Genomic DNA, 134,858 nt, shown 5'->3' on the forward strand with positions numbered 1-134,858 from the left:
GACATACAGAATATGGGCACGTAAAGAGCACTCAGCAAATATTACCAATGATTGCTATAAGAGGGAGGTGCTTTGGGAGCTCAGAGTAGACTACATCCAGCATGAGGAAGGTAGTCAGGGAGGCCTACCTGGAGGAAGAGGACTACTTTAGACAGATTGGGGACAGGTCTCTTCCAGCAGAGGTGACTGCCTGGACAAAGGTCTGGAGGTAATAAGCGATGAATAGTGCCAGGTAGCTAAGGCAGAGAGGGCAAAGTGGGTGGTGACAAGAGATGAGGCTTCTTAGAGCCTCAGGAGCCTCCTGACGTTGAGTGCCAGACAGAGTAGTCTGACAGCACTTTACTCTCAGGGAAAGGGGTGGCTTTCTGCCATTGTCTGGTTGTGTGATTTTGGGTTAGTCTGTTATCTTCATTTGAGAATATAAGGGATATGAGCCTTTATTTCACAGTACTAAACTTTAATTTTCAATATTTCAAACATTTAGAATAGATGAAAAGGGTAGCACAATGAACACAGTACATTCTTCTATTAGTTAGCTACTGCTGCCTAACAAATTACCTCAAAATTTAGTTGCTTGAATCAACAAACCTTTGGGACTTCCCTGGCAGTCCAGTGGTTAAGACTCTGCGCTTCCAACACAGGGGGCGTGGGTTCGATCCCTGGTTGGGGAACTAAGATCCCACATGCCATGCTGTGCAGCCAAAACAAAAAAACAAACAAACAAACATTTATTATGTCATGCAGATTCAGAGGGTCAGGGATCTGGGGGGTTCTGGCTCAGGGTCTTTTATGAGACTGCAGTCAAGATATCAGCCAAGGCTACATCATCTGAAAGCTCAACGGGGGCTGGAGGAGCCACTTCCGTGTCAGCTCCCCCCCATGGCTATGGGCTGCAGGCCTCAGATCCTCATAGCATGGACCTCCTCACATCACTGCTTGGGCATCATCACCACATGGCAGCTGGCTTCCCCCAGACTGAGTCATTCAAATGCAAGAGCAAGGAGGAAGACGCAGTGTCTTTTATGATCTAGTCTAGAAGCTGCACGCTATCACTTCCGCCCAATTCCATTTGTTAAAAGTGAGTCACCTGGGGACGCACGACCTTTGCCCCGACGGCGGCGCCCCGGGCCCCCGCGGTTGCCTCGACTGAGGCCGGCGCGGTGGAGTCGCAGAAGCTGCGGGTGCGCAGGAGCTGTGGAGCCAACCCCGCGAGCCGGGAGCATGAGGACCTGGTGTCTGTGTCAGATTTGTACCTGCGGCTGAATATTTGGAAACATATCCTATGTATGGCAATGTTCTTCCACCTCAGAGTCTGAAGCCCAGGCAAGAATTTCGAGCATATCGTCGTAAAATGGAAGGAATAACAACATTTAAGTCGGATTATCGTCCTTATGAAATAGTCAAACAGCCTCGCCATGCACCAGAAGAATATAAACCAAAGCAGGGGGAGATTGATCTTGGTATTACCTACAAACGGGATCTTAATTCTTATAAAGTGCAGCGTGTGGCAATAGCTCGGCCTTCGGAGAGACAAGTTAAAAAAGGGAAGCTGGATACTGTCCCAACCTATAAAGGTAACTTGCCATTTCAAAAATTAAAGAGCTAAAAAACAAAAACTTACTTCCAGCTTTGAGATCTAACATCGGATCATGATTTTGACACATTGCCAAACTTAAGTCTCCGTGGCTTAGGAAAAAACTTTTTTCTCTGTTGTCCAAATAGTATTGTATAGTGAGGAAAAAAAAGACTATTTTCTTGATGGAGAGTTAAGAGACCTGGATTCCTGTCCAAATTCAGCCACTTAATTAGTTTTCTCTATCTCAAACCATGAAAACAAAGGATACCACTGAACAAGCATTATGTCATATTTGTCACATTATGCTACATTTAGTCCGCACTGTTCCTTTCCTTCCATCCCAGAATGAGCTGAAACTTTACTGAGCATACTGGAGCCTTTGAGAAAGTCAAATAAAGAGCAACCCTCTTTGCCATTCACAAAAAAAAAAAAAAAAAAAAAAACAGTGAGTCACCAAGTCCAGCCCACATTCAAGGGGAGGGGAATTAGGCTCCACCTTTGGAAAGTAGGAGCATCAAAGATTTTATGGACATATTTTAAAAGCACCACAACCTTACACCTATATTCAACAATTGTTAACATTTTTCCATATGTGCTTTATATATGTGTGTGAATATATTTGTTTTTAAACATTTGAAAGTTTCATACATCCATCATGACCCTTCACCCCTAAATACTTCAGCATTTCCTAATAGGGACGTTTTATTTCATAAGTGCGATACTTTTATCACAGCAAAGAAAATTCATACTTATGCCAAGATATTATTTAATATTCAGTCCATTTCTAATTTTCTTCATTGTTCTAAGAAGTTTTTGCAGCTTTTTTTCTTAACAGGGATCAAATCAAGGTTCTTGCACTACAAGTAAAGATTATATTCTTCTAATCCCTTTTAATTAGAATTTTGTTTATTTTTCACAACGTTGATGTTCTAGAGCAAACAGGTCAGTCGGCTTGGAGGATGTCTCACAGTCTGGATTTGCCTATCTCCTCATGAGGCTGGTTTTTTTTTCTTTTCTTTTTTTTTGGCGGGGGACGGGGCATGCCACTCGGCTTGTGGGATCTTATTTTCCCAACCAGGGATTGAACCCGGGCCCTCAGCAGTGAAAGTGCCAAGTCCTAACCACTGGACGGCCAGGGAATTCCCTTGTGAGGCTGTTTTATTCTTTGTCTATCCCTTGTAATTCCCATAAATTAGACCTAGAGGCTTAATTCAATTGTCTTTTTTTTTTGCTGTGTTGGGTCTTTGTTGCTGCGCGTGGGCTTTCTCTAGTTGCGGCGAGCAGGGGCTACTTATCCTTGTGGTGGTGCCGGCTTCTCATGGCGATGGTTTCTCTTGTTGCAGAGCATGGGCTCTAGGTGCACGGGCTTCAGTAGTTGTGGTGCATGGGCTTAGTTGCTCTGCGGCATGTGGGATCTTCCCAGACCAGGGATCGAACCTGTGTCTCTGCATTGGCAGGCGGATTCTTTTTTTTCTTTTCTTTCTTTATTGGCTGCATTGGGTCTTTGTTGCTGTGCGCGGGCTTTCTCTAGTTGCGGCAAGCGAGGGCTACTCTTTGTTGCGGTGTGCGGCCTTCTCACTGCGGTGGCTTCTCTTTGTTGCGGAGCACAGGCTCTAGGCATGCAGGCTGCAGTAGTTGTGGCACGCGGGCTCAGCAGCTGTGGCTCACGGGCTCTAGAGCACAGGCTCAGTAGTTGTGGCACACGGGCTTAGTTGCTCCACGGCATGTGGGATCTTCCCAGACCAGGGCTGGAACCCGTGTCCCCTGCATTGGCAGGCGGATTCTTAACCACTGCGCCGCCAGGGCAGTCCAGCAGGTGCTATTCTTATCCCCATTTCATAGATAGGAAACTGAAATTCAGGAAGGTTAAAGTTTGGGCGGCACCAGGTTCTTCCATTCTTCCTTAAACTTCGTCAATCCTCTGAGGATAATCTCCCGATCTGCTTAATTTAAACCCCTTGGGGTCCGCCATCGTGGGTCCCCAAGCCCCAGCTCTGTGCATTCTCTTCATTCTCTCCCACACTGTGTGCGTGGGGGACTACTAGGGCGGACCACCGGGTTGGCTTGTGGGGACCTTGAATGCCCCCACATTGAGTTGGAACCTTATCACGTAACCGCCGGGGAGCCAGGGATGGTTCTTGAGGAGGGAAACGGACAAGGCCAGCGCTTTCTCCGTGGGGTCGTAGGTCTGTCCCTCCCTCTCCTATCACTCCTTCGGGAACGCGGTGGAAGGCGCCCAAGCACAGCCTCCCGCAGGAAGCGCCCTCGTTGCCCCTGGCAACAGAGTCCAGGGGAACCACCGAGACGCGGCCCGACAGTACAGAGCGCTCACTCCGGGCCAGCAAGGCTCGGAGATCTAGAAAGCGGAGCCTGACTGATTGTCACGTGGGCTGCCCACGGGAAGGCGGAACTTCCGGCGGCCCAGTATTTTCTTTCCGGTTGTTGCCTCCTACCGGCCCCTCCCTTACTGGCCCCTGCGCCCCCCTCCCCCCGCGGCCCCCGCCGCCGGGCCCGCCGCTACCATGAAGAAATTCTTCCAAGAGATCAAGGCCGACGTCAAGTTCAAGAGTGCGGGGCCCGGGCAGAAGCTCACGGAGTCGGTGGGGTGCGTGACAGGCGCTGAGGCTTGAGGCCCGGGGGCGGAGATCAGCGGAGGGGGAGGGGCGGGGAGGCCAGTGAAGACGAGAGGCGGGGAGGGGCTGCAGAGAGTCAGAGCGTGGGGAGAAACCTGGGGGGCGGGGCAAGAGGGAGGGAGTGGGAGTAGGGGAGAGGGGAGGCCTCCGGGGGCGGGGCAGGAGGGGGCGGGGCTGCAGGAAGTGAGGGGGTCCCTGGAGAGACCCTAGGGGGTTAGAGCGGGCGGTAAGGAAGAGGCCGGGGATGCGGAGAAGGGGCCCAGAAGAGGCATCGCATAGGGTTTGGGGGAATCTAGGTGACCAGAGATTGGGGACTGAGCCTGGAGAAACAGGTAGAGCTGGGGTCGCAAAAAGTCGTGAGGCTTAGATTCTGTGGCGATAGGGGTCTGGGCCTTGGTTCTGGAGCAGGAGGGAGGATGGGTTGAGGATCTGGAAGGCCAGGGAGCCTGAGGTGTTGTTGGAAGTGTGGTCAGGGACTTGGGAGGTGCGGGTGAACTGGGTGGGTGGTGGGTGCTGTGAGGGGCTGAGGAAGGTCTGGGAGGAGAAGGGAGGCAGGTGGGTGGAGATGGGGAGCTGGGGGAGTCTGCTACCGGAAAGAGGTGGGGGGCCTCGTGGGTGATGGCTGAGTGGTCTGGAGGTTCCGAGGGTGACCTGGGAGGGGAGGGGAGGTGGCCTGCATTTCCAGGCCTCTGTGACTTATCTGGGGAGGACTTGGAGAAGAGAAGGGCCTGGGGCCACACTGGAGACTCCATGGGCAGGTGTGAGGGGCCAGTGCTGTGCAGAGGGTAGTGAAGAGCTGGAGCAGGTGAGGATGCCAGACTGAGGGCCGGTGGGCTGAGAAGGAGGCTCCACTGGGGGGGACGGGATGAGAAGAGGGAGTTCAGGAGGGGCTGGGGCTGCTACCAGGAGCTACAGAGGGGGCTGGGGGACCCGAGGGGGTTTAGGATGGGGAGTGACTGAAGAAAGAGGTCAGCCTGGGGAGGGGTCTGTGAGGCATAATGGAAGGGATTGTGAAGAGGTCGGGGCTGGGAGGGGGTCAGAGGAGAGGCAGGGAGGCAGGAAGGGGTGGTGAGGGCATCATGAGGTAGTGGGGGTGGGTGAGGGAGAGTGGGTGCGTGGCAAGGACATGAGGGCATCTGTCACGAGGATTGGGGGCCCCTGGGGTTCTTGGGAGGGGACAAAGGAGTAGTGGGACAAACGAGGCCCATGAGGGTCAGATCCATGAGTACGGGAGGGAAGTGCAGGTCCTGGGAGCCTGGGGCGGTGACAGGGATAGGAGGCCACCTTAAGAGGGGCCCAGGGAGAGCCGTGGGCCAGACAAGGGGGTCCATTCATTTGTTCATCAAGTAGTGGGTGGAGGTGGGGGGCTGGTGCAGCTGGACTGTGTGTGACAGGAAGGAGGTGGGGGCTGATGGCTGTGTCAGACTGGAGGCCTGGGAGGACAGGAGAGGGGAGTCACATGGAGATCCAAGCTTCTGTGATGTGCCTGGAGCCGGACTGGAGACTCAGGGTGCGTGCGAGGGTGTGTGTCCAGCACTGTTACGGCATGAAAATCCCTGCCCTCTCAGGGCTCACGTTGTAGTGGGGAGAGGTGGACAAGTAGAACAATACATAAACGATGAAAGATCAGCCCTGAAGAAAAATAAACAGGGTCCAGAGAGTGAGCCATGTGGGTGACTGTTAGGTGGTCTGGGAATGCCTCTCTGAGAGGGCGACTTTTGAGCGAGAGCTGGATGAGGTGAGACTTAGCCGTGTGGAAATCAACCCGTCTCTCTGTCTCTGACTGACACACACACACACACACACACACACACACACACACACACACACACACACACACACACACACACACACACACACACACACACACACACGAAGCGGTGCCTGTCCCTCCCAGGCAGAACACTCCAGGCAGAAGGCACAGAATGTGCAAAGGTCCTGTCGTAGGAGGTTGGGTCTGTGTGAAGAACAGGAGGGAGTTTAGATAGGAGTGAACAAGGGAAAGGGGCAGGTTGTGAAGGGCCTGGCCTGTAGCGTGCGGAGGCTGCAGGATTCTGTCCTGCATGGGATGAGAGGGCTTTGTGCAGAGGAGTGACTGAGTTTTAGAGGGATCCCTCTGGCTGCGCAGAGGAGCCATGAAGCGGGTGAGTGAGGGGTCTTGGAAAAATGGCGTTTTTATGGAAAGATGGGGGCTAGGGTGGCACTACGTGACTTGTCTTTTCTTCGACCTGAAACTCTCAGCTGTTGGGAGGGCTGGAGAGAGGGGCCGGGATGGGCAGGAAGCTCCCAGAGGCCTGGGGACAAGAAAAGAGGGCTGCCCGGGTGTCTGAGCAGAGCGGGAAGCATGAGGGCCATGAACTCAGAGCCTTGGCTCCTGAGAAGGTTCTAGAGATATAGCACAGGTGATTCCAACTACTGGCATCGGGAGAGGGTCCTGAGGAAAGGAGGAGGGTGAGGCAGGTGAGTCAGACCCTGGTGGGAAGAAGGCCATCTCTGCTGGAACGTCAAGGCCAGGTCGTTCTCGAGCTAGGTTGGGTTAGGAAGCTGCCCATCCCATGGGTTGATCACCCTGCCTACTTCCCAGGGTGGACGGGAGATTAAACCAGATCTTTGTTTGTTTGGGGTTTTTTTTGGCCTTGCTGCGCAGCGTGCCGGATCTTAGTTCCCTGACCAGGGATCAAACCCGAGCCCACAGCAGTGACAGCACCAAGTCCTAACCACGGGACCACCAGGGAAGTCCCTAAACCAGACCCTTGTAACACACTCCACGCAGGGCCTGCGTGCGGCCTGGCCCGCTGCCCGAGCTTCCGTGACCCTCTGGGGCTTGTGAAAAGGCGTCTGGAGCGCTCGCTGGGAGGGACGTTGCCATGCGTAATAGACGCGCTGAGCGACAGCTAGCTCCTGGTGCGCTGTCTGGCACACAGTAGGTGAGGTGCTCAGTAGATGAAGCCTCCATGTCTCACCCTCGTAGACAGTACGGGTGGAGCCTCTCGCTCAGGGAAGGGGGCGAAGAGCATCAGCCCCTGCGGACGGTAGGTGTGCTCTTACCTCGCCTGACAGATGATGACTCCGAGGCCCAGGCCAGTGCAGGATTTGTCCAAAGTGGCAGGCAGGGCGGGGAGCAGAGTCACCAAATGCCTCCCGAGGCTCCTCCGTCTGCGTTAGACCCGTCTGGTGGCCGTGGTGACCCCTGGGGCAGAGGCCCATGTCTGTCTGCTGGGGCAGGAGCAGAAGTGGGAGAGGGACAAAAGCTCTTCTGTCTGCCCCCACGTCACCTCACGGTCCCTCCGCATCTCCTTAGGGAGAAGGCCCCCAGAGAAAAGCCCAGCAAGCCGGCGCTCCGGCAGCCCCGCCAGGGACCTACCGATGAGGCGCAGATGGCGGCCGCGGCGGCCCTGGCCCGGCTCGAGCAGAAGCAGCCCAGGGCGCGGGGCCCCACGTCACAGGAGTCCATCCGGAGCCAGGGTGAGCCTCGGCCGTCCTTGGGCCACAGGGGTGGGGACGGGGGGCGGTGGAGCGGGCCTCTGCCCCTCTGTCCTTGAGGCTGATCCTTGACTTTTCATGCGTTCCAGGTCCTGTGCTTGGCTCTGGCTGAAAATAATTTCATAGCCAGCGACTCGGGGTGGGAGGAGGGTTTAAATCACAGCTGTGAGCCAGTCCACAAAGGGGCCATTCAGGTGGAAAGGCCAAGGGGGGCTGCTGTGGTCTGGGTGGCATGGATGTCAGGGAGGTTGCGGGGGGGGGGAGGGTTGGGACTCAGAGGAGGGGGGGGAGCACGGTGGCCTGGCGCAGCCTGGGGGCATGGAGAGGTTGGCGGGCTGGGAGGACCTTGAGCTGGAAGGACTCGAATTTGACCCACACGAGGGTCCATGCCGGCGAATGGTGTGCCTGGCTCACACACTGACCCGTCCCTGCCTCTCCCTCCAGTGAGAAAGGAACTTCAAGCTGAAGCGACTGTCAGTGGGAGCCCGGAGGCCCCAGGGACCAACCTGGTAAAAGCATCACGATGGCAGCATGACACCCAAGGGGTGGCCTGGGGCGGGCGGGGGGGCTGGGAGCCCTTAGAGTGCCCGCTTGGGCTCTCTTCTGTGTTTGGTCTGATTGGTGCCCAGCCCTGGGCGGTAAGCATCTGGTGCTGGAGAGATGCAGAAAGGACATCGGGGTGGATCGAGGTCATCTCTGGCCTCAGGACGCTGGGGATCCCCGTGGTTTAGGGCGGTGTCATCTGGGACCTGTGTGCTTGGCATCTAATGACACCAGGCCCAGGCCCTGGGGGAGGGACTGCACTTCCGTTAAGTCCCCTCCCTCCCCTGTAACCCCATGAGGGTAGGTGCTGTTACAGTTCCCACTTTTCAGAAGAGAAAACTGAGGTTCAGAGAGGTGAGGCCTGGTGCCCTTGGTCATGCACTTCGAAACCAGCAAGGGCAGGACTGGAACCCAGTCTGTCTGAGTCCAAAGCCCTTAGCCTTAGCACTGCCCTCTGCTGCCTTCCTCAGATACAGGAGGGCACCATGGAGACTGATGTAGTCAGGGAGGCCTTCCTGGAGGAGGCAGGCCTCAAAGGAGAACTTGGCAGAAAGGGTGTTCTGAGCAGCACCACCTGTGAGGCCTCACTGAATTTCAGAATGGAACGGACCCTGGATATTACCTAGGAATTGAAGCCCAGAGCAAGGCTGGGACTCGTCCAGGGCACCGTGACTCCTCACTCTCCCACCAAAGCCCCTCCCTCACCAGGTAGGGGGGCGGGAAGAGCAGGAACGATCAATTCAGCACTTACACCGTGTCCGGAGCTGCTCCACACTTTCCGTTCCTTACCTTGTTGAATTCTGAGGTGGTCCCTCAAGGACATCTTACAGACCAGAAGACAGGCTCAGAGGGGCTTGGCCACTGGGCCACGGTGTCCCATGGCTAATAGGCAGAGGGGACAGCATTGGGACCAGGATGTCTGGCTCCCAGGGTCATGCTCTCAGGACTGTGGCACTCGGGCGGCTCGGGGTGGCCTCTGTCCACAGTCTAGGCTCAGACACGCTCACCCATCCTCCCAGGCGCCCAAGCCCAAAGAGGAGGGCTCGACCCACCTGGCAGTGCCCGGAGTGTACTTCACCTGCCCGCTCACAGGGGCCATCCTGAGGAAGGACCAGCGGGACGCCTGCATCAGAGAGGCCATTCTGTCGGTGAGTGCCGGCCCCGGTGCAAGAGCCGCCCCCCGGGAGCCCGGGTGGCACAGAGCATATGCTGTGGTTCTGTTCTAACCTCTCTAAAGAGGGAATGCTTACCTGAGGGACAGAATTCAAGATACAGAAGGGTAGGCGGGGAAAAGCCGCCTCCCACTCACCTCGCGGCCATTCTCCCTGAGGCAGCAGCTGTAAGTAGTCTAGGCCCCTTTTCAGAGATGCTCCAAATATGTACAAACCACCGATACGTCTATATCTGCCACACGTGCTGTGTGTTTGTTTTACGTAAAAGGTAATGTACGGTTCACGCCTGACGTGGAAACTGCTAGGTATTATATCAGTGCAGAAAGAACTTCCACATTTTTTTTCCCCTTGAAACTCTGTATTTGGAAATAATTTCAAACCTAAAGAAAAATCGCAAGGAGAACAAAAAGAACACGTGAACATCCTTTAATCAGGGTGGGAGTGTCCTATTACTGTTCTGACAGATTACTACGAACTTGGTGCCTCCAGACAGCATGCCTCTTATAATTCGGGAAATCAGAAGTGGGCCTTGGGTCTCACGGGGCCACACTCAAGTTGGCCGCAGGGCAGTGTGCCTTCTGGGAGCCCTAGAGGGAGTCAGGCTGTCTGTACTCCATGGCTCCTTCTCTGTCTTCACAGCCAGCGGTGCCAGGCCAGGTCTTTCCCAGCTGCCATCTCTCTGCTTCTCTGTCTCTCTCTTCCTCCTTTTAAGGGCCCTTGTGATTCCATTGGGCTCACCTGGCTAATCCAAGCTAATCTCTAATCCCCCTATTTTAAGGTCCACTGAGCAGCAGCCTTAACTCCATCTGTCACCTCCACACCCCCGACCCATAACATACTCCCAGGTTCCAGGGATCAGGTCACAAATATATATGTCATTCTGCCCACCTTACTCACATTTGCCAGTTGCTAACATTTTTACCCCATTGGCTCTCTCACGCCTCTCTGTTTTTTTCTGAGCGGTTAGAAAGCCTGCATTCTCCACAGTGACTGCGTGATGACTCACGGCAAATTGTTCCCTGACTCTTTAACCAACCCCGTGTTGGTGTTGATAAGCGCGTAGGAAGTTTCCAGTCTTTTGCTAGTGAGGACAATATTTATGATGAAAACCTTGTCTGTACACCACTTTGAGCTGTAGGCTCCATTCCAGAAGCAGAGTTGCTGGGACAGAGGACAGCGTGTAGGGCTTTGGAGAGTTGTCACCAGATGAACCTCCATGTGGGTTGTCCTGATTCACACTCACCCAGCAGTGTGTGAGAAAATACCCATTTCCCTGTCCCCTGTTGTCACTGTGGGTTACCAGACATTTTTTGTCTTTACCCAAACTGATTGGTAAAAATAATATCTCAGCATAGTTTTAGTTTGCGTTTCCTTTTTTAGGCTTAGGTTGGCTGTGTTTTCATATGAGAATGCATCCTTTGCCCATTTTTGTGTTGGGTGGTGTTTTTTTTTCTTATTGATTTGTAGGCACTCTTTACATATTAGGAAAAACTAGCCTTTTGCCTATGATCTGAGTTGTGAATATTTTTCTCCAGTTGTTTACTTTTTAGAGTTGGCTTATGGTCATATGGCCATGTAGAAATTTTTAATCTCTATGTAATTCAATGTGTCAGTCTTATTTTATGGCTTCTGGGTTTTGTGACCTACTTAGGAAGGCTTCCCCACTTCAGGATTAAAACAACTCTTCCATGGTTTTTCTAGTACTTTTCTGTTTTGCCTTTTGTTGTTTGCTGTGTTTAATGTTTAAAGCTTTGATCCCACTAGAATTATACCTGTGTAGAACAGGACTCATGGAACTAGTGTTATTCCTTTTTTTTTTTCCGGATAGTTATCCAGTTTTCCCCAATCCTCATTTATTGAAACACCTGTCTTTTGGCCACCATGAAATCTTCCATTATCACAAAGTAAATCCCTACATGGATTCGGTTCCTTTCGGGATGTGTCTGTTCTTTTGTCCCCTTGTCCGTTCGTGCGCCCTGGTCCTAATTTAAACGAGGCTGCAGGCTGCCTGGGAACATCTGAGAACAGCATTTGGAGCTGCAACTCTTCCCTGGGTGGGTGGGTGTGCTTGTCCTGAGGAGGCTGGAGTAGGGGGCGGTCAGCCTGGCTCAGCCTTGTCCTGAGAATGCCCCCCATCTTACTGCTGCTTCTTTGCAGACCCGATTTCTCTGCCCTTCCACGTATTTTTGTCCTACCCTGGCAACTTACTGGCAGACTGGGCTGGGTCCCAATTTGAAGTTCCCAGGAGAGCTGGCCCAGTTCAGATCAGACAACTAAGTGACACAGTGTGGCTGCTGAAGGCTCACCCCAGTGTAGCTGAGGGAAGGTAGCTGGGGCAGGGTGGAAGCCCCACAGCTGCCTTCCAGGAGCTGTGGCTGGGCTTCTGCAGGGCTGCCCAGGGGTAGATCTGAGGGGGCCAGGTCTTCTGTGCTCTTGATTCATCACCTCTGGTGACCCAGCTGTTCACCCCCACCATTTTTTTTTTCTTTTTGGCCACACCTTGCGGCATGTGGAACTTCCCCGACCAGGGATCAAACCCGTGGCCCCTGCAGTGGAAGCACGGAGTCTTAACCACTGGACCACCAGGGAGGCCCCACCCCCACCATTATCCAGGCAGAGCAAATGACTTTGGGGCTGATGCGGGTGCCAGCCCCACTCGCCATGTAACTAGTGACTTTCTGGGGCTGCAGAGAAACACCACCATACGGTGTGGCCGTGTGCAGTGGCTGTCCAGAGCGTGAGCAGATCTGCTGCCCAGTCTTGCCCCTCGCCTTAGTTTTCCATTCTCAGCCTCTCCTCGCTGGGGTGCTGTTCGCAGGGTCCCATGGGGACCGGTCAGTGATGTCTCCACTATCTTGCCTCCCCCAGGAGTGATCAGGCAGCCACAGGTCACAGACCTCTTTTGCGTCCTGTCTCTGCCACCTCCGTCTGTTTCTAGAACGTCCCTCGTAGGGATGGGGGATGAGGAGGGACGGCAGGTCCGCGGTGGCTGGCGGGTCCCAGGCACTCAGCTGCTGCGCCCTTGGTGGCACTCAGTGCTGGCGTTGGGCGCCAAAGCCAGAGCGGTAGGCAAAGGTCTGTGTCACGCCGACCCGAGGGGTGGCGTAACCTGGGCTGCCATCGCCCCCTTTTCCCTAGACGTGAGGACAGGGCTGAGGCCCCAGGCTGGAGTCATCAAAAGGGTTTTCCTCCTCCTTTTTCTGCTGTTGAATTTGCTTCCGTCCCACGCTAGGGCCTGCTGTGAGACAGTTCTTACTTTTGTCACCGGTGTCACTGCTGCCACCTGAGTGCTGAGACCTGGCTGCTTGGCTGGCATGGCCTCCAGGCCCTGAGGTGGACGCTTTCTGACTCAGCTTTCCTCCCTCCTCCCAGCACTTTTCCACCGACCCAGTGGCCGCCTCCATCATGAAGATCCACACGTTCAACAAGGACCGGGACCGGGTGAAGCTGGGCGTGGACACCATCGCCAGGTGAGTGGGTGGCCCCCTCCCACTGGGGTGCCAGCTCCTGGGCCTCCATCGCGATCGGCTGAGGGGCCCCAGAGGGAGCACGGCCCTGGGAGTGAGGCCAGGCCCCACCCTTCACTCCCCCTCGCCCTTGGGGAAGGGCCTTGGCCTCTCTGGGCCTCAGTTTACCAGTGTTTAGAATGAAGAGGTTTACTGAATCGGGGGTTCCCAACCCTGGCTTCCCTTTGGGATCATCAGAAGAATGTGAAGCAGGCAGGGTCTCGCCGGCCGCCAACTCCTCTGATGGGAGCAGGTCAGGGGCGGGGCCAGAAGTCTGTTGCTCAGCAACCCCCAAGCCGGCTCTGGGGACCCATCAGCTCTGGCTCTGCCTGCTCCACCCCCACCACGGTGGCTCCTTGGTGCCCTCAGGGGGAGGCAGGACCGAGGAGGAGGCCCAGTGTCTGGGGCACCAGGGGTTGGGCTCTATGGGGTGTACAGGGTGTGACGGCAGCCTTCCCAGGGGTCACTCTTAGCACGAGCCGGTGTGGCTCTGAGCTGCTCTCCCCTGTCTGCCCAGGTACCTGGACAACATCCACCTGCATCCTGAGGAGGAGAAGTACCGGAAGATCAAGCTTCAGAACAAGGTGTTCCAGGTGAGGGCTGCCACCAGAGTGACTTAGCCTGGGGTGGCCGGCGTGGCCGGGCCTGTGAGGCCACCCAGGACCCAGGCTGGCGGTGGGAGCAGCTGGGCTGCAGCCAGCCAGTGGCGGCCAGAGCCGGCTGCAGAAGGGCCCCTGCAGGGCTTGGGAGTTGAGGTGGGCAGAAGGTGCCAGGCGGGGAGGGAGGGCTTCGTGAGCGCAGGACGAGCACAGTACGCATACGCTGTCTGCTCTCGCCACCAACCCACGGCGTGACTCGACTTTTCTTTGAATTAGCTGGGAACACATCGGCACTGGGGAGATTTTTCACGCAAACGCAGACTTTTGGTTTCTGTGGAGAAATCGCAGGGTCCTAGCACTCTGGCCCGTGGTACCCGTGCAGCTGGCGGGGCCCCGCTCTCTCCTGGGGGTCCCCACCCACATCCAGCATCCCAGGGCCTGCCTCCCCCGCTTCTGGGGACTCCCAGCCTCCACTGTCCTTTGGCTCTTCAGCCTCCTTCACCCTGGTGTTGACCTTTTGGGATCCCAGGCCCTCTGTGAGCTCACCCCTGCAGACAGCTTTGGGGGTTCATCCTGTCCAGGGGCAGCGGCCGCTCTGAGACTGGGGACTCTGGGCCAGAAGGGCGGGGTGGGCAGTGAGGCCGGTGGGGCACGAGGAGGCCTCAAGGGTCCCGCATGACCTCTGGCTCCGCTCTCAGGAGCGCATTAACTGCCTGGAAGGGACCCACGAGTTTTTTGAGGCCATCGGCTTCCAGAAGGTGCTGCTTCCGATCCCCGACCAGGGTAAGAGAAAAAGAGAAGGGCCGTGGCTGAGCCCAGGGGCAGGGGTGGGAGGGGCCCGGCTCGGGGGTCTCCCTGCCACGGCAGAGTGACATGCCCACGTGTCCCAGAGGGCCCCGAGGAGTTCTACGTGCTGAGCGAGGCCGCCCTGGCCCAGCCCCAGAGCCTGGAGCAGCACAAGGAGCAGCTGCTGTGCGCCGAGCCCGTGAGGGCCACACTGGCCCGCCAGCGCCTGGTCTTCCGGCCCTCGCCCCTGGCCTCCCATTTCGACCTGCCTGCGGACTTCTTCAGCCTCACGGCGGAGGAGCTCAAGCGAGAGCAGCGGCTGCGGTCAGAGGCCGTGGAGCGGATGAGCGTGCTGCGGACCAAGGCAATGCGCGAGCGGGAGGAGCAGAGGGAGATGCGCAAGTACACATACACGCTGCTGCGCGTGCGCTTCCCCGACGGCTGCCTCCTCCAGGGTGCGTGCTGGGTGCTGGCGATGCCGCCTGGGGTCCACTGTGCGCCGGCAGGAGCAGGCTGCTCTGGTCTGAGCTCGTCCCGGGGGAGGAGGCCGAGGGCTCAGGGGTGCTCCCACGAGCTCCAGCGCCACACTTGTCCCCCCGCCAGGGACCTTCTACGCCCGGGAGCGGGTGGCAGCACTGTACGCATTTGTCCGGGAGGCCTTGCTGATCGACTGGCTGCCTTTTGAGCTGCTGGCCTTGGGAGGGCAGAAGTTGTTGGAGGATGAGAACCTGGCCTTCAATGAGTGCGGGCTGGTGAGTGACGGGCTCCCCGCACAGCGGAACTGGGTTTTCTGGGTTCTTGTTGAATCAGCACAAACCCCCGAGGAGGGGGATGCTCTTCAGTTGGAGGTGGCATTAGGGGAAGGGGTCCTGGGGCCAGGCTCCCTGGGTGTGAGTCCCACCATTCCACTTCCTTGCCATCTGATCTTGAGTAACTTCTCTGTGTCTACAAAATGGGAATGTGCCCAGTGTGTTAGAGTCCTCTGTGGCGCAGAGCCAAGGTGGCATTCAAAATGCAAGGAATTACTGGGGAGGGTGTAGGAGGGGGCTGGAGGGTGGTCAGACCCTGATTCAGGGAGGCCTGGACAGGAAGTCCTGACTGCTGCCCAATGTTGGGCTGGCTTCAGCCAGGCCAGGGGGTGTCCCTGAGCCCGGGTCATCATCAGAGAAGTCCCTGTTATATGAGAATGGACTGAGTGCATGGGTGTGCCGTCAGCGGCGGGGAGCAGTCCCGGCTCCAGCAGGAAGATCTGAACGTGAAGCGAGAGCTCTGTCACATAAAGGCCAGAGCGAGGCTGAGGCTTCTTACCCCACTGCAGGTGCCCTCGGCCCTCCTGACCTTCTCGTGGGATGCAGCCGTGCTAGCAGACATCAGGGCTGCGGGGGTCCAGCCAGACTCATCTGTCCTGAAACCCGAGCTCCTGTCGGCCATCAAGAAGCTCTAATGAAATAAAAGCAAGGTTGGCTTCAGCCCCTGTGGGTCTGTCTCATGCTCTCTCCCTGCTTCCTCCACATTCCCCTCGTCCCCGGTCCCCCCACCACTCCGGGGCCTCCCAGCTTCCTCCGGAACCTCCTCCTGCCCACGGGTACCACAGGCATGGAGAGGGGTGCTGGTTGGCCTGTGGACGCGTGCCGAGACTGCCACCTGGATGGGGCAGCCTCTAGTAGCCTGCTTAGAGAAGCCCGGGCCCCGTCCCCGTGTGCTGTGGCCTCGGTGGCTGTGGCTAGCCCTGAAGTGACTGGCACAAGAATGAGACACTGGGCCTGTCAGGACACGGTGTGTAAAATTCTAAACCTGAATAAAGTTTCCCGGTGGTGAGTTGAGGCCGTGGGAGGCGGTGTAGGGTGGCAGCTCTGCAGAGCCACCAGCAGGTGAGGCCCGGCCGTGGCTCCCGGTGAAGTGGAGCCAGGCGGACACCTTGTGGCCACCTGGGCACCCAGGAGCCCCTCATGTCCGAGGCGAGCTCTTCACTTCCTGCACCTTCCTAATTGTTGTCCCCACCGGCCTGATGAGCCAGCCCTGCTGAGCGCTTCCCAGGGCCCCGGAGCCTTGCAGGCCCCACAGGGCAAGCTCCCCCAGATGTCCACATCCTCCTCCCTGGACCTGTGAATGCGTTACTTTATGTGACACAGGGACTTGGCCTGTGATTGAGGATGAGATGGGAGGTGGCCATGGGTTAACCTGGTGAGTTCTAATGCGTGGAGGAAAACACAAGGGATGGGGAGATGTGGAGGAAGGGGCCACGTGCCAAGGATTCGGGTTGGCCTCCAACAGCTGGAAGAGGGACAGAAACAGATTCCCTCTAGAGCTTCCAGCGGGAACCAGCCCTGCTGACACCTGATTCTGAGCCAGTGAGGCCCTTGTCGGACTTCCGCCCCCCAGAACTGCCGGTAGAACAAGTCTGGCGGTTTGTTGCAGCAGCCGTGGGGAGCCAACACAGACAGGGGGACCAAGGCCTGGAGGGTGTGGGCACTCGCCCCCGGTCACACCTCTGCCGGGAGACACCTGAGCCCCTGCTCCTGACTGCTCATCTGGATCGTCCCCTCCCTCTCACCCACAGCCTGGCCCCGGGCTGTGGCCCCTAGCCTTCACGGAGGCCAGTGGTGGCTGGTTCTCTGGCCACTGTGAGATTAAAGCATCTAGGCCCCAGATGTGATTAAAACAAAATTCCCTGGTAATGCCGTCAGCCACACATGCTTTGCCTCCCACCTGGGCCGCCGGCAGCTCTGTTCCCACGTGCGGGCAGGACCTAGGCCCATCCTCCTTTGCCGCCTCATCTCCGGAACCCAGCACTGCCTCGGCTTGATACCCTGCTCTCGACTCCCACTAGGAGTCGACTGCAGATTGTCAGGTGGCAACTAAAACGGTTTAAGGCGACGTGACCGCTGCAGGTAGTCACATCACAGGTGGAGTCACACCTGCGTCCTCTCCCTGTGCCGGCACTCAGCTGCACCCCACATGCAGCATCTCGTCCTGGATGGGGCCAGGGTCCTCACCCCACAACTGGGGTGCTTGTCAGCCCCACCCGTGCAGAGCTGGAGAGGAATGGGACCCCTCCGGGAGGATTGGGGTGCTGCCAGGAGAGGCAGGCCCGGCAGGGACCTGGCCACCACACGGCGAGCTCCCCATGGCTGGGGTCGTGTCGCCCTGTCTCGGGTGCATCCACAGTCAACACTGAACCATTCTTCACAATGAGATGCCAGCCGACTCTTCTCTCTCGGGAACAGCGGCAACAAAGACAGCATGATGTTAAGGGCCGGCAGACAGGAGCCCGGTTCCGATGGAATCTGTGAATTCTGCCAAAATCTCAGCTGCCCCAGGCCCTCAGAGCATGCTCGAACGCCTCTGCAGGGCCTATCACAGCCCCGTCCGAGGGCTGCTCCAGGGCCTCGGAGGCCAGGGCTCAGCAGGCGCCGTGGCTGGCTCCACGCTGCTCAGCTTCAACACTCCTGAGGGGTGGCCTGACCCAGAGGTCGGTTCTGGAAGCCAGGATTCAGCTCCTGGAGGTTGGGAATACCTCTGCTCGCCTACCCGAGGGGCAGGAGGGATTAACCGGCGTAAACCACCTGCCTAGAAGCCCTCACCTTGAACTAGGTCAGTGGGGAGGTTGAGGATTTCACAACAAACAGGTGGGACAGCGCTTTTGCAAAGCGTAAAGCTTTATAGACATGCCACATGTCTACGTGTGGCAGGGACGGGGCAGTGGGGTGGGGAGTGGACACCCGACGGCACAGAGCGCCGGGCTCGGGCCCAGGGCAATGGACGCACCACTCACAGAAGTGACGTGTTTGAAAAGACGACAGACATGCTAGGTCAGTCTAGACGATAGTTTATACACATCCATGTCAGGTCCGGATGCCACGCCGCACCCAAGGGGCTTCAATTCATTTACAAGCATCTCATCACAGTGCCTGCCAGGGGTCTGGAGAGCACAACCAGGCTTTCCCCGTGCAGGTCATCACATCACAATAATGCTTTATTAAAGGACAGAATAATATGCAGCTTTGGGGGGGAAATTTTTACAAATATCAAAAAGATCTAATCAAGCATCCTATATAAAACTTTCCAAACTTCCAGGGAGGTCTGCAAAGCAGGACAAAGTGCTCTTTACACAGGAATCGGGACTTTCAAGTATCTGAGTGGCATTGAAAATACCCTAACCATTCTACGTACATACACGGGCCAGTCGGGGCGCTCAGGAGGGGCCGAGTGAGCTGGAGGCCACGAGGCTCTCACTGGTGTTCATTCCCACAGACCCCCCAGCTCCAGGAGTTGTTCCACACGGGGCCTGGATGTCTGCAAAGCAAGAGAGGGAGGAGCTTCAGCCGCCGTGTCCGCTGTGGGGCCGGGCAGGCTGCCCGCTCCTCACTAGAGCTTCGGCCGCGTCCACCTCGAGCCCGTGTGCTTCCGTGGCACTTTCCAGCGGCTTTACCCTTGACCCTCCTGAGCAGGGGAAGCCCGTGGCAAAGATGAGGAAAGTGGGCAGCAAGGCCCAGTGGCTTGCTGGAGCTCATGCTGCCGAGGATGGCCGGCCTGGGGCTCACTGCCCCTGGGAAGCTTGGTTCAGAGGCTGCCCCTCACCAGTGCCGGCGCCCTACCCCGGACCCTCCCTCCCTGACACGGCTCATCACCACCAACCTTCAGGTCTCTGGTTTCCTAATTGCAGCTTTCAGACCAGGGCAGGCGGCCCAGGGCCTGGGCTGGAGCCTACTGCCTGCACCACCATCAGACCAGCCCACCCAGCACCTTCCAGGGCCTCCTCACTCAGTCCCCGTTAGTCACAAGAGGCAAGCGGGAGAGTGACCGTAACCATTCTTCCCTTTCCTGCCAGCCTGAAGGAAAAGAGGATTTGGGACCCTTCTCACCCCCAACATCCGAGATGTCCATGATCACACAGTCGCCTTCCTCCTCCTCCTCCTCCTCTGTGTCCGCCTGGAAGCCGTCCAGGTCCCCAGCTCCAACCTGAACAGACAAGGTGCATGGCCGTCAGCAGCGGCAGCAGCAGCAGACAGGGACGGTGTGAGCCCTCCCGCCACCCACTTCCCTACTCTTGACCTCCTCTGCCCATCTTGGCAACAAAGTTTGAGGAGTCTGTTTGATGGGTTATGATCCAAGGAAACTTTGGGGGAGTTCTCTCAAATGAACTAATTATGTTCAGATTTCTGAAAACTACCCCCATCGTTATTTACCTGATTACAAAAATAATTTGTTTATTGTTTTTGAATTAGAACTCTGGCTTTCCGGTTTGGTTTGAAAGAGAGATGGATAAAGCACACACTTTCTCTGAATTATGATTTGGACTAAGTGGCTGAGAAATTAGTTGGTCAGTGTTTCTTCTCTGCCCAACAGCTTCATCCCCTCTGCCTGATGCTTGGTAACTCTCCCTCTGATTGAGGCTCCGACCAGTTCTGCCCGTGAGGACACCATCTGCACCCTGTGGACAGGGGTTGGGAGGGGTGGGAAGGCTCTACGGAGGGTGGGATTTACAGTGAGATTCCCAGGCTGTTTTCATTGGCTTCCACCAGAGGGAACAGAGAGACAGACTGTGGAAAGTAACAGGACCGACTTTATACATCACCCATCCACACACGGCTCACACTCTGTACATGAACAAAGAGCCAGCAGAGGCGGTGGAGTTGGGGCTACTTCCGCGGGGAGGCTATTTCTCAAAACACTCCTGGAGTTCCTCTGCTACAGAAGTCTCCGTTTGCCTGGAAAAGGGACGACAGCACACCGGGGCTGTCCGCCTTGCCCACGGTCCCCCAGCCTGGCCAGCAGACGGGGTGCAAGCTCGCAGCCCCCTCAATGCTAGTGTAGAAGCTCCACGCTGGGCTCCTCGGGCTGGGAGCCACCGAGGCAGGAAAGGCCCCAGGCAGGCAGGGGCACCACTGGGGATGCTGTGGGCAGTTTCCAGCTACCTGTTTCAAGAGAGCTGACTGGCCAAGACGAACAGACAGCGCAGCTCTCCCCCGCGCTGCCCTGGAGGCACTGGTTTGGGTCGGGTGAGCGACGGGACAGATGTGTCTCTTGGAGCTCTCCCCAGCCCCTGGGCCCTCCAGACAGGAAGCCAAGGGCAGACAAATGAGGACTTCTCGGAGGAACCACCGCCCACTGCCCTGCAGGCACGCGACAGGTTTCAAGCCTCTGAAGTGAGGGTTCAGGACGGCGCCCCAAGTCCTGCTGCGCTGAGGGCCATGGGACAGCTCGCCACGCTGCTGTCACTACTGCAGGGGAGGGTGGAGCGCCGGAAAGTGAGCCTCCAGAGTAGGAAGACACTGAACCACAAAGCATGGAGACTGGAAAGGGCAAATGCAGCCCCTGCCCATGTAAAAATAAGACCAAGGCCGAAGGGTTGAGCTGCCGTGGGGCCACACACACACTTGGTGGCAGAACTGGCACCTGACCTCAGCCTGCTCGATTCACTAGATCATGGTACCTTGTAAACCCATAAGGTAGCATGGCTACTTTGAACTCTAAATGAAAAGAGTTTAGAATTCCCACAAATTGAAAAAGCCCAACCCAAGCTAAACTATTCATATGCATTTACAGTTTAGCAACAATTACCCTCAAGCGTGTGGAAGGATCAGTTAGTGGCTTTACCAAAACGCAAGGGGAAGCATTCCGCATGCTCCCAGGCCTCCTCCAAGCCCGACCTCAGAAACTTCCACCCGTGGCTCCCACTTTATGCTGGCGCCGTGCAGCACAGGCCCTGCTCAACGCACACCCAGAGCTATCCTCCCACCCGCCCTTCCAAATCAACCAGCATTTTGTCGGTCAAGGTCTCATTGAACCAGCCTCTCTTGCAGCTGGCGTGGCTATGCCAGAGCATTCCAGCCAGAAAGATAAGGTGGAAGTCTGCCTCCCCTCCAGCCAAACGGGAATCCTCCCCAGGGTGGGCTTGGCCATCCTCGTCTTGCTGGCTAGAGGTGCAGCAGCCGTTCTGCCACCATGAAGACAAGGCCACAAACTAAAGCAGGAGGGAGTGCGACAGGAGGTGCTTGGCCCTGGATGACAATGTTCACAAGCTCCGGACTTCTTGTTGCTGGAGACAAACTCCCATGAGTTTAAGGTGACGCAGGGGGCTTTATACCTAAGGCCTGCACAGTCCCAGGGGACCAAGTGCTGTCACAAGCAGGGTGTCCCACCTTGAGCACTCAGAGGAGCAGCTGGGATGACTCCCCACCACCCTGAAGAGCTGGTGCTCTGAGCTTCCCTTCCTGAGATGCACCCATTGTGCTGGCCCACGCTGTGGTCCTGGGGCCTTCCCACGGGATTCCCTGAGAAGGGGCTTTTAAACTGCAGACTTTAGCACCTACCCCACACCCACTGAATCAGAACCGCTGGGGCCAGCACACCCAGAACCACCGGCTGTGTAGCCATCCGTGTGTCCCCGCCACACCGCAGAGCCTCTTCAAGGCCTGTGAACGGGGAGAAGCCGCACTGACTGCTGTTCACATGTGTCTCGTGATGAAAGGCGTCACTGACTCTCATGAATCAACCCCTCTCACCTGAGGAGGGGCACCCAGTTTATGTGGGAGCATCTTCTCGTTCCTGGTAGCTCAGTAAACAAGGAAGCACCAATGAAACGTAAGAATCCACGTCAAGTGCCTGGCGTGAGGAGTAATAAGGGCTAAACAGTCGTTTTCCACGTAGAGAAACACAGGCAATGAACACGTGTGGGGACGGCCACACCAGGAGAGGAAGAGCAGAGAGGGGCTCAGGAAGACAGCTGTGTCTCTTGCGAGAATCTAAGGGAGGGCTGATGGGGGCAGGAGCCCACGAACACTGCTTGGATAAGGACACTAAGGAGGTCTTCCAGACCCAGCCCCTTTCAAACGGGCTCTCTGGCCAGTTTCAGCCAGAGCAGCCACACTCGCGGTCCTGCCAAGATTGTCTGGCTAACGACATCGACCGTGAAAAGGCTCTGCGGCTTGAACACAGCTTGAACACATAACGGATTGTTTTGGGTCAAGGCCCAGAGAGGGAAGTGTTTGTGGGGCTGGGGCCCCCAACTCCTCACCAGGTGGGCTCCCCCAGTACCAAGCCGTGTCCACAGGCCTCACAGGGACAGGGGCTGGGGAGTGGCAGGAACAGCCGGCATGACCACACCGGACGGTTCTGACGGTCCCTCTTGCTGTGACAGTTTAGGAAGCAGGTTTACGTCGCACCCGAGACCTCATTGGTCTGTGGGCTGCAGGGAGAAGGCTAAACATTACTCCAGGAGCCGTTGCCCCCCGGCCCTGCCCCGGGCCTCCTCACCCCGCTGGCCACACACTAACAGCAGAGGAGCAGGGGGCGGGGGGGGGGGGCAGGGGTGGGGCGCACACCGGCTCCCCTCTGTCTCCGTCACCACCCAGCCTTCAGCAGCAGCTCCTGCAGTGGCAGCGCCCCCGAGGAGAGCCCGGGATGTGAGTGGAAGACCCAGCTCCTCCTCGTAAAATCAAGTCTCCCCACATCTCTAGGTCTGTGAGACGCCTGCTTCAAGTGAGGACCCGGTGGGCTTCCCTGGTGGTGCAGTGCTTAAGAATCTGCCTGCCAATGCAGGGGACACGGGTTCGAGCCCTGGTCCGGGAAGATCCCACATGCTGCGGAGCAACTAAGCCCGTGAGCCACAACTACTAAGCCTGCACTCTAGAGCCCGCGAACCACAACTACTGAGCCTGCGCACCACAACTACTGCAGCGTGCATGCCTGTGCTCCGTAACAAGAGAAGCCACCGCAATGAGAAGCCCTCGTGCCGCAACAAAGAGCAGCCCCCGCAATGGGAAGCCCTCATGCCGCAACAAAGAGCAGCCCCCGCTCACCACGACTAGAGAAAGCCCTTGTGCAGCAAGAAAGACCCAAAACACAGCCAAAAATAAATAAGATTTTTTAAAAATTAGAGGCTTCCCTGATGGCGCAGTGGTTAGGAATCCACCTGCCAATGCAGGGGACACAGGTTTGAGTCCTGGTCCGGGAAGATCCCACATGCTGCGGAGCAACTAAGCCCGTGAGCCACAACTACTGAGCTTATGCTCTAGAGCCCGTGTGCCACAACTACTGAGGCCGCGTGCCACAACTACTGAAGCCCGCGTGCCTAGAGCCTGTGCTCCGCAACAAGAGGAGTCACCACACTAAGAAGCCTGCGCACGGCAACAAAGAATAGCCCCCGCTCGCCGCAACTAGAGAAAGCCCGCGTGCAGCAACGAAGACCCAACGCAGCCAAAAGTAAATAAAATATAAGGAATAAAATCTATCTTTAGAAAAGAAAAAAGTGAGGACCCAGTGCTCACACCACAAGGTTTCCAGTAAGAGTAGCTACAAGATGAGACTCATTCACGCCCACATTCCAGTAAGAGAAAGAACAATCAAACGTGGACCCAGGTCGAGGCTCGGGACCCAGCCTCTGGGTGTCCAGGCAGCACTGGAGACTTCACTCTGGGGACCAGCATCTCTCAGGAAGCCCGCCCACCACCAGGCGAGGGCAGGCCTCTCGCAACACGTGTCCCCACGGGGCCACGCGCTTCCTCCGCCACACGCTGTCAGGCTGCAATCACGTGGCTGGCTGTCCGCTCCACCGACGCCCATCTCTGTCTCCCATTAGATGGTGTTTTGCTCACCACTGTCTACAAGGCCTAGCAGGGTACCTAGTGCAGAGCAAGTGCTTAATAACTGTGTTAAATGAGTGCAAAAACTAAATAAAAGCCACGACGTGGAACGTTATTCAGCACTAAAAAGAAATGAGTTCTCAAGCCATGACAACACAGGGAAGAAGTTTAAAGGCACACGACTAAGTGAAAGAAGCCCATGGAAACACTAAACGGATGAGTGGCTGCCAGGGGTTGGAGGGAGGGAGGGATGAATAGGCGGATCATGGGGGTTTTTAGGGCAGTGACGCTCTTCTGCATGACACTGTAATGCTGGATACAAGTCCTCATACATCTGTCCAAACCCACAGGATGCACAGCACCAAGAGTGAACGCTAGTAAACCACAAAGTCTGGGTGACAGTGACGTGTCCACGTAGGTTCATCAGTTGCAACTGCTACACAGCTCTGGCTGGGGACACTGATACTGGGGGAGGCTGTGCGTGGCGGGGGCAGGGGGCGCACGGGAAATCTCTGTGCCTTCCCCTCAATTTTGGTCAGTTTTGTCACCTCAATTTTGCTATAAATCGAAAACTGCTCTAAAAAGAAAGATTGTTAAAGGTAACAAAGCCGCTGCGGGGTCTCACCTGCCCATCATGCCGGCGCTTCTTCATGAACTGCGTGATGCACATGCTGCCCACCGACTTCCTCTTGAGTGAGACAGGCGTCCCCTGGCTGGGCCCTGCGGCGGGGACGCTGCCACTGTCCTCCCTGGTGGCCGAGGGCACTGTGGTGACGTAACTCCACTGGCAGGGCACGGGCAGGTGCTCCTGGGCAAAGTTCTTTAGCACCTGTGGGTGGACGTACCAGCACATCCTGTAGTCGGGTCTCTTCTCATACACTGAGTTCTCAGAAATAATCCGCTTGAGCCTGGCCTTGGAGGGGACGGCAGTGTCCTCGCCGGCGGTGGGGGTCTGTGGACGGGAATGGCCAGGGCTTGGGGGGCTCGCGGCGCTGAGCTCAGGGCTGCCGGCGTCCTTGCTGAGCAGTCCTTGGCGGCAGCACTCCTGGAACTCCCGGATGATCACTTTGCTGCCATTCACGTTCCCGTGCAGCAGCGGGAGCAGCTGGGCCAAGACTGGCAGGGAGAGGGGGACATGTGGATGAGACTTGGGGCGGGATGGGATAAACGTGGCACCCGGGTTCCCCAACCTGTCACCGAGGCCGAGAAACACGGTCAGCTTCGGGTGGCCTTTTTTTCCCTTCTGGTTTTATTGAGATATAATCAACACACAGCACCGTGTAAGTTTAAGGTGAGCAGCAAAATGCTTACTGACATCACGAAATGACCAACCACGATTGGTTTAGTGCGGGTGGCTTTTTATGGGTGGACTTAAGACACGTGAACTTGCTCCAGAAGAGATTCTGAGAGGCCCAAGCCCCAGGAGGCAGGACTCGTTGCGATAAACTGTCATGTTTCACTTCATGAGCCTGTTTCCTTAGTTAACAGTCCTCACGTTCTGCTTCTGAGTGGCGGGCCCTCCCTGGCTTTGAAGAGCTAGGGATGTGTGTGCTGGTTGGGCAAACGGGCCGACTGAAGTGGCTGCCCTGTGCTGCTCCCGTGAGTGTCACAGAAAGGACACACGTGCTCAACAAGCGCTGGCTTTGGCTATTTTTTTGAAGAACTTCTGAATTACCACGCCACGTGCCTAGGAAGTCTCCTGCCTGCCCCGGGCCTGGAACTCCCTGGGCCTGGAGGAGGTGGGAGCCCGAACCCTCCGTCCCCACCCGTCCCCGGCACTCACTCTGCTGGTCCTTCTTCTCTTTCTTGGAGGCCTTGGGCGTCTGCTCCTCCTCGGGGGGCGCGGTCTCCAGCAGGCAGGCCGTGAACTGCTGCAGCACCTTCAGGTCAGCTCCACTATCCCTGTCGGCCGCCCAGACACAGCCGATCTTCACGGGCTGGAGGATGCGGAACCTCTTCCCCTTGGCCAGAAACTCGTCCCACTCCTTGGCCTTCAGTTTCTGGCGAACCTTGTGGTTCTCCGGGTCGGCACACTCCTTGCAGGTTAGAGAGGAGCAGACGCTTGCTCAGGGTCCCCCTCCCCGGCACCCGTGGTCCCAGCCTCTGGGGCAGTGAGGGCACGTGCAGGGGCGGGCCGGTGAGGAACGGCGCCCACCCAGCTTCCAACCCCCGATGGGTGATGAAACGGGCAGAGTATTTTCGGATTGAATGATAACTGGCACTTTCCCCCATTTGGTACCTTAGGTGCATCTGCCCCCTCTGGCCATCCCTGGGTAGTCACAGGTATTTTTTATTACCTCGCCAGTAAGCCTCTTAACGCCACTGTGGGTTTTCTGATTAACATGTGATCCTGAAGCTGAAATCACCATGCCCGGCCCTCTCCCACCCCAGACTGGTGCCACCGTCTAAGGCAGATACACTGCAGGCCCAACGAGACCTGTCTGCCTCGTTGGCTGGGAACGTACGAAGAACACAGGCCCTGCAAGTCTGGCTCTGAGACAAGTCACTCCCACAGTGGCATCAGCCCTGTCAGCTTCCCCACTACCCAAACACCACGACCTGGTAGGCCTTCGTGAGTCCTAGAAACGGCTCCCTCAACAGTCCCACCATCTGGCAGAACTGAGAAAGCTGGGGGGGGGCGGCAGTGCTGAGCCTCTGAGGCTGTGGGGAGCGAGGTCTACGTGGAATCGGCCGTGGGGGTGGGCTGAGACCTATGTCACCACCCCCAGGTCGGCGGCCACCAAGCTCCGGACCCATCCCCTCCCCGTTCACCCCTCACCTCGGTTACTCCTTCATCCTCAGACAGGTACCCATGGGGCACGAAGAAACCATCGTCCTCATCCTCATCCTCTCCCACCTCATCGTCGTCATCCTCAAGAAGAGAAAAAAGTACGTTCATGTGTGGAAACAACACATGCTTCACGTAAAATTTTAACCTGTGAACATCTAAGAAAGAAAGAGCCTCCTACTGCTTCCAGTCTCATTGCTGTGCACACCCTGAGGATCAGCCAAAATCCCATTACCCAGCCCCCACATCGTGCTCCAGCGGGGGTGGGGGTCAGGCAGGACACAGATAAGCACGGCCCAGACGTAAAGCAGCGGGAATGGTGGGCCCCTCGGTGAGGCAGCGAGCAGGCGGGCCCGTCCACCACTAGGCAGGTTACTGCCATCCAGTAAGGTTTTCCCAGAACAGCCGTAAACCCGGATGCTGTGTGTGAGGGAGCCCGGCCCAGAAGCCGTAAGCAGCCCGGCCGTGCTCACCCCTTCGCTGTGGGAGAGGGACTCCCCCGGCTCGTCCTCCTCCCACTCCTCGTCGCTGTCCACCTCGTAGTCAAGGAGGCTCTGAGGGGGCAAACACGCGGTGGTCACTGTCGTCCTCAGGATGGAAGGGGAAGGCAGAGCACGAAGGCTAGAACACTCAGGGAGTTCCCGGAGCCCAGTGACAAGGGCACACTGGGAAGGAAGCGCAGAGGGTCGGGAGCAGCTGCCCGCACGCTCACCCGGTCCTGGGCCCAGGGGTCCCTCGGGTGGATGACCGTCGTCTTCCTGTTCCACGTCCCCCAGTAGGCCGGCCGGTGGTTCTCGGAAAACTGCAGCAGCTTCATCCTGCCAAACCTCCTCCTTTCGGGGACGCCGTCCACTTTGCTGCTCTCCAAGATCACCACGCCGCTGAGGGGAGAGACCCCCGCTCAGAGGCCCTTCTGTGGCTCGCGCACCCACCACCAGCGGCCTTCCCCCCAGGGCAGCAGGCGGTGACGGGCAGCCCCAAAGCGGAGGCACCACCTGCCCCGAGACAGGCTAGCATTTATTCCAGGGGCGTGGCGCGAGGAGAGGGAGGAGCCTGACTGTCCAGCAGCTGCCCCACAGCGCGCACCAAGGCAGCGTGTGACGGGTAAGCTGGCATGAGCGGGGAATGTCCCTGCCCTGCCGGGAGGCCGGCACACACAGCTCGCCCTCCAAAGCAGGGCTTTCTGCGAAGCCACCACACCCGGGAGACTCTGGAGGCTCAGGGGAAGCCGGAACAGAGAGGTCTGGGGAAGCAGCCGAGTCTGGGGCCTGAGGCCCGGGTGGGAGAGGACCGGCCAAGGCCACGGGACGCAGGAGCGACCAGAACACAGGGGTCTGCCCGGGCCGCCCAGGGCTCTCTGACATCACCAACGGGCAAACGGCAGTCTCCGCCGGCACTAACCTGTTAAAAAGCTCTGTGTTCTGGTTACAAACCACGGTGGGCCCGGACCTGAGGGGCCGCCGGCTTTTCAGATCTTTCAGGAAGGAGAATTCGCCGCTCTGCTGCCGGAGGAGCTGGTCTAACTGGTCACAGAGGTCTTGGTCGAAGGCGGTCCGACAGCGAGGGGCGAGGACCATGTGCTCTTTGATTTCAAAAGGGGCAAACTTCCCACAGGAACCGGCCAGGGTCTGAAATGGAGAAGGGGCATGATGGCACCTCTACTGCGACACACCCGCACACAGCAGCGGTGAGGAGGAGCCGCCGGAAGTGAGGCCCGGTGCTTTCGAGTCGTCCAGGTTGGGAGGTCAGAGGAGACGCGTACACAGGCCACACGCTGCTTGATGGCATTTACGTGGGTTTCTGGAAAAGGCGAAACTACAGGGCCAGAGACTGTCGGCAGCCGCCAGGGCTGAGGTGGAAGGAGGGAGCTGTCTCGGGGGACGGAAATCCTCTACATCTTGATGACGGAGGTGGCTGCAGGGCCCTGTACATCGTCAGAACTTGCTGATCAGTACTCCTGAAAAGGACGGATCTCACTGGATTTTTTTTTTTAAGGATAATTAGACCTGGATGAGCAAACAGAGACCTAGGAGAGTGACCCGCCACACTGTTACAAGATGACTCGAAACAGAGCTGAAGCCTGATGTGAACCTGAAACATGGGTGTCTGTATCCTAAGAATCCTCCTCAGTAAACCCTGGTAGGTTTTTTTTTTTTTTTTGGCTGTGCCGGGCAGTATGTGGGATCTTAGTTCCCTGACCAGGGATGGAACCTGTGTCCCCTGCATTGGAAGTACAGAGTGTTAACTACTGGACATCCAGAAATTCCCAACCCTGGTAGGTTTGAGTTCCCTTCTTAGAGCTCCTTCAGCATCGTGAATGTCTGTGTCAGCGGATCCTGAGGGTGGCAGCAAGTGAGGACAACATGGGGGGTCAGGAGGAGCGTGTACGTCTCTGAGGTTGGGTATAAGAAGGCCAGCCTTTCACCCCAGCAAGAAAACAACAGCTGAGGCCAGCACCCTCACTGTGGGTCGCATGGCAGGGTCACCCAGGAACTGTTTAAAATCCTGATGCCCAAGCCAGGCCCATCAGGTTCTCTGGGATGGGATCCAGGCTCCAGTGATTTTTTTTTTTTTTTTTTGCGGTACGCGGGCCTCTCACCGTCGCGGAGCTCAGGCTCCCGACACGCAGGCTCAGTGGCCATGGCTCACGGGCCTAGCCGCTCCGCGGCACGCGGGATCTTCCCGGACCGAGGCACGAACCCGTGTCCCCCGCATCGGCAGGTGGACTCTCAACCACTGCGCCACCAGGGAAGCCCCAGGCTCCAGTGATTTTTAAAGCTCCCTGCTGAGTCCAACACACAGCCGAGGCCAAGAACCAGCAGACTGTTCTCCTCACTAACAGCTGCTGGGAACATCGGGTATCCGTATGGGGAAACATTAGGGCCACGCCCCAATCCACGAGCACAAAGAATTCCAGCTAAGCTAAGGAACTAAATAAACATAAAAAAACAAAACTTAAGCTAAAAAAAAAAAACAAAACTGGAAAAAATTAAAATGTGTCTATAACCACAGGATACATAAGGCTTTCGAAGCAAAACCCAATTACGATAAAAGAATAAAAATGTTCACATTAAAACGAAAAATTTCTGTACGAGACACCATCAACAAGTCAAGGGGGAAGGAATGGACTGAAGGAAGTATGTGTAGTGTACCCCACCAAGAATGAAAACCCAGACTATATAAAGAGCCAGAGATAGGGGAAAAAGCCTATCCTATAGAAACATGGGCAAGAAACAGGAACTGGCAAGTCACAGAAAAAGAAATAAAATGGCAAGCAAACATAAAAAGATGTTCAACTGCACTGAGAATCAAGGAAAAACGAAGTGAAACAAAGATACGTATTTTTCACCCATCAGGTCGGCAGTTATAAGAAAATTCGTCACACCCAGTGCTGGCAGTAAGTAGGCGGAGAGGACATATTTTGACGCACTGTGGGGACGGGAGACTGTCCATCAGCATTTCCTGCTGGGAGGGCACTTGGACAATAACAAATACAACTCTGTCAACGTTGTGTCCCCCGGACATAGTGGCAAGTCCGCATCCTGAGAGGTGTGCTGGTGACATCCATGCACCGCTTGGGGGGGATCAACAGGGGAGGGGGATATCAACGATGATGCCACTCACACCACGACACTTTACGCAGCAACGAAAAAGAATGAAGAGAGGCCAACATGGCAAGAATCCAAGATAGGGCTAAGCGAACAAAGCGGTAACATAATAAATTCATGATTTGTTACCTACATAAATACACATATATACGAAGGGATGCACGCGCCCAGAGAAAGATCTGGAAGGACACCCTTGTATCAGAGGGGGTGGGTCACACCTCTGGAGCATGGAGGGATGCGGGGGACGGAGGTCTGGGGTCTCCACAGGCAGAGGATGGTCTAGAAGGTGACCGGATGGCAGATGGGGAAGCAGAATCCTGTGCTGAATCCCACATGTTTTATGCTCAACCTTGTCTCCTATGTTGAGCAGAAAATCTCCGAGGGTGAGGACCGGGTCTTTCTCCCTTACACCTTCCCACACGGCTCCCACCACAAAACTGTTGACGAGGCAACCTCTAAACGCTTGGCAGTTTTAGTAAACGTGCCACTTTTTGCCTTTTTGAGCACACAGTGAATGACAAGATATTGAACCTCCAGATCCTACCAGCGATCAAAGCTCCCTGGGCAAGCAGAGGCTCCTCTTGATGAAAGCAGAGCCAGTGGGTCAGAAGACGTCTTTTTATTTTTCAAAAGGAACAGCCTGACAAAGGCCAAAAGTAAAGCCAAAGGAAGCCAGTTGCTCACCTTGGGGGCCTGTGGAGTCTTTGGTTTCTGAAAGAACCTCGTGATTTCCGCCTTCTCGGCTTTAATGCGCTGCAATGTAAGAGAAGAGGAGGATGAGGAAGAAATGAAGAGAAACTGTTTTAAAACATGCAAAAGCCCCTAGAACTGAACCCCAAGCATTTTTAGGTTGAAAGCATTATTTTGATGTTAGCTCTCAAAACCCACAAGTGGGTACCAGGCAGTCTCAAAAGGTCAGAGCTGCAGAAGGACCGGGATGTCAAGCCAGCAGGCACGTGTCAGTCCCTGGGCCCCCCACCCCGCTTCCCACTACCTCCAGGATGATATCCGATATCCAGCAGTAGTCAGGCAAAAGACCCCGCTTCTCAAACACAAAGGAAGATGCAAGTTCTGGGAGAACATGCTACCTTTTCTTCTTCTCTCAACCGTTTCTCCTCTTCCTTTTTCCGCTTCTCCTCCAGCTTAGCCCTAAGAGACATCAAACTCAGTTTCACCAACCAGCACAGGCCCAGCCCACGCCCGGCAATCGTCCCCCGAGGCCAGGCATGGGGAGGGGGAGGGGGAGGGGGAGGGGGAGGGGGAGGGGGAGGGGGAGGGGGAGGGGGACGCACTCCAGGGCCTCCTGGCGCTCCTTGCGCCGCTCCTCCTTGCGCCGCTGCTTCTCTGCCTTCTCCTTTTCATCCTTCTCCCGCTTCTCGCGCCGCTCCTTCTCCTTCAGCTCCTTCTCCTCCTCCCTCTTCTTTCTGGCCTCCTCCTTGGCCCGCCTGGCCTCCTCCCTCAGCTTCTCCTTCTCCTCCTTCTCGGCCCGGAGCTTCAGCTGCTTGCCCAGGCGCTCCTTATCCTGCACGGGAGACGGTCCACAGCTCAGCCCCACGGATGCCACAAAGGGCCATGCCAGCGTCCGGGGGCGGCCGTGCGCAAGCGGAGGGGAGGCACAAAGGAACCAGCCCCGGGAGCAGCCTGCTGGTCAGCGTCCTTACAAAGAGGGGGCTTTTCAGTCCACTACATTTCCTTCTGTCATGAGAAAGGCGATGAGGGTTAGCCGACTGCCACAGGACCTTCTGGGCAATTCAAAGTAAGATGCGTTTAAGACACCGTCTTCAAACGTGGGATGAGGGTCAATTTTTACTTAATTAAAAAAGACTAAGTAAGCACCTCTAGGCTGCCTACGCCGGGTACCTGCTGTTGGATCTGAACTGCATTTCTGCTCAGAAAGCTGTGGTGAAATAAAGACACAAAAACACCCACAGGTTTTGCCTCCCTACCTTCAACACAAAAACATTTTCCTTCCCATCCCCCCAAAACTATTCCAGACAATAGGGTTTCTTTTCTTTCTCTTGAAATGAGAGAGTGGGATGAGACAAGGAGGGGGAACCTGACGAGCAAGTCTTAAAAACAGGGGGGTAACTGAGACTTCCCTGGTGGCGCAGTGTATAAGACTCCACGCTCCCGATGCAGGGGACCCGGATTCAATCCCTGGTCAGGGAATTAGATCCCACATGCATGCCGCAACTAAGAGTTCACATGCCACAGCTAAGGAGCCCGCCTGCTGCAACTAAGACCTGGCACAACCAAATAAATTAATTAATTAAATACTAAAAAAACAAAAAAAACAGTGGGGAACAGATGAGAACACATTAAAAAATAAAAGAAAAAAAAAGTTTTTTAATCTTTACAGCCATTTCTCAAAAGAAAAAATTCTTTTTATCTTTAAAACCATTTCTCAAAAAACCAAACGAACAAACATTTCTTGGGATCTGAAAAGGTCAGATGTTAATAAAGGACCCAGAGTGATCTCTATGACTATGGCAGTGCCGTTTCATCACCAGCAGGAGGAAACAGCTAGTTTCTTGGATATTCTTTAAAGCGGGAACATTTTTAATCACATCAGTTCCTCATTCCAAAGAATTCGTATGTGGCCTGGGGCGCTGGGCTATTATATAATTTTGATTTTGTATTAAACAAGTTTCACCTCCCAGACTGAAGGGCATTACCTTCTAACATAGCGCAGGGTAATTCTCAAGGACAGGAACCACCAAAGATGGGCTTCTCACCTTTGGCAGAAGCCCGACAACTCAGCTTTTTGTATGGGCCTATGATCATGCCCTTGTGCCTAGAGAATATCCTACCCTCTGCCCTGATCAACCTTTGCTCGCTTCACAAGAGCCATAGAGGCATGTTGGTAGAGATCTGAGAAAGTCCTTGCCAGGTACCCTCCGCACGGGACTCGTGGGATACCTGAAGAAGGGGCTGGTCTGGATCGAGTAACGAGACCAGCCACGAGTGCCGGGTGGTGAGGAGGAGTCTCCCCCTGCTAACTACGAGGACAGGAGGCTTCTGGAATCAGGCCCTCCCCACTCGCGCCCCACAGGTGCCCATCTCTGAAACTACAATGAAGAATGAGATAAACTCTAAAATCAAACACAGCCATGAGGCAGACGGCACAGGAAGTGCCTGGTGAGCGCACAGCCAACTGTCATCAGCGCCCCTTCCGTGAGCTGGTCGGGGAAGAAGGCCATGGCCTTCTCTGCAATTCATCCAGTAAGGAAGAAGGCCCCTGCACTGCTGGGTGTGAAACATGGTGACCTCCAGATAACAGAATGGAAGACTCAGCAGGTAACCACTAAACAGTAATCACCCATCTGATGTAGGGGCCACCATGGTACAGCGCCTGGGAAGGGATGGAACTTCAATCTACGCGCGTAGGAGGCTGGGGTGCAGGGAGAGCCACTGGGTTCTTTTTAAGACAATTTTAAACTACAGTGGGGCTGCCCAACTATTACGACACTCAGAACTAATTATAATAAGAGCTTAGAAAAGCCTACGTGCAAAACCTTAGGATTCAACAAACCTAAAAATGATGCAACCCATAAGCACAAGGCCCAGTTATGCAAAATGAAGCAAGAATCAAAATAATGCTCAGAACAAGCAGGGGAGAGTGAAAACGGGGCCAGAGAAGGGCAAAGGGCTTTGTTTCCTATTTACTGCAAAAAGCACACCCGGGGAACTTTCTATTTCAGGGGACATATCTTACTCTTTGCGGTCTCATCTTGTTCTTCTCTGCAGAGCCTCTGACCAATTTCTTACTTATCTGAAAGGAAAGACATTGATCTATAAACATGGGTTTTCAATCACTTTCACACGTTTAACATACCGCACAGTCCTTGGGGAGGGCAAGGAGAAAACAATGTAAAACAACAACAGTGAAAACCTTTCCGGGTACCAGTTCCAGCAAACAGAACCAAAACTTCTTAGCTGGGTCACAAACTCCAACGCATGTGGGGACAAAAGGGGAGACTGGGAGGCAGATAACCAAAAAACGTAGGAGGTCAAGCTGGAAATAAGAAGCCACAGCCAGAGGCCTTGGTGTCAGGGAGACACAGAGTGGTAGGTCTGTAGGCACCTGGAGAGGAGGCACCCTGGCCACAGAGGACGGAGTCTTACAGGCACGCAGCCCAGCACTGCTGCTGCCCCTTCTGCTTCTCCCCGGAGAGGCTGACAGTGGAAATTTCCTGTGTGAGTACAGGCACACCAACACAACGCCATTTTCCCAACAGCATCTGCTCCCTTTGTGGCTCTGTGTCACATATAGGTAATTCTCACATTTCAAACTTTTTCATCATTATTATACTTGTTATGGTGATCTGTGGTCAGTGATCTTTGATGTTACTATTGCAAAAATAACGACTTGCTGAAGGCTCAGACAACAGCGTTATTTGCAGTGAAGTATTTTTTAATTATGGTATGTTCTTTTTTCAGACATAATGCTACTGCACACTAAATAGACTACAGTACAGCGTAAACATAACTTTTATATGCACCGGGCAACCAACAGATCCACGTGACTCACTTTATTGTGATACTCGCTTTACTGTGGGGGTCTGGAACCAAATCTGCATTATCTCCAAGGTCTGCTGTAATGTCTACAAATCAACACCCCGTGAGTCAAGTAAGACACGTTTACAGGCTGGATTCCCATGTTTGTACCCCCTGCCCAGCTCAGCCCTGCTTCTTAGAACACAGAGTAAACGCCCAGGAAGAGAAGTCAGCTGGCCAGAGGTGGCAATCTCATCTAGAACCCCTGTGTTCTAGAGCACAGCATTCTCTATCGTCCTGCTTCAAATTGATCATGGGCTACAAGGACTGACCAAGACGCACGGCTGGACTCCCTCACCATGCTGGCTAAATGGTCCCAGGTAGGAATACGCACAAGGAGTCCAGGCTACTGGCCTAAGCTACCTCCAGAGCAGGGAATCCTGGCGAACAGACCATTCATTGCATGGAAGACCAATGGGGAGAATTCAGGCTGGAAAGAAATACCCACCCGGGCTCATTTTAGACTTGAGGAGGCAGCCAGAAAATGAGACGAGGTGAAAAACCGAAAGCCCACTTCTCTTGAAATTGTCTGACATGCCAACAAAACTATGTAAAAACAGTGCTTCCTCTATCTGGGAAAGCCTCGCCCTAAGACCTCCTACCGAAGAAAACTACAGATTAAGACATCCTTCTTACTCAGGACGCACCGAGTCCTTTCTGGACTAAGCCTTCCCTCAGGAGGGGGCCGCGCACCGTCATGTGAAAGCCATGTGATTGGGAGAGCGCGCAATCCCACCTCACTGCGCAGGCGCCCACAGAAACGCCAAAGCCGTCTTACCAAGGGCTTAAGAAAAAGTATCTGCCTCTCCAGCATCCACTTGGCCTGCCAAGCCTGCGGGACTTGAGCCCCACAAGAAAGGATTTAACAGCAGGACTTGTAAGGTGCTGTGTCTATATCGTTGTCCTTTGTGTTCAAAGATGGTAGCACCAAACGTGACTGCCAGACCGCTATATGAGGGTGTTTGGGGAGCAAGACGCATCTCTTCGGTCTTGCCCATACTTGTTGAATTTCAGCTGCGGAATCAGTGCCTTTCACAATCGTCCCCTTTGCTGTGAGTCCAGGAATGAGAGAGTTGACGTGACTACCAAGAGCTGGCTTAACGATATCCAACAACCAGAGCAGTTACGATTTTATTTAAAACTAGTATCTCTATTGCTGTACCAGGCACTCGGATAGACCTTACTGAACAGATATAATTTTAATCTTGACCTTTGACCCAAGTATTTATAAAACTCTCTCAAAATATAGGCCACACATTTTACTGACCTGGAACTCAGCTACCAAAAAACAAGATCCAGGATTCCACAATGAGGCTGAAACACACACATCAACTACCCCAAAGAGTCAAGGCAGATATAACCACGTCTGTGAGGCAAAATTCCTGCACTTTATTCGGGAGAATCCTAGGGCCCACTCACTCTGATGTGATACATAAGGAGGTCTAATTTCTAGGCCCAGAGCAAGTAAGCAGCAGTAAGTGAGGGGAGGAGAGGTGGCTGTGGACAGGCCCCGCAGCAGCTAGAAACCTGACAGCAGAGGAGGGACAGCAGGCGGAGGGGAGACACGACCCTAACTGGTCCAGGCATGTGGGGACTGAGAGCAGGCAAAAACTGACACGCCCGTTCCTGTGAGCCTGCAGTTCCACTTAACAACTCAAGGAAGCTCATGACAATTATTGTTTGTCAAGGCCAAGCATTAGAGACAACAGAAATATCCATCAAGGAGAATGACTATGCAAACTGCAGTTTATCCACACCATCACGGGACCATCAGCGTATGATAGAGCAATTAAAAAGAGATCTTCCCATCCCAGTGTAAAAAAATTGCTAAGACACCCTGGAATGAAAAAGAAACATATTTACACTATACGGCCCATGTAAAGAAACAAAAATGATACTGTTTATTCCTAGGGATCTCTCACATACACACCACACAGAGAAATATAAGATGAAGATAGTGGCAACCTGGGGGACAGAAAAAAGCCAAAGGGGGCTGCAATGTTTCAGTGATCTTTTTTAAACATGGAGAATTTAATACTTGTATAATTTAAATTACCTGGGAAACAGTCCCAGCGTCTGTACAGAGGCAAGCCAAGATTCCAATAACACCACCATATCCACACAATCCTTTATGGAACAATAATCTTGAGTCATCGATAATGTAGGCTGAATTACACATCTAACTGCAAACAAACTGGAGAAATGGTTCTATCCTAGGTGGTAAAAAGCTCTGATGACAAATAGCCACGTTCTGGCTAATCAAGAGACCCTAGATTATCTCAAAAAGGTGTTCCTAAATTGTTTTTCAAAGTCGGACTCTAGATACCTGGGAGTACTTTAAAAAACAAAACAGGGACTTCCCTGGTGGCACAATGGCTAAGAATCCGCCTGTCAATACAGAGGACACAGGTTTGATCCCTGGTCTGGGAAGATTCCACATGCCACGGAGCAACTAAGCCCGTGTGCCACAACTACTGAGCCTGCACTCCAGAGCCCACGAGCCATAACTACTGAGCCCGCATGCTGCAACTACTGAAGCCCGCGCACCTAGAGCCTGTGCTCCCCAACAAGAGAAGCCACCGCGATGAGAAGCCCGCTCGCCACAACGAGAGAAAGCCCGCGCGCAGCAACGAAAACCCAACGCAGCCAAAAATAAATAAATATATTAAAAAACAAAAACGAAACAAAGCTCTCTCAGGACACACACACACACACACACACACACACACACACACACACAAAATAGAGGACCAGCAAATGCTTAGGGGTTCCAAATGCAGAGATTTTACGATTCCAAGTCCAGAACTAACGGAGCCCAATAAAAACCACACACGTGACATGGTAATAGGAAACAACCTGTAAGCCTTCAACAAGTGTCTGCCTACAGTCTGGAGAGGAGGAGGAGGAGACAGAGAGGGAAAACGGAAGAATAATAGTATTCCCCACAGTCCCAGGGGTCAGGAAAAACTTGGGCCCACAGCAGGCAAAGGTGTGAAAGTCAGGTACCAACCATGAAACCAACCAACCAACCAGGAAATCCAGCACTCGCGAAAGGTGAGGAGCTAAACTGGAAAGCTGAGTGTGTGAGGCTCGGGGTGGGCTGTCTCCGCCAGGCCCTCAGGCACCTCCTGGTGATCATTCCATTTTGCTCTCATACCTGTGTTGTCACCCAAAGTCACGGGGCTCTACTCCCATCCTATGGGTGACTGGGGCGATTTCCTGCCACAGGCTGGGTGGCGGGGGTGGGGTGGGGGCCTGAAGGCTTCGCCACCTGCAGTATGAATTATCTGCAAAGCTGTGCGGTAACACTGTCTTCTAGAACATCTCAAAACTCCAAGCCTGTGTTCAGACCCAGATTGAGTGTCTCAGAGGCAGGATTTCCTACACGCAGCCCACTTGGTTTCATGTGCTCAGATGTTGCATGGCCACTCAAGCCAGCGGACAAGAAGTAACACTCTTCTGTGACAAGGTCTAATTGCATGGCTCCCCAGTCCTCAGGCTTGGCTATGGGCATAAAAACAAACTTAAAAAAAAATGAAGCTATTAAGAAGAATGGAAACATGTGTACATGTCCTGCTCTCCAGGTTCACTGGCTGTCATGAGTCATGTGACAAAGTAGCTCTGCAAAGCAGAAGCAGCCGTCTGGAAGGATTCTGAGCAACTGGGTGGACAGAACAGAACAAGATGGCTGACGGCAAGGGACTCAAACTCGGATTTTGAGAGTCTGGGTAAAAGCTCAGATGGGAGTTTAAAAAATGAGTATGTCAGTCTGCCACATTTAGAAACTTAGAAGGAAAAAAGACGACCCCGCTCTTGATTGATATTTTGTGTACCTAAAGAGGAAGGCATTTTTCCCATTCTCCAATCTCCTCAAGGAGGTAAAAGACAAGAAATGAAACCATCTAGAAACATAACTAGTCCCTTAGAGATCAAATTTTAGAAAGCAATCAAGGTTGGTGGTTTATGGTCAGATTAAGCAGGTACAGTTAGCAAATGAATAACCCACCCCAGGATCCAATCTTATGTGAAAGCCTGATGTGAACAAACACAAGTGCTACAAAACCAAAAAAACCCAAAGAACACTGTTCAACATGCTTTGGTATTCTTGACTGATTCTATCAGTTTTACCCACAGGACCTCAAGGACAGGTGAGAAGAGAGACATCGGCCACTGTGCCACTCAGACGGCAGTAACAGAAACAGGCATTTCCAAAGTCACCCATCCAGGTCCTTAAACATGGTGCTAGGACTCTCCTGTTCTCGCCATTCTGGGTGAGGTTTTTAAGATGGGCAGGCCGTGCTGACAAGAGCTGACCCTAAAGAATGCCCCTGTTTTGTTCTCCTGCCATCTTGGGGTCTCTCCACCAATGCTTACTGACTGCTTACTGACAGCAACGGCCCTACGAGTCTTGTGTTGGAACAGCAGGCACGCAGGGAGCTGAAGCTAAAGGCTGAGTCAAGGGTCACAGCCGCCCGCTTACACCCGTTAGTCACTAAAGTGGCTGAGATGACCAGCACCGTTAATTAGGTGTGAACAGCGCTACCAGGATGGCACCGACACACCGGCGACTCACGGAACCATCAGCACATCGCAACGTACACACAACCAAACACCCCAATGGCTTTTGATGCCGGAAAGTCACAGGACTTGCTCTCTGGCGCCACTTGCTCGGCCACGAGCCATCTGGGGGACACAGCGTCCCTGGGTGAAGAGGGAGGGGCCGTACCCAGAAGCCTCTGGATTCCGACGGCACTGATTCGGGGGAGATACTCACTCTGCGGACGGGTGTGGAGGCGGGGAGGGGGCTAGGGCTGCTGTGCTGCTTGGCGGGTGCAGACTGCCCCTCGGGTGAGCTGGTGGGAGAGGAGGAGCTCAGGGACGAATGGCTCAGGACAGAGTCCTCTTCGGGGCTGGACTCCAGCGCCTCGCTCTCGGAGGGCACAGCCTGGCCCGGAGGTGTGGCAGGAGGAGACTTGGCTCGGGTTCTGGCAGCCAGGATATCCTGTAGGACAACCACGGGCACCTTCCCTTTGAATAGGATGCCCCTGGCCCCGCTCCAGCCGTCCTGGTCCTTCTCTGAGCACGTTCTCAGGCCACCGGTCAGCTCAGGAAGGCTTTGGGGCGAGCCCTTCTGTGAAAGTCCCCTCCTCTCCACGCCCCCCGAGTCAGCACCCCCCGCCTCCGTTTTGCACGGGAGGTCTGAAAGGGCCTCTTCGGGAAACGCCAGCTCGTCCTTCTGACTGACCATTGGCAGCCCCCTGTCATCTCCAGCTTCGTCTGTGACCCCGTTTACATTCTCTTGGGAGGGAGAGGCTGCAGAATTTAGCTTATCGTGGCCCATGGTGCCGTCCGGCGGGTCACTCGAGTCCTCCGTCAAATCGATTATGACCACAGTCTGGCCAATACTGGTTTCGACTTGACTTCTTAAAAAGTTATCTAAGGGGCCCTTCCCGTTGACAAGTTTCGGCCTAAAATCTATGTCGGAGCCCATGTGACAGCTGTCCTCCAAGTGGTCCAAAGAGGTCTCTAAACCAGGGACATGACCCTGCACAGGAGCACCCTGAGCGCCCCCCATGTCGTCCAACCCGTCGTCGGTCTTCTCCTTTGAGACAAGATTCAGGCGCTTGAACGGCAGACGAGCTGAAACCAAAAGAGAAGGAGGCCGTCTGTTGAGTGAGAGTGTGAAGAGTGACAATCAATGCTTTAATATTCCACATGCTCAATGAGTAATCGACCTTGCTGTGCTTGGGGGTGGGGGGAATTTCTAAAGTTTAAAAAGGGGTTATCTTCTCATTATGTACTTTTCCAACATCCTAATTAAAAGCAAAAGCAACAAACAAACAAACAAAAAACTGACAAGCTTTCATAGCGGGGACACTGCAAGAATTTCAAAGAAGACACTTTCTGATCTGTTTGAGATTCAGCTCAAATTCCAAAGTTATTTATTATGGGTGGAAATCTCGTTTGAAGATAAGTGCATCTGGCTCTGAAAAGCGAAAGAGATAGATCCATTTGAGGAAAGACTTCGTTCTGCTCCCAGCATCCCAAGCTGTTAGCTCTTCTTGCCAATGAAACAAGTACCCTCCCACTGCATGCCAGCCTTCTGGCTGGTCCCAAGAGATACACAGCAATACCTCAAGAGAGTGAGGAAGTTACACCTCAAGAGAGTGAGGAAGTTCAGGTGAGTGACTTCCCAAGAAGTCCACATGTACTCAAATGCCCAAACATCTTATTAACTATTTTCTAATATAATAGACTCAACAAACAAGCCTGGTTTTGGTCAGTTTATAAAATTATCATGCCCTTGGATTCTACAGTTTGCCCCTAATTCTTTAACCTCAGAAGACGGTTGCCCTTCTTTTGATTCCCACCAACACCAAACCTGCTATCAATTGACACAGGAGAAGGCAAACTGCTACAGGGGAACCAGATAACCAAGCTTTGAAAACCAGAAACCATCCTTTTTTATACAGTCCAGCCACTAACCTGGCCTAAGGGTAAATCCACCCCCCTTTTTACGCGAAAAGATTTGAGGACACTTCCTGTAAAACGCTGTTCAACCAGGGGCAGCTGTGCCTGCCATGTCTGGAGACATTAAACATCACGACTTGGGAGATGAGGCTAGGAATGCTGCTAAACTCTCCACAGTATACAGGACAGCCCCCCATGACAAAAACATTACAAAATGTCAATAGTGCTGGAGTAGAGAAATCCAACTGTAAGGGCGGCAACCTCTGGATATGCTCCTGGCCAACAGCAGTGTAATGAAACGGGTTTCCCAGCTTCCAGTTGTAAGATGCAACTGTTTTCTCCCCTTTAGCCCCTTGGAGGCTTCTGCTGGGGGCCCCAAGAGATGGCCTCTGCTCAAGGGGAATTGAAAATATAATTGAGAGGATAATTAAGGATATAAACCAGGAACAAATATTTAACCCATTCCCAGAAAGTTACCTTGTATTAACTTCTTGACTGGAAAAGCTGGTCTGTCTTTGCAATCCATGGCTGTGAATAAGTGTCAGAGGATAAGTTATTAAGTGCTGGAAATAATGAAGTAGCAAACACACATGTAGTACCTACTGTGTACAAAGTGGTTGTCCAGTGTGGCTGATTTCGCCCCTAATCCCACCTCCCCAGGAACATTTGGTGACGTCTAAGGACATTTCTGGCTGTCATGACTGGAGAGAGGGCACAAACAGCATCTAGTGGGTAGGGGACAGGGATACTGCTAAATATCCTGCAACACACAGGACTGAGCCCCACGACAGAGGATTATCTGGCCCCAAAATGTTAATGAGTTGAGAAATTCTGCCCTGGACACCGTCACAGCTCGTTTTATTTTCCTTGAGCACTTATCACTCTGAGACTTCTGTGTTTATGTCTCCCCCCACCATCAGAACACCAGCTTTATGACAGCAGGGAAACGTGTTCCACACTGTACCTGAGGCACGGGCTCAGGGCCTGGCACATAGTGGGAAACCAATGAACACAGTAACAGGGACAATGAAAAGAAGACTGAGTAAAAGTAGAGATGAGAGAAAACATTGTATCACTGATTTCACCATTCACATGAGCCCAAATCATCCTCCTCCAAACCAACCCCTCCCCACCAACATACCTGTAAAATTAGAATAAGGCTTATTTTCTTTAAAAACAGAGTTTATAAAAGGTAATACATCTTAAAGCATTTCAAGCTTGCCAAGCTGGAGCTCAAGTGCTGTCAAGAAGTGATAAGGGAGAATGTTTTCCTGCACGCACACAAAAAATCTCAAAAAAAGCATAACGATATCAAAGCTGATGCAGAAATGACTATAAATAGAACCAAATCTTTGGATAAATATCTTCAAATGGCTAGAATAAGTTTAGAAGCTGACACCCGCTAGATCTGGCTTGGAAAAGTCTAGTTCAGTTATTTTGGCCAATCTACATTTTTTTTTAAAAAAATACATACAAGTGAGTTTTTTTTTTTTTTTTTTTTCGGTACGCAGGCCTCTCACTGTTGTGGCCTCTCCCGTTGTGGAGCACAGGCTCCGGACGCGCAGGCTCAGCGGCCATGGCTCACGGGCCCAGCCGCTCCGCGGCACGTGGGATCTTCCCAGACCGGGGCACGAACGCGTGTCCCCTGCATCGGCAGGCGGACTCTCAACCACTGCGCCACCAGGGAAGCCCCAACTGAGCATTTTTTAAAAGCAGATCAGGGCCTTTTAAAAAACTCAGCTGTCCTTAGATGAAGCTGCTCTCCCCACTTCCAAGCTTAGAATATAAGAAAAGTACTCAGAGACTCACATTTCCTTTCTACCCATTTAAAGATATCATTCTCAAGTTTTCAGTTACCAAAAACATGGATTTCCCCCCATCAGCTGAAGGACACATAATCTTTAGCCACTTAAATTTATTTTTAGGACAACCACAAGGACTTATTGGCATGGCCCTGAGTCACCAGCTTTGACGCAAGTGGAACAGAGGTGACCTGGGGCCCAGAAACAACCTCAGGTCGACATAAAAAGGGATCCCATCCAGGGATTCAGATTGTTCAAAGGTACACATACAAATTAACAAATACTTCTGAATAAACTTACCACTGCTCTTTATCCTGAGATTATATCCCTCCTAATTTTAGTTGGCATTAAAACATCCTTCCCTTTTATGGTGCATAGTCAAAACAGATGGTGCTTTTAAGACTTTTAAATTAAACATGCTTAATGGGTCAAATGACAATCAGTCCCAACTTTATTTATATGAATTCTATGTCTCTTTGAGATCCCGAAGTCTGGAAACAATTAGCACAGTGGTTCTCAGCTAGGGGGCCCCTCGACAATGCTTCGGATACACTTTTGGTTGTCGCAGCTGGGAAGAAGAGGTTGCTACTGAGATGTAATGGGTGGAGGTCAGGGATGCTGCTCGACCCCCCACAGCGTACAGGATGGCCCCAAATGTCAGTAATGCTGATGTTGAAAAACCCTGAACTAGACTAGTTGATGTCCCTACCAACCCTTAATTCATTCAACCAACCCATCTTTATTGGGCACCTACTATGTACCAGGCATTGTGCCAAGTGCTGGTGGTAAAATGGGAGTCAAGCAGGGGAGACAAGCCGTTTGGTCTTCCTTGGTTCACCACCCCACGTTTTGGGGGCCTGCCAGGCGCCAGAAAGCCCCCTCCCAAGACACAGGAAGCAGAAAGACAGGTCTTCACCATGCATATCCGGCAGCATCAAGAACCCGAGACCCCTACCATCCGGGCCGCTTACCTGGGCTGGCCCTGACCCGCAGACGCAGCTGTTCTGGTCCCCGAGCCCGTGTGACCCCGGACCTCAGTTTCCCCACCCGGCCACAGGGCCGCTGCAGGGTTCAACTTGTCCAGGGGACACAAACGCACTCGGTAACCTGCAAACCCGTCCCTTTCGCCTCCCTGGGCCTCAGCTTCCCCTCCTGGCTACACACACACCCGTCACCGCAAAGCGCTCTGGAAGGACAAACTGACGCAAAAGTGCCGGAAAAAAAAATGGTTGCGGCTGCAACAATAACGTCAAGGAGGGTGCCCTTCGAACTGCAAGGCCCTTCCTCGGGATTGTTAACGGCTCCACGGACCGAACGCCAGGCGGGGAGGAGCGGGCCCAGGGCCGGCAGGCCCGTCCGCCCCCAAACCGCCGCCTCAGTCCGCACAGGCCGCGCGCCGCGACCCCCCTTCCCCTCGGCGTGGGCCGGAACCGACCTGCGGCCGCTCCGCGGGCGCCCGGCGCCCCGCACTCCGGCTCCTCCAGCATTGCTCCGGCGGCGTCTCGAGCTCCCCTCAGGCGGCGGAGGCGCGGTCTCCGCTCAGGCGGCCGCTGCTGCTCGCCCTCCCGCCCGCGCCGCTACTGCCGCGGCCGCAGCGCTCGTATTTGGCGGGAACCGCGGCGACCCCCGCGGCCCACGCGCGGATTGGGTGAGGCCGAGTCACGTGACGGTCCTCCTCGGGAAGAGAGGAGCTCCGGGAGCATCCTCGCGAGAGCCGAGGCTTCCATTGCTCCCATGGCTCCCCTATTGATATTCCCGCGGTGGGCGGGGCTTCTTCTCGGCCGCCTGTCGTTGGCAGGGAGCAGGCGCCCTGCGATTGGTGGTGGGTGGTGTCAAGTTGAGGGCCAGACACTGTGATTGGCTGAGCTCGTGGGATACGTCTCTGGGAGGAGGGAGGGTCAGGCTCTACGTCATGACGAAACGCTTTACGTAGGACGCCGGTGACAACCTGAAGCTGCAATTGAGCTGAAGACTAAAATTTTTTTTATCCTAATGGGACGTAGGCCGAATACAGCCACAGCAATTTAAAATTATAAATTATTTTTATATTAACAATAAAAATAAAATTAATTAAATAAACTCTGGGCATCGCTTCAGAAGCATTTGAGAGGCAGTAAATATATTCAGAGGGAATGAATGAAATGGATATTTCTGGTTTAATCCTCAGGGTTTTGCACATGCTGTTTCCTCGCCTGGAACACTCTTTCCGCAGCTCTTTTCCTGGTTGATTTCTACCTAACTTTCAGATCTTAGATTGAAACCCCAGAGGAGCCTTTCCTCCCCATCCCCCAACAAGATGAAGTTCCTACAACAACACTGTTCTTTTTCTTGGAGCAATTACAGCTTGTGTTTATTTATTAGCGTGTTATTGGTTAATGAATTCATTTCTGTTTTTGTCATTAGCTCCATGAGGGCAGGAATCGTTTATCACAGTATCCCCAGGACCTACCCATGACAACCATTAGTAGGTACCCAATAAATATTTGAGTGAATACATAAATATCATTTAATTGAACTGTGTGATCATGTAAGTTAAAAGCCTCACACGGAACAGAAACCTTCAGAGTCAGCCTGCAAGCCTTAGGACAAGTTTTCTTCAGCACCAATTGAACCTCTCAAGCAGAGCAGAAGTGAGGAGAGAAGAGTGAAATTTAGCCCAATTTTGGAATTCTATTTATCCTGTAGATTGGATAATTAAATCAGTAGAATTGGTTGGAAATAATGTGGAAAATAGGAAATTTGAGGACATCGCTTTGGGCAAGTCATGTCTTACTCAAGGCCTCAGTTTCCTCATCTGAACCATTAGGATGTTTTCCCTTCCTTCTCTGACATTCTGGCATCTGAAATGATTTAGACCAGTGGATTACCATTCAGGGTGCCCATCAGAATCACACAGGAGATTTTTCAAACTATTCATAATAGCCCCATCAGGATCTTGGGGAAAGACGTTGGGGCATGCGTATTCTAAAGCAATCCTCTGATCTAGTCCTTCTGTTGAGGCACCTGTAAACTTCCAGCAATCCTCTGCTTTACAAAATCACTCAACTCTGTCAGATATTTCAGCACTGAAGTTGCAAGCACTTTAGCTCTAGTCACGTTATTGTTCTTTTTCTGATCGGTAGTCAGACACGTTATCCATTGTGCAACTGGCCCCCACCCTGTTTTTTTGGACTCATTTACTCATTTCGATTCATTATTAATTTCCAATTCATTCAATAAAAATAACAATTGATGAAAAAATCAATATCGGTAAACATGTATCAATCTGGGAAGGCTTCCTGGAGGAGGTGACATTCCAAATAGAGTTATTTTTTATGCACAAGGGACAGGGGAAAGATTGGGGAAGAATGTGCATGAGAGGAATAATGTTAGCAAAATCCATAGGCAACAGGGACCATGGGTTATAGAAGACGAAGAGAGCCGAAGTTAGACAAGGTGATGGGGCCAAATTATACAAGCTTTGTAGTCCATGTTAAGAAATTGGGAGAGTATGCTAAGGCCAGTAGATGGACTTTAAACAGGGGACTGATGTGATCTGAATTGTGTTATAGAAGCATCATTCTGGCTGTCTTGTAGAAGATGAATTGGAGGGGAGAACCTGAAGGTGGGCACACCAGAGAGGAGGGTGGTGGAATGGTCTGATCAGGGCAGAAGACAGTTGGGGCAGTGGAAAGGAGTTATAAGTGATAGCCTGATGTCTGACTTGGGCAACTGAATGGACGAACACGGGGCCGAACGAGATGGTGGTGGAAGACCACAGAAGAATTGGGTATAGCTGAGATTACCGAACAGGTATCCGAAGATTTGTAAACCCAGCCTCTGGAGTTCTACCTGCCCCTTCGCCTCCCCAATCTCTGCAAAAAGGTGTTAAGCGCCTTTCCTAAGACGTCAGGCCCACCTCCGGGACTCGAGGGGTCGCTGCAGCCGCCACAGCCCCACTAGGTTCTCCCCGGTCCACTCACTGGGCTAGGCGGCCGCTCCATCCGCAGGCGGAGTGCGCGTGCGCTCCCTGGCCGGCAGGGGGCGCGCGTGCGCAGACGGGGCCGTGGAGGGGGGGGGGCGCGCGTGCGCGCGGCGGAGGCCGGCACCGGAAGTGTGTGGTTGCCGTGTAATATCCTGGCCGCGCGGGCGCGCGAGGAGCTGAGGCGGCGCCGGGGCGGGCGCGGAGCTGGCTGGAGGGCGGCGGAGGCGGTGCCGTAGGGGCCCGCTGAGGCGCGCGGGGTTTGGCGGCGCCCGGAAGCCTGTCGCTTGCGCGGTCCCTCCGGTTCGCTGAGTCCGCGCGGGAGGCCCGACGGCGGGAGGCAGCATGTCGGTAGCGGGGCTGAAGAAGCAGTTCTACAAGGCGAGCCAGGTGAGCGGAGGCCGAGGCGGGGGGCGAGCTCCGGGCCCCAGGATGCTTGGAGGGGGTCCCGGCCAGGCCCTGACTCGGGAGGGAGCCGTGGGTACTGAGGGGGCGGCGTTGGCACTCGTCCCCTGCCGGGTGGGGACAACCTAGGAGGGGCGGGGGTCTGCGTGCGAGGTGGCCCAGACCCTCCCCGCCATGTGGGCTCCAGTCTCTTCGAGACGGGTGGGCAGACGCTTTAGAGGCGCGTAGGTGCACCCAGAGGTTGGCCCCGGACGTGGACCCCTCTCCTCCCGTCCTTCCCTCTGAAAGGGCGGGCGGGCGGGGGGGGCTGTGGGGGGGCAGGGAGAGAAGGGGAAGAAGCAGTCCCGAGCTTGTCGACACAGGACTCTTGCTAGAGAACCCAGGGTCAGGGAAATTTTGTGTCTAGAACAATTCTTTTTTTTCTTTTTTTTTTTTTTTAAAGATAACAAACGAAAAAACCTTTTCAGTGGGCCCGGTACAAAGTTGAACGGGTAGAGTGAAAAGTCAGTTTCCCACTTCAGTCCCTCAGGCATCCAGTCCCTCTCTCCAGAGACAGGGACTGTCACCAATTACCAAAGAGAAGGGTATGCCTCTCCTTTAAAAACACACACGTAGCGGTAACATCGTCTACACAGAACCGTGTAATTGATGTTTTTCATTAAATGTGTCTCGGAGATCGCACTAGAGCCAGAATTATCACCTTGGGTCATTCTCTGTTGTGGCCCTCCTGGGCACTGTGGGGCGTTGAGCAGCATCCCTGGCCCCTACCCAGTCGATACCAGGAGCTCCCCCCACCGACCACGGATGTCTCCGGATGCTGCTAAATGTCCTTAGGGGAAAACCCCTCTCCCTTCCCCCTCCCCCAGAGCTACTCCTAGAGCCTCTTGTATCTTTTTAATGGGTATGTGGCATTCCATTCCATGAAGTCTGTCATAATTTATTTAATTAGTTGTCCATCGATGGACGTTTAGGTTGTTTCCAGTAGTTTTCTGCTGCAAACGATACTATCGTGAATAGCCAGTGAATATCTCTGCTCACAGGTGGGATTGGATTTAAAGGATAAATTCCCAGAAGTGGAATGCAGAATCCAAGAATATAAGTGTTCTACTTTGACAGATAGAATAGGTGTTTTGGAAAGTCACCTTTCCAAAACATCCAGACATGTCCAAGCATCCAGACATCAAGTCTCCCCCTCCCAACGGTGCTGTGTCAGGCCCCATTGCTCACGAGTCTGGTGAAAGCTGAGTGGATCCACTCTTTAGAAAACTGGGCGAATGCAAAATTCAGTTTATAATTTCAGATCCAAGAAGTCCCAGATCCCTTGATCCTATGAGAACCTTAGATCTGGAGTTTGTGTGGATAGACTCCAGGAAGGAGCGAGCAACAGTAGTAGGAGTTGTTTGGCCCGCGCTGGCAAACCAGACTCTGCCCACAATTTGGAGAGGTCCAGTGGGAGGGAAGAGAGATGAGTCCCCAGTAATACACAGCTGGGACCTTTTGCCCTTTGAGGGGGAGAACTAATGACCCTAGTAGTTGTCTAGGGCTAAAGATATTTGGGGTCTATCTCTAGACTCCAGGCCAAACCCTGGAGGAAGAGAGGTTTAATCCAGAGGGATTCTAGGATTGTTGCTGAGAGTACAGCCCTTTGCCCCAGCAGGATGGAATTAAGTGAGCTGGCCCTGGGTTAGACCTTGCCCAGCAGGCCTCAGACCCCACCCCCGCACACTTGACCAGAGCACCTTGGAGGGCTGCTCACTATCTTGGGCCCTGATGTAGCCCCTCTCGCAGGAACTGTGGGTCTCGGAAGAATTCCTGGGCCACTTTGTTCCTTCATATAGACAGGTCTCTGGAAGCCCTCCACGCCCCGCCCCCAGCCATGAGGGCCCGTGCTGGTGGCCCATGCTGTCCCCAGCAGATACGCTGTGCCGGAGGAACTAGCTGGGCCTCAGGCCATCCACCGGAGCCTTTCCTCTCAGGGAAAGAAGGTTGGCCTGCATTCAGACCTGCGGGGAGTGCTTGGAAATCTGGAAAGCTCAGAGCAGTGCAAGCTGGTGGTGCGGATCAATTTATTATCTCGATATTCTGAGGCCCAGTCCCAAAGAATTGCTGCGACACGTCCTCCTCTGAGAGCTGTCGTCTTGGCCTCCTGACCGATTCCATGTTGAGTTGTCCTCTCAAGAATCACCCTGGCTGTGTTCCATTCCCTTCTGCAATAGTTTCCATAGACCTCTGCTGTTTATCTGGATGTGTCCACTTCTTTGTGTATTACTTTACTTTTTTTTTTTATATGTAAATTTATTTATTTATTTATGTGGCTGCGTTGGGTCTTCGTTGCTGTGCGTGGGCTCTCTAGTTGCGGCGAGCGGGGGCTACTCTTAGTTTGCAGTGCACAGGCTTCTCATTGCGGTGGCTTTTCTTGTTGCGGAGCACGGGCTCTAGGCATGCGGGCCTCAGTAGTTGAGGCTCACGGGCTCTAGAGTGCAGGATCAGTAGTTGTGGCACAGGGCTTAGTTGCTCTGTGGTATGTGGAATCTTCCCGGACCAGGGCTCGAACCCGTGTTCCCTGCATTGGCAGGCGGATTCTTAACTGCTCTGCCATCAGGGAAGCCCTGTGTTTCTTTTCTTGATCTTATGAACACCTCTTTCAAGTAGGGTCATCTGTGTCAGGTTAACATTCTTGTTAAGTCATAATAATATATATTGAGTTTTCACTGCGTGAACAGGTGATATTCTTTAAACCAGTCGGTCTCAATTGGTCTCACTTATCTGGCCTAAGGGTAAACACTGTCCCCTTTTTACACAAAAGGATTTGGGGGCATTTGTCTTCCTGTAGGACAGTAGTTCTCAACCAGGGCCAGTTCTACCCTCCAGAGGACATTGGCAATGTCTGGAGGCATCTTGGGTTGTCACAACACGGTGGTAATTAATTATATTACAGCGCACTGGGCGGCCCTGCACAACCAAGAGTCACCTGGCTCTGACGTCAACTGTGCTGAGGTTGAGAAACACTGTTTTATGGTTTGAAAAAAGTGAGGATAATTTTACCCAAACAGAAGAACAACAAAAAATCCTTCCTGGGCATTCTTCTGGCAGCTGCCTGCTTTTTCTAATTCTCGAAATGCAGATAACCACATATACGCAGATGGACACGTGCGTAAAATTCAGCATCCAGACACCAAGTCTTCCCCTCCCAAGTCCTCAGGAAAACCCCAGAGTGTTTTTTGGCATCTGGCATTTTTAAGAAGGTACAAGCTTGCATTGGTGCCTCTCAATTAGGGGCAACCAACCCTCCCCTCTCCCACCCTGTGCACCACCCAAGGGACATTTGGCAACGTCCGAGACAGTGGCACGCCTTGGGGAGAGGGTGCTACTGGCACCGAGTAGGTAATGGCTGGGGATGGTTGTTAAGCATCCTACAACATACAGGACAGTCTTCTACACGACAGAGAATTATCTGGTCCTGCATAAGAGAAGCGCCAACGTTTCTGTAGCAAGAAACCCTACTTTGAAACTGGTTCTTGATTTCCAAGGCTTGTAAGAGCATCATTTCTAAATTGAGAAATAGAAGCCAGGTGGATGTGTGAGAGAGAGCTGGGAATAGAGAAGCTGGATTTCTCGAAGGTGAGGCTGTGATGTTAATGAAAAGTTTCTACCTCCTTGGTGACACTGGTAACAAACCAGGTCCCAGTGTCTGGCAGTATACTGGCAAATTCCACACCAGTTCATCCCTGGTGAAAACTTTCAGGTCTCAAATAAAATCGGTTTGAGCTTGAGCGGGAAGTTTGTGGGTTTTTACTTCTTAATAGGAACTGGCCACCTGAGCTGAGGAAAGTTGAATGTATGGAGTGAAGCAGCCAAAGAAATGGGCGTCTGTCTCAGGCCCATGGTTTTGGTCCTGTCTGGCCTCGCTGTGTAATGCCACTCAATAGCCCTCTGGTACTCATGCACACCTAGAATCTGGGGAGATGCTTTTATGAGCCTTTCTGAGGAACTGAGGTGGGTAGAGGAACCCAGTAGTGAGATCTAGGCTCAGAAGTTCACTTGTCATTGTGGTGTGTTTGGGTGACATTAATTTCCAGGCCTAACCTTCTAACTGGTTTCCTGATAATTCTTGTGGCTGGGCTATGTGGAGATTTGAGAGTGTAACTAGGGGTAGATCTGGCAGTTGCCTGGAATGCTGGCCTGATTTTTTTTTTTTTTTTTTGCCTGAAAGAAGGGAGAGAGTTTAAACTGAAAGATTGGTTCCGTCCGAGCTAGGAGGGAAATTCATGACCGTCATATCCCGTAGCTTTGACGTTTGTTGGATACTCGCTAGGCTCCGGGTTTGTGTCTAGGAGGAAAGATCGAGCTTCCTGGGAAAGGCATGGGGTGGGGGTATGACGGGGGGCCCAGGACCCCAACGTGTTGGAGTAAGCAGTAGCCGGGGGAGTGTCCGATGTCCCCAGATACTGCCTGCTCTGACCTTTTTTTTTTTTTTGGCTGCATCAGGTCTTAGTTGTGGCACACGGGGTCTTCGTTGAGGCGTGCAGGATCTTCCACTGCGGCGCGGGCTCCTCTCTAGTTGTGGCATGTGGGCTTTCTCCCTCTAGTTGTGGCACGAGGGCTCCAGAGCCCGTGGGCTCTGTAGTTGCGGCACGCCGGCTCTCTCACTGAAGCACGTGAGCTCAGTAGTTCTGGTGCACGGGCTTGGTTGTCCCGTGGCACGTCTTAGTTCCCCGACCAGGGATCGAACCTGTGTCCCCTGCATTGGAAGGAGAATTCTTTACCACTGGGCCACCAGGGAAGTCCCTCTGACCTATTTTTTAAACTTCATTTTATGGGATCATGCTTTTGATTTCCCAGTAAAGTTCTTGGCCTGCTAAGTAGTGGACATGGAGTGATCTTAGGATACAAAAATCTGGAATTTGTAACCCCTTAGTCTCAGCACGAATCAAAGTGTGGAACCTGTGAGCCGGGAGCGACAGGTGTCAGGCGAGATCTGGTGGTGGGGGTGGTCCCTGGCCCAGACCCTTGAGCTGAGCAGCTGCAGGCTAACCTCCGGAAGACCTTCTGCCTCGGGACAGCAGACCTGGGAAGGGCCTTTGGCCATTGCCATGTCCACGTGCGATGGGAACTGGGTTAAGTCCACTCTTACAGGAAGCCACTCTGCTGACTCATTTTGTAGGAAGACCCTTGACCTAGCGGTGTCCCTGTGGGACCTTGGACAGAGATGATCCTGTCCTGCTCCATCAGTATTCCGTCCCCAGCTTGCTGGGTGGAGTAACCAGCCCTGTGTTTTAGGCTGCACTGTGGAGCTACATAAGAGATTTGAGACTGCCCTTCCCGAAGGGAGCCAAGGGGCCTCTTTAAACTCCACCACTTCCCAGGCCTGTCTGTAAAACCAGGTTAACCCGACCTCCTGGGCAGGACCCGCTGTTTGCAATCAGGGAGGCGCCCTGTAACCAAGCAGCATCCTGCATACTCTTGTTATTAACATACCAGGACTAAGGGGTCATCATATTCTGTTTCTGCTGCCCGTGACTGCGGTACATCAGACCTGAAGTTCACCTCTGACTCAGAATCCTGTGTGTAGTAAAGAGCAGTTTATCAAAGAGGGCCCGTGGGAGCTACTCGCCCTGCTTATCTGGGTATGTTTTGAGGCAAAGCTGTAGGATACTTAATTATATTCCGTGTGCCACTTAATAACAGCCTCTGTTTGGTTTCAGAAATTGAAGGCTGTCACAGTTTTGCGACCCCAGAACTGTCACTGACTTAGCAAGTGAAGTAAGGAAATGGTGCTATTTACCCACCCACCACCCATCCACCCAGCCTCCCTCCAGAGCCAACATCCAAGCAAGCGCTTAGTGCCTTTGGGGGCCTGAGCTCTCCGCCCGCCCGTCAAGTGTCCATCTGGGCATCTCTTTGCTTCTTTCCTCAGAAGACAAACTGACAGGCTTTGACCGGGCCCCTCAGGCCTGCCATTTGCCTCTGGTGTGCGTGTCCCATGGCCTTTGACCCTGGGATGTGGGCCACAGTTAGTTCTGCCCTGGCCTCTGTCTCAGCCCTCTCCACTTTGTTGCCAGTATTTTGAAACGGATCCAATCTGGGGAAAGTTAGTTTTTAATTTGGGGCGTGCAGCCAACTTCTTCCGTAGGATTTCAGAGGCATCTGCACATTTTGACACTGCAGGGCTGCCGTGGGCCGCGGAGTGGCAGAGGAAAGTCAGATTGTCTTCTATTTCTGGTTTTCGAGGTCACGGCGGGGGGTGGGGTGACGTTTCTGAGGTTTAAGGAGGGTTTGATGCTGGAGCCTTCCAGCCACTGGAGGGGTGAGCAGGCCTATTGAGGCATCTTTACCCCCTGTGCTCAAACCGTCCTGGCTTTTAAGTGCCTGGGGAAGTGTCAGGGGCGATTTTTTCTGGTTCTTTTTAAAAGCTGTCCCTGGAAAGCTGAGGAAGGGTGTATCAGACTGTGGAGCAGCCGGTTCCTCTCTTCTCCCCTCCTCTCTGCACCCCCCTCCTTCCTCCTCCTCTTCTCCTTCTTTCTCTTCCCCACCCCCCCACCCAAACTTTTTCTCTCCCCGCCCCTCTCCCCAGGGCTGGATTTGCAGCCACTTCTCTCGAGCACTGCAGTTCGGGTCCAATTCTGCTCATTTCCTGTTAAGCAGTAACCAGGGCTCCACAAACTCAGGCTCTCAGAGGATGGCCTCGTCTTCCTTTTCCACTCAGCTCCTAGAAAAACCTGCTGACTGGGCCCGAGAGGGGGGTCACGCGGAGACTCCCAACCACAGCAGGAAAATAGATGTGCGATTTCCTCTGAAGGACCTGACTCAGCATCAGCCGTGGCCGCCCTGGGAAGAGCCGCTGCCTGGATGCTCAGATTTCCGCACCTGGGCATTAAACCCCTCCAGCGGTACCACGCCCGCCCGGGCTGTCACGGCCCAGTGACGTGAGCTGCCCCCCGGGAGGGGGTGGGCGGTGAGGAGGACAGTGGGTCGCTGTCCCAGGAACTCAGTAAAGGTTAGCTGGACGGAGTTTGCCCCACATCGTAGGTCATGAGAGCGCAAAAGCGGGGTGGCCGTGTGGGCGCACCTAGAGAAGACAGGGCTGGGGTCTGCTGAGGGGAGCGTCCCCCGCCGACCTGGGGTGCGGTTCCAGCTCCAACCTGGCATTCAGAACCTTCTGGAGCCCCCGCCCTGGTCGCGGCTTTCAATCCCACCCTCCCCCTCGCAGCCAGCACGCCCCAGTCCAACAGGTCTGCTCAGGCTCATACCTTCCCTCCTCCTTCCCCACCCCAGCCCAGGTCTCCCTGTCCACTTCCTGTTTGCCCTCAGAGCCCTGCGTGTATCTTCCTGTATCCTTGCCATCTCCTGGGTCCCCCTCCCAAAAATATTTCTCCACCCTCCCTGGTGGTCTCCTGCCCACGTGCCACACACCCAGCACATCCTCACACCCAGTGTGCTTTTCTTCTCATTGGGTGTGAGCTCCTGAGGGAGCAGGCTTGCCTGGCGGCTGGTGACAGGCCCGGGTCCCCACGGGTCGTGGCTTGCTGGCCAAGTAGTCAGAAATGGTGGACTCCTTCTCAGAGCGGGAATGGGGCTGTCTGGTGCCAGTGGCGGTGCCCATGCGAAGCCAGGTGGCTGGCAAGGCCGTGGAGGCCTCGGTCAGGAACAGGTCCGACTGGTTTAAAGAATAAGAAATCAAAGCTTAGAGGTTGTTCCCTTTGGCTTAGGATCTGTCTTGAGGGCTCCAGGCCGAGGGACCGGCGCTTGACAGGGCCAGAGCGGCCCAACCTGTGTCACGGGCAGTCTCTGTCATTTCAACCCCGCAGCCAGGCCTGAACTTAACTGGAGGTGCCCAGCCTGCTGGGAAAAGGAGTTCCCTGGCTCCACTTTCCCCAGGCCCCACCACTCTGGCCTCAGAAGCCTGCTCTCTGCCCCTGGACTTCTGACCTCTTAGACTTGACCGGCGTTAGCCCGGGTCCTGTGTGCAGCCCCTCCCTGGCTTCCACACCTGGCCGCCCTTCTGCCTCTTCTCCTGTGTCCTGAGTCAGCTGGCCAGCTCTCTCACCCCCTCCTCCGCTTTGCCCCGTTGGTTCCCCCTGTGGGCTTGCCACCCTGCCTCTGGGCCTTCTCCCTCCAGGACCTGAGGGACCTCCCTGGCACCTGCCACTGCTCGTGCACCTGTCCTCCAGATCTTTGTCCCCAGTCATGGCACTCCCAGCCACCCTCTAGATGGTGGTCCCTGCCCGTCTGGCTGGTACTGGAAATGCAACAAGCTCGTAGGCCCAGTGCACCTGAGGCCAGCCTCCTCACCTGCGGGCCCTAACTTTCCCTGTCCACACCCTGGGGCCCAGGGAGCCCCGCCACCTTCCCCGAGGTGCTGTGTCCATCACACCAGCTCCTGGGCCTGCAGTAAATACCTGGAACCAACCACCTAGCCTGTGACTAGAATCAGTTAGTTAACTTGACTTTCAAATAGACTCACTTTTTAAATTTATTTTAAAAGGGATCTTGATGTTATTTCTTACTCTAAGTCATAGTAACTGGATCACAAGATACAACAGAAACAAAGCAGTGTAGTTGATTCCTCCTGGATTCCTTACCTCAGAGGCTGGGGTCTGGTCCCTCTTTTTTTTTTTTTTTTTGCGGTACACAGGTCTCTCACTGCTGTGGCCCCTCCCGTTGAGGAGCACAGGCTCTGGACACGCAGGCCCAGTGGCCATGGCTCACGGGCCCAGCTGCTCCGTGGCATGTGGGATCTTCCCGGACTGGGGCACGAACCCGTGTCCCCTGCATCGGCAGGCGGACTCTCAACCACTGCGCCACCAGAGAAGCCCTGGTCCCTCTTATTAAAGAGTCGCTGAAACAATAAGTGCCCACAAGGGACTTCTTGGCCATCCAGTGGTTATGACTCTGCACTTTCACTGAAGGGGGGCATGGGTTCGATCCCTGCTCAGGGAACTAAGATTCCACATGCCACGTGGCATGGCCAAAAAATAAAAAGCCAAAAAAAAAAATTAAAAAAAAAAAATGCCCACTGGAAAGTTTTTCCTTGCCAGAACGAGGGGTACTGAAAGAGCGTCGCGGTGGGAATAACTTTCTCACTTGTCCCTGGGTTACCTCTTCTCTTGTCACCCCCTCCCCTGCCCCTCATCGTCTTCCCGTGGAGCCAGGAAATCCTGCAGACTTGAATTAAGGCTCAGAAGAGAGAGCTTTGGGGTGAGGGTGCATTTCCCAAGTGCCTGGGGAGAGGCCCGACAGTAAGTGGCACCGTTCAGTCTGTGTGTTTAGTCCCCCGACACCACCTTGGCCGATAATTCAGATGTCTTTGGCCAGCACACCTCAATCCAGTCCCACTTTCTCTAAAGTGGAGCAGCTGACTGATGGTTTTTCCTCTGTCATTTTGGGTCTCGGCCCCAGGAGTGAGAGGAGACTTAGGACGCCCCCGGGGAAGGAAACTGGGAACTTTATCACTCCCGAGGTCCCCTCCTCATCTTCTGCCAGCTGCCTCCCCAGGATGAGGCCCCTCGGCTGCCTCTGGGCAGGCACGCAGGCAGGCAGGCAGGTGTCCATCAGCTTGATGGCCTCAGGTCATCAGAGCCGTGATTGTCTGAAGTCGGGCGGGCAGCCCTGGCCCTTCAGGGTCAGCCTTTGTCCAGAAGAGGGCGGCGAGCGCACGGGGACAAGGGCGGGATTTCTCCGTCCCCTAACCCTAACCTCCTGGCCTAGGGTTGTCCTTTATCTCCTCTCCCTGGGGTGTTTCCTCCAAGGTTGAGAATCCTTGCTGTCCCGCCAAGTCAGCACTTCACCCTTGAGGAGTCTTGGAGCTGCTGCAGCTCCCCACTGATTGCCCCAATACAGTTGTGTGTGCTGCCCTCAGAGGTTGGCTCTGAGGTTTGTCTTTTGCCCCCAGGCTTGATGCGTTTACTTCACGGCTGAGAAGCCTTAGGTGTTTCTCCTGGGCTCTCTTGGAAGTTCCACATCACCATTCCTTTCCCGCCAGTGGACTCAAGGGTAGCTGAGCACTCTCTCCGCTTTGCTTCAGAGTATCCCATGCCCTTGGCCTCGGCCCAGGGTGGGCAGGAGGCACCAGTCGGCCAAGTCCCTCTGCCGCCTCCAGACTGTCAGGATTGGGAGGCTTCTGTGGGAAGTTGTGCAGATGGGGGCGCATTGGGGACCCGGGAGTCCAGGTGTGCTGGTTCCGGGGAGTGGGGAGGAGGACCTTTTGCCCGGTCTCAGTCCAGGCGTCCTCTCAGCTCTCAGCAGAGCCTGGAGGAGAGTCCACCGCCGTCTAGGGGAGTTTGCACTCAGCTAGTTCCCCACACCAGGCAGTGCCAGTGTGTCGTAAAGGGCACGTCCCTTTTCAGGCACTTGAGTTTGTGTTAAAATGTCTCATCTGTAGAGAGGTGAAGAATGGCCAGCCGTTAGCCAAGCGCCCACAAGAGCTTGAGTAAACACGAGCAGCACAGTTAGAGTCGAGGGCCCCTCCCCGATACATCACTGCACATGAATCTACCGCTAAAAAGTCTGCAGCTTTGTTTTGCAAGTTTACACCTCTTAAAAATGGTGTCACATGGCAGCTTTTTTGGCCTGCTCTTTTCGCTCAGCACCGCTGGGGCGCTTCGTCCACACTGAGCGTGTGGCTCGAGTTTTTTGCTTCCACAGCTCCCTGCTGTCCTTTGTGTGCGGACAGCGACTTGTCCTCCCTCCGCTGGCAGTGGGCATTTAGGACGTTGCCGCGTTTTTGCTCTTGGCGTCACAGTGAGCGGTCACATGGATGTCCCCGCAGGCAAGGTCCAAGTGTTTCTCTAAACTCCTGCCCATTTAATGTGACCGTGTAGGTTTTTGAGCAGGACCAGCCTGGAGAACATCACCACCTCTTCTGTTCGCATGACCCCGGAGTCTTGATCAAAGCTGCTGGGGGTCCTGCGTCGGGGCCCTTGTCAGGGGTGATCTTTCTGCTAGGCTCCATGGTACCGCCTGAGCCAGGAAGCTGGGTGCGTGGGGCGGGGGCTCCTCAGGCACAGGGTCCGCTTGGTGGGGGCACAAGCCAGGGGGAGGACCCAGGGAGACCCACCTGATGAAATTGGGCCCACCTGGTCATCCAGGGCGATCGCTTCCACCTCCCGGTCCGTGCCTCTGTTTAAAGAAACCTTATTTAATATACATTACTGATTCATTAGCATTGGATGCACAGCCAGCAGCACCTGAACTCACCATCGGTCCGTCATTGTTGGCGGGCTTGTGTTTGCGGTTTCACCTTACTTGCCGAAATGTGTTTGTAACCCTCCCCATCAGGACTTGGGGCACCTTCGCAGGTATTCGTGAACATGCCCAGAGTGACAGAAATTTTTGAGTCTCTCAACACGTTCATTCCCACTGAGGCAGAACAAGACTGTAAACCAGCATCCTTTCCACGGCTTGTTTAGTGATGCGTGTTTGTACCTTTGTGCTTCTTGCGGGTGTTTTCGCTCTTGGTCCCAAGCATGGAGCTGAAGTGCTGGCTAGTGTCCCAGGCACAGGAAGGCTGTGACGTGCTCACAGAGCACGTGTGAGATGAGCTCCGCTCAGGCGAGATCAGGTACTGCTGGCCGTGCGTCCAGTGCTAATGAATCAGCAGTGTATATTAAATCATTTTTCTTTCTTCTTTTTTTTTAAATATTTATTTATTTATTTATTTGGCTGTACCGGGTCTTAGTTGCGGCATGTGGTATCTTTAGTTGCGGCATGTGGGCTCTTAGTTGCGGCATGCATGTGGGATCTAGTTCCCTGACCAGAGATCAAACCCAGGCCCCCTGCATTGGGAGCTCGGAGTCTTAACCACTGTGCCACCAGGGAAGTCCCTAAATAAGGTTTCTTTAAACAGAAACACACATAACATGAAGTTACAGGTGATGAGTTGTGACCAGAGGCTCACAGGAGCCTAACCCCTGCGTGTCCCCAGAGCAGTGGCTCAGTATTTACTAGTGCGGCGTCTGGGCGACTTTATAGCACAGAACCACTGTGAGTAACGAGAGCTGACTATTCCCGTGGCAGGCAGAACACCACCCCGCTACCCTCCACCAAGGTGTCCCTGCCATTATCTGGAACCTGTGAATGTGTGACCTTGGCAGAAGGGACTTTGCTGGTGAGATTAAGGGCATGGACCCGGAGGTGGAACCGATGACCAGGTGGGCCCAATTTCATCATAATGGCCCTTAAAAGTGGAACCTCTCCCTGCCTAGTCAGAGGGAGACAGGACCATGGAGGAGAGAACCAGAGGGCAGGGGGCACAATAGGCCCACCTCGCTGGCTGTGAAGACGGAGGACGAGGCCACAAGCCAAGGAGTGCGGCCGCCTCTAGGAGCGGAAAAGGCGGGAAAGCTCTAGAGCTCCCAGAAAGGGACATAGCCCTGCCAACACGTTGGTCTTCGCTGGGGAGAGCCATGTTGGACTTATGACCTCCTTCAGATTTTTGTGCGGCTTAGGAAACGTGTTTTGAGTCACTGAGTTTGTGGTAATTCGTTACAGCAGCTGTAGGAAACTCTTACAGGTCCCTGCTGGCTTAAAGCTTTGTCTGGATAAAGGTTTTCAGCTCAGCATTGAAGAGTGTGTGTGTGCGCGTGCACGCATGCATGCGCATGTACACACGAGCACGTGTGTTTCATCCTCCCTTAGCTCTCACCTCCAACTTAACGGCTGGGGTCAAAGAGGAAATAGGAGCGATTTGCTTTGCCAAGCTGATGGATGGGTGCTGTGGGAAGAGCGGGCCTCCCACCGAGCCATCTTCGTTTTAGTGCTCCATGGAAGTCATCCCCTGGTTCTTGGAATCCCACCTTGGTGACTTACGAGCTAGTGGACTGATAGGGAATCCTCCATCGTCAACTTGAAAACCGGCTCTGTGTTCAGGTTTTACGCAAAGAGCGCTGTGGCCCGTCTAAACCTCTGGGAAATGCCACAGTGGGATTTCGACCAGCATCACTTCCCATCCACTGTAGAAAGAGGTCGGCAGTTCTCGAGCCTGATAGCGTGCCTTTCTTCCCGTCACGGACACTAGAGGCTCGTGCCAGGCAGCCTTCACTAATCACTCCCACACCTGCAAAGGGGACGCTTCAGAATCACATTCTGGGAGTTGGTTTCCAAGCCGGCCCTTAGCGCCTCTGTCCTCTGCATTGGTGCAGACCCCGCGTCCTCCGTCTCTGCCTTTCCTCATGTCATGTCCTTTTCTCCCATCCTTCAAAGCCAAGTCCAGGGACATCTTGTAACTCCTACCTGGTTCCCTCCCCACAAGGAGGAAGGGGCTCCTTATCTTAGGTCCTTAAGGTAGTGCCGTTTTTGTGTGAGCTTGTAGTATCTATTTCTTTTTCCCTCTACTATACCTGGCACATATAAATATCTGTTGAATGAATAAGGGCAACCTTCTCAAGTGGGGAGCTGGCCTGCTGACTTTGACCCCAGACATTCAGCCCCATCCTGCTCTGATGGAGCAGGTAAGCTCAGGGCAGGAGAGTGTCCCAGACACGCACAGTGGCTGAGCGATTGAAATAGGGCAGATACGGTGACACAGGGTCCTATGACACGCGCCCTGTACGGAGAAACCAGGGATGACTCACGAGGAGGTGACCTGGACCCTGGCTTTGAATGTGGACACGGGAGGGAGAAGGGAGAGGAGGATGCAGATTGTCCCCAGCAGGCAGCAGAGCGAAGCCCCCAGTGCTGGGGCTTCCGGGTCACTGGCCTGCCCTACTGTGTTCTTGTTCCTCATCCGGGAGTCCGGACACCGCCTGTCTGTGGGCTCAGTCCTTCTAGGGGAGCAGAGGTTGGCCTGGGTGCGGGGGGAGGCCCTGGCTACTAGACCATCATCATCAGATGGAGAGAGATTGAATATGCTTACGGCTCCTAGCTCAGCAAGTGGCAGCACCAGACACGTCACACGGTGACAGCGGAGAAGCAAGGACGAGGGCAGGGCTGCTTTACTCCTGGAAAAATCAACATAAAAAGGCATTGCTGAGGGAATTCCCTGGCGGTCCAGTGGTTGAGAATCTGCCTTCCACTGCAGGGGACGCGGGTTCCATCCCTGGCCGGGGAACTAAGATCCCACAGGCTGCAGGGCAACTAAACCTGCATGCCACAACTAGAGAAGCCCGTGCGCCACAACTAGAGAAAAGCCCCGCAGTGAAGAGCCTGTGCACACAATGGAGACCCAGCGACCTGTGTCATCACGGGTCGTCATCAGCACCCAGTTTTACAGTTGAGGAAACAGAGGCTCAGAGAGGTCCACATTCTTGTTAAGTGACAGTGCGGTGACAGAGCCGGATCCAGTCCCCATGCTGTGGTCCACACCCCCACTGCTCCCCTGCGACCCCAGCCCTGCCTCAGGACCTCTTGGGCAAACCCTTGTTTTGGCCTGTTACTGACACACCTGACTGGCAGTGTTCTCCCCTGGGCTCCTAAGGGCGAGGTCTGCGTTATCTCAGCAAATACTGATTGCCCATCACCTATTGGGCGTCAGGCCCCCTGCTGCTCTACTAGCCCCATCACAGCAGCTGGCAGCCAACGGGAAGTCAGTGTTTGGGGACAGGGTGCGTTTGGGTGGGGAGGCAAGGCTCTCCCAGGAGCTGTTGCTGGAATGAAGGTGAGCTGTGGCGGAGGAGACGGCCCCTGAGAACTGCTCTTCTCTGTCTGTGATCTAGGGCGGGGTCCCTGGGAACCCCTCAGTCGGGTGCTCACCCACCACTGGGGCAGTTACAGGCAGTAACATCAGGGAACGTGTGCGCCAGGCCTGATGTGCGTCCTGAGAAGGAGAAGGCCCACCCCCTCTGCCACTGCAGGATGGATGGCAGCCGGGGACAGGAGCGGCGGCTCTGGTGCCCACCTGGCCCCAGCAGGCCCCTGTTGATCTCCTCATCTGTGTGCTGAGATTCCTTCCAGTTCAGGGTTTCCAGGACTGACTCTGCAGGTTAGAAGGGCAGGTGCCCCTGGACAAATAGGGTGGGGGTCAGGAAGAGGAGCGGCCGTGCAGGGTGACAGGGTGCCGGCATCTAACACGTGGCCTAGTGTCGCAGTGCCCGTCACTAAACTTCAGAGGGGCTGGTCCGCTGTGCCGAGAGGGGCTGATGGCGTCACCTCCTCTGGCTTGCCGTGTGCTGTCCTGGGATCATGACCCACCCGGGTGCTTCTGGTAGCCACGCCTGAAGAAACTGGTCTCAGTGGCCCTGAGTCACCTGGTGTCGCCGCCCTGGAGTGACAGGCGAGCCGTGGAGCCAGGTGAGGGTATGTTCCTCAGCGCCCACTCAGAGCTTCTTCCTGGAGCTCTCTCGGAGGAGCGCCCAGGCCGAGCTCTGCCCTCCCCGAGAGGTCGCCCCCGATGATCCTTGGAGAACCTAGATGTGCGGCCCCTACGGCTCCAGCCCGGCCCATTTGGGGGCCATTTCCCTCTGGCCTTCAGAGCCTGCTTGCTTGTCAGCCTTCCTTTCCCGTGTCCTGTCCTCCCAAACTGCAGGCACGTGCCTTTCACAGGGAGCGCGGTCCTCTGGATGCAAGCCAGCCTGGGCCCAGCTTGCTCAGATTTTGTTCCTTTGCAAACTTTCCCTTCACCTTCTGGTGAGGGGGCCAGCTGTGGGCAGACCCTGGGTGGAGAGTGGGGAATTAGACTGGCAGCCCCCAGGCAGAGTGCCGCCTAACTTGAACTTCCCATAAGCGACGCAAAGGAAAGTTGGGGATTCAGGGGTAGGGGGTGCTGTCATCCGGCCGGCTCCTGGGTCCGCAGCCCTCCCAGTGCTTAGCCACTATGGAATGGCGCCATGAGGTCAGACCCCTGTGAGGTCGTTCCTTCCTCCCATGGGGCGCTAAGTATCGACCAAGCACTTCCTAGTCTCAGACACCGTTCCGAGTGCAGGTACAGCAGTGCTGGGGTCACTCACTTGGAGTTCACAGTCCAGTGGGAGGAGGGCTGTAAACAAAAAAGAGGGGCTTGAGAGAAGGATGAGTGACGGGTGGGTCAGGGGGAGGGGGGAACCAGATGGACAGGACCCAACCACGGGAAAGTCTGGGGCAGAAGGGACAGCAGGGCAGAGGCTCTGACGTGGGGTGAGGTGGGTGCCTTTGTGGAGCCTGGTCCAAGGTGAGGTCCAGAGGGGGCGGGGGTTCTGGCCTCAATGGAGGAGGTGCCATTAGTGTGCTGGGAGAGGTGGCCAGTGGCCAGGTCACTCCCACCTGGGTAAGGAGGCGGGTGATGGAGAATCAGGAGGGCTTCCTCGAAGAGGTGGCTTCACATTAGTTAAGTGTCTCAGAATGGAAGTGGTCGTAGAGATGGGGGGGATAGCATCTGTGTTCTAAGGAGGTCGGGGCCCTGGGCTTTTAGATCGTTCTGTCACCTTAGCTTGGTGCTGTTGGGGTACACGTGGCCCTCCGTGAGACTCGTGACCTGGTGCCTACAGCCTCTTATGTAGTAGGCTGTGGTGATGGTGTTGGATACAGGGTCTGTTCCGGTGCTTTCTGGAGGCCGCACAGCTGTGCGCCTCGCAGGGTTTCCAAGTCCCGTTTCCTGTCTCTTCCTGAAGGGCTGCTCTTGCGTCAGCTCTGCCATTGACAAAAGGTGAGTTTGCAGGACACCTCATTTACTCTGCTGTGGGGACAGAAGTTTGCTGTGCTGCCCTGAGAGGGGATTTGCGGGCGGTAGCTCCCCAACCGCACAGCCTGCCACAGCACGCGGTCAGTGGTGCGGAGCCGGCGCGGCAGGACTCGGGAATTTATTACCTCATTTGTTTGTGGATTGGGTGTTTCTTTTTATGAGTTTTCATCTGAAATTGATTTTCCTGGTTGTGTGACATGCAGCCTTCCTGCCTTGTCCCCGAGATGAGAAATTAAAATGCATGAGGCCGGTTTATACCCAGGCTTCTCAGCTCTGGCAAGAGTTCCAGATGAGATTTGTTCCTAAGAGATGAGCCTCAAGCAATTGCTGGCCTCTCGGTCGTTGGGTAAAAACCCTCGGCACAGCCTGGGGTGCCGGCTGGGATCAGGCCCCCCTGAGAGCCCCTGTTCAGCGGGCTTGTTCCCTCCCTGTGTCCTGGAGGAGGCAAAGTCCTGAGCCCACACCCCAGTCTGCCGCCCAGATTCCTCAGCCAGGCCCTGAGGCTTTGGCCCTCACCTCCCCCGATAACATTTGGGGCAGGGCCCGTCTGCTTCTCCCCCACATGAGCTGCATCATGTCCTGCGCAGGGGTCTGTGTGTGACTGGTGTCCTCCTCCCTGAGCAGCTCCCGGTCCGGGGTGCCACTGGTATTCATAGAAAGCTCTGTGCTATTCCAGGGGCTGTGGCCTCATGCCACCCTGGAGTGGTGGGTATCGTGTGAGAGACTGGAGTTCCAGAAGGCTCAGGGCAGAGTCGGCCCTCCAACGCACGCCTTCCGCCTCCAGGCTCGTGCACTTGGTGTGGTGTAGGGTGTCATCCTGGGTGGTTGTCCCCCACTGTCACTGTCCAGGAACAGCTGTGGTCCTCTTGACCGCCTGCTCCCAGGGGCTGCGATGTGGCCTCACACTTGCTGGGACGCTTCCCCAGCCAAGCGGGAGGGGCGGGATTTGCGGCCGGATCCTGAGGGCTGGGCCTTGTATCCACAGCACCCTGACTGCCCTGGCCAGTCTTTGAAAATGAGGAAGCAATGCAGGGAGATGCAGGGCAGCCTCCAGAGCAAGGTGGTTTAAGACTTTGGGCACCCAGTTACCCCTCCTGTATGGCTTGGTCTCACACACACACTACACTACACTACACTGCCTGGCCCTGGGAAAGGCGGGTCGCCTCCTGGGGTGTTAGTTGCTCCATTTATAAGGTGGAGATAACTGCCCAGAGGCTGCAGCTGGGCCAGATGGGTGCTGGAGGTCCCCAATGGCTCTATCTCTTCCTTTTGGGGCTCCATCCCTTCCTCAAGGTTGACAGAAGGGCTGGCAAGGCCGCGGGTCCAAGGAACAATGCAGTCTCTGCTGCGTTTCATAGAAACATTAAAAGATGCACATTCTGCGGTCCCTTCTCCCCTCCAGCAGTCCTACCTCCTCCCACAAGCCAGAAGTGCTTCAATTTGAAGCCTGCTTTCCACACCTGTCCCAGCACCCAGCAGGGCTCACTTCCTCCCCCAGACTCTGCCAGATGACCTGGGGAACTGGTTAACCATGAATGGAAGCAGGGAACACTTCTTGTTAAGTGCTTCTGCTTTCTTGTGGAGGAACTCGGCATTTTAATGGGAATCCCAGGACCAACCATCATTAGAGTCGAGCCCGGGCTAACGCTCTGGGCCGGGGGGTTGGTCCCCAGAGGAAGTGCCCACCCCTCCACAGCGCACCGGGAGGGCACTCAGGCCTGTGGCTTCTGGCCAGACAGGCTGCGAGGGGAAACACTGGCCAGCCTGGGCCCTTGTGGCCGACACTCAGCTGAGCTCCACATGGAGGTCGGGCCAGGCAGAGAGTAAGTTCTTTGTCACCCCATCTCCAAGGACTGCTGGGTCACCTCGGGGTGAGGGAGGCATTTTCCTCAAACAGGGCTGAGGCAACAGGAAAGGCACCGCACAGCCACCCGTGTCTGCCCAGCCCCTCACTCCTCCTCCAACTTTGGGTCCTTCTGAGCTGCCACTCCTCTGCGAGGCCAGGAGAGGACCCCCCAAAAGTAAGGGGCCTGGGTGCTTGGTCAGATGCACTGGGCTGGGTGATGGCGGAAAGCAAGACACACGGGGTCCCTGCGCTCGGAGATGAGCACGGGCGCGTGGGAAGCTAACGGGGGGTCAGGCCAGGCCTCAGCCTCCAGCCCCTGCAGGAGGAGGGGAGCAGTCCCAGGATTGCAGGAGCTGGAGAGGGCACAGACCCTGACACACAGAGGGTTCTGGACCCAGCTCTCGGGGGCTGCCGTGGGCAGGAGGCCCAGCAAGGCCGAGGGGAGAGCAGCCAGGAGGGGTCCTGGGGAAAAGTGAGGAGAGTCTGAGCCAGGGCAGGGCAGGCCTGGTTTACACACAGGGGCCCTGGTGACGGATCCGGGGTGCTTAAAGCCAGTTTGAGGCCCCATCGGGAAAGCAGTGTCACAGCAGTGGGAGGTCTGGCAACTTGGTCATCAGCCTGGGGCTGAAGGGGCAGCTCTCTGGGTGTCTGCCCTGGGTGAACCTCTGGCTGCTGGTACCAGGACCCACAAAGCCTGCAGATGCAGAGGTCGGGGCTTTGAGACGATGCTGAGGCTACACCTCAATCCATCTCGGGACCGCCGTCCCCCAGCTCGTCACTGCCTTGACAGTCACTGAGCGACTGTCCCCACGTGCCATTGCTGCCTTCCCTAGTCCATTCTTTCCGACGACGGGTTCCTGCTTTGCTCCCACTGCCCGTGCCGTGTCCAGACCAGACTCTCAGATTAAGCCGGACGTGACTTTGAGGGGATTTTTCTCATGTAACAGTTTCCCCCCCTCATCTTAGCAGCATGTGGCACGCAGGGGAGCAGCCACTGGGACTCACATGGCGTTCAGCTTGCTGCCCACCAAGCCAGCCCTGGGAAGGTTTGGGCAGGGAGGCGGGAGGGGCACCACGGGGCGGGGGCAGAGAACCAGGGGGGTTCAGACTGCAAGAGGCTAGCTCAGACCAGGCCCCCTGGCCAGTCTCCTCTCCACAGAGACAGCCAAACGCTTCCCCCGCCACCACCTGGGGGACCCTGCAGCTGGCTTGTGCCTGCAGCCTCGGGGACCTGAGGGGTTCTGCTTCTGAGCCAGTATCTCAGCTGCTGGCCTCAGGCCAGAGGTGCCATCCCTCCTGCTGAGAGAACACCTTGGGCTTCAAAGCCGCTGTTTTTGTGCTGCCAGAACTGGGTTCCAGATACACCCCGACACACTGCTGTGTGGAGGGGCGTCTGTGGGTCTGTGTCTGCCCCTTGGGGCCAGACCTGGTGGTCGTGGTGCCCAACTGGGGGTTTTCACGGGAGAAGTAACTTCAGAAGCCTTTTCCTGCTTGATTATTTCCACTGCTCCCGTTCACAGAGCTGCTTTTTAAAACCACGTAGCTTTGATCCCTAGGAGGAGAGGAAGTGTGTGCCCGGAGGCATGAAGGGTACCAGCAAACCGGGAACATTCCAGAATTCCGGGTATACTGAAGGAAGTTCTGACTTGTCAGGACACTTCCCTCTGCGGAGCTTGACAAAGCGGGTGGTGACTTATTCTCCATCAGCTCACAGATATTTACTAAAGACCCGCCACAGATGAAAGCTCTCCTGCTGCCAGAGCCCTCAGGCTTCCTGCTGGCCCGCCTCCTTGGGCTGAGGAGTTGGGTATGAATAGTGTTTCTGTGGCCTCTGCTTCAGTGGCACCTCTCCCTCATCCCTTAGGGCGGTGGCCCGGCCCCACACCTCGTGGCCTTTACTCTCAGAGCCACGTGGGATCCAAGCTGCCTGGAGTCCAAGTGCCGCCCCCGTCGGCAAGCATTTCGTACTCACAAGGGCCCAGGCTCTGGAAATCATCCCGACACGGGGGCCACTGGAGGTTTCTGGGCAGGGACGGACAGGAGGCTTCAGCGTGGCAGTGCACCGTGCACGTTACCTCCCCAGAAGCACCCTTGGCTCGCCTTTCCAGAAAGGGCGTCAGTTAGCCAAAGAGTGCACCCTCTGGTGTGTCTGCCAGCAGCTCTGAGTCAGGGGCCCAGGGCCCAAGCAGAGAAAGGAGACTCGAGAAAGCCAGCGGCTTCGTGTGTCGGCCGGGTAGCAGGCCATCCTGGGCTCTGCCCGTGTCGTGGGCTCTCCGAGTCATGAGACAGAAGACCATAAAGGAAACTAGAAGGGGCTGCTCTGAGGTGTTTGGCAAGCGGCTCCCAAGTGTTGGGAGGCCAGCAGGAAGGGGAGTAGCAATTGGAAGGGATGTAGAGGCGAATGAGTCCATCCCTGTGTCGCTCCCTCCCGTCCCTGTGCCGTCCTCCCCGTTCAGGAATTTCTTAGCCCTGCCCAGGAGTCATTGCAGTTGCCTCCCGGGACCTCCCACGTTTGGGCATTCTGCACACAGGCAGTCTGCCTCCTCCCCACAGCCTCGGAGGCCCCGTGCCCTTCTGGCAGATCCTGCATTGCAGGGAGCAGTGAGGGACGGACCGACCAGTCCAACAGCTCTGGGCGCAGCTCCCAGCTTCTCCACTTTCAGCTCGCAGCCTTGCTGTTCCACCTCTTACCCCGGGGGTTTCCTCATCTGTAGAATGGGTGTGCAGGTCCCTGCATTGTCATTGCAGAGGGGTGACAATCAATGGCAGGATGTATGCAAAGCGCCCGCACAGTGCCTGGCACGTGGAGGATCAGGAATGGCAGCCCCTGTGCCCCTGAGCCTGGGTCTCACCCAGAACACCATGTGCCTGCCTGGCCAGGCTCTGCCTGCTGGAACCCTGCCCTTTGAGGTCCAGCTTGGACAGCACTGGCCCCCGCAGCTCACCCAGCCAGGAGCATGTTTGGCGTGTTTAAACCTCCCTTGCAGCTCTTATCACTGTGTCTCTGTTGTTCTTACCTCCCTCGCCAGAGGGGCACTCCTCAAAGCCAGCACAGCCTCTGCCCTGGCAGCGGGTAGCGGGCCTGCCCACCCCCTCCCGACGGTGGTCGCTAACTGGAGCCGGAAGTGCTCACACCTGACAGCCTTGGGTCACAGCGCCTCAGCCACAGGGCATTCACTGGCCCAGACCCGAGGATGGCCGGAACGGGACCGCATAGCAGGGCGGCTGGGCCTGGACCCCAAGGCTCTTTCACCCGCATCGCTTTTTCTTTTCTTTTTTAAATTTTATTTATTTTTATAAATTTATTTATTTATTTTTGGCTGCGTTGGGTCTTCATTGCTGCGTGCAGGCTTTCTCTAGTTGCGGCGAGCGGGGGCTACCCTTCGTTGTGGTGCACGGGCTTCTCATTGTGGTGGCTTCTCTTGTTGCAGAGCGTGGGCTCTAGGCACGTGGCCTCAGTAGTTGTGGCACGTGGGCTCTAGGCACGTGGCCTCAGTAGTTGTGGCACGTGGGCTCAGTAGTTGTGGCTCGCGGGCTCTAGAGCGCAGGCTCAGTAGTTGTGGTGCACGGGCTTAGTTGCTCCGTGGCATGTGAGATCTTCCCAGACCAGGGCTCGAACCTGTGTCCCCTGCGTTGGCAGGCGGGTTCTTAACTCCTGTGCACCACCAGGGAAGTCCTTCCATGCCTTTTAGTCCAACTCTCCAGCCAGTGCCCGAGAGCAGCTGCCCCCAACGCGTGCCCCCTCCGCCTGGCGCTGGGCTCCTCACTGATGAGGAGGGAGGGAGAGGCGGGGGCTGCTCTGTTGTAGCACGGGGTGGGGGCAGGGAGAAGTTAGCCAGGCGGAGGGCAGGAGGGGAGTTGGGGGAGTTGGGAGAGGATGGGGACCTCCGCTGTTAACCTGGAGCGTGGCAAGCGGCCCCACAGAGCATATCGGCTGGACGAGGCGCGAGGGTGCTGAACAGGACGTGCAGAGCATCCATCCTGCGTTGCGAGGCCCTGAGCAGCCCTGCTCTTCTCTCTCCCGGCTCCTCTGTGCCAGCCTCCTCCTGCTGCTCTTTTTACTTAAGCTCTTAATTCGTCAAAGTGGATCGTCTGCCCCGGTCACCGAGCCTGCAGATCGGCTGTTTATTTTCCATATCATATTGATCAGGTTTCCCCGCTGAGATGACTCAATTACAAGGCCTCCCGTTGGTGCAGGATTCGAGCTTCCGCTGCCCCTGAGGGGCCACTGCAGCGTGCCTGCCTGGTCTGGGGCAGCCGTTCGTCCCCACGTCCCTCCCTGGGGGAAAGAAGGTTCTCCTGCCTTCCTGTTCTCTGCTCGACTCCTGGAGCGGCTGTCCTGCCGGCTCTTGGCATACAATGTCTTGTGTTTTCAGATTGTTCCACTGCGCGTTCTTTGTTTCTCTCCCGCGTGTCAGATTCCTCGCTCCTCTCCAAACATGGCCAAGGCTAGAAGGCTGAAGAACGCCAGTCCTTGAGAGAACAGCCCCTTCTCCGAGTGGTCTTTATTATGAGTGCCCACGGGTGCCTTGCATGGGTGGAGGTCGTGTAGGTGCTCAGGGATGAAGCCCCATCTCCGTTCCAAGTTCGCTCACTTTCCAGGTGCCTGGGGCAGGTGTCCTCAGACCACACGGCTCCACTGCTTCTCTGTGTGAGAGCCTGAAGTGGGTGCCCTCTGCCTGTCGCAGTCACTTGGGGGTCGTGTCGTCGTAAATCTGACCATTCAGAGTCCAGGTGGGAGCTGGGCTGGGGCCGTCGCTGGCGGAGCAGTCCGAATGGGTCAGCACACGGGGAAGCGAACAGGTTGGGGTCCTTCCACTTTCTGGCTGGTAGTAACCACCTCTGCAGTCTAAGCTGCAGTTTGAACTGAGGGGGACCTGGAGCTGGAGCCCTGGAGGCGCCTGCAGGCTGAATTGCAAGCAGGGCACGCTCCTCTCAGAGGTTAGAAATAATATAAGGGCAGTAACATAGGTCAGACCAAACATACGGTGGGGGGTTGGCTCATGCAGTTTCCCGGAGAGGTACTGCCAGAGGGACAGGCTGCAGAGGGAGCCTCCTGCGGGGCAGAGGTGTGCACTCCCTGGTGGGTCGTGCGCAGGCCAGCAATACCTCGATAGAGCCGCCATCACAGGGTACGGACAGACACAGGAAGGCCCGCGCTCAGAGGGTCACAGAGCAGCAGTCACTCAGCAGTCCCACCTGGTGGCTGGTCTCAGAACCACTCGTGGACCTTTTTTCCAGACAGCTGCCCGGCCTCCTCAGAAAGGACCCTGTTCTGGGCCTTCATGGGACTCACGGTCCCTGAGCGCCCTGCCAGGGCGGAAGTGAAGCCAGGCGTGCAGGTGGGGAGCCAGGCTGAGATCTGAGAGGCCCGTGTGACGGGCAACAGCGAGTTCATCTCCGAAGGCCGCTGCCAGCTTTGGCCGAGCGCAGCCTCTCCACAGCGACCCCTCAGCCCTGGCTGTCACCTGGCGGGGGTGGCTGGGGCCGTGGCTTGGCCTGGGCCCCACGTTCCCCCAGGGAGGCACCCATATGGGTTTCACAGTGGCAGCCAGTGTGGGCCCACTGCTGGTGACTCAGGCTCCCACCCAGCTGGGCAGGCCCAGGAGGCCATGATTTCCACACCGCCGTGGTCACGGCCCTGCCGGAGAGTGGGCAGCGCTCACCCACCCCCTCTGCTGCCTCCCCCACCCCGGGGGGGGTGCCTTGGCTGACGGGGCCAGCCCCTCTGCACTGCGGGCCGGAGTGGGGGGTGGGGGGGGCGGCAGCTGCAGAGAGAAGAGTGGGCTTCAGCCCGCGGGGCCCCTGCCAGGGCTGCGCCTCAGTTTCCTCTCCCGCAGCCGGGGAACACCGTCAGTTGTGGGGAGTGCTGGATGCAGACGCTACACGTGAAGGTGTTACTTCCATGGCGGTGCTGCTGCTCTTGCCGGCCCCGAAAAGGTGTGTGCGGGGTCCCCGAGCAGGACCGAGCGGCAGAGTCCTGGCCTCCCACACAGATGGGGCACTCCCCGCCCTCCGGCCTCCTCCTGGGGGCTCCCCAGGCCCCTCCTCTGGAGCACAGCCCAGCACTCAGCACAGCCTCCCTTTGCTGATGCTCTTGCTGTGGTTGGCATGTGGCTTGCTTTTTCCCACTTTTCCCTTTTGGCCTTTTGTCATCCTTTCATCCACTTGTGCCAGTTCCGGACTGTGGGCCTTGGAGAGAAGGGACCTGGGGCAAATCAGCCTGAGGGACTGGAGCTTGGAGCTCCCAGGTGGGGGTAGGGCGAGGAGACTGGTAGGGACCCAGATGTTCCCAGCACAGCCCCCCAGGTGCCAGAGCAAGGAGGCCCCACATGGGAGCTGTCAGAGGGCTCCCAGGGAAGATGGGGAGGTGACACTCCTGGAGGGCCTGGAAGAGGCTGTGGGGTCTGCCTGTGCCCTCTCCCCTCAGAGAAAGGATGTAGTCCCCGCCAGCAGGGGCTGCTCCCTGGGGGCGCCCATGTCCCCTGTACTGAGCAGGCCCTCGGCCCGGAAAGTGTGGTTTTTGAGCCCCAGCACTTCAGCTACCCTTTCAGTTCACCAGAAGTGTCTTGTCTCACATCAGACACCTAACTCATTTCCCTCTGGCAACCACTGAATTTGAGAACGTCCTGTTTTACCATAATCAAAAGAAGTGAAACTGCCCCATGAAATAAAGTATAACACCCCAGAAACACCTAGGAGAGACCAGGGTCTTTCCTTATAAAGTCAAAAATGGGAGGGCAGCCCCTGCCTGCCCTTGGAGGTCCCCCAGATACTGGTGCATGGTGGAGGGGCCCTGAGCCAGCCCTGCTTCCTTTCTGTGCCCCATCCCCTCCTGGGCTCCTGGGGTGCAGCTGCCATGAGAACACTGACTTGCAGGGGCATGCAGCTCCCCCCAGACTCCCCTTGACCCCCGGGGGGAGAGGCAGGGATAAAGGCCTATAGGCTAGGTCTGCCCTACAGTTCTGTGGTTCCCCTGGAGAACCAAGATGCGTGGGGAAAGTAACAGCAGTCATCGGTGTGGGCAGCATGGGTGTCGCAGGAGTACCCCAGAGCACACACTTGCACACAGCAGCCTACGGCAGCCTGGCCACAGCTTGGTGAGTGCACACCTGTCACCCCATTTTACAGAGGTGAAAACTGAAGCCCAGTGAAGCTGATGGCCCAAGACCACACAGGTTAGGGTTAGGGTTAGGGTGCCTTCAGGAGCCCCGGGAGCGGTCCTGACAAGTGGGCAAAGACTGCTGCTGGCCACCAGGAAATTGTGTGTGTGTTTGTGTGTGTTCACACCCGTGCACGCAAGAAGTGACTTCTGGGCACCACAGTTGGTCCGTGTGGGGCAGGTCTTCCCTCCCACTCGGCGCTTGTCCCATGGCAGTCCTCATGTTCATTTGGCCTCAGGACCTGTTCGCCTCTCAGAGGTGCCCCTGGCGCGTGCAGACCCTTGGTCCCCGAGAGTCCTTCGCAGAGAGGCAGGAGTTCAGTGGGAAAGGGAGGCCACAGTTCCCTGAGCAAAGGGGCTTCCGTGAGCCTCGGCGTCTCGCTGAACCACAGCAGCCCCGTCCGGGTGTGGGCCCCGCGGCCCTGTGAGGGGGGCCTGGACAGTCTGCACAACTCCGCAGGGGTGGGGGACCCTCTTGGGGGCTGCGGAGCTGCCAGCGCAGCCTGACCGGGTGGGCGCAGCCAGGGTAGGCTTCCAGCCGGAGGAGCCCCCGGCCCTGGGTTTGCAGGAGTATGTGGGTTTGGAGCAGGAGCTCGTTTGGCTCCCCGTTTTGCCATTGGCTGCCACGTTCAGCATCCCTGGGAAGCCATCGTGGATGCCTGAGCCCTCGCCCTCCTCCCCTGAGGCTCACACTCTCTTCCCTCCTTTCGTTCCCCAGCTGGTCAGTGAGAAGGTCGGAGGGGCTGAAGGGACCAAGCTGGACGATGACTTCAAAGAGATGGAGAAGGTAACAGGAGAGGGATGCCTGTCTAATGCTGGCAGTGTTACCAGCCCCCATAGGCCCCGGCCCTGGCACCTGGGGGGAGGCGAGGCCTACCGGAAGGGTCTAGGCGGGTCGCAGGCCTCCCCCCAGCCCAGAGCAGGCAGTGGCGGAGGCACAGCACAGCCAACAGCAAGGAGGCAGGGAGGCGAGGCGGCCCCCAGAAGCAGCGGGCAGTTCTTGCGTGGGCTCTGAGGCGGTTGGGGAACTGGGACCAGGGCAACGGCTGTCCAGGTGCTCCTGGTTTGGCCTCAGACGCCCTGATGGTTTCAAAACCCTACACGTGGACTCCCTTTACAGAAGGTGGATGTTACCAGCAAGGCCGTGACAGAAGTGTTGGCCAGAACCATCGAGTATCTGCAGCCCAACCCAGGTAGGGCACCAGCCAGCTGCAAGGGGTCTGCCCCCAGCTCCTCGGGTCTCTTGTCAGTCCAGAATCTTCTGGTTACCGGAGCATGAAGAAGCAGTGCGTGGGCCCACAGAACTGAAATGCCCAGGGCTAGGCAGGTTCAGGCATGGCTGGATCCAGGCATCCAAAGGATGTCTTCAGGGTCATGCGTTTCCTTTCTGCTTTATCTGTCAGCTCTCGCTTTTCACGGCAACCCTAGCCTTAAATTATCCTTAGAGCTAATGGTCCCAGCAGAAAAGGGCATCTTTTCCCCCCAGTCAACTCTTTGGACCAATTTGAATCAGGTGCCAGGCCCCAGCCACAAGCCTGTCTTTGGAGCATGAGGTGGGGTCTCCGAGGCTGAGAGGGAGGCAGGGACTTTTCCTGGAGAAAAATCCAAATGTTGGTTCCTGTAGTGAAAGGCAGAGGATGCAGGACAGGCAGCAAAAGCAGCTGTGTCCACCTGAGGCCTTCGCTGAGGACAGACTGGAGCTGGCAGAGGTGCAGGCACGCCCCTCACCTCCCGCCCCCGGTAGAGGTCTGCACTGGGGCACCTGTGCCTGTCCACACCTCTACCTGCCTACCCCGCTTCTCTGGGGGTCTCGAGGAGCTGGCCCCCTCTCCTGCCCACTGCCAGTACTCCTGCACGAGGACCAGAGCAGCGGGGGGACGTCTCTTCAGGAGGTTCTTCTCACGCTCTGGTTCCTCAGGCCGAGGGAGCACTTCAGAAATAAACAAGCACCCGGGCAGAGGGGGGCAGCTGGCAGTCTGGTGGCTCCTTGAGAGACCACACCCACCCGGCCCCGCCCTCTTCTAGCCTCGCGGGCCAAGCTGACGATGCTCAACACGGTGTCCAAGATCCGAGGGCAGGTGAAGAACCCTGGCTACCCGCAGTCGGAGGGCCTGCTGGGCGAGTGCATGATCCGCCATGGGAAGGAGCTGGGCGGCGAGTCCAACTTCGGTGAGGCCCTGGGGAGGCTGGAGGCGGGGGCGGGCCTGAGAGCTTGGGGCCAGAGTCTCTGCTGCCAGCAGGCTGGCACTTCCCCGTAGCTTGAGGATCTTCTCCAGGGTGGCTGGTCCCCTGGACGAGGGCTGCCTACAGCATCACGGCCATGCAAAAGCCACCCTCCCGGCCCACGGTGGACCTGGGTGCCTTCCAAGAGGTGGGAGGGCGGCTCGTGAACACCTGTCACCACCGGCCCCCGTGGCTCCTGGTCAGACTTAAGGGTCCCTTGTTTCGTTCTCTGTTCTGGTGTCCAGGTCCTTGGCCGTGGGGTGTGCCTCGGCCGCGCAGGCCAAGGCCTCCTGTGACGGCTTCCTTCGCCACCCCATCCTCTCCCCAGGCGACGCCCTGCTGGATGCCGGGGAGTCCATGAAGCGCCTGGCTGAGGTGAAGGACTCCCTGGACATAGAGGTGAAGCAGAACTTCATCGATCCCCTCCAGAACCTGTGCGACAAGGACCTGAAGGAGATCCAGGTATGTGGGGCCGCTCCAGGCCCACCCTCGCTCCTACCCCCTCCCCCCACACATACAGCCCAGGCCAGGTTTCCCAGCGGGAAGGGCTGCAGGGCATCAGGTGGCCCTCCCCGAGGTCCCAGGCACGCGGTGTGACCCTCGTCCCGGCCCCCAGCACCACCTGAAGAAGCTGGAGGGCCGCCGCCTGGACTTTGACTACAAGAAGAAGCGGCAGGGCAAGATCCCCGATGAGGAGCTGCGCCAGGCCATGGAGAAGTTTGAGGAGTCCAAGGAGGTGGCCGAGACCAGCATGCACAACCTCCTGGAGACTGACGTACGTGTGTAGGCCCTGAGCCCCTCCCCGCGTGCACCCACCACACCGGTCTGCCGGGGACCACTCTGGGGGAGCCCCTGAGACACGAGCCCAGCGGCGGTGCCCACTTCCCAGTGCCAGTGGGCAGCCTGTTCAGGGTGTGAAGGGAAGGAAGGGGGAACAGGAGGCCCACAGGAAGCCACTGGCCCACTGAGGCTTTGGGGTCTCCTCAGGCCCTTCACCCTCCTCCGGCTGCAGCTCAAGGGTCAGGCGGGGGCTGGGCCCATGTCTGGAACAATCTGGGAAGGCTTCCTGCAGGAGGCAGCCAGAGATGGGGGCCAGAAGGAGGGCAGCTCTTCAGCCCTGGCTGGTCCCTTGCAGATCGAGCAGGTGAGCCAGCTCTCCGCCCTGGTGGATGCCCAACTGGACTACCACCGGCAGGCCGTGCAGATCCTGGATGAGCTGGCTGACAAGCTCAAGCGAAGGTGGGCCTGGCCCCCTGGCCTTCCCCGCGGGAGCCCCGGCCCACCCTGCTGGCTGGGAGGCCCGGTGGCTGGGTGCTGCGGCTGCCAGGGCAGCCCTGGGGGACCCGTGGGACGCCCCCGCCCCTGGACAACCCAGCCCCACTGTGACACGTTCCTTCCAGAGCAGCGGGGTTACTTCCTTTTCAGAAAGAATCCCAGGCTGCATGAGTCGGGGCGGGGGTCCCAGGAGGGAGCAGGACCTCATCATGCTCATCCTGGTCCCCAGAGGAGAGGCTTGGGATGTCCTGTGGGGAGAGGGTTTGGCCAGCCCTGCCCCTGGGGAGCCCCTTCCTCTCTTTCCCTGTCTCCAAGGGCCATCTTGCAGTCAGCAGCGTCCAGGGCCTAAGAAGGGAAGCCCCGGTGGGCGGTGGTTCCCTGGTGAGGGGTGGGTATCTGTTGGGCACCAGCTCCCCAGCCGCCACTGCCGAGGAGGCTTCTGGGTGCAGTAGGATCAGGCCTGTAGGCAGCCTTGGAGATATGCCTGGGGGCCCCCCTCTCGCCACCTCCCACGTGCATCCCGAGTCCCGAGGCAGCAGCATAAATAGCTGGGGTTGGAGGCGTTGTTCCCTGACCTCGACACGTGAGGGCTCAACAGGTGCCCTGCAGTCGCTCACAGGCGTCCTTCCACATGCAGGATGCGCGAAGCCTCTTCGCGCCCCAAGCGGGAGTATAAGCCCAAGCCCCGGGAGCCCTTGGACCTCGGAGAGCCTGAGCAGTCCAACGGGGGCTTCCCCTGTGCCACGGCCCCCAAGATCACAGGTAATGGAGGAGAGGGCACCACTCTGCCCCAGGCCCCTTTGGGGGAGCCCCTAGCCCGCCACCCATCCAACCGCAGGGCCAGTTCTCTGCACAAGGAGCCCCAAGGATGGGCACCAGGCCCCACGCCAGCATTCTCAGCCCACCTGTTCTTTGTCTGCAAGCAGCTTCATCATCTTTCCGATCTTCTGACAAGCCCACCCGGACCCCCAGCAGCAGGAGCATGCGTGAGTGTCCCCAAGGGGCCCAGGCCCTGCCCCGTGCCCCTGCCTCGGTTTATGATGCCGCCTGCTAATCTGTGCCCCAAGGGTCCTTCTCCACCCCTTCTCTGGTAGAAGTGGAGCTGGGCTTCCCTCTGTTCCAAGTGGTACCCTGAGAGCTGTGTGCTTCTGGTCACTATCACCCTGATGCCACTGGGTGTCCCCAGCTCCTCCCAGGAGCGTTTTGGTGACGACTCACAGAGCCCTTTTCCCTCCCCTTGTCACTTGGCTCCTCCTGATAGCAGTGGGGGCCACAGGGGAGAGAGCGGCTCTCCTTGGGGGAAAGCAAGGAGCAGTGAGTAGGCAGGACAAAGGGGTGGGGGGGAGGGGAGAGGAGGCGACATCCCCCTGCGCCCCCACAGGGGCAGGTGACAGCCTGGACCTCCCCCCGCCCCCAGCGCCCCTGGACCAGCCGAGCTGCAAGGCCCTGTACGACTTTGAGCCTGAGAACGACGGGGAGCTGGGCTTCCATGAGGGCGACATCATCACGCTGACCAATCAGATCGACGAGAACTGGTATGAGGGCATGCTCCACGGCCAGTCTGGCTTCTTCCCCCTCAGCTACGTGGAGGTGCTGGTGCCGCTGCCCCAGTGACCGCGTCTCCATGGTGTGTCGGCCCGCCGCTCCTCCATCCAGATCTCTGCATTCCACGGGCCCCCGCAGCTGGGCAGTGCTCACAGCCTGTGGGGCGGCCCACTCTGGGCCTGATCCAGCCCCAGGGCAGCGGGGCCCCTGTTTACACTAGTACTCACCCCCGGTGGTGGGGGCTCCCTTCCCCACTCCACGTGGCCGTCTTGGGGGCTGGGCAGTGTTCCTCCTTCCTGCTGCTCACAACTCTGCCCCCCCAGCTCCGCCCGCCCCGCCCCAGGAGGCTCACACTAAGGTGCTCTTAGAAACACTAACTGCTCCCACCCCTCCAGGGACTGGTAACTCAAGGTGGGCCCCCCTTCTCTCTCTCCTCTCTTCTCTCTCTCACTCACACACACACACGCACACGCACACGCACACGCATCCTCTCCCACCTCCATCCAGCCCTGCCCGGAGACCTGCCCTTAACGGGATAGGACTGAACATTGGTGTGATGGGGTGGTCTGGGCGAGACCCCTGTTTGAGACTCGCCATCCTGCTTTTAAATTCCCCCCGGACACTACCAGCCCCCTCCAGAGCTCCCTAGGCCCCTGAGTGCCTACAGATGCCACCTTCCATTCTTCTGGCTGGGGACTTGGGGAAAGACGAGCCTGGGCTTCTCAGGAGCCAGGGCCCCTAAAGACAGGCCATCTCCCCCCTGCAGGGCACTAAGCCCCAAACACCCGTGCCCACCACCGCATCCCAAGCCAAGCACATGGAGCATCTCTGGCACAAGCTGCCAGCGTGCACGTGCGTGTACACACACACACGCACACACACACACACGACCACGGGAGCCCAGCCTACACACATACATGCGACCACGGGAGCCCAGCCTCCACTATGTGGAAGGTCAAGCACAAAGGCTTTGTTAAGTGAATGTTCCCAGACCCCTGGCTGCTGGGACCCTTGGGGGAGTCACGGGCACCACCCTGGTGAGCCAGCCACCATACCCTCTTTGGACAGTGGCCCAGGCCGTCTCCTCCAGACCAAGGTAGGCAGCTGCCCAGACCAGCAGGGCCCCAGCCCTGCACCCACTTCCCCTCTTGCCTAATCCAAAACTTGGCTAAACAGGGGACCCCGGGCCTGGTTCACATTCCCCTCCTCTGGTGACCCGGTAAAGCCCCCAAGGACACCAGGCCCTCCCTGCTCCTCCAAGAGGCCCCTGGTCACCAGTACCTGGAGGAGAGACAGCCATCCCAGCCTAGGGCAGATCAAAATGTAATCCTGATTTTTTTAAAAAAAGTATTAAATGTCTCTTTCTACAGTCTCTTGCCTGGTTGTGGTGCAGGGTGGGCCCTCTCGAAGGGGTCTCCAGCCAGGGTGGGGCCCACATGAGCACCAGCCCACAGAGAGCCTGGGAGGGACGGCTGTCATCCGCCCAGTCGCCAGCACGGCCCCTCCCCATAGCCACGGCTGCATGGACAGCAACCCCTCCTGAATCCGTGAGACACATGCCTAGGCTGTTTCTCCTTTATTATCTGAGCCCCTGCCGTCACACACCTCAGTCACACAGGAACGAAGCAGCACAAAGGCCCTGGGCCCACTCCCCTCACGCAGAGCCTCGGGGAGCCGCATCTGACCAAAGGCTTCCCTGGTCCTTGGAGGCTGGTGCTCTCAGCTCCCCTGCCTGAGGACGCTGTAAACCTGCTCCAGCACGTGGCACAGGCCCTGGTCCTTGGGCGTCCTGCTGGCCAGGGAGATCTGAAATAAGGAGGCCTGATGCCTCAGGGCTGCAGCCTGCCAGGGGGCTCTCCTAACCCAAGCACGCAGCCGTGTCCCTGAAGCCACACCTTGAGGCCTGGGGACGTCGTCCTTTGGGGGTGAGGTTCTTCCACACTTCCCAAATCCTGCTCTTACACGCAGCCCCCTCGTGTGCCGAGGCCACCCCACCCACCTAGCACCAGTCTGGGAGGTAACCGGTGGCAGCTTTAAGCCCTGGTCACTGTTAAGTGTGAACAAAACAAGCAAACGTGTGAAGCTATTTCTCTGCAAAGCGGAGTGGGTAGTGTCTTCTGAGAACGACTCTAAGGCAGGAAATATGCGGAGCCCCTGCCGACACGTCCCGTTTACCAGCGGTAGGACCAGCGGGCTAGACAAACCCACTCCCAGCACCAGCCGCTCTGCTCGGTTCAGCTCTGCTGCTGCTTAAGATTCAGAACCCCTCCTGCACCTCCATGGGCGCCCCGGGAGAAGCAGGGCCCAGAGCAGCGTCTCCAGCTGGGACGTCCCAGGGGTGATGAGGTCTACGGGGCTTTTGCATTTTCATCTGCATGTCGATGGTGATGTCCACCAGCGTCACCACCTCCATGTGATAAAACACGACTTTTCTTTGGTAGCATTCATTTCTGACTGAAGTATTTTTGTATAGGCCCAGGTAAGAACTCACTTCTCTTCAAGCTGCCCACGAATATATTCAGTGGGGGGGGGGGGGTCCCCGGGGCTCCCAGAGATCTTTATAAAAGGAGGGGTTTGCACAGGACTCAGCATGAGTCTTACCTTGAGCTTGTCGAGGTAGGTGTGCTCCTGGTTCCAAGGCTCCTGGAACCTGACGAGGTCAGGGGCGCCCTTGTAGAACTCTACCAGCAGCATCTAAGGAACGGTGGGGCAGGTGAGCCCCTGTGACCGCACTTCCCGGGCCAGGCACTCAGGATACATTAGCGAGTGGGACAGACACTGCTGCCACCCCTCAGGGGGCCTCTAGTCTAATGCAGTGTGGCATGTAGACGTTACCCAGGTCCTGAAGAAATTAGGGGCTTGGCAGGAGGGCCCCCTGGAGGGGGAGACAACTTCTGCAGAAGCAGCAGGCACACTGAATGTGATTCTTTATACCTGCCCCGGTCCTGACATGGCTCCACGGTTTAGCCTTAGCCAGAGCAGTAACATCAGTGAAGTCACAGGTGTGACGAACTAGCTCCGTTTGTTTACGTGCCTGCTCGCTATTCGTCCGAGTAACACCTGAGGTTCTCACGTGTCCCCACTTGGAGAATCCCTGGCAGCTGCGGAGGCCCAAGGTGGGAGCGTCCCTAGCATGTTCCAGAACAGCCAGGAGGGCGAGGGGGGAGAGGTAGGAGGGGCTGAGGCAAGGATCTGGGACTTGATCCTAAGAGCCCGTGATTTTCAGGAGCGGAAGAGGAGCCTGACTGGGCCCTGATGTGGCCCGTTCAGCCAGCGCTTCCCAAGTCCTACAGTGTCATGTCCATCCAGCTGGGCGCCCTCATCTCCCACCTGCTCCTCCCAGGGCACCCACCCCACCCCCACCCACCTCACGCGGCAGTGAACTCACCATCTCATGAAGGACGTCATTAGTCAGGAAGCCATCCTGGACGTAGGCCATTTCCACGTCCATGGGGATGCCATAGTCACTGGGCCTTTGCTGGCAGAGACACATGGCAGTCACCACTAGCTACCCCCAACCCGGCCCCCCTCCAAGATGGCAGAGCACAGCAGGAAGTGCCCAGGGCTGGGAGTCAGAGAATTGATACTGCAGGCCTGGCTCCGCACTCAGATCAGATCCAGAGCCGCGCGAGACCTTAAAGGAACCCAGCAATGCGACCAGGGAGGCAGGGTGGCACCCACCCCACCACACACACAGGAGTGGCCATGGCTCCGGAATTCCTTTCTAAAGCTGATTTCTGACCCCGAGATGGACTTGGGGAATGAAACCAGACAGGGCTCAGGAAGGAGGCTACCTTGGTGCAAAAGCAGCATGCTACAGGTAGAGCACCCACCTTTTCAACAATCCTCACACCCACAGCCTCAGAGCAATGATTTTGTTCCCATTTCACAGATGAGAGCAGACCCCAGCTCCCCAGATGAGCCCGGAACCAGAGTACTGGCTTCCTGCGGCTAACAAGGCCTCCTGACCCCTCCCACACCCACACAGGGCCCCGCCCACGCCTCCCAGCCCTAGGCCTCCCCCCAGCAGCCCCGCCTACCTCAGGGGGCGGCATCACCCAGAAGGGCGAGATCTTGGACTCTGGGCCCGGGTTACCAGAGTAGTAAGGGGCTGGGGGAGGAGAGAGAGAGAAGGGGCTGGGCATGGAGGCGCGGTGGCCCTCTGGGGCCCCACGCCCGCCCCTTCCCGGGACTCACAGCAGAGCAGGGCGAGGCAGGGCTGGAAGCCATTGCTGGAGCCCTGCAGCCGCAGCTGGTAGTCCATCTGTGCGTCGATGTCCTGCAGCGACGGCAGGGCCGGGCTGTACGGGTGGCTATGGTACCAGCCTACCAGGGACAGGCCCCGCAGGAGCAGGCTCTGGTAAATCTGGGGGCAGAGACGCACGGGGCCGGGGGCTGTAGCAGCCCTAGTGCGCTCACGTGCCTGGCACCCATCCAGCCCCACGCGGCCAGCATTTAATGAGCGCCTGCTGTGTACCAGGCCTGAGGGCACAGCAGTGACGCAGACACACCCTGCTCCACCCTCAGCGAGTCCAGTGGCGGGGTGGGGGACAGTCAACAAATAACGTTAAAAAGTTGCTGCTACATTCCCTGGCGGTCCAGTGGTTAGGACTCCACGCTTTCACTGCCCGGGGCCTGGTGTTCAATCCCTGGTCGGGGAACTAAGATCCCGCAAGCCAAGTGGTGCGACCTCCCCCCAAAAAACAAAGATGCTCCTCACATAAATCTAAGATAAAAGGTTATTTTGCTCACTGCTGTATCCTTAGCTCAAGGAACAATTCCCGGCACATAGTAGGCGCTCAATCAATAGTTAAATCAAGAGATAGGGTAAAGAGAAAGGAAGAAGTGGGCGGAGAAACATGTGCGCGCCCAATCCACACGCATTCTGTGCCCTGTGACAAGGTGAGTGTGGAGCGCAGGCGCGTACTAAGCACCCTATGAAAACATTAAGGACGGCAGCTAATACTTATCGGGCCTTTACCAGGTGCCAGACAGGCTCAGAGGGGAAGGGGCCGGCGGCGGCGTCTGTACAGAAGGAAGTATGAGGGTGGGGGGTCACAGGTGAGGGGACCGGAGGTCACACACACCCATTTGCACCCTTGCTGAGTGGCGACACGGTGCTAGGCGCCAAGACGCGGTAGCCAGGACAGCTGTGTCCACGCCAGCCCTCCCCAGAACGCCGAGTCACCGTGCGCCCCCTCACCTCCTCTTCCATGGCGGCCGCGGTATCCGCGTCCCCCAGCCGGCTCCGACAGGGGAAGGCTCTCAGCACCGTGAGCACTGCACGGAGGTGGGAGAAGGCGTGGACATCGACCCCAGCCCCAAACACCCCCCTGCCCACAGGCCCCAAATACCCACTCTGACTGTTGATGTCCCAGCGGCCGCCCAGGTACCCCACGACCTGGCTGCGGGTCAGGTGGCTGTGGAAGTCCTGGGGAGGGGAGGGACAATGGAAGACCCGCTCAGACTGCGCACCGCCGCCCCAAGGCCGTCCTGAGGGCCAGGGCCCTTGCGTTGTGACGGGGTCAGCCCACCCACCTCCTTCTTCATTCAGACATTGATTGAGTGCCTACTGTTCACCGGTAGTGAACAGAGCAGACAAGGTCTCTGCTCTCATGGAGCCAACCTTCCAGGGATCCTCTGGTGGGGGGTGGGGTGGGGGGACACCCCCTGCCCAGGCCTGAGAGCCCCTGACCCCTAAGGGGCAAAGTAGGAGCTGGGCACACACCAGCAGGAACAGCACGTTGCTAGAGATGGCCACGTTGAACGGCTGGAACTTGTTGATAGCTGCGAAGGATGTTACTTCCACCAGGGTGTGCGGGTTCCTGAAGGAGCCAGGAGGGTTCCACAGCCTCAGGAACCCCCAGGCCCTTTCCTCACCCCCACGCTGGCTCCCCAGCTAACCACATCCAGCTCGGACCTGAGGCCTTGTCTCCACCCTACCCCTGCCTTTGTTCCCCATACACCGGCAAGAGCTCACACCGATGGGGGTGAGGGTCCCGGCAGGCATGGGGTATATCTGACCTGGCAGAGTCTCGACTACCCAGCATGCAGTAGCGCACAGGCACCCGGATCTTGTTTTCCACCCTTTTCCCTGGGGGCGTGGCCTCTGCGGGGTTGGGGGGTAAGAGAAAAAAAAAAAGGCAGCGTCAGTTCCTTCCCCAGCCAGAAACTGGAAAATGAAGACCAGGCAGCCGGAGAAAGAAAAAAACAAAAAACAAAAAAAACCACTCCAGGGGCAGCCTTAAAAATCAGGCAGGTGGACTGGGAAATCAGGCGGCAGGTTAACAAATCAGGCAGAAGAGATTTAAAAACTCAGATGAAGGGCTCAGGAAGTCAGGTGAGGACCAGGCAACGGGTCAAAGAAATCAGGCGGCAGGGCTAGAAATCAGGCAACAGGGCAAAGAAATCCTACGGGGGAGCAAGGAAATCAGGCGGCATGGTGAAGAAATCCGGCAGCAGATAAAGAAACTGGGCAGTGGGACCAAGAAATGTAGTATTAGAGCTTAAAGAAGTCAGGCAGTGAGAGTGAAATTAGGCAACGGGGGCTGGGAAGTCAGCCAGGCATCTTGGGGGCTCTAAGGAAAAGAAAGGCCAGACTTGCCCCCAGCCTCCTCCCCCACCTGAGTTCCGTCGGCCTCCTGCCCTTCCTCCCTCCCTCCTCCCCCCACCTCTCACCAGGGTGGACAGGCTCCGAGGGGCCCTTCACCGGTGGTCTCCGACTCTTGTCCTCCGCTGAGGCTCCTGTCAGAACCTCCTCCTCCTCTTCCTCCATCATTAGCTCCTCCTCCTCTCCTTCGCTGGCCGGGCTCTGGCGGGGTCGGGGTTGGGGGGACAGCGACGGGACTTTCAGCTGGCTGCTCCCTACCCTCCCGGCAAGTTCCACAGAGACCTCTGGCTGGCCTGAGCCTTCGGTTCCTGTCGTTGCCCCAGGTGCCCACTAGAGGGAGGGAGTGAGCAGAAACAATCTAGGCTGTGGACTAGCCTCGCAAGTTCGAATCCCACCTCTGCCTATTACAAACAGACTTCGGGCTCTAGTCTCCTCATCTGTTAAACGGCACAATGACCTCCAGCCCCACAGGCGTGGCGTAAGGGTGAAATGAGAATGCGTGCAAAGCATTTAGCATATGCCCTGTTGCTCCATTCATCCAGCAAGCAAGCCAGCACTTTGCATGGATTATTTTACCAGATTCTCTCAATAACCTCTCCCCCTGCTCTCTCAAGAAACCTTGCCGAGGTGACCTCTCTGTGTCCAAACACAATGGTCACATCTCAGTCTCTGTCCCCCTGCCCCCCTCTTGGCAGCGTCTGCCCGGGTCTGTTCCTCTCCTCCCAGAAACTCCTCAGGGAGCCCCCCACTCACCTGGCTTCCCTCCCACCTCTCCTGGACCCCATTATTCTCCCCCATCTCACTCGCTGGCCCAGGGCTGGGTCCTCGGGCCTCTTTCCTTCCCCACCCACATCCCTCCTGGGTGGCCTCCAACCCCATCTACCCCCTGAACAACTGCCCACAGTCCTGACTCCAGCCTGGGGCTCTCCTGAGCTCCTGACTTGGGGTCCAGCTGCTCCTTGACATCTCCTCGTGGGGGGTTCACATTCAACATGGCCACCCTGCCCCAACCATCCCCCCAAACCTGCTCCTCCCCACATCTCTGATGAGGGCAATCCTGTCTACCCACTTGCTCAGAACAAAACATCTCCTAACACCAACATCAGATCCATCAGCACATCCCATCAGATCCACTTGCAGAATTAACCAGAACTTGCCCACTTCCTCCCCCTTCAATGGCTGTCCTGGTCCACCCCATCATCAGCCACCTGGATCTGTACAATCACCTGCACCCCGATTCCCCGGCTCCTACTCTCACGCCCTGGCCCCAGTCTGTCCTCCCTACACCCTACAGCAGCCAGCAGAGGGCGGCCGTGAGCACCTGAGTCAGGTCCCGCCCCCTCCTCTGCCCACAGCCCTCCAGGGCTCCCACCTCCCTCAGGGTAAAAGCCCAAGTCCACCCCGCAGCCCATGATGTCCTGCACGACTTGCCCCTGTCCTCCCCCCGCCGGCCCTGGTCCTCACCTCCTCCCTCTCTGCCCCTTGCTCACTCTGCTCCAGACACACTGGAGCCTCACTGTTCCTCAAAAACACCAGCCACAGTCTAGCCTCAAGGCCTTTGCATGTGCTGTTTTCCAGAAAGCCTTATGGCTCCCTCCCTCCCCTCCTTCAGTTCACTGATCAAATGTCACCTTCTCAGTGAGGCCTTCCCTGACCACCCTAACCCTCCCACCATTCCCATCCCCTGTCCCTGCTTACTTCTGCCAACGTACAGTAAGGTGGACTTATTTGTTTCTCTCTCCATGAAGGCAGAGATTTTTTCTCATTTTGATCTGTTTTATCTCCAGCACCTAGAAGAGGGCCTGGCACACAGGTGGCATTTACTAAATACTTGCTGAATGAATAGCCCTATGGCATGCTGTGAAAGTTAGTTTTAAAAGTCAACTTGGCTAGGATATAGTACCCAGTTATTTAATCAAACACTAGTCGAGGTGTTGCTTTGAAGGCATTGGGTAGATGTGGTTCACATCTACAATAAGGTGACTTTCAATAAAGAAGATTACCCTTGATAATGTCAGTAGGCCTCATCCAATCAGTTTAAAGGCCTTAAGAGCAAAAACTAAGGTTTCCTGGAAAACAAGGAATTCTACCTCAAGACTGCAGCATCAACTCTTGCCTGAGTTTCCAGCCTGCCAGTGGCCCTAAAGATTTGCCAACCAGGTGTGTGTGTGTAATACACCTGGGTACCGTTATCATCTCTATTTTACATATGAAAAAGACTAGGAACCCAGAGAGGGTCCTTGGCCAAGTTCAACCCAGCTGGTGAACATTCAAAGAATATCTATTACTATCATGGCATTCAAGACCCTCCCAGATCTGGTCCCTGCTGATGTCTCCAGCCCCTTCAGCTACCAAGGCATCTGAATGTCCAGCTGCATCAGCTAATAATGGTTCCCTAAGCAGCATGTGTTGCTTCATGCCTACAAGGCTTTGCATATGCTATCCCTTCCTCTGGAAAACTCTTCCATTCACCTTTCTCTGACCAACTCCTGTTCATCCTTCAAGGCCCCAGCTCCAACATCCTCTCTCTGGGTACTCCTTATCCAACAGTGAGTCAGGGAGGCTGAAGGACGCACCTCATCGGCGGCAGCTGCAGGTATATGGAGCTGGTTTCGCCGGAGCCAGGCAGCCTTGTACTTGTCCAGTTTCTGGCCCTTGTACTTGACAGAGGCCCAGCCACAGCCAGACTTCTTGGCTGGGTTCACCAGCTTCTTGCAATGGGTGGCCCAGGCGCTGGGTGAGTTGAACACCTGGCCCGTTTCCTGCCACACAATCCTCCCATCGGGCTGCAGGTCTCCCACGAACTTCTTCCCCTGCAGTGACAGTGGGCTGGCTGGGCCGAAGAGCTGGTACCCATCAAGACCCCTGCTCTGGGAAGTCCTCCCTGACCCCATGCCGCTTCCCAGGGTTTGGTAACCACTTCCTGCTTCCTTCCAGGAAGGCTTCCAGCTTAGGTACCATCCCGATCAGCCTGGATTGGAACTGTCCAGTTATATGACTGTACCCCCTCCCTTCACTGGACTGTGAGCCCCAAAGGGCAGGAACAGGGTCTGTCTTGATCTCTGCTGTGTCCCTAACACCCAACACAGCCTGGCACACAGCAGGTGTTCAATTCACAAATTGCTCCCACTCACAAAGAGCACAACAACAGTAACAATAATAGTAATAATAGCAAACACTTATAAAAAGCACTTACTGTGTAGCAGGCATACTGCTGAGCACTGTATTCACTGAATCCTCACGCAACCCCATGGGAGGAAAGAAAATCCCATTCTACAGATGGGAAAACTGGTATACGGAGAGGTTGAATGAGGTCACACAGTCAGGAAGGCACTAGTGTCCTCTCTGAGTGGAGTATTTGGTAAACAATGTTCTCCCGCCCAGAAGGGCTCGTGCTGGGTCAGGATGCTCCGTACCTCAGTTTCCCCTCCCCACACCGGGGCTCGGCCTGCGGCAAGAAAGCACACTGGACTCCGGTTTCCCCTTTTGCACCAGCTAGGATGGGATGCGGCTAGGGGGTGCTCACCAGATAGTAGATGGACAACACCCCGGCGCCGGGCTCCAGCAGCGCGTCTTTGAGGAGCACCCGCAGCGTGACCGCGCGCCTGGTGAGCGCGCCCCCCGGGCCACCGCAGCTCCCTGGCCCGGCCCCGCCGCCACCGCCGCCGCCTCCGCCGCCGCTGCGCGCGCCACCCGATGCCCCCGGCCGCTCAGAGTCCTCGGCCTCCGCCTCGTCCTCGTCCGGCGCCTCCTCGCCCGCGCCGCCCGCGGGGGACAGCGGCTCTGGAGCTGCGGGCAGCAACAGGCTGCAGCGGGGCCTCGCACCCCGAGCTGGTCCAGCCACCCCACCCAGCGCCTTGCCGGCCCCCCGCCAGGCCCGCCGTACCTGCCATGGCCGCTCAGCCACACGCCCAGCGCGCCTCTGGTGCTTTCTTCCCGGCACGTGACGCGGCTCTGCCCCGAGCGGGAAGCGCCCCAGCCATTGGCCGCCGCCGGTGGGCGGGTCAGCAGGAGCGAGCGGGGAAAGTCAGGCCTCCGGCTTGCACACGCTGGAGAAAGAGGCGGCGGCTCAATCCTCCGGGACCATTCGGAAAACTGAGGCCTGAGGCCACCTTCCATGGGAGGGGGCTGGTAGCCGAGAGTTCAGGGTACCATTGGGGAAACTAAGGCCGGGGACTTACGGTTTCGGAGAACCAATGACTCCACCCGAGGCCATAGCCTACAGGATTGAGGCCTGGGGCTGGGGGACAAGGGTGGCTCAGCCCACTACGTCGACCGAGGAAATTGAGGTCCGCGGCCACTCCTATTGAGGGACACACAGGCCTCGGCTGTTGGGACCGAGGAGACACTGAGGTCCGGGAGAATGAGCCACACTGCCCTGGGGCTACGGGATAGAATGGGGAAGCAGCCCCGCGCCGCGACTGTAGATCGCCCAAGCCGGGCGGCAGTCTCTAAAGGGTTAACTTCCACCCTTCCCGGCGGCCCTCGACTGATTCCATGATTGGATCACAGCAGAGCCAGCCAACCAATTAAAACTGGGTCATTTCATCTTCAGCCAATAGACGGTAGAGGCTGGATTCCTTCCAGCCAATCAGTGTTAAACTGCTCCTCCTCTAGCAGTCAGCAGGAGACTCCGGCCTCACGCATCCAATCAGTTGTAGGGTCTTGTCCTCAGCTAGCCAATCAGCTCGCGGGTCAAAGCTGGCTCGTGGCCTCCACCCCCCACCCAACGCTAGCGCTTCGTGCATGTGGGCTGAGCCCAGCTAGTGCGCCGCACAGCTGCAGCCCTTTCTTTTCTCGGTGGCCGCCGTCCCGGGACCTCCGCTCCGAGGCGCAGGGCCACCTCCCAGCGCTGGGACTCACCAGCCCCTCGCAGGGCTTAAAGCCTGGGGTGGGGGCTCCGTTAAGCTGCAGGGCACCTTTGGCTGGGCTCAGCCGCATATGGGTGTACCCGACCCGGGTTTGGAAGAGGGGACAGGCTGTTAGGGGCGGGGGTGTCCAGCCAGGATGATCTGGAATCAGACTGGACCTGGCTCCAAATCCTGCGGCACCACTTCCCAGCTCTGTGACTTTGGCCAAGTGTCTCCACCTCCCTGTTGCCTCCTGGGGATAATAATTCCTACTTCAGAGTTGTTAAAGACCAGGGCTTGACAAAGAGTAAGAGCTAGGCAATGTGAATGATTATTATTACTCATGATGAAATAAAAGTTGTATTTTAAGGCAGGACAAGAAAAAGTAAACAAAATTCTCTGTTTGGACCTCCTTCCTCCCTCTCTCCCCAATCTGCATTACACATTAACCAGTGATCCTCAAACATGGGAACATGGGAAGATGGGAATGCCTACTCAACAGTAAATGTAACTTCTTAAAAGAATAGTGTTCTTTCCCAGCTCTGTAGGGGATCAGGATGATTTGCTCCTCCTTTTTTTTTTTTTTTTTTTTTTGCGGTACGCGGGCCTCTCACTGTTGTGGTCTTTCCCGTTGCGGAGGACAGGCTGCGGACGCGCAGGCTCAGCGGCCATGGCCCACGGGCCCAGCCGCTCCGCGGCATGTGGGATCTTCCCGGACCGGGGCACGAACCCGTGTCCCCTGCATCGGCAGGCGGACTCTCAACCACTGCGCCACCAGAGAAGCCCACTCCTCCCTTTTTACGGGCTTACCTGGACTATCTATCCTTGGTGAACTTTATGTAGAATATCAGTATCATTTCGATGTATGATCCTTTGTCTCAAGGCGGTCCAGTGGTTAAGACTCCATGCTTCCACCGCAGAGAGGGCGCGTTCGCACCCTGGTTGGGGAACTAAAGATCCCGCATGCCCCGTGGTGCAGCGTAAATAAACAAACAAACAAATAAATAAATAAAATGTATATGTGCCTTCAGCTTCTAACAGGCAGAACAGCTCTCAGCACTTTCTGAGAATCTGCTTCCTCTGTTATAATCCTCAGTTTGGCTCAAATAAAATTCCCTTTTTTCTTCTTCTTAACTTGATAGTTAAATTTCATTGACACTCACTTTGTGTCCAGTCCAAACCTCCTTTTGGAGTCATCTCACCACCCACCCAGGAGCTAGCCATCAACTATGCATCCCCCAGCCCCTTAGACTCAGCAGAGCTCAAACTGGCCCGTTTATTCCCACATAACCTTGCCTACTTTCTCTTTGGCTCTCTTATAAAACCCAGGGCTGGATCTCGAGCCTCTCCCATCTGGATCATTTCCTAGGGACTCAGGCCTCCACACTCACCCACACCCTGTCCATCTCTCACCCTGGCTGGCCCCAGAGAGATCTTTATAAAATACAACTATGACCACCTCCCTCCCCATTGCCTTTGATAAATAAAATTAAAACTAACTGCTGTGTGGACTTCCCTGGTGGTGCAGCGGTTAAGAATCCGCCGGCCAGTGCAGGGGGCATAGGTCCGAGCCCTGAGCCTAGAAGATCCCACATGCCGCAGAGCAACTAGGTCCGTGTGCCACGACTACTGAGTCTGCGCTCTGGAGCCCACAAGGCATAACTACTGAGCCTGTGCTCCTAGAGCCCGTGCTCTGAAACAAGAGAAGCCACCTCAATGAGAAGCCCGGGCACAGAAAGGAAGAGTAGCCCCTGCTCGCCGCAAGTAGAGAAAGCCCGTGCGCAGCAACAAAGACCCAACGCAGCCAAAAATAAATAAATAAATATATTTTTTTAAAAAAAACAAAAAAAACCTAACTGCTGTGACCTTATTAACCATTTACAGCACCCCTATATGGCAGATAGTATAATCAACATTACCAGACAGTTCAGCAGATGAAGAGGTTGCCCAGACTACACAGTTCTTGAGCAGATTCCAAAGGCTATTCTTTGCTATGCGTATAAAGTCCAGGCAGCCTTATAACTACGAAAGAAATTGAATTTGTAATTTTAAAAGTCCCCAGAAAGGAACTAGGTACCTTCAAGATGCATAAATTCTTTAGCTACACGTTAATTTCTGTAGCAGGCCTGGCAAGTATTTGAAGTCAAAACCCTATGTGTTTTAAAAAAATGTTTTTTACCCTATGTGTTTAAAAAAATATTTTTTACCATGCTAATAAAAGTATTCATTTGCTTGGGAGAAAAAAAAAAATTCCCAAAAAAGAAATCTCCAGGCCCAGATGGAGAATTCTATGAAGGTTCAAAGACAAATTAATACCATTTTACATATTCTCTTCCAGAAAATTGAAGAGGGAATATTTCCCAATTCATTTTTTTTAAAGATCTTTTTGATGTGGACTATTTTTAAAGTCTTTATTGAATTTGTTACAATATTGCTTCAGTTTTATGTTTTATTTTTTTGGCCGCGAGGCATATGGGATCTTAGCTCCCTGACCAAGGATCGAACCTGCATCCCCTGCATTAGAAGGCAAAGTCTTAACCACTGGACCACCGGGGAAGTCTCCCCAAGTCATTTTATGAAGCTAGCATCTCCCTGACACCAAAACCAGATAAGAAGAGTACAAAGAAAACTACAGGATATACCTCATGAATCCAAACACAAAAATCCTTACCAAAATATTAATAAATAGAATTCAGCGATACATAAAAAGAATTATATACATCATGACCAAGTGAAGTTTATTCCAGGGGTGCAAGGCTGGTTCAGTACGCCAAATTCAGTCAGTGTTTTCCACCATATTTAAGAGACTGTGGTGGGTGGAATAATGGTTCCCTGAAGGTGTCCATGTCTGAATCCCCAGAGCCTGTGAATATTTAGGTTACATGGCAAAGGGGATTTAAGGTTGCAGATGGAAGTACAGTTGCTAATCAGCTGACTTTAAAATAAAGAGATGATCCTGGGACTTCCCTGGTGGTCCAGTGGGTAGGGCTCCACACTCCCAATGCAGGGGGCCCGGGGTTCAATCCCTGGTCAGGGAACTGTATCCCGCATGCATGCCGCAACTAAGAAGCCCGCCCGCCACAACAAAAGATCCCACGTGCCGCAACTGAGACCTGGCGCAGCCTAAATTAATTAATTTTTTAAAATAAAAATAAAATAAAGAGATGATCCTGGACTATCTGCTGAGCCCAGTGTAATAACAGGGGTCCTTAAAAATGGAAGAGAGTCAGGAAGAGATAACTATGGAAGAAATTCAGAGTGATATGATGTGAGGTTCCTACCCACAGTTGCTGGCTTTGTGGATGGAGGAAGGAATGAGGAAAGCTTCTAGAAGCTGGAAGAGGCAAGGAAATAGATTCATTCTTTGAGCCTTCAGAAAGGAAAACAGCCCTGCCAACACCCTGATTTTAGCTTTGTGAGATCCACGTAGGACTCCTAACCTACAGAGCTGTAAGATAATACATTTGTGTTGTTTTAAGCCTTTAAATTTGTGATAATTTATTATATCGACCACAGAAAACTAACACACAAGCTAAAGAAGAAACATCATAAGAACGTATCCATTCATGCAGAAAAAGCATTTGACAGAATTCAACACCCACTCATAATAAAAACTCTCAGCAAACTAGGAACAGAGGGGAAACTACCTCAACTTGGAGAAGCACGTCTACAAAACTTAACATTGTGCTTAATGGTGAAAGACGGAACACTTTTTTTTTCTTTTGCCACGCCACGTGGCATGTGGGATCTTAGTTCCCCGACCAGGGACTGAACCCGTGCCCTCTGCAGTGGAAGCATGGAGTCTGAACCACTGGACTGCCAGGGAAATCCCACTTTTCCCCTTAAGACTGGGAACAAGGCAAAGATGTCCACCCTCACCACTCTTATTCAACAGAGTCCTGGAAATGCTAGCCAGCACAATAAGACAAGAAAAGGAAATAAAAGGCATACAGATTGGAAAGGTGGAAGAAATGAAACTAACCCTATTTGCAGATGACATGATGGCCTGTGTACAAAATCACAAGAAATCTACCAAAAATGCCCCTTGAACTAAGAAGTGGGTTAGTTCAGCAAGGTTATAGGATAAGAGATCAGCACACAAAAATCAATGGCATGTCTGTATGCTAGCAATGAACAATGAAAACTGGAACTAAAAGTACAATGGTGTTTACAATTACTAAGGAAGGAAGGAAGGAAGGAAGGAAGGAAGGAAGAAAGAAAGAAAGAAAGAAAGAAAGAAAGAAAGAAAGAAAGAAAGAAAGAAAGAAAGAAAGAAAGAAAGAAAGAAAGAAAGAAAGAAAGAAAGAAAGAAAGAAAGGAAGGGAGAAAAAGAAAGAAAGAAAGAAAGAAAGAAAGAAAGAAAAGAAAGAAAGAAAGAAAGAAAGAAAGAAAAGAAAGAAAGAAAGAAAGAAAGAAAGAAAGAAAGAAAGAAAGAAAGAAAGAAAGAAAAAGAGAGAGAAGGAGGGAGGGAGGAAGGAAGGAAGGAAGAGAAAGACCATGTCTGTGGGTTGGAAGACTCAACACAGGACATAAAAGATGTCAAGTCTCCCTCAACTGATATACAGGTTTAGTGCTATTCCTGTCAAAATCCCTGCAAGATTTTTGGTAGATACAAACAAGATTGTTCTAATGTCCAGGCGGCCTAATGGGCTTCCTGGACATCGTACCACTCTCTGGTCTCATCCCCTCACCACTCTGGCACCAGACTCCGTTCTCTCCCTTCCAGGCCTTTGCTTAGGCAGGTCCCCCTCCTGATGCCCTGGCACTGACAGCTCCCAGCAGCTCTCTCCTCTGTTCCCTTACTCCAGCCAGGCCTCCCTGACCTCTTTTGGGCACCAGAGAGGAGGGGATTTCCCTAAGATCTCGGGACCTGCCCAGGCCCAGCCCCCATCCAGCCCTGGCAGGGGAGGGAGCTCGGGAGCTGACAGAAGAGAGGAAATTCCCCTGGAACCTGTTTCTCTGCTTCCTGGCTCAGCTGGGGCACCCACTGGAGGGAGAGGCCAGGCCAAAGACCCGGCCCGCCATGGCCTTGGCCCTGAGGCCACCCCGGGTTCCCAAGCCCAAGAGGAGCCTGCCCTCACACTACCACGAAAGCTTCCTGGAGAAGAAGGGACCCCGAGACCGGGTAAGACGGGCCAGGGAGCTGGCACTGCTGGGCGGCCGAGGCAGGTGCAGCACCTCTCTGAGCCTAGACCTCCGCAACCGGCCCAGGATAATGCGGTGGGTGCTGGGTGGGGCAGGGCATGGACTGGGGGCTGGGAAAGGTTACGTCCCTCTGTCTGTCTCTGTCTCTCTCTGTGTCTCTGATTCTGACCTGAGCTCTTTCTCTTTCTCTGTATTTCTCCCTGCCTGGCTCCATCTCTCTCTGTCTTGGTCTCTTTATGTCTCTCTCGGATACAAACAGGATCAACGACTTTACTCCAGGAAATGGGGAGTCTTCTGATTCCCACACCTCCCCTCCCCCCCCCACCCCCGGCCCTGAGCTAACTCTGTGAACTTCAGATCCAGGGGTCAAAGTCAGTACAGATTGTGAGGAGGGACAGTGAGAATTAATGGAGGCTACGTCCCACAGAACCAGATACTGGCCAGGGGCTGTGTGTGTGTGTGTGTGTGTGTGTGTGTGTGTGTGTGTGTGTGTCCTCCTCAGAATAAAGCCCAGCCTGGTTCCCACTAAGGCCCATCCCCCTCCTCATCTGCATACTCACCTACCAGGACGCAAACCAACCAGGCTTTTCTCTGCCTTTGCCCTGGCAGTTTCCTCCTCCCGTTTCCTCCTCCCGTCCTTCGGCCTCCACACATCCAAATCCTCCCCAGCCTAGAAAGCATCCAGAGGCAGGAGATCTCAGGGGTTAAGAAAGAGCACGAGGGCCCCAGAGGATGAGACCCAAGTTCACATCCCTGCTCCGCGCGGTCCTGACTCCCACGCCGTGTACAAGTGACTCTGCATCTTTGTGCCTCGGTTTTCTCTATTATAAAATGGAGAGAAAAAAAAAAAAAGGACTCCCTTGGTCGTTCAATGGTCAAGATCCCACACTTCCGCTGTAGGGGGCGCAGGTTCTATCCCTGGCTGGGGAAATAAGATCCCACAGGCCACACCGTGAGGCCAAAAACATAAAATTAAAATTAAAACGAAAAAAATAAAATGGGTTGACAAGGCCATAGGCATGGTTACAGAAGAGAGATATCTCTTTTTTTTTTTTTTAATTTATTTTTGGCTGCGTTGGGTCTTCGTTGCTGCGCGCGGGCTTTCTCTAGTTGCGGGAAGTGGGGGCTACTCTTTGTTGCGGTGCGTGGGCTTCTCATTGCAGTGGCTTCTCTTGTTGTGGAGCACGGGCTCTATGCGCAGCGGGCTTCAGTAGTTGTGGCACACGGGCTCAGTAGTTGTGGCTTGTGGGCTAAGAGCGCAGGCTCAGTAGTTGTGGCACACGTGCTTAGTTGCTCCATGGCATGTGGGATCTTCCCGGACCAGGGCTCGAACCCGTGTCCCCTGCATTGGCAGGCAGATTCTTAACCACTGCACCACCAAGGAAGTCCCAAGGGATAACTCTTTTTTTTTTTTTTTTTTTTTTTGCGGTACGCGGGCCTCTCACTGTTGTGGCCTTTCCCGTTGCAGAGCACAGGCTCCGGACGCGCAGGCTCAGCGGCCATGGCTCACGGGCCCAGCCGCTCCGTGGCATGTGGGATCTTCCCGGACCAGGGCACGAACCCGCCTCCCCTGCATCGGCAGGCGGACTCTCAACCACTGCACCACCAGGGAAGCCCCAAGGGATAACTTTTAACATGCCAAGGATCTGACTCAGCGCTTTGCATGTATTAATTCACCCAATTCTCATAGCAGTCTCTGAGGCAGTTACCTTTTTTTTTTTTTTTTTGGCCATGCCAAGAGGCATGTGGGATCTTAGTTCCTGGACCAGGGATCGAATCTGTGCCCGCTGCAGTGGAAGCCCGGAGTCTTAACCACTAGACTGCCAGGGAAGTCCCAGGCAGGCACCATTATTATTGCCATTTTATAGGTGGGGAAACTGAGGCAGAGATAGCTTGAACAATGTGCAATGGATGGCACATAGCTGGTGCATGACAAAGTAGGTCTGACCATGTGAGTTTAATCACTTACTGCTGTATTCCCAGTGCCTGGCACACAGTAGGTCTTCAATAAATGTAAAATGTATATATGTAGTATGTACCTATGGATGGACAGATGGGTGACTGGGTGGAGGGACAGATAGGTGAATGGATGGATACATAGAGCTATACTTCGGAGACACTGCAGGTTTGGTTCCAGACCACCACAATAAAGCAAATATATATTATTTATTTATGTATGTATTTACGTACTTATGTATGTATGTATGTATTTATTTTGGCTGCTGCCAGGTCTTAGTTGCAGCATGTGGGATCCTCAGCTGCGGCAGGCGGGCTTCTCAGGTGCAGCATGCAAACTCTTAGTTGTGGCATGCAGGACCTAGTTCCCCATCCAAGGATTGAACCCAGGCCCCCTGCAATGGGAGCACCCAGTCCCACCACTAGACCACCAGGGAAGTCCCACAATAAAGCAAATATTGCAATCAAGTGAGTCATATGAATTTTTTGGCTTCCCAGTGCCTATAAAATTTATGTTTACACTAGACTATACTCTATTAAGTGTGAAATAGCATTCTATCTTAAAAAAACAATGTACGTACCTTAATTTTAAAATAACGCTGTTGGGGGGCTTCCCTGGTGGCGCAGTGGTTGAGAATCTGCCTGCCGATGCAGGGGACACGGGTTCGTGCCCTGGACCAGGAAGATCCCACGTGCTGCGGAGCAGCTGGGCCCGTGAGCCATGCCCGCTGGGCCTGAGCGTCCGGAGCCTGTGCTCCTTAACGGAAGAGGCCACAGCAGTGAGAGGCCCGTGTACCACAAAAAATAAAAAAATAAAAAAAAATAACGCTGTTGGAAAAATGGCGCCGAAAGACTTCTTCAAAGCAGGGTAGCCAGAAATCTTCAATTTGTAAAAAAGAAAAAAACAGAATATCTGTGAAGTGCAATAAAATGAGGTATGCTTGTAGACAGGTGGATGGATGTGTGGGTGAGTACATAAGTTGATAAAAAGAATGAATGGATGGATGTGCGGCTGGATGAACGGATGGATAGGCAGATGGATGAATTGATAGGTGGATTGATGGATGCTTGATCGCTGTCAATATAAGAGCTACCCTCATTATCATTATGCACTAATTAAAGTACCTCCTGTTTCAGGAAGTCTTCCCAGATTTCCCAGTTGGAGGGCTTCTCTCCTCCTCTGTGATCTCTTGGTCCAGGATCTATCCCTCCCTGAGGGTGCTAATTTCTCTTCTTTGGAGGATTTAAGTATCTATGCTTTCTCTACCTTTCTAAAACATCATTATTTTATTTTATTTGGCCGCACCATGCAGCTTGCGGGATCTTAGTCCCCACCCCCACCCCTCACCCCCAAGGATGGAACCTGTGCCCCCTGCAGTGAAAGCACGGAGTCCTAACCACTGGACCGCCAGGGAATTCCCGAAACATCATCTATTTAGAAAAAGAAGCCATGCCCCATTTATTATTTTGCCTGCAACAGAGCTGAGCGCAGAGTAGGTGCTCAGGGAATATTTGGTGAAAAACAAATTCTACAATCTTATAATCTGATTTGTATCAGCCCCTTCGGCCTCCAGAGAGCTAGGACATTTGGAATTCAGAATCCTGAGGGGGAAATCCTGAATCTGCAGACCTTCTAGTGTCCAGAGCCTTGTGAAATTCTGACTGTAGACTGAGCACCTAGCCCAGTGCCTGGCACCTAGGAGATGTTAATATTTACAGGGTGGATAAGGGGACAGGGGGTTATATGTATGTATGGGTGAATGGGAGGGTGGAAGGATGGGAGGGCGGAACAGATGGATGAGTGGTGGATGCATGGAAAACCATAAAGTGAGTTAGCACAAATTACTCCTAAAGCTCCCACCCCTGTAGGTTCCCTTTGGTCCTTTCTGAGAGTAACAGATCCCCAGAAGCCGGGCCATGGATGAGGAGGGCCTCCCCTAGAAGGCAACACTTGTTCACAGACCCAAAGCAGGTGATGAATGAAACTACCTAAAGATCTGGGAGAAGAGTGTTCAGGCAGAGAGAACAGCCAGTGCAAACGTCCTGAGGTAGACTATGATGGAGGTACCCAGCCTCGCCACCTCACCTCCTTCTCTTTCTCCAACTCTGGTCCACAGGATTACAAGAAGTTCTGGGCAGGCCTCCAGGGCCTGACTCTCTATTTCTACAATAGCAATCGGGACTCCCAGGTAAGGATGGAAATGAAGGCTCAAGAATTGGCCCACCTTGACCCCAGGGACCAAGCAGAGGACGTGGATGGTATGTCTAAGACAGGGGGCCTGAGGGGCCACAGGCCTCGTGCTCAGACCCTGTCTACTGTGCCCCCAGCATATGGAGAAGCTAGACCTAGGAATGTTTGTGAAGCTCACAGATGAAGCTCCCTGGGGGAGCTCCCATGACCGTGGCACCCACTTCTGCTTGGTCCTGCGGAACCAGGAGATCAAGTTCAAGGTAGGTGTCTTAAGGTGGGGCTGGTAGGAGACCCTTCCTTCTTGTCACACCCACCATTAACACATAGTAGCATGGAGTCACAAAAAGTTTACCACTGGGTTGGTGACACTGGGCAAGTCACTTAACCTCTCTGGGCCTCAGTTTCCTCAACTGAAAAGTGGGATAATATATGTAAAGTGCCCAGAACAAGATCTGATCCACAAAGACCATCACTGCCATCATCCAATCTTTCAGCTAACATTACTGAGCACCTACTGTGTACCAGACACTCTTCTAGTGTCAAGGCAGTGACTAAGACAATTAAAAATCCCTGCGCTTAGAACATTCGCTAACACCATACCCAAAAATAAACTCAAAATAGATTAAAGACCTAAATTTAAGACTGGATACTGTAAAACTCCTAGAGGAAAACATACGCAGAACACTCTTTGACATAAATTGCAGCAATATCTTTTTGGATCCACCTCCTAGAGTAATGGAAACAAAAATAAACAATGGGACCTAATTAAACTTAAAAGATTTTGCACAGCAAAGGAAACCATAAACAAAATGAAAAGACAACCTACAGAATAAGAGAAAATATTTGCAAACGATGTGGCTGACAAGGGATTAATCTCCAAAATATACAAACAGCTCATACAGCTCAATATCAAAAAAAAAAAAAAAATACAACCGAATCAAAAAGTGGCAGAAGATCTAAACAGACCTTCCTCCAAATAAGACATACAGATGGCCAAGAGGCACATGATAAGATGCTCAACATCGCTAATTATTAGAGAAAAGGAAATCAAAACTACAGTGAGGCACCACCTCACACCAGAAAGAACGGCCATCATCAAAAAGTCTACAAATAATAAATGCTGGAGAGGGTGTGGAGAAAAGGGAACCCTCCTAACACTGTTGGTGGGAATGTAAATTGGTGCAGTCACTATGGAGAACAGTATGGAGGTTCCTTAAACAACTAAAAATAGAGCTACCATATGATCCTGCAATCCCACTCCTGGGCATATATCGGGAGAAGACAATAATTTGAAAAGATATATGCACCCCAATGTTCACTGCAGCACTATCTACAATAGCCAAGACATGGAAGCAACATAAATGTCCACTGACAATGTCCACTGAATGGATAAAGAAGATGTGAGATATATATATATATATATATATATATATATATATATATATATATATATATATATAAAGCCCCTGTGGCTGGAGCAGAGTGAAAGAGGGGGAGAGAGGGAGGGAATGAGGGTTGCGGGGGTGGGGGGAAGGGGCATGTTGTACAGGGCCTGTGGGTGACCAGGAGGACCTGGGCTTCTACCCTGAGGGAGGTAGGAGTCAAGGGAGGGTTTCAAGCATAGGAGATACATGATCTGACTTATGTTTTTTTTAAATGTTGATGTAATAACATTAAAGAATAACAGTACCCCACATTACTAAGAACTTATATTCAGACATCATTCTAAATTAACCTGTTCAAGCTCATTTAATCTTCAAAACAGCCCTTGGACACAGGGACTCTTATTCCTCACTCCCATTTCACAGATGACTAGACCGAGGCTCATCGACACAAAATCTTTTTCTTTCCCTCCCTAGGTAGAGAGTCTGGAGTCTCGGGAGATGTGGAAAGGCTTCATCCTGATGGTGGTGGAGGTAAGAGTGGTCGTCCTCGGCCCCTCTCTCCCCCATTCCCCACTAGGCCTGCTCGGAAATCCTCTTTTTAATTTCCAACCTTCATTCCCCAAACAAACCTCTCCAGTAGAGCAAACTGGTCACAAACTGGCGGCCTATGAGCCAGATGTAGCCCATAAACGTCTTTTGTTTTGCCAGCAAAGTGCTATAAATTTAAGTCAGCTGCTAACACTTAAAAACCAGGAGTGTTAGTAAACATTCCTGATTTCTAGGTTACTCATTTGTTCCCAGTCTGCCTCCTGCAGGCCGTTGAGTTTGTTTGAGACCCTACATGCTAGCATTTGCTCTGTCCTCCTCATCACCGAAGTCCTCTCTATGCCCTCTTTGCCCCTGAGGTGTCAGGTGGCTCTGGAGCCCCCAGACCTGGGTTCCCATCCTGGCTGTATCCGCACTCTGGCCTCAGTTTGCCCCTCCGTGACATAGTCACAGCCTCCCATTCCCAGACGCCCCAATGCCCCCCTCAGCTCCGTGTCCCGTCTAACCTGAACCTGCTGCCCGGACACCTGTACATGATGGCCGAGGTCCTGGCCAAAGAAGAGGCACGACGTGCGCTCGAGATGCCCTCGTAAGTGCCGAGGGTCTCCAGGATGGTGGCGGGCTGGACAGCATGGAGCCGGAGAGGGCAGTGAGCGGGGTCTCCAGGCGTTGGGTCTTGAGCGTAAGACTGCATCCGGGCAGGGGCGGGGATTAGGTCTCACAGCTGGGAGCCCTACTGGGTGTTTGGGGCGGGTCTAGCTGCCTGGGGGCGGGCGTGGATCTCCATGGGCGAGCCTAGGTGCCTGTGGGCGGGACAAGTTTTACAGGAGAGGGTATAGGTACCTGGGAGGCGGGTATGGGTCTCTGAGTGTTGGCCTGTGTGCCCGCAGGATAGCCTGAGCCTCCGGAGGCAGAGCCTGGGCCTGGGGTCGGGCAAGGCAGGGTCTCCAGAAACCAGGTCGCGGACGGGAGGGCAAGGCTGGGTGCCCAGGGGCGGGGTTACGTGGGGAGGGCGTGGCTGTGTCTCTGGGGGCGGGGCCTGTCCTGGTGAGTGACGCGACCCGCCCTAGGTGCTTCCTGAAAGTGAGCCGGCTGGAGGCTCAGCTGCTCCTGGAGCGCCACCCCGAGTGCGGGAACCTGCTGCTCCGGCCCAGCGGGGACGGCGCGGGCGGAGTGTCGGTCAGCACGCTCCAGACGCTCAACGGGTGCGCATGCGTGGCCCCGGCGCCGGGGTGGGAGGGGCGTCGGGTGCGGGGGTGTGGTCATATATAGGGGCGGGGGCCAGGCAGAATGTGGAGCCGGGGGCGGGGGCTCCCGGGATGGAATCCGTACAGGAGGGTCCTCCTGGGGGGCTATGCCAGGACCAGGCGCAGGGTTTTTCTAGGAGGTGGAGTCTTTCGAGGGCCTGGTTCCCTGCAGAGACCCACGCCAGGATGTGGCGTGGTCAGTGTGCAGGGGAGCAAGTCGGGGTTGGGCCCTCCATGGTGGCGGGGCCCGGACGAGGGGCAGGCCATTTTTTGTCCTCACCCAGGCCACTCACTCGCCCCTGCCCTTGCAGGACGCCGGTGGTCCGGCACTACAGAGTGAAGCGCGAGGGCCCCAAGTACGTGATCGACGTGGAGGAGCCGGTGAGCGCTGGGCCCCGGTCCCGGGAATTGCAAAGGTCTGCTCCCCTTCCCCGCCAGCCCTGATAACATCCCCTATCTGACCCCAGTTCTCCTGCACCTCGCTCGACGCAGTGGTCAACTATTTCGTGTCGCACTCCAATAAGCAGCTGATGCCCTTCCTGCTGGACGATGACTACGAGAAAGTGATTGGTTGGTGCAGCCTCAGGGAACTCTGGGGGCCCAGTCCACGCCTCTCCCGCCCCCTCCCCGACCCGGACACCCTTGGGTCAGCCCCCAGCCGCCGTGCCTCCTCCAGGCCGCCCTCTCTGTTCCAGGCTACGTGGAGGCGGATAAAGAGAATGGCGAGAGTGTGTGGGTGGCGCCCTCGGCCCCCGGCCCAGGTGATGCCCTGTCCCCGCGGTCGCCACTGGGGCAGAGTGGGGAAAGACCTAGGAACCTCATGGCGCCACCTGTGCCCAATCTTCTACCCAGAGTTGCAGGGACCGAGAAATTACCCAGACCTTGCTCTCTGGGGGCTTCCAGGTTATGGAGGGGGCGGGCATGGCTGGGCACAGACAGTCCCAGCCCTGAGGAGTCGAACCTGGGGCTGGAGGGTGGGAGGGGAAGGCGCGGCACCTAGAGCTGGGAGAAGAGGAGGCAGGGCAGAGTAGAGGGGAGTCTTCCTGGAGGAGGGGCTGTTTGCTGAAGGTCCCCAAGGATTTCAGTAGGTAGAGATGGGAAATCAGGGTGGGAGGTAGTCCCGATTACTAAGCAAGAAGAGACTGGAAAGGTCTGTGGAGTGAGCAGTATAGTTCTCCCTGGGCTGGTCAGTTGCTTCGGACCCCACGTGCATGATGGGCCCAAGTATACATACATACATACATGCCACACTCATGAACACAGACCTGTATGTGTTCACCTGCATCATCAGAAGCTCCTATGTAGATAGTGGCTCCACACATGCATGAATACAGGTGTCACACAGTTCCAGTCCCAAGTAGCACACATATACATACCTCACGTCACAATCACGTACGTACACACAAATGCAGACATACCCACTCAAGAGCACAAATTCAGACTTTTACACATACACTAAATTAGTGTACACACTAATATAGACAAGCGACCCAGCACATACCTTAGCATCCATGCGATGTCATGCACACACGTGTGTATAAACCCTTTGCATATATTCAACTTCCGCAAATTCACCCAGTGTCCATGTATATGCTACACAGGGGGACACACACAGACTCATAAACGGGCACGTGCACAGACACACATGCATGCAACGAGGTGTGCACATACATCCTCATCCTGAGGTGTCTCTGCACCACGTGGGCCCTGACAGTGACCACAGTTTCCCACCAGGTCCCGCAGCCCCTAGGGGTGGCCCTAAGCAGCTGCCTCCCTCGTCCATCACGCCTGTGTCCAGCCAGGACAAGCTGCCCCCACTACTGAACCAGGATGAGAACTATGTGATCCCCATTGAAGATGACCCAGCTGCCAACTACGTGAACGGGGACGGTGGGTGGCGGCCGGGGTGGATGAGAGTTGGAAATGAGGAGCGGGCTGACGACTGGATGTGATATGCCACATCTCTGTCCATGCAGTGCCTTCCCCTAGTCGACCAGTTGTCCCGAAGCCCAGGAAGTTGGCCATGTTTCAGGCAAAGCCTCCAAAGCCACCCATCGTGCCCAAGTCAGGTAGGGGTCCCTCTTCCCAGCCCCTTTCCCATCCAGCCAAGAGCCAGCCTCAGCCTTCATCTACCTTGTCCACCAGAGCCCAAAAAAGGCCTCAACAGTGGCCTGGCCAGGAAGCTGGCAGTCAGCTCAGCGCAGGCTTCCTCCTCCCCGACCACAGGTAAGGGGTCAATGCAGGGTGGGCTTCACAAGCGGGGGACCCGTGTAGTCACACATGGGTGACCTCCACGCTTGGTTTAATGCTCTGCTGGGTCCATCTTGAAATTCCTCATGTCCACTGAACACATGTTTCATTTTATGCTGGGCCCCGAAAATTCTGCAGCAGTCCTGGGTGGATATAAGAGAGAACAGCCTGGACTGGGGAATCCCTGGTGCCGCTGGAGCCTCAGGGACCACCCCCCTCCCCACTCCCAGGGCTGGCAGATGTGACAGCAGAGCTGAAAGGGAAACTGCAGAGGAGACTGGCGCTGCAGCAGGCAGCCGAGTGCACAGGGGACCAGCGGGCCCATCTCCAAGTGTGGCGCATCAGTCAGGCAGATCCCTCCTCCCAGAATTAAAGCTCAAATGACCCCAGGACCTGCGTGTTTGGCTTGGCTGGGTGGGGCAGTGCGGGCTCCCTCAGACGACTGCCCACGGTGGTCCTCAGCTCAGCAAAACCTGCCTCCTGACCCTCAAGGAAAGCCTTTTGTGGGGGGCTGTGCCTCACAGCTCATGGGATCTGAGTTCCCCGACCAGGGATCGAACCTGGGCCTCAGCAGTGACGGCTCTGAGTCCTGACCACTGGACCGCCAGGCAATTCCCAAGAAAAGCCCACTTTACAGCCAAGAAAGCTGAGGTCCAGAGAGGGCCAGGCACACCCAGTGCCACCCAGCCCCGAAAATAAGACCAGCAGCACCGCCCGGCCAGTGTTTGACCTTTATTAGGAGGTGAGGTGGGGAGGAGGGCCCGCCCCCGTGCCCGCTCCCCACTGGTGACCCCATCAGGGGTTAAGGCTCCAAGCAGCAAGTGAGAGGAGGGTGCCCAGCTGAAACAGCCAAGGCCTGGAGGCGCCCCCCCCGCCCCGAAATCAGCCCGGCTGAGGGGCCGTCCCGAGGCCTAGGTGAGGCTGGTGTTGGAGCTGCTGGTAGCACTGCCCCGCTTCTGCAGGCAGCGCACAGAGCTGGGGACCTGTAGGCCTGCCGTCACGTGGAAGCTGCCACACCACACCTGGGGGACGGCGTCGGGGTGGGGGGACACAGAGAGGCTCAGTAGTGAAGCCAGCCCTCACGCCACGCCCGCTCTTACCCCTGGGCCGCAGAGGAGGCCTCACCGTGAAAGCCGGCAGCAGTGGCTGTGTGAACTTGGCCTTGAAGGTGTGCAGCAGCTGTTTGGTGCGGGCGTTGTAGAAGGACAGGAGGCCTGGGGTGGAGGGCAAGAGGAACAGGGGGACCGGTAAGAGGGGTTTGGGCAGAGAGACGGCGGACAGGGGTGGCCGGAGAGGTCAGCGGGGGCCCAGGGTCACCTTGATGGAAGTCGCAGTGCACGCCCAGGCAGTCGGGCACGGGGGTGTCCAGCACCTTGGCCTTGTTGGCGTGCTTGGCAGTGAAGCTGACCTGCAGCCAGTTGTTGACGTACACGCACCAGGACGCGGCTGTCTTGCCCAGCTGCTCGAAGCGGCCCAGGCTGCGGTAGGCCACCCCCAAGCCAAAAGCCTTGCTGTCCGGCTCGTAGCGCACCTCCCAGTAATGCTCCCCGCCATCAATCAGCGTGTCCCCTGTGGGGCGGAGCGGGCAGGGGGGACTGGGTAGAATCGGGTCCCAGGTGCCCTTTCACAAAGGGGCAGCCAGAGCCCAACTATTCCCTCCAGATACTGCTTGGTCCTCAGCTGTTCCTTCCAGATACTCCAGGCGTCCCTAGATATTCGTTAAGTCCGGATCTTCCAAGCTTCAACTAGATCTCAGCTACTCCCTGAGTCCACATCCTCCCCGGACCCCGGATCCAGATTCTTGCCGCCTCAGCTACTCCCCGATCCAGCTACTCCTGAGCTGCAGCTTCTCTGCACGCTCTTGCCCCACCAGATGGTAGCTTTTCTCCTCACTCATTCCCAGAAACCAGCTACTCCCTAAATTTGTGCCCTCCCCGCCGCCACCTGCCACAAAGTACAAACCACACTGGCTTCCTCATTTACCCTGGCTTCTTTTTCAAGCTTTTCTTCTGGACAGTGGTGATTCCCCTGAACTCCAGGTCGTCCTCGGACTCCAGCTTCTCCTTCACAGGATCCAATCAGTCCTGTGGTGCTAACCGCTCCTCTCATCCTAGCCATTCTCTCCACTTCTCAGACTCAGCGACTCTCTCTGCCTCCTCCACTCACCCTAAGCCACTTCCCCGAGCCCCTGTCTTGCTTCAGCTCCTCCACAAACCTGGCTGCTCCACAGGCAACTGTTCTTTCCAGCTACTCCCCGAGGCTCAGCTACTCCCTGAGTCTCAGCTACTCCACAGACCCCAGGAAATCCCCCCTCAAGCTCCTGCCCAGCCACTCCCCAGTCCAGAACACCCATAAGCTCTGATTCCCCCCATTAATCCCTCAGCCCCAAATCTTCCCATTCCTCCAGTGTCACAATAACACCTTATTGGGACCATTCCCACAGAAGCTTTGTTGATAGCTGCCTCAGTTTCCCCAGCCAAAGGAATTCTCTCCCACCACCCCCCATCAGGGCCCTGCCCAGAGTACTCCTCTCTCCTCCCATCTACCCTCCTCCTTACCCAGCACTGTGTAGGACTCAGCTGTGAAGCGATCCCGTCCCCCACGACCCGAGGGCATCCTCTTGGGAGATGGAGTACCTCTGTGGGCGACAGGGAAGGGGAAGTCTCAATTCAGAACTCACCTCTCCCATCGGAGGGCTTCCCTGGTCCACCCCAGCCACGAGGAACTTTTCATCATTCCCTGACTGTCTGTTGTTCTTTTCATACACAGGGCCTCTCATGTCAGAACACACCAGTGCCCTTCCCCATCTGGAAAACTATTCAACCGTCAAAACCCATTTCAAAATCTCCTCTCCATTCACTCTTTGGGTCCCCCCAGCTCCACATCCCTCCCTCCACCCCAGCCTTGAGCACACTGGGCTTTGTGTGTCCATGTCCAGCTTGATCTCCTCCACCAGAGACTCAGGGAGGGGAGAGGGCAGGCTACCTGGCTGGGGAGTTGACGGGAGACGCCGTCCGCCCCTTGCCATCTTTCTCGCGAGCTTTGATATCCTGCACCTTCCCGCCCATGGCGTCCCACTCCACGGAGAGATCATCCACCCGCAGGTTCTGGTGGGATGTGGACGCATCCAGGCGGAACATGAACGCTGGGGCCAGGCAGATGTGGGAGTCACAGAGATGGGGAAACCCGGAGGCACAGAGAGAGACAGACAGTGACCAAGACAGACCATGACAGGGACAGAGAACAGAAAAACACAAAGAAACAGACTAAGACAGAGAGAGAGCAAAAGAGACCAATGGACAAAGATTCAGAGACAGAGAGATACAGAGACAACAGGCAGAAAGACACCAATAGACAAGATGGGGAAGAGTGGAGAGGGCAGAACATGTAGCCAGAGGAGTGAAGACCAAGGGCTTGTTGCCTAAAGGTATCCCAGGTCTGAAGCCATTTTCAAACCACTGTGCTGCCCTGTGCTTCCACTGGGGATTAATCCCAGGAAAGGGGCTGGGCTATAGCATGACAGAGTTAAGCAAGATTGCAGAAGGACTTCCTATCAGGACATTCAAAGGTGTCACTGTGGGAGGCTAACAAATCTGTCTTCAGTACTGATATCCCATTCCCAATTCTATAGCGCGCTTAGCCATTTTTTGGAAAAGAGAGAGAAAGAGAGAGAGAGAGAGAGAGAGAGAGAGAGAGAGAGTGTGTGTGTGTGTGTGTGTGTGTGTGTGTGTGTGTGTCTAAAAACCATCCAGGTATAATGGGATCAACTGCAAATGCAAAGAACAACACCAGGTTTATACCAGACACTCAGGCTAAGGAAGCTACTGTGGACCGAGCACTGAGCTTCCTGGCAACCATGGCAAAAAGGGTCACAGAATCCCGCTTAGAAGATTCTCCTCAGACACCAGTCCCTGGGGCCCTGGGAGTAAGGGGTTATGGTGTCTCAGCCAGGGCAGGGGTGGGAGCCAGTCACCTGGTGTCTCCAGGGTCACTGGCTCAGAGAACTCGCCTGAAACTGCCTTATTACAGGCCTTCACACGGAAATTCATGTATTTCATGTCAAACTTGAGACCTACGAGACAACAGAGGAATCGACATTGTGTACGCTTTGAGCAATAGATTAGAGGCCCCTGTGTCCCACAGTAATCCCACCACCCTTCATTCTAAGGAGTATCTTATAAATGACATCCCTGAGAAACCATCCTTGCCCTCATTCACCTGTGGGGTATCACTTGGCTCTGCCCACAACCCAGACTGGCCAGTCAGGATGCTTTATGGCTCAGTCACACCAATTGGTCCAGGGATAGGCACATGACCCAAACTAGCCAATCAGAATCTGCCCTGGGACTCTAGTATTATAACGAGCAGATTCTGTCTTTCCTCTGGGCTCGCCAGCTAGGAGGAAGCTCCTTTTGAGAAAATTTTCCAGCACGTCGGCAAGCCTCCTTGAGAATGCAGCCCTAGAGCCAATGAGTGTCAGGAACAGAGCTGAGCGAGTCATTTGCTGGAACCCCTGGATCTAGCCATGCCTGGTTCCTTAAAGACTTTCCATACTACTAGGTTATATCCTACCCTCCATTTCTATACTTTAAAAAATATATTATTAATTTCTTCTAATCTTACAAAATAAAAGCAACCATCAAGCTGTCTTCTCCCTCAAGCAAAACCTCTTTGGAGAGCTGTCCACACCCCCCTCTCAGCTGCCTCACTCCCTCTCCTTCCTTTGGCCTTGTTAATCCTCATCTTTCAGGATCTCCTGGCTGACCACTCCTTCCTTCATGGAACATTCTCTTTCCTTGGCAGCCATGGCAGCGTGCCCCCTCTGATTGCTCCCCCTTGGTCTTCTTTGCAGGCTCCTCCATACCCTCAAATGTATGGGTGCCTCAGTCTGGAACCCCTGCTCACGTCACTCTGCTGACTGTCCCCTTCTCACCCTTCAGACACCACCTCTCCACCCACAGCACTCACAGCCCAACCTTTAGCTCAGACCACATGTCCAGCTGCCTCCTGGGCATTCCTCACAGGGTGCCCATTCTCTGGGCATCCCAAACAACACTTAGTACCCCCTGCTCTGAAATCTCCCATAGATCCCCTTGCCCTCAGGGTAAAGTCCCCGTTCCTCCTCTCCCCTCTCCCTACAGTTGTGGTTCCCTCTGCAGACTTAACTAGTTCCAGGCACAAAGGCTCAGTGTTCTGGCCTCTGAGCCCTTATCAGGCTGTTCTTCTGCCTGGAAGTCTGTTCTCCCCCTCTTCTCTTTTGGGCCTCAGCCTGGCTGTTAACCTCCTCCAGGTGCCCACACAGACTGCCTCCCCCTCCCTTGGAGCCCCTTTTCTGAGAGTAAGGTGGTTTGCTCAGCAGCGCCATCTACTGCCCCAGAGCTAAGACTACCTACCACCCAGGAGGCTTGGTTTCAGAATCACAAACCCATCTGACTTTTGACAGTGCGTGCCTCAGTTTCCTACTCTGCAACCCAACAATCATATCCCCGACACTGAGCAGGGTTCACATGAGGATGAGATGCGTCAAGGAATATAAGTTATAAACTCAACCCAAACCTTCCTGTCTTCCAAACAATCAACGAGAGAGTAGGCGGACTGCAAATAACCACATAGGTTCTTTACAGAGGTGAGCGAATTCATCATTATCCTGAATATCGCAGGTCTTTTGAGGGATTCAAGTTCCTGCCCTATGGATTTTGGAAAAGGCCAGAGAGGCAAAGGGGATGCATCCAGAAGCCTGTGATGGAGAAGATCTACACCGTGATGACGGTGGTGATGACACAGATTTACACATGGGATAAAATGGCACATGGGATTACACAGGCACACACGAATGAGTGCGTGTAAAACTGGGGAAAAGCGAGTCAACACTGCAGAAGGTACCCGTATCAGCGTTCTGGTTCTGGTATTGAGTTCTAGTTATGTAAGCTGCCACTACTAGAGAAAGCTGGGTATAGCCACACAAGGGACTATCATTCAGCTTTAAAAAAGGAAGGACATTCTGACACAGGGTACCACGTGGATGAACCTTGAGGACATGATGCTCAGTGACATAAGCCAGACATACTGTGTGATTCCACCTATATTAGGCACTTAGAGTAGTAACAATCGTAAGGACTGGAAGTAGAATGGTGGGTGCCAGGGGCCGCGGGGAGGGGAATGGGAGTTAGCATCTAATGGGGACAGGGGGACTTCCCTGGTGGTCCAGCGGTTAGGACTCAGCTTTCATTGCCGAGGGTGTGGGTTCGATCCCTGCTCGGGGAACTAGGATCCTGCAAGCCGTGTGGTGTGGCCAAAAAGTTAAAACAAACAAAGCTAGTGGGGACAGAGTTTCAGTTTTGCAAGATGAAAAGTTCTGGAGATGGATGGTGGGGAGGATGTTAGCACAACATCATGAACGCAGTGAATAGCTGATCTGTGCGCTTAAGAATGGTTGAGATGGTGAATTTTATGTTATGTGTGTTTTACCACAATAAAAAAAGATTGGGGGAAAAAATGGGATGTGTTTATTTTGATTCCCATGCAAAGGATAAGCCAAGAGTTTCTCAGGCCCTCTCGCAGGTTGCTGGCTTTTCTTTCCTGCAATTAGCATGCTCATTAGTAACCATGCAGGCTAATTACAGCCCAAGAGCGGTGGTGATAGTTATCTTGTCAGCAAGACTCTCCCCGCCCCTGAGGATTTCCCTTGGCTCAGGATGGCTTCTTAACTCATTAGGGACCCCTAATTTTATCTTCCATCAGACCCTCCCCTACCAGCTGGACGGATTCCCCCAGGCTTTCTGCTCTCTTATAACTGCCAAGGAAATCCCCAAATCCTGGGAGGGTAGCCCCCCAAACACCAGTGCACCAGAGGAGGGATTTTCACCCACTTTGCTCCCCCACTACTCCAAGGATGGTGCTTGGTACCCTGCAGACATCAAGTCAAAATGAATGAATGAATGAATGAATGAATGAACGAATGCTGGATCATAGAGATAAGACAGGGATGGAGGAGGCCCTCTCGGCCCGTACCTCACTCAGTTCCTTCATCTGTAAAATGGTGATAAGAAGCACGTCCATTACATGTGGGTAAAATGCTTAGCGCGTAGTAAGCCCTCAACACGTGGTACAGTGGCTGTCACCAGTATCGTTTTCATCATTGTTATTTCTGCTACGCCCCACTGGTCCAGCCCGGCTGCTCTCACACCCCACGTGCCTTGAGGATCGTCCATGAGCCCCAGGTTGACTGATGGGGAAGGGTGAGCTGCCCTTACCGGTCAGGGTATATTCTGTCTGTTGGATGCCCTCGATGACCATCCAGGGCTGGTCCTCCTTGAGGCGGGGCGGGCCCTCAAAGTTGGTCCGCCGATACTCCAGCACATAGTGGTCAATCTTGTTGTCCTCGTCCGGCATGCGCCACACCAAGGTTACACAGTTGTCGGCCACCAGGGACTCGGCCAGGTCGATCACAGGGGCACTAGGCACTGCCCAGGACAGAGCAGAGAGGGGTGTCAGGGCGCTGTGCCTGCAGGGGCGGGCCTTGCTGTAACCCCACCCACATAATAGACCTTCTTGGGGGCGGGGCGTCCTCTGGATCCCAGGATTAGGGGCGGGGCCCCTCTGGGTTGTGGGGCCTGGGGGTGGAACCTCCTCAAAGGGTGGAGGGTAGGGAAGAGATTTCTCAGGGTTTAACCAACAAATGGCTGGGCCTTCTCTGGATTCCACCATTCAGATGAAGAACATTTCCAGAACGCGACCAATTGGGGGTGTGGCCTCCATGGGACTCCACCCCTGGTGGGTGGGGCTTCTTCAGGGCTCTGTCACAGGGTGGGGCTTACTCATGGCTCCATCCACCGTGGGGTGGGAACTCTCAGGGCTCCTCCCCAGGGCGGGGCCTTCTGGGGTTTCCACAAATGGCTGTCAGCCCTACTCTAGGCCTTGTCTCAGGGCCCCCCAGACTCCCGGGCCATTTCCCTGCAATCTCGGCCCTCCAGCAAGTTCCCCTCTCACCAGGCAGGAACGTGAGTGCCTGTAGCATCCTCCGCTCCTGTGCAAAGTCCACCATGAGGTGACTCATGTTGTCGCTGACCTTGGCTTTCAATGACAGCCGGAAGGCGGGGGCCATCGTCACACTGCAGGGAAGGAGGTGGACGCCCAGGCCTAGTCCTCCGAGGTGTGTGTAGGGGACCCCCTCCCCCTTCTTCCTGTCCAGTGCTCTGGGCCAAGGGACCCTCACCTGGGCATTCCCACCTTCACAACAGGGGTGGGGCAATGGGGTGGGAGCCAGGTCCCAGCATCTTACCCATCTTTGATTTGCTTGGCAGCCTAGAAAGAGGGACAGAATAAAATCCAAAGAATTGTGTTGACTGAGTCTGAAAGCCAGTATACAGACAGGAAGACTGAGGCCCAGCCAGGCATCTATGTGGCAAAGTGCCCCAACACTGGGGCAGAAAACCTTGGCTGTGCCCCGAAGGGATAGGGGGCAAAGACAGGCTCCCACCCCCACCTCCCACCCAGTACCCAGTACATACAGTTGGCTGATTTAGCAAATAAAAATTTTATAGGATGCCCAGTTAAGTTTGCATTTCAGATAAACAGGAAATGATTTTCTAGTATAAGTAGGTCCCATCCAATATTTCAGACACACTTATACTAAATATCGCACGTGACATATGACTAAAAAATTATTCGTTGTTAAATCTGAATTTCAGATAAAGAATGAATATGTATTTCTGTGTAAATATGTCCCATGCAACACTTGGGAAATATTTATACTAAACATTTGCATGAGATATACTAAAAAATTTATTTGTTCTTAAATTTGAATTTCAGATCAACCACGATGAATTGTTCTTTTTAGCGTATGTCCCATGTGATCTTTGGGATGTACTTAGACTAAATATTGCATGGGCCATACTTATACTAAAAAATTACTCGTAGTTGATCTGAAATGCAAATGTATCTGGGGGTCCTGTATTTTATCTGGCAGCCCTACCAGTCTGGCTCCCGAGGCACCTACCTGAGGAAAGTCCCCACGGTCCGTGGCCTGCAGGGTCTGGTTGGCCGTCTCCAGAAGCTCCTCAGAGCTCTCCAGAGCTCGCGTGCAGGCAGCCAGCTGGTTCTGCAGGCGCCATGGCACCGAGAGAAGAGACACCTTACTCCACTGCCTCAAGCCCTCCCAGGGCTCCCCACCGCCTTCGGGATGCAGGGTACCATGCCCTTCTCCAACTGCAGGTGGGAGAGGGAGGCTGGCCCTCTGCAGGCAGGGCATCAGAACCACCTGGGGATCCCTTCCTTAGAAATGCACATGCCCAGGCCACATCTAAGCCCAGGGCTCCACATCCCCCAGGGATGGGAATCTGGGGTGTTAGGAGGTTGCCCAGGAGGTTCTGGTGCAACCTCCAGCGACCCCAGCTTGGAATCTGAGACCCCAGGAGACTCACAGGCGGGTATTTGGCAAGGGGTGATGCCCTCAGATCTGGGGCACCAGTGGGAAGGGCTGAGAAATTGGAAGCGCTGGGTGAGGACAGGTGGGGAGGAAAAGCCAGATGTACGGGTGGGGCTGCAGCCGTGGAGAGGAGGGGTGGATGGGAGAGGGGATTAAGAAGGAGAGCAGGTGGGTGGGACATTAATAGGTCATGGCCAGGGAGGAGGCTGGGAAGACCCCAGGAAAAAAGAGGAGGTGTGGCCGACACCGCTAGAGGGTCTGGCTCTGGACACCGGGGACACTTGGGGACATCTCTGGGAAGGGGCACGGGAGGAGGGGCAGGTTTGGAGGAAGATGCTTAGGCCAGCTGGGCTCTGCTGAGTGCGAGGGGTGGGATGGAGGATGGCGTCTGGGCGGGGTTCCAGGAGAGCACCGCCCCCCCATCTCCCCCCCCCCCCCCCCCCCCCCCGCACACACACCTGCAGCTCGTAGGCGCGGCTGGCACGGTCTTGCTTTATTTTCATGAGCATGCCCTCCTTCAGCTCCTCCAGGAGGGAGAAGAGGGACTGGAACTCGGCTTCCAGGTCTTCCTGCACCGTGGCCGAGTTCGCCTTTGGAGAGACATTGTGGGGTCAGAAGGGCTAGGATTGTCAAAGCCGGTGCTCAGATGGGGAAACAGGCCTGGCCGTGGCAGCCAGGCCCGCGAGTCCCATGGACATCAGCAGATTAGCTCGTATGGCTGCCCCTCCCTCCCTCCTGGGGGGGGTGACTTCCTTACCTCCACGTTCAACAGCATCTGCTTGAGGGAGTAGATGAAACTCTGAATCTCCTCGTTTTTCACAGCCAGTGTCGTGATGATCTTCCGCAGAGCCTCCTGCCCCCAGGGAAGCGCGCACACAGGTAAGCCCCTCAGCCTGGCCGGGCTCCCCGACTTGAGGCTCCCCATTCTGTCCTCCAGGCATCCAGGGAGGGGAGGCGGGGGCCACGGTGCCAATGAGCTTGGGCATCCACCAAGAGCAGGCCCTGGGCGGAGCTCTGGCCCTACATCCCTCAGGAAGCGGGCAGGCATTAGGCACCCTATGCGTGCCCATTTCACAGGGGAGGAAACTGAGGCTCTGAGAGAGCTTCTCAGGAAGGGACAGACCCTGGGCCCCAGTTAGGTCTGCCTGAGCACAAAGCCTTCAACCAGGTACCTATATCCTGAGGGCAGGGCATGATCCAGGGCGAGGGACTAGCTTCGGGAAAGAAACCCCAGAGGAAAAGGAGGCCTGCAGAACATGGGCTCATCTGGGGAAGGGGATACGCTGGGAAAAGGGATTAGCAAGGAGAAAGACGGTACCTGAGGGAGGGTTAGAGAGGCCAGGTAAGTGGAGAAAGGCAAGGAGGCCTGGAAGAGGGGATGCGGGAGGGAAGGAGGCCGCGTGGGGGGATGCTGCTGGGGCCTGTATCCCTAACCCAGGCCTCCGACGGGTGCTTTTCCTGGGGGCGCGGGATTGATGCGGTCACCAGTGCTGAGCTGGCGGGGCGTCCTCCGAGGCGGGGCGGGGCGGGGGCCGGGACACCTGGTCCGCAATCCGGGTGGAAGGCGTGGGAGATGGAGTCAAGGCTGGGTCCGGGGTACTGGGAGGGCGAGGGGGACATGGAGGGGATGTGCCTGAACCCAGGCCAAGATGATGTGGGGTCGTGGCGAGAGTGGGGGGGGGCCGAGTCTAGAATCGGGGCTAGATCCGGGCGCGGTTGCGGTGGGGGTGGGGCTTCCTCCGCAGAGCAGCTGGGGCGGGGGGGCGGGGAGGTAGCTGCGGCATCACCTGGTCCCCTCCTCTTGTCTAACCCCGCCGCGGGCCCCGCCCCGCCCCGCCCCGCCCCGCCCCGGTCTTACCCTCTGGTCCTCCATGGCTGCAGCCCAGGTCGTCCCCGGCCAGGGCCGCGGGTCTCACTCGCTCTTCAAGTCCCCAAGCTGCCTTTGCCGCTGCCGGTAGCCAATGGCCCGCCGAGCCCTCGCCGCCGCCGCCGCGCCCCCAGTCAGCGCTCCATCACTGGCCGCAGGGCGCAGGCGCGCCCCTCGCGGCAGACTGGGAAATGTAGTCCTTCTTGCGCTAGGGTCGCCGAGAGCCGAGACCCAGAGCCTGGGTCGTACCAGGCGACATTGCTAATGATGTCTGAGCTGGAGAGAGCCCGGAACTGGGAGGCAGGATGCCTGGGTTCGACTGCCGTGTGGCCTTGAGCCTACCCCTAGTCTTCCTAGTGCCTCAGTCTCCCCACTCTCTCACCCACACAACTTCTCAGCTGCCACTCAAACTGGAATTCCACTGCAACCCACCTCCACCTGGCCCAGAGATCTGCCCCCCGCAACTACTCACGCCTTACATTTACTGAAAAGCCAAAGTCTTTTGCACAAGCGGATGTTCAGCTTCCAAAGCCGCCTTTCCCTCCCTAAATCACAACTGAACTCCTATGCATCCCACAAAGCCCCAGGCTCTCACATCTCCTCCAGAAGCCTCTCTGCCTGCCCAGAATCCATAGGGCTAGGAGGAGGCTGGGAGGCACTTCCTGGGGAAGTGTGGGCAGAGCGCCACCGCAGGGGCCTCCCTGTGGTTGACAGGAACAATTCTGCCAAGAACGCTGACCCTCTTCTTTCTGGTTGAAAAAAAGGAGGTCACACTGTGGTTGGGGGTGAGACATTGAGGCCTAGGAGTCTGCCTCCTCCTCCGGGGTGGGTACTGCCGGCTGTGGGGTGATGGGTGCAGGGCTGGGAGAAAGTCCAGAGCTTGTGAACCCCCTCGACTGGGCCCCCAATCTTCTCCCCAGGCTGTGGGGACAGGGGAGCCACCCTATCTGCCGTGGGACTCAAAGCCATTAGCAGAAATCCCTTCCTCTGAACCCCAAAGGAAGACACCTTGGGGGCAAAATAACTGAGCCTGGGATTCTGCCATTCTGTCCCCTGCTCAGGCCTCTGCCACCTGCTCCCCTCCCCTCCCCTTGCCTCACCTGCCCTTCAATGTGTCCCCCCCAGCCTAGGTGTGTTTGTATAGTCTTTTAGAAGGATTTTCGCTCACATGATCTCCACCACATACGCATACTGCTTTTCAGATTAAAAAAAAAAAACTTCTGGGAAACTGAGGCAAGAGGTGACAGGAAATGGAATCCCAAGCAGCAGTGGCCACCAGACGTCTGCTGGCTGCCCGGGTGTCACCTATACCTCTGTGGTGGGGGTGGAGTGTCACATATGTCTCTGTGGCAGGAAGTCTGTCATGTAGGAGGGGGAGGGGGTTGGCAGGATGCTGGGAGAGGGGAGCCTGATGGGCCAGGAATGGGTTCCCTGGGCAAGGTGCTGGTCCTCCTGGCACAGTTTTGGGGTGAGTACTTGGGCCTCCCTCCTCTCTACCCCCACCCTGTTGCAACCCATCACCCAGCTTCCTGCCCCTCCTATAGAGGGCCCCTCGAAACCTTAGTTTCTCTGCTCTGCCAAATAGGCCCCGTCTCTCTCCCTGATACTCAGAACTTTACAAGGGTTGGAGGGTTCTAGCAAGGATCCTCAGAGGGGCCTGCAGGATAAAATTCACACCATGACCTGCGTATGAGTCTTGCGTGACCTGGCTCTGCTGGCCTCTCATCTCCTCTCTCCTCTGCATTCCCTCTCTCCCCCGTGGCCAGCCTGCTGACTCTTCTCTCCTTTTTTCTTTTTTTTTTTTCTTTTTTTTTTTTTTGCGGTACGCGGGCCTCTCACTGTTGTGGCCTCTCCCGTTGCGGAGCACAGGCTCCGGACGCACAGGCTCAGCGGCCATGGCTCACAGGCCCAGCCGCTCCGCGGCATGTGGGATCTTCCTGGACTGGGGCACGAACCCGTGTCCCCCGCATCGGCAGGCGGACTCTCAACCACTGCGCCACCAGGGAAGCCCCCTTTTTTCTTTTTTTTATCCCAACACATCAAGCTTGATCCCACCTCCGGGCCTTTGCACCTGCTGTTCCCTCTGCCTGGAATACTCTTCCCTGGATCTCCTCTCTCTAGCGTCAGCTACAACTGCACCCCAAAGACCGGGAACTTGAAGGGGTGTCTAACAGACACCCTGACTTCTCATGGCCCAAAGCAAACTCTTTCCCCTCCAGCCCTGCTTCTCCCTCGGTGTCCCCCATCTTGGCCCAAAGCCTCCACCATTCACAAAGTCCCTCAGGTTAAACCTTGGAAATCTGCCACTGTCCCTCTTTCCCTCTCTCTCAATTCAGTTCCTCTTGTAGTCCTTCTGGGGACAACTTTCAAAATCTATTCAGACTCTGACCACTTCTTTCCAGGGTCCGGCCCACATCACTGGTCTCCTGGACCCTCATTTCCTGGCCTCACCTGATCTCCCTGTGTCATAGTCTGTTCTCACCATGGCAGTCACGGTGATCTTTTTAAAACTTAAATTGGACCACATTTCCTCCCTGCTCCCCTGGTTTCCCATCACACTTAGGTTAAAAACTAAGCTGCTCCTCTTTCCCCACCCCCACCTCTGTACCTCCACCACACCCCACCCCAATGGCCTGCAGGCCTCGAAAAAGCCATCCCTGCTGACTTCTTGGATCCCACTTCCTCTCGCCGGCTAGCTCTTCTCCAGCCACAGGGTCTCCTCACTGTTGCTGCAACTTACCAGGCACGGTCCAGCCTCAGGACCTTTGCACGGCCCATTCCCTCTGTCTGGAGTGCTCTTCCTGCATATCTTCCTTCCCACGACTGACTACGTCTTACCATTCAGATCCCTGTTCAAATGTCGCCTCCTCTGAGAGGCCTTCCCTGACCATCCTCTATAAGTAGATCCTCTCACTTCATCCTTATCCCCTATTGCCACTCCCCATTCCTTTCCTCCGTCAGGATTCTCATTTCACGACTTCCAGTGTCTCTCTCCCCACAGACCCTCAGCTCCACAAGGGTAGGGATTTTTGTCTTAGTCACCTCTGTGTCTGTGTCCACAGTGGCCAGGACAGGGTCTGGCTCACGCGAGGCAATATGTGTGTGGCTGAGAGCCAGACACGTCATACAGTCCACCTTGAAATCTCGCAAGTGCCAAGAGACTTATCCCCATTTCACAGATGAGGCCATTGACCCTCAGCAAGAACCTTGCAAAGATCACACAGACAGCAAGCTTTCAGACTCTTACTGCCTCATCCCTGTGGGCTGGCTAATGCGGTAAGTCACACACACTCACACACACTGAGAAAGGCCTCAATCACCTCTTCTGTCCCCCAGGCCTGCAAGGAGCCACAGGCCTGAGTGTGCAGCAGGCACCCAAGTTGCTGCAGGTGAGGCAGGACAGCCAGGTGACCTTGGCCTGCCAGGTGGTGCAGGCCCAGGCCTGGGAGCAGCTACACATCGAATGGACAAAGGATGGTGACATCTTGTGCCAGACACGCATCATCAATGGCAGTCTCACCGTGGGTGTCTGCGGGCCTTGGGGACGGCTCTCCTGGCAGCCGCCTGGCAATCTCACCCTGCAGCTGGACCACGTGAGCCTCAATGACAATGGGCTCTACGTGTGCTGTGCGACCGTGGAGATCCCTGATTTGGAGGAGGCCCAGGGCAGTGGGACACAGCTCCTGCTGGAGACAGGTATGAGAGCATGTGCGGGCAAGCTGGGGACTTGGAACTTCCAGAAATCTTAAAACTGTAGAATCTCAAACTCCTAGAAACATAAATTCTCCAAATCAGATTCCTAGGAACAGAAAGTCTGCAGATGCAAGAAGTTTGTAAACTAGACAGCCTCTGTTGCAACAACTCCACTCTGCCGTTGCAGCATGAAAGTCACCAGAGGCATACCTACAGGAATGGGCAGGCCTGGATGCCAATAAAACTTTATTGAAAAAAACAGGCACTGGGCCATATTTGCTGAGCCCTGTTCCAAGATATCACAATTATAATAACCCTTGAATATATATAATTCTGGATTCTGGTTCAAAACATCCCATAAAACACGCTATTCAAGTACATCCTACAAACAGAGAAATGCACACACTGTAAGTGGCCAGCTCAATGGATGTCTTAGTCTGTTTGGCCACTGCTATAACAAAACACTACAGACTGGGTAGTGTTTTTAAATAAACCACAGATTTATTTCTCAGAATTCTGGAGGCTGGAAATCCAAGATCAAAGCACCAGCAAGGTTTTGTTCTGGTGAGAACCCTCTTCATGTTTCATAGCTTGCACCTTCTAGTTATGTCCTCACGTGGAAGAAGAAGCCGGGGGGCTCTCTGGGGTCTTTATTTTGGGCGTGCCGCACGGCATGTGGGATTTTAGTTCCCCAACCAGGGATCGAACTTGCGCCCCCTGCACTGGAAGCGTGGAGTCTTAACCACTGGACCATCACGGAAGTCCCCTGGGGTCCCTTTTATAAGAGCACTGATCCCATTCATGAAGGCTCTACCCTCATGATCTAATCACCTCCCAAAGGCTCCGACCTCCAGTTACCATCATATTGGGGGTTAGGATTCAACATATGAATTTTAGAGGGATGTGTACAAACCACAGCAATGGATTCTCACAACCTGAACACACTTGGGTACCCAGCACCATGACAACACACATATCTGCTTCCTCACAGATGCCGTCCTCATGCCCACCCCACCATCCTGACCTCTAACAGCATAAATCTATTTTAACTGGTTTCACATTTTACTTAAATGGACTCACAGAGTATATTCTGTCTCCGACATCTTTCACTCAACCTGATGTCTGGAAGATTCCTCCATGTTGGTGTGTGGAGCAGTGGCTCATCCTTGCTGCAGAGCGGCCTCCATCACCACCAATCATTCCAATTTCCTACTGATGACCATTTGGGCAGCTTCTGGGTTCTGGCTATTATGAATAAGGCTGCTGTGAACAATCTAGAACTTGTCTTTTGGTCAACATATGGCCACATTTCTATTGTACCGAGGACAATTCCAGAATCTCAAACCACAAGATAGAATCTTGCAGTTCTAGGGCTTCCCTGGTGGCGCAGTGGTTGAGAGTCCGCCTGCCGATGCAGGGGACACGGGTTCGTGCCCCGGTCCAGCAAGATCCCACATGCCGCGGAGTGACTGGGCCTGTGAGCCATGGCCGCTGAACCTGTGCGTCCGGAGCCTGTGCTCCGCAATGGGAGAGGCCACAACAGTGAGAGGCCCGCGTACCGGAAAAAAAAAAAAAAAAGAATCTTGCAGTTCTAGAATCCTAGGGACATAAATTCCAAGCTCTGAGAATTACAGCATATGTTCTGCATGGGACTGTCACTCCTAAGCAGGCAAAAATTTGTTCTTGGGAGCAAAGAAAATCTTACTCTTTTTATGTACAAAGCATCGATACGCAGACAGCCCATAAACAGAGTTACAGAATGTCTGTGGTATTAACATTTCATCAGGGAACAAATTAAGCTTCTTAGAACGTCTACTTAGGGGAGTGATAATGAAAAAAGTTGAGAAACACTGAAATAAAGGAATGGAAGATTCTAGAATCTTAGAGTTGTAGTCTTAAATACTTTATTTATTTACTTATTTTTAATATTAATTAATTAATTAATCTATTTGTTTATTTATTTATGGCTGTGTTGGGTCTTTGTTGCTTGCACAGGCTTTCTCTAGTTGCCCCGAGCAGGGGCTACTCTTCGTTGCGTTGCGTGGGCTTCTCATTGTGGTGGCTTCTCTTGTTGCGGAGCAGGGGCTCTAGGCATGCGGGCTTCAGTAGTTGTGGCTCGAGGGCTCACTAGTTGTGGCTTGCAGGCTCTAGAGTGCAGGCTCAGTAGTTGTGGCACACGGGCTTAGTTGCTCTGCAGCATGTGGGATCTTCCCAGACCAGGTTCGAACCTGTGTCCCCTGCACTGGCAGGTGAATTCTTAACCACTGCACCACCAGGAAAACCGGTCTGACTTTAAAAAGAGACTCTTAGAACTTTTTTCCTAAATATTTATTTATTTATATTTTGGCCGTGTTAAGTCCCAGTTGCAGCACTCAGGCTCTCTAGTTGTGGCACATGGGCTTAGTTGCCCTGCGACCCGTGGGATCCTAGCTCCCTGAACAGGGATCGAACTGGTGTCTCCTGCATTGCAGGATGGATTCTTAACCACTGGGCCACCAGGGGAGTCCCAGAGAGACTCTTAGAATTTTGCAATCACAAAGTGTATAGGAGCAGAAAATTCTAGAATTCCAGAATCCAGAATTGATAACCATTGACTCTCGGGAATTCCCTGGGGGTCCAGGGGTTAGGATTCCATGCTTCCACTGCAGGGGGCACGGGTTCGATCCCTGGTGAGTCGGGGAACTAAGATCCCGCAAACCGTGTGGCGCGGCCAAACAAATAAACGAAAAAGAAAGGCATGGACTCTCAAGGCTGGAAGCCACTTTCCCGATCAGCTAAGCCACCTGTCTCACTTTACAGAGGATGAAGCTGAGGCTCAGCAAGGGCCAAGACACATCCAACCACACACACAAGCCGGGGATGCAGCCAGCTTTCTCCAGAGCCCACCTCATGCGTTTCCCCCACTCTGCATGACACCCCATTATAGGCCAAACCATAGGGGCCGGAGACTCAGGTTGACCCGATGGGGTCCTGCTCTCTCTCGGCGGTTCCCGAGGGCCTTGGGCACATGCCTGGCCCGTATCAGGCAGAATGAAGCACCACCCGGGCTCCCAGGCCCAAGAGACGCCCATTTGTCTCCAGCTGGCAGGACCCACCCGCTGCCTGCCTCTAGGGCGGTGTGTTATGGCTGTCCTGCCTGCCCCCCACCCCTCCAGTGATGAGGGGGCCAATTACCAATTAGCAGAGGCAGGGTAGCAGAGGCACCAGGCTGTGAGTTGTTGGCAGCTGTGAGGGAGCGAGAGTGAGCGGGCACAGGTCCAGCTCCCCACAGCTGGCTTTCCTATCCCTGAACAGCTGCTTGGAACCCTGGGACCACTGCCAACTTTAGAACCTCCAAGATGAAGGGGTTGGGGGCTCTGGGTCTCGTCTTAATCACAGGAGAAGGCGCCTTTGGCTGGGGTTCATGTCAGTTATACAGACCTGAAAGCACATCCCCATTCTGCCATTCACTTGCTGTGTGACCTTGGGCAAGTGACTTGACCCTTCTGTGCCTGTTTCCTTAGTCATCAAAATTCAGCTAATAGTGCTTTCCTCATCAGATTAGGTGAATTTAAAGTGATTATATCTAAAGAGTTTATTGCAGGGTCTGGAACATAGTAAGTCCTCAGTAAACATAAGTGGTTATTATTGTGTCTATGATACTGATTATTCAGCAAGACTCAAAAATTCAGGCCCGTGTAAGTTTTTGTTTGTTTTGGTTTGGTTTTTTTCCTTTCCTTTCTTTCTGAAACAGGGAAGGGAGAGGGAAGCTGAGGGGAGAAACACCTTTGTTCAAAGCATGGCCCAGCTGTTGCCTGGATGTGTGACTCCAGGCAAGTGACTCAGCCTCTCTGAGGCTCAGTTATCTTGGGATTGACACAGTGTAGACGCTTAAAAAACAGGAGCCATGAGGACGATAGATCCCATGATCAGGATGATGGAGCTCATGGTAGTGTTGGCAAAGTTCCTGGTGAAGATGGTGGAGCTCAAAATGAGGATGATGGAGCTCATGTTCAGGGTGATGGGACTAAGGGTGGGGATGATAAGGCTTGTGATGGGAACGGTGGAGTCTATTATGGCAGCAATGGGGCTCATGACAAGGGTGGTGCAGCTCATGGTGGGGATGATGGAGCTCATGATGAGAAAATCCCGTTGGCAGTTACTTCACAATAACCCAGCAAGATAGGAATGATTAGTATCCTTTTTTCAAAAGAGGAAACAGGTTCAGAGCAAATCCCTGCCTGAACTCACACAGCATGGCAGGGGCAAGAACCCTGAGGTCCCACACGGGGTAGAGGGGCTCTTACCCTGAAGAGGTGCAGGAAGCTGGACTCGAAGGTGAGCTCCCCTGAGACGTAGGTTTCTTCTCGGCAGATGGCTGGCTACTGAACCGGAGCTTCTCAGGTGAGTTCCGCCCACGTGTCCCTCCTCCAGCCCCGCCCCACCCCGCCCCCGTGCCCCGCCCCCAGTGAGACCGCCCACAAACCCCCACCGCCTTCCCAGGGCTCTCCTTCGCACTGCTGGTGACTGGAGCGGTGGCCGTGGCCGCTTTCGCTCTGGGAGCCTGGATCTGGGGCCGCCGCCGCTGCCGGAACAGAGACGCAGGTAAGGAACCGCGCAGGTAGCCGCTCGGAGGGTGGACGGTTCCCACGAGCACCGCCATCCACTGGCGACCCCGCCCCCGCGTGGCGGAGGCGGGAACTGCAGCTTCTTGACAAGGATGGAACGCAGACCCTTCTGACTTTGATACCTGCCCCTTTTGGAAGGAGCGAGGGTGAGGCTGGGAGGCAGAGAAGGGGAATAGATGGGGAAGGCTGGCCCCTACACCCATGTTTTTCAGAGGCATAGACAAAGCCTCCAGAAAGTGGGCTGGAAAGGGCCAGGCTCTCTTAAGTGATTCTGCCCTCTTGGTGTCATACCCCCCTCCTTCCAATGCAGGGAATCCACTCTACATCAATGCCTTATATCAGCCCCGGAGGGCCCCAAGGAAGAGTGAAGCATGGCCTGTGTAGGGGAAGATGCTGGACATCTCCAGCAAGAATCAGAAGGGCCAAAGCTTCTATTCGATCTCTTTCCCCTGGCCCCCCACCCCCAAGCGGCCTCTGGCTCCCAAATCTTCCTCCAGCCCCAGGCCCAGTCACCCCATCTCTGCAGTTGAAGTCCCTCCTGGCCCAGGCCAAGAGGATTCTTTGAAGTGGGAAGACGAATCAGAACCCCCAGAAACCAACAGAGGACACCCCCCCAGCAGCTATGTAAAGATGTGACTTATTCCAAGAGGATCACGAAGTTCAGCAGTTCATCCTGAGACATGCCCCCTCCTCATTTCTATGAGGCTGGATTTCTCCCTTGCCCAAAGAACACCCAATAAAGGCTCATGAAGAAACCAAAGCCAGAATGTGTGGCAATTTGGGAGTGCTAAAGAGATCTGAGGAGTCATCAGGGGGGTCTCAGAGGACCACTGTGGTGAGGGGGCTCTTTGACGACTCGCAAGCCTTCCACCTCTTATCCTTGGAGAGACATGTCCAATTAGCAGAGAGGAGTGATGCCCCCGGCTTCAAAACAGTGCCCGGAGCTGGACGCACCCCCTCCCCAGCTGGTATCTCTCCCCCAGGCAGGCTTGGAGTTGGGTGCGGGGGGGGGGGGATCGGGGCTTCCTGGCATTTATCAGCCCCCGGGGTCTCCTGCCCGACTGTCACCTTGAAGTGACACCAGCTGGGCCTGGCTCCCCTCCCCCACTTCTGCTGTTTCCATGGGGACAGATGTCCTTTCTGCAGCATCAGCCCTTGCCCGCCCGCCCGCCCCGGATAAGGAGGAGGGGCAGGGTGGGGGCAGGGCTGGCCTGAGAGCCTCGCCCCCTCCGTTTCTCCATCTTTTTAATCTGCTGGTCTCCATCCACTGTCTCCGGAGTTTTATCTGCCTCCATGCCTCTCTCTCCCTGCCTGTCTCCAGCTCTCTGAATTCTGGTCCCTCCCTGTGAGCCATTCAGGCTCCAACCCCAGCTCCATCCCCAAAACAAGGAGCTGGGGATGCTCTTCCCCCTCCAAGGGTCTGCCTCCCCTTTTCCTTCTGAGGGGCTGAGATCCCCACCTCCCAGAAAGGACACTTGAAACACACAATAACTTATTTATTTTCCAGGCCAGAGGAGGGCTTCGAGACACAATTCTAATCCCTAGAACCTAGAAGGAGGCTGAGCAGGGCGGCTCTGATGAAGACCCAGAGCCTGGAGGGGCAGGGGCGGGGTTCTCTCCATCCAGCCTTCTCCAGGACTGGGAAGACCTCCACTGTTTGCAGCCACTGATCTGGGTCCTCACAGCCCAGGGCGGGGGGCTGAGGCTCAGTCAGGGGGTCTGTGAGACCACGGGGTACAGCAGGGCCAGATGCTCAGCGCCCTGCACAGGCAGTGGGCGGGAGCTATAATGGAGCACCAGCTCCGGCACGCTGGGGAAGGGGCCGCTGTGCTGACCCAGCACGAACTGGTTCTCTCGGATCCGAGCAAACTTCAGATGCAGGAAGCCCTGGCTGCTCCTGGAGACAGGAGTCAGAGGGGGTACCCAGCACTCCAGACCCGCCCACACTCTCCAACCCTAAAGCCACCCCCTCATGGCCCCCAGGAGCCCGACGCTGGCATCCCCTAATATTTCTGATTAACAGCCACTTGGCGTCAAGCTCTTGGCTAGTTCCACACTGCGGGGATGCCTTCCGAGCTTGTCCCCTATCAAGACAGGCTGGAGCTCCTACCAGGTGGAGGTCCCTCCCCAGGAACACAGAAGGCACTTTCTCTCCAAATCTCTTGACACCTTGTGCTACCTGTCCTGGGCTCCTCACTAGGGTTACCCTCAGTCTAGGGTCCCTGGTTCCCCATCTCACTCAAGCCCTACATCTACGGTATGGCTTCCTCTCCATCTTCTTGCGTACCTCCAGTGACAGGGTGTTCATTCTCAGTCGGAACCAAGCCAGTGGCCCCTCTGGAAGCCCCACCCCCTGGCCTAGAAGCCCCGCCCACGGGTCCCATAAGCCCCACCCCCTGGCCTGAAAGCTCTGTCCATCAGCCCTGGAAGTCCCGCCCACTGGCTGCTGGAGACACACCCCTCTGCTCCGGAAAGCACGCAGTCCTGAGACCCTCTGTCCCTCCAGGGGGCTGCGGTCTCACCTGAGGGATAGGGAGCAGTCTTGGGGGCTGGTCTCGCTGAGCCGCACGAGGTAGCTGCCTTCCTTGCAGAGCGACAGGAGGTTCTCGGCATCTGCCCGGCTCAGCGGGCCGTGAAACCACCTAGGGGGTGGGGACAGGTCTCCTGAAGGGCAATCCCCCTTTCCAACACGTCCTGGGGCTGGATGCAGGCACAGCTCTTTCAAGGACTTGTGACGTCCAGGCAAACAAGTGAGACAAATTCCCTTGGATTTCTCAAGAGGAGCCTGGTTTTCAGGCAGACAAGGTTCTCCCTGGGAGGGAGCTGAACCCAGGTCAACCTGGAGCTGCTCCTTCCAATTCAGCACATACCCCGACCTTGATTTTTACAGCCTCCCTCAGCTGGGTCTCCAAGTGTCCTCAACCCCTCCCTAATCCCCCAACTCGAATCACTTGCATATCACTTTCATGAGATTCACCACATCCTGTATCCCCAACCCACCTGTACCATTTGTTACATAATATTTTTCTTTAATGTGCTCAAAGAGAAGCTAGCAGTGGGAGCAAAGTGCCAAAGACAGATGAGCACCAAACAGTTGTTTGTATTGAAAGAAAATACCCTGTGCTTGTGTTAATTAGGCAGTTCTGTGCGGCCCACCTAAGAGGTTTGGGAATGACTGCGATAAACACACCCTGGTACTCACAGGGCTGGGCTCTGGGGGCTCGGGGAGTTCCCTGAGAAGCTCCGAGACTGGAGAGACACAGAGAACACCCAGACTCTCCCAGTTTGTGAGCTTCACCCCAGCCTAAAGTTGGGACCCCTTCAAAATCCTGCTTCTCCCACTTTCACCACAAGATCTCCTGGGGGTGAGAAAGATGTCTCTTTGCTCTCAGGCTTATAAACCCCACTCAAGGGAAGGGAGGAAATCCCCTTTTATTCTGTGTGAGGCAGACACTGTCTTGGAGGTGTTGAGCCCAAGGTTTGGAGAGGTTAAGTGACTTGCCCAAGGCCACACAGCCAAAAGATAGAGAAGGGATTTGAACCCAGAATCTGACGCCGGAGGGAATGGAGACGCCACCTGATTCTGCTTTGCACCGAGCTGGGTGTCTGGCCCACAGCAGGCGCTGTCACCCAGCGAAGATTAGTTGAGGAAATGAATTAAGTGAATGAGTGAAAGTTCCTCCAGCCCCCCTGGCCCGAGGAATCTGTGGCTGGTGTGGGGCAGGGAGGGATTCAACTCCATCTTCAACTTCCCCACTCACGGCTGTTTTTCCAGAGGCAGGGCCGGGTCCACGCGCTCTGCAGGCTGGGGGCTTCGGGGCGGGAGTCTCCGGAGTTCCTTGGCTGAGCCTGAGGTTCTTTCCCACTCTGGACCGTCAAATTGCACTGGAGAAAATTTAAAGAGAAAATGGTTAAGTCCCGCCTATCTCAAGAGGGTGGGGTGGGGGCAAGCCAGTGGAATTTCAGTAGGAAGGCGGTGCCAGCTTAGGGCAACCTATCAGAACCCAGAAGAGGAGGGGTTGGGCTTAAGGCTGGGGCGGGATTGGTACGCGAGCAACCAATTAGCCTTCAGAAGAAAGGGGTGTGGTCATTCTTGAATCTGGTGGCATGGAAGGGTGGGCAGTTCCCTGAGTGATAAATCAGAGAGCAGGGGGTGTGGCTAGAGGGGTCGGTGGGAAGTTCTGCCTGATTTTGGCCAACTCATAGAGCTAGAAAACCACCCTCAATATACAGACAGGTAGACTGAGGCACTGAGCTCCAAGTTCCCTCACAGTCATACAACTTCTGGGGCAGATTTGGGTACGCACAACTCTTCCTGGTCCAAGTTATTTTTTTCCTATATATATTTTTTTGGCCGCACCATGCAGCATGTGGGATCTTAGTTCCCCGACCAGGGATCGAACCCGTGCCCCCTGCAATGCAAGAACGAAGTCTTAAACACTGGACCGCTAGGGAAGTCCAAGTTATTTTATTTCTTAAAGCTGACCTTATTATTCCCTCTTTACAGAAGAGGAAACTGAGGTTCAGAGACTTATCCAAGCTTACCCAACTCAGTTACGAATCGACTCCAGGAAACGCTACCTTCTTCCACAATGGCTCCTGTGTAATTGAGCACTTTAGAACTCAATTTACAAGTACCCTATTCGATAGGTACTAGAATGATCCCCATTTTACAGGTAAGGGAACTGAGACTCAGGGAGATAAAGGGATTTGCCCAAGTGACACAAACCCAGATCCAGTGTGACATCAAAGCCTATTCCTGCACTATACTGAGCAGAATGCGTAGGTTCCATTGCACTCTGAAAGGGGAATTCCCTGGCAGTCCAGTGGTTAGGACTCTGCACTTTCACTGCCGAGGGCCTGGGTTCAATCCCTGGTTGGGGAACTAAAATCCCGCAAACCACGTGGTGCAGCATAAATAAATAAATAAATGGGGTTTCAGTTTCCAAGGAAGTTACAGATTCTCCAGGGAAGATTATGACTATCAGTCATTCACACTTTAGTGAGAATTAACAAACTACCAAAGTGACAGGTGATGCGGATTTACTCTGTAAGTTGAAACAGGGGATGTGACCAGAGCAGGAAATAGAGGGACACAGGCATTCAGAGGTCAGGGTCAGAGAAGCACCTGCAAATGCCTTGGAGATGTGGTCTTTCTTCCACTCCCAGGGCTGGTCATACTCGTCTGCTGGCCGTTCATCCTCCTGGGGCAGCCGGCTCTGCCGAGGTTTCCACCCTGAAGGAGGCCCATCTCCCAGATCTTGGTCCTGCTCCTCATAGGGAGTGTCATACAGCTGCACCCTCCTGTATGGCAGTTCTGGGAGGCCAAGGACACTGGTCAGCTCCCACTCCCACCTGGGACCCTGTCACCTTCCCCCAAGCTCTGCCCACTCACCGCTCATGACTCGCTGGGCATCGTAGGGCTCCATGTAGCCGTCATCCGGGGGTGACGGGTGAGGTTGGGCATCAAAAGGGTCCGAGTACTCGGTGTCGACCTCCAACTGGAGACAGAAAGGAAGGGGAGGGAGTCAAGGGTTCAGGGGGACCAAGCCTAGCTCTGAATACCCCTGCTGGGCAATACTACACCTCTTGCCTGCTGTCTCTGTGTCATCTGATACATCCCCTCCAAGCAAGTAGTTTCCTCTTCCACCCGCGAGTGTTTGCAGATAGAGCTTCCCTTACTCTCTTCCTCTGTGCTGTTCTGATTCTCCCCGACACAGATCCCTACCTCCCTCCTTCAATCATTTTAATGATTAGGTCCCAGTACTGTTCTAAAGGCTTCACATATATTTACTTGTAGCACCAACACTCAGTAAGTACCTTATCCCCATTTTACAGATGAGAAAACCAAGGCATAGAGAGGGCAAGTGACTTGCTCAGGGTCACACAGCTGATAAGTAAGAAGCAGCGCTTGATCCTTGGTCGTCTGCTTCCCCGAGTCCCTGCTTCCTCCTACCTTTCTCTGTGCCATTAACCACTACCTGACACAGCCTACCGTAACCCTCTTTGAAGCCTTCTCTGTCTCTCCACTGAGGGTTTGGGGTGGACCCCCTGATCCTCTAGGAAAAGTACCAAAAAAAAAAAAAAAAAAAGCATGGGCATTGGAGGCAGGTTTGGGTTCAAGTTCTAACAAGCTAGAGCCATGTGACCTTGGGCCGGTCGCTTCTCTTCTGTGAGCCTCAGTTTCCACTTCTGTAAAATGGGAGTAATAAGAGAGCAAGGGTGGAGAGTAGTGGTGAGGATGTTTAAGTGACCGCAGGAAACTGACTCACTCAGATCTGTTTAAGGAAGATCCCTTCAGCTGCTAAGAGGAAGGGAAGCTGTGCGGAGGGATCCAGAAGGGGGGAATCAGGGAGCAGGAGGACAGGGGCACAAAGCCAGTCAGAGAGGGAGGAGGACAACCAGCGCTGTGCAGTGAAAAGGGGCAGATATCAAACTCCACGAAGCGGATGGAGGATTGGGGAGTGTCCGGCTGGTGCCCTGGTCTTTCCCTGGGGTAACACATAAAACACGCTCCCCAAAGTCCTGGGGAAACCTAGCCTGGCCGCCCCACCCAGTCTCCTGGGGCCACCCAACCTCTGGGCCTTAGCCACGCACCTCTTCCCGGGGGCTGCCCAGCAAGACCTTGGCTCTGGCCATGTCAACTGCCTCCACCTTGATGAGCCGGTGCTTTGGAGAGTCGTACTTGGTTTCTCCAGGGCCTTTGGAGTCCCCGGGCCCCGCGGAGTCGGTCTCTAGGCGGCCATCTGCATCCTCATAGGGGTCCTCAAAGTCCAGATCCTTCTGTTCCCGGTAGGCCCGCAGGATGTCGCTGTCCGTGTAGTCGGGGGTGGGCGGCTGCGGAGGGGGCCTCCGACCGCCAAAGCTCAGGTAGTCTCGTAGCCACTTGGCCATTTGAGCGAGTGTCACCCCAAACCTGGCCACTGTCAGAAGAGGACCCACATGCCCTCTTCTGGACCCTCTTCCTCGGCGGAGTCCCCAGGGAGGAGCAGGGGGAGAAGGAAGGGAGGAAGGGAGGAGGAGAAAGATCAGGTGTGACCCTTGGCTGGGCTCAGAGGAGGGGGAAAAGGGGGGGAAAAGGAGGAGACAGAGGAGGGAGGAAGGGGGAGGAGAAGCAAAAGCGCACCTTAGCCCGGCTCTGGAAGGACGGCGGGGGAAGGGGGCGCCCCGTAGAGCCCTGAACGCGGAGCGCGGGGTCGTCCAGCCAGAGCGAGGGGCATCCGCGGAGTTTCCGCGGGCAGCGCGCTCTCCTTGCACGGCTCGGCCACCCGTTGCCTCCGGGAAGCTCCGGGATCCCTTCCTGGGGGCCGGGGGCGGGGAAAGCGCCGCCTGCGGACGCCCCCAAGCCCTGGCTCAGCCCGGACGCCTGGGTTCTCAGCGCAGCGGGCAGGCTCCCCGGGGACTCGGGCGCCGCGCGCAAAGTTGGGCCGCGGGGACGGTGACCCCGGTGCGGCGCATCCTTTGTTGCGCTCCTCGCCGCTCCGGGGGGAGCCCCAATCCCGCGGCCCCCGGCCCGGCCGCCTCGATCCGGCCCCAGTCGCGGGCACAAAGGAAAATAAAATCTCCAATCCCCCTTCACGCTTTCGGAGAGACTTTACCCGCAGCCGCCGGCGCGCGGCCGGGAGGTGGGACTTTGGGGAGGGGGCTCTCAGACGGACGCCCCAGCCCCTACCAGTACCGGGCCGGGTCCCGGGCAGCGACGTCAAGGCTTCCCCGCCCCCTCCCCTCCCCTCCCCCTGCGCTCCCCTCGGAGGTGACTGAGACCTTCAGCTGTTCTGGGGAGGGAGGGGAGCATCTGCCCGGGGAGGGAGGGGGGATGCGGGGCGGGAGTCGCGGGGGCCGAGGCCGCGGCGGCTGGACAGTGACCCGGAGGACTGAGGCTGGCAGGAGCGAGCGAGGAGCACGGGAGGTGGAAACCCACAGGGGCTGACCTTGCTCCGGAGAGCGAGAGGTGTTGAGATGGGGAAGGGGGAGAGGGAGGGGAGGTGGAAATTGGCCGGGAAATGGAGGGCTGGACTTGACCGCGAGCAGGGATGAAATTGACCAGCAGAGGGGGTGAGCGTGACCACTATTGAGGGTTGAAATTGAACCAGGGTCTGGCGGCGAAACTGACCAGGAGATTGGGGTTGTGGAAATTGTTCCAGAGGTCACCGGCTAAAATGAATATTGAGGCAGCCAAAGGAAGGGGGGTTTGCAACGGAAGGGACGGGGTTCTGGCTTCCCCTCCCCCAAGAGGGCTCTTCTCCGTCCCCTCTCCCCCGGGGACTAATTGCAGGATGGGGGAAGGGGTTTGGGGCAGCTGGCCAGGGGAAAGGAGATGGTATCTGTGCCTGGAGTGTGCCTTCGGCATCTGTCCCTTTGTGGTTTCTGGGGGTGGAGGCCGGGAGGGGGACAGAAATGAGAGGTGTCTCGCCTGGCCTGGCTGCCTGTTGGCAGCTGCAGCTGTCAGGGGGCGAGGACACTAACGGATTTGGGGGGAGTAAGATAGGCAAAGGGAGCTGCTGGCCAGTTCCAAAGCAAACACATTTTTTTTCTTTCCCCATAAGGGGGCTTGCTCAGTGACCCCTAATAGAAAGAGTAAGAGAGGGGTAGTCAGGAAGGATGGAACCTCAGATTCCCTCCTCCAAGCCCCCTAGGGTGGGTGTGGCTTGGAGGGGAGGCAAGACCAGACGCAAGTCAGAGCTGACACTGTTGTGAGCTCTCCCCCACTCCGCCCCCCGCAAAGAACAGTGGGGCCTGGGCAATGTCTATGCAGGCCACGCTTTGCTTTCCTGATTTGAAAAATGGGGTTTCTAATAGGAAAAACTCAGAGAGCTGGAGGAAGGATCATCAGGAGGATGTGACATTTTTTTCCTGATGGGGAAACTGAGGCACAGAGAGGGGAGACACACCCCACAGCTCATTTCTGCCTGGATGCTGTGATATGGCCTGGCTTGGGATGGCATTCGACCCCCATCAGGTCTCTTCGTGGAATCAGAGGTTCTCCATCTCCCCTCCACTGTTAGCCCCATTTTCCAGATGGGAAAACTGAGGTCCAGAGCCGATGAGGCAAGGCCCCTCACGGCAGCAGGGGTGTCCGTATGTCCTCCCCTCCTCTTTCCTGCTTTGGCTGAGTTGGCCTCCACACGAACCTGTTGAACTTGGTCCTCCCTCCCGAAGAGCACTCACACAGACCCCCACCCCACCCCGTCCTCTCTGATCAGCGACAGGGCAGCATCCCTGGGGACTGCCCAGGGAGCACGGCAAGTAATTGTCCTGTTTTCTGTCAGCCGCAAGGCAATACCCGGCTCGGGGATGAGCTGTTGACAGATCTCATCAAATCCGAGTCCTCTCCCTGTCAGATAAATACGCGATGTCTAAGGTATAAATATTTGAAAGGGGCCTTCTAATTCCGGTCTGTGTCAGGAATAGCAATTAGAGGCCCTGGAGGCAGAATCAAACGGCGTTTGACTTTCCTGCGCTTTTGAGCTGGGTTCTCCTGGGGCTGCCCCCACTCCCACTGCAGGAGCAGGGAGGGGGCTTGAGAAGGGGCGGGAAATGGTGGACGAGGGTTAGAGCCGGGCTGGAGGTCTGGCGGCCCTGCAGTGGTATGACCTTGAATAGCCAGTAACCTCTTGGGTTTTGCCTTTCTGATTGGGGGAGGAGGGAGCAAGAGAGCAAAGCCAGGAGGCAGGCACTGCATGGACAAAGGCAAGGAGGTGAGTGGTCTGGAGGTCCTGGGCTGATGGGACCTCTTTTTCCCCAGCATTCAGGGTCTGAAAGACGGTCTATCAGGGTCTCCTCAATCAAGGTCTCCTCCCGGGTAGCGCTGGGTTTCTGGAATCCCAGCCCACCTGACCTTGAGTAAGTGACCTGGCCTGTTTTCCCGTCTATGAAATGGAACAGCTAACCTTTGTTGAGCGCTTACTGCCTGGCACTGTTTTGGGTGCCTTAAAAAACATTTTTTTTAAATAAATGTATTTATTTTTTACTTACTTATTTTTGGCTGCATTGTGTCTTCGTTGCTGCGCACGGGCTTTCTCTAGTTGCGGCGAGCGGGGGCTACTCTTCGTTGTGGTGTGCGGGCTTCTCATTGTGGTGGCTTCTCTTGTTGTGCAGCACAGGCTCTAGGCGCATGGGCTTCAGTAGTTGCGGCAGTTGGGCTCAGTAGTTGTGGCTCACAGGTTCTAGCGCACAGGCTCAGTACTTGTGGCGCACGGGCTTAGTTACTCCGCGGCATGTGGGATCTTCCCGGACCAGGGCTCAAACCCGTGTCCCCTGCATTGGCAGGCGGATTCTTAACCACTGCACCACCAGGGAAGCCCCTGAATAGTATTTTCTTGTATGGCATACAGTAAGTGCTCAACAGATGCTTAGGGTGGATGGGACCTCAGGAAGAAGCCAGAGGGGGTCCCTGGCTGGGGGCTGCGCCTGCTCTCACCTCACGGATCCCCATGTCTGCAGGGGGGATGGGAGCCAAGGCACCAGGACAGGAGGGGACCAAGTGGGGATGACCCATGGTGGGACCTATAACCTCCTGATCTGATGGAGGAGACATGGCCCTGATTTAGGAGCTCCTAATCTGATAGGAGAGACGACCTCTGCTCTCAGAAGCTCCTGGACACAGCCCTGCCTTCAGCTCAGTCTGATGGGAGAGACATAGTCCTGCCCTCAGAAGCCCCCAGTCTGACGGAGATGTGTGCAAGCGTCAATAGGCTCCCAGTCTGAAGGGAGAGGCACGGCTCTGACCTTAGGAGCTTCCAGTCTGATGGAGGAGATGTGTGCAAGCGTCAATAGGCTCCCGGTCTGAAGGGAGAGGCACGGCTCTGAACTTAGGAGCTTCCAGTCTGATGGAGGAGGCATAAGACTGACCTTCGAAGTACCCAGTCTGACACAGGAAATACGTGCTTGCTTTCAAGGGCTCCCAGTCTAACACTGGCCTTCCAGGGCCCCAACCTGATGGGGGAAGCACAGACCATTCCCTGG

The 134,858-nt window shown here is 55.2% G+C and overlaps 8 protein-coding genes across 30 annotated transcripts in view; 4 read left to right on the top strand and 4 right to left on the bottom strand.

The window, feature by feature from the left end:
* The first annotated feature begins 3,980 nt into the window (after positions 1–3,980).
* On the top strand, positions 3,981–15,767 carry UBXN6 (UBX domain protein 6). Of its 3 annotated transcripts, none has more exons than XR_010942529.1 (10): positions 3,981–4,181; positions 7,511–7,674; positions 8,137–8,201; positions 9,255–9,383; positions 12,780–12,877; positions 13,431–13,506; positions 14,211–14,295; positions 14,403–14,700; positions 14,902–15,050; positions 15,617–15,767. XR_010942529.1 is itself a non-coding variant. In XM_067734119.1 (10 exons), the coding sequence occupies exons 1-10, from the start codon at positions 4,099–4,101 to the stop codon at positions 15,740–15,742; spliced, it is 1,326 nt and encodes a 441-aa protein (XP_067590220.1). In that variant the 5' UTR covers positions 3,984–4,098; the 3' UTR covers positions 15,743–15,767. The 3 variants fall into 3 exon arrangements, 2 of the variants coding, with proteins under 2 accessions (XP_067590220.1, XP_067590222.1); XM_067734119.1 differs by having other exon boundaries at positions 3,984–4,181; positions 14,403–14,753; XM_067734121.1 differs by lacking the exon at positions 3,981–4,181 and adding an exon at positions 5,329–5,719 and having other exon boundaries at positions 14,403–14,753.
* Positions 15,768–18,111: 2,344 nt separating this feature from the next.
* On the bottom strand, positions 18,112–44,841 carry CHAF1A (chromatin assembly factor 1 subunit A). Of its 2 annotated transcripts, none has more exons than XM_067734122.1 (15): positions 44,547–44,841; positions 41,787–41,837; positions 39,613–40,478; positions 33,997–34,053; positions 31,574–31,803; positions 31,370–31,430; positions 30,966–31,034; positions 28,075–28,301; positions 27,386–27,554; positions 27,147–27,227; positions 26,665–26,757; positions 25,669–25,921; positions 24,511–25,001; positions 19,164–19,260; positions 18,112–18,594 (listed from the first exon to the last, which is right to left on the bottom strand). In XM_067734122.1, exons 1-15 carry the CDS (start codon positions 44,596–44,598, stop codon positions 18,494–18,496), a joined length of 2,898 nt encoding a protein of 965 aa, XP_067590223.1. In that variant the 5' UTR covers positions 44,599–44,841; the 3' UTR covers positions 18,112–18,493. The 2 variants fall into 2 exon arrangements, with proteins under 2 accessions (XP_067590223.1, XP_067590224.1); XM_067734123.1 differs by lacking the exon at positions 44,547–44,841 and adding an exon at positions 44,083–44,439.
* Positions 44,842–47,214: 2,373 nt separating this feature from the next.
* SH3GL1 (SH3 domain containing GRB2 like 1, endophilin A2) lies at positions 47,215–79,488 on the top strand. Of its 5 annotated transcripts, XM_067734160.1 has the most exons (11): positions 47,215–47,462; positions 71,755–71,854; positions 73,795–73,863; positions 74,197–74,269; positions 75,102–75,245; positions 75,628–75,761; positions 75,916–76,074; positions 76,372–76,538; positions 77,212–77,336; positions 77,501–77,560; positions 77,956–79,488. In XM_067734160.1, the coding sequence occupies exons 3-11, from the start codon at positions 73,855–73,857 to the stop codon at positions 78,186–78,188; spliced, it is 1,104 nt and encodes a 367-aa protein (XP_067590261.1). In that variant the 5' UTR covers positions 47,215–47,462; positions 71,755–71,854; positions 73,795–73,854; the 3' UTR covers positions 78,189–79,488. The 5 variants fall into 5 exon arrangements, with proteins under 5 accessions (XP_067590261.1, XP_067590256.1, XP_067590257.1 ...); XM_067734155.1 differs by lacking the exon at positions 71,755–71,854; XM_067734156.1 differs by lacking the exon at positions 71,755–71,854 and having other exon boundaries at positions 47,219–47,462; positions 77,992–79,488.
* Positions 79,489–79,680: 192 nt separating this feature from the next.
* MPND (MPN domain containing) lies at positions 79,681–89,191 on the bottom strand. Of its 7 annotated transcripts, none has more exons than XM_067734133.1 (13): positions 88,616–89,188; positions 88,256–88,535; positions 87,306–87,575; positions 84,798–85,059; positions 84,144–84,228; positions 83,848–83,944; positions 83,478–83,550; positions 83,323–83,399; positions 82,317–82,485; positions 82,160–82,230; positions 81,508–81,597; positions 80,721–80,813; positions 79,681–79,925 (listed from the first exon to the last, which is right to left on the bottom strand). In XM_067734133.1, the coding sequence occupies exons 1-13, from the start codon at positions 88,846–88,848 to the stop codon at positions 79,839–79,841; spliced, it is 1,887 nt and encodes a 628-aa protein (XP_067590234.1). In that variant the 5' UTR covers positions 88,849–89,188; the 3' UTR covers positions 79,681–79,838. The 7 variants fall into 7 exon arrangements, with proteins under 7 accessions (XP_067590234.1, XP_067590235.1, XP_067590236.1 ...); XM_067734134.1 differs by having other exon boundaries at positions 87,306–87,542; positions 88,616–89,187; XM_067734135.1 differs by having other exon boundaries at positions 84,798–84,930; positions 88,616–89,187.
* Positions 89,192–94,427: 5,236 nt separating this feature from the next.
* Positions 94,428–110,791, top strand: STAP2 (signal transducing adaptor family member 2). 9 transcript variants are annotated; one of them, XM_067734146.1, is made up of 13 exons: positions 94,430–94,704; positions 98,798–98,869; positions 99,009–99,131; positions 100,731–100,787; positions 101,291–101,391; positions 101,873–102,007; positions 102,361–102,430; positions 102,517–102,619; positions 102,745–102,810; positions 103,784–103,939; positions 104,026–104,118; positions 104,195–104,275; positions 109,960–110,791. In XM_067734146.1, the coding sequence occupies exons 1-13, from the start codon at positions 94,603–94,605 to the stop codon at positions 110,040–110,042; spliced, it is 1,242 nt and encodes a 413-aa protein (XP_067590247.1). In that variant the 5' UTR covers positions 94,430–94,602; the 3' UTR covers positions 110,043–110,791. The 9 variants fall into 9 exon arrangements, with proteins under 9 accessions (XP_067590243.1, XP_067590247.1, XP_067590245.1 ...); XM_067734144.1 differs by lacking the exon at positions 109,960–110,791 and adding an exon at positions 104,438–104,691; XM_067734145.1 differs by lacking the exon at positions 109,960–110,791 and adding an exon at positions 104,441–104,691.
* FSD1 (fibronectin type III and SPRY domain containing 1) lies at positions 105,019–116,138 on the bottom strand. 2 transcript variants are annotated; one of them, XM_067734141.1, is made up of 13 exons: positions 115,585–116,099; positions 114,484–114,579; positions 114,185–114,316; positions 113,298–113,399; positions 112,581–112,603; positions 112,289–112,410; positions 111,553–111,762; positions 108,273–108,371; positions 107,285–107,444; positions 106,858–106,937; positions 105,617–105,868; positions 105,425–105,513; positions 105,019–105,321 (listed from the first exon to the last, which is right to left on the bottom strand). In XM_067734141.1, exons 1-13 carry the CDS (start codon positions 115,597–115,599, stop codon positions 105,211–105,213), a joined length of 1,491 nt encoding a protein of 496 aa, XP_067590242.1. In that variant the 5' UTR covers positions 115,600–116,099; the 3' UTR covers positions 105,019–105,210. The 2 variants fall into 2 exon arrangements, with proteins under 2 accessions (XP_067590242.1, XP_067590241.1); XM_067734140.1 differs by having other exon boundaries at positions 105,425–105,868; positions 115,585–116,138.
* TMIGD2 (transmembrane and immunoglobulin domain containing 2) lies at positions 114,235–124,403 on the top strand. Its single transcript, XM_067734161.1, has 5 exons — positions 114,235–114,605; positions 118,930–119,289; positions 123,640–123,669; positions 123,769–123,870; positions 124,204–124,403. Exons 1-5 carry the CDS (start codon positions 114,560–114,562, stop codon positions 124,275–124,277), a joined length of 612 nt encoding a protein of 203 aa, XP_067590262.1. The 5' UTR covers positions 114,235–114,559; the 3' UTR covers positions 124,278–124,403.
* Positions 124,404–125,374: 971 nt separating this feature from the next.
* SHD (Src homology 2 domain containing transforming protein D) overlaps positions 125,375–134,858 on the bottom strand; it is an 11,196-nt gene continuing 1,712 nt past the window's right edge. The window contains exons 1-7 of the mRNA XM_067734162.1: positions 131,020–134,858; positions 130,491–130,816; positions 129,289–129,394; positions 129,022–129,210; positions 127,655–127,778; positions 126,416–126,535; positions 125,375–125,790 (exon numbers count right to left, since the gene is read on the bottom strand). The exon at positions 131,020–134,858 is cut by the window's right edge and continues 1,712 nt beyond it. Coding sequence (XP_067590263.1) covers positions 125,604–125,790; positions 126,416–126,535; positions 127,655–127,778; positions 129,022–129,210; positions 129,289–129,394; positions 130,491–130,787 — 1,023 coding nt within the window. The 5' untranslated portion in view covers positions 130,788–130,816; positions 131,020–134,858 and the 3' untranslated portion in view covers positions 125,375–125,603. The remainder of the gene's footprint in view (positions 125,791–126,415; positions 126,536–127,654; positions 127,779–129,021; positions 129,211–129,288; positions 129,395–130,490; positions 130,817–131,019) is intronic.

The sequence above is a fragment of the Pseudorca crassidens genome, chromosome 3 (assembly GCF_039906515.1).
Source record: "Pseudorca crassidens isolate mPseCra1 chromosome 3, mPseCra1.hap1, whole genome shotgun sequence".
Classification (NCBI taxonomy): domain Eukaryota; kingdom Metazoa; phylum Chordata; class Mammalia; order Artiodactyla; family Delphinidae; genus Pseudorca; species Pseudorca crassidens.

What these genes read in the sequence shown, in the direction of transcription:
- CHAF1A (XM_067734122.1), bottom strand. Translation starts at nt 44,598, where the DNA reads ATGCTGGAGGAGCCGGAGTGCGGGGCGCCGGGCGCCCGCGGAGCGGCC. An exon ending in GAGCGCCAGGAGGCCCTGGA is followed by an intron (nt 31,431 to 31,573) that starts GTGCGTCCCCCT and finishes GATGTCTCTTAG; the next exon opens with GGCTAAGCTGGAGGAGAAGC. An exon ending in GGTTGAGAGAAGAAGAAAAG is followed by an intron (nt 31,035 to 31,369) that starts GTAGCATGTTCT and finishes CTTACATTGCAG; the next exon opens with CGCATTAAAGCCGAGAAGGC.
- MPND (XM_067734132.1), bottom strand. Translation starts at nt 88,848, where the DNA reads ATGGAAGGTGGCCTCAGGCCTCAGTTTTCCGAATGGTCCCGGAGGATT. An exon ending in GCAACGTGCTGTTCCTGCTG is followed by an intron (nt 83,551 to 83,847) that starts GTGTGTGCCCAG and finishes TCCCCTCCCCAG; the next exon opens with GACTTCCACAGCCACCTGAC. An exon ending in CGGCCGCCATGGAAGAGGAG is followed by an intron (nt 82,486 to 83,322) that starts GTGAGGGGGCGC and finishes CTCTGCCCCCAG; the next exon opens with ATTTACCAGAGCCTGCTCCT.
- TMIGD2 (XM_067734161.1), top strand. Translation starts at nt 114,560, where the DNA reads ATGATCTTCCGCAGAGCCTCCTGCCCCCAGGGAAGCGCGCACACAG. An exon ending in CCAGGGAAGCGCGCACACAG is followed by an intron (nt 114,606 to 118,929) that starts GTAAGCCCCTCA and finishes TCTGTCCCCCAG; the next exon opens with GCCTGCAAGGAGCCACAGGC. An exon ending in ACTGAACCGGAGCTTCTCAG is followed by an intron (nt 123,670 to 123,768) that starts GTGAGTTCCGCC and finishes CCGCCTTCCCAG; the next exon opens with GGCTCTCCTTCGCACTGCTG.
- FSD1 (XM_067734140.1), bottom strand. An exon ending in GCCGCGCCTACGAGCTGCAG is followed by an intron (nt 113,400 to 114,184) that starts GTGTGTGTGCGG and finishes TGGCGCCTGCAG; the next exon opens with AACCAGCTGGCTGCCTGCAC. An exon ending in GACAGAATATACCCTGACCG is followed by an intron (nt 108,372 to 111,552) that starts GTAAGGGCAGCT and finishes GTTGTCTCGTAG; the next exon opens with GTCTCAAGTTTGACATGAAA.
- STAP2 (XM_067734142.1), top strand. Translation starts at nt 94,603, where the DNA reads ATGGCCTTGGCCCTGAGGCCACCCCGGGTTCCCAAGCCCAAGAGGAGC. An exon ending in ACGCTCCAGACGCTCAACGG is followed by an intron (nt 102,008 to 102,360) that starts GTGCGCATGCGT and finishes CTGCCCTTGCAG; the next exon opens with GACGCCGGTGGTCCGGCACT. An exon ending in TTCCTCCTCCCCGACCACAG is followed by an intron (nt 104,276 to 104,529) that starts GTAAGGGGTCAA and finishes CCCCACTCCCAG; the next exon opens with GGCTGGCAGATGTGACAGCA.
- UBXN6 (XM_067734119.1), top strand. Translation starts at nt 4,099, where the DNA reads ATGAAGAAATTCTTCCAAGAGATCAAGGCCGACGTCAAGTTCAAGAGT. An exon ending in TCAGAGAGGCCATTCTGTCG is followed by an intron (nt 9,384 to 12,779) that starts GTGAGTGCCGGC and finishes CCCTCCTCCCAG; the next exon opens with CACTTTTCCACCGACCCAGT. An exon ending in GGCGTGGACACCATCGCCAG is followed by an intron (nt 12,878 to 13,430) that starts GTGAGTGGGTGG and finishes CTGTCTGCCCAG; the next exon opens with GTACCTGGACAACATCCACC.
- SH3GL1 (XM_067734155.1), top strand. Translation starts at nt 47,418, where the DNA reads ATGTCGGTAGCGGGGCTGAAGAAGCAGTTCTACAAGGCGAGCCAG. An exon ending in ACTTCAAAGAGATGGAGAAG is followed by an intron (nt 73,864 to 74,196) that starts GTAACAGGAGAG and finishes CTCCCTTTACAG; the next exon opens with AAGGTGGATGTTACCAGCAA. An exon ending in CCCCAGCAGCAGGAGCATGC is followed by an intron (nt 77,561 to 77,955) that starts GTGAGTGTCCCC and finishes GCGCCCCCACAG; the next exon opens with GGGCAGGTGACAGCCTGGAC.